Genomic DNA, 142150 nt, shown 5'->3' with positions numbered 1-142150 from the left:
ACGAGATCTAAAATACTGTTTGTTTAAGGTACGATATTAACTTCAGTAACATATCTTTGTACTTAAAGCTATGTTTGTTTTAAATTTTAACAGTTAGGCCTTTTTTATTTCTTAGAGTAGTGTGGCTTTATGTTCACGCCTCTTTCAGATTTTAATATTGTTACTCGAAAGTCTTAAAATGCAAAAGAAAAAAATAAGAAGAAGAAAAAATTAAGGACTCCGTTGACAATATTAAAAATACAAAACTACAGAAATATCAAAACAGAAATTAAATTTTAACAAAAACATACACTAGAAAGTATAGTTATTTAAATACTAAAATCAATAAACAATGGTTATACATTCATACGGAAACAGTAGACAAATAAACAAAAATAACTCAACAGTTTTGTGTTGTTTTGTTCTTGTTGTTTTCAGTTGGAAAACAATAAAAAAGTTTTCTTACAATTATTTTATTTATCATTCTTTACCCCCCGCTAGAGTTTTCAATATCTTCAGAATTATGGCTGTTAGTAAGCATGCGTCCTTTTTTTAAAGTGCTAATGTGTATGTGTGTTTGTTATAGCAAAGCCACATTGGACTATCTGCTGAGCCCACCGAGGAGAATCGAACCCCTGATTTTAGCGTTATAAATCCGTAGACTTACCGCTGTACTAGCGGGGGGCGAAAGTGTTAATTATTATCTATTATATAATAAAATAATTTAATATGATAAGACCATTAAAGAAAAGTTGAAAGACGCTCCTAGGCTTATCGATAGTTATCATTTTTACGATGGAAAAACCTGTTATGTCCTTGGGATTAAAGCGCCATAGCAGCAATCTGTGGGACGCGGCATCAAACCCTCCACTAAACATACTCTCTGTTACAATAATTAAAGGAGTATTACAGCGACAGCAAACTCACTATTAGTTGGTAAAGAGTAGCCATGAGTTGGCTGTGGATGGTGTTAATTAGCTGTCATCTCTCTAAAATATCACTTCAAAATTAGGAACAGCGACCACAGATATCCCCAATTAGCTTAATACGAAATTGAGCAAACAAAGAAACAAAGGGTATAAACTATCATACTTAGGTCTGAAAAGCAGTTTTCCTTATTGCACGCACACGCGGCGCATTCTGATCATTCCGACTTAGAAAAAACAACAACGTGCATTTGTAATAAAAGTGCATTAGTGTTTGTTTTATAAGTGTGGTTTTATTGTTATTATTTGCTTGAATGTTATGTTTTGCAAATATATTTAAAAGACCATGTATATGTATTTCTTTATAATTTTTTTATTTTCATGAAGCTCAAAGTTATGACGCTTCTACATGAGAAATGAGAGATTGTAAGAGTTTCATTATAATCAATACAAAATGAAGTTATAGAGAACGAAAACTTTATAAGAATATGGATAGAATGTAAACATAATTCTTGCAATATTCCATTTGCTGAATTTTCTTAAGATTACAGGAATTGGAGACAAAAGATGAAAGACTTTTGAAATGGAGCTGGCATGGCCAGGTGGTTAAGGCACTCGACTCGTAATCTGAGGATCGCGGGTTTGAATGCCCGTCACACCAAACATGCTCGCCCTTTCAGCCGTAGGAGCGTTATAAATGGACAGTTGATCTCACTATTTGTTAGTAAAAGAGTAGCCCATGAGTTGGCGGTGGGTTGTGATGATTAGCTGCCTTCTCTCTAGTCTTATACTGCTAAATTAGGAACGGCTAGCGCAGATTGCCCTCGTGTAGCTTTGTGTGAAATTCAAAACAAGCTAAACCAAACTTTTGAAAGGTCGTTCTCTAAACTAATGTTTCAACAATAGGCAGTTGCTGTCCATTGAATTAAGTTTGATTAAGTAGGACCTATGTTAAAGTAATCATTTGACTGTACTTGGAAAACAGTTTTTTCAGCATGATAAGAAAAATATTGTCCCCAAGTTTTATTACTATTTTCCTGGCTACCAAATAAATAAAAAAATCACACATTTAATTTAAAACAATGTTTATGTTTACAAAAACAAAATCACTTATAAGTTCACAGTTTTAAAAGCATATATGATAGATTTTATGTTTTTTTAAATTTCGTGCAAAGCTATTCGAGGGTTATCAACGCTAACCGTCCTTAATTTAGCAGTGGTAGACTAGAGGAAAGACAGTTAATCAAAACCACCCACTACCAATTCTTGGACTACTCTTTTGCAAAGAATAGTGAGATTGATTGTCACATGATAACGTCCCAAGGTTAAAAGGGCTCGGATGCTCGGTGCCTGGTTTTCGAATCTACGACCAACGGATTGCGAGTCGAATATACTAATCACCAGGCCATGCTAGGACCATATGGTAGCAAAATAAATAAAGAGGTTGCGATGCAGTTAATTTATCATTACGTTTTGATTTTTCTCAAGTCTTTTATCTTTGAATAGTATTTTCCCAGATCTGAACATACTGTTTAGTTAATAATTATTTTAACTCCAAAGAGGATGCAAAATGAGATTAATAATGTTTCATAATGTTAATAGTAACCTCCTTACATGTGGGAATGAAACATTTGACATCAAATGTTAAAACCAGTAAACAACATATATCGATATTAGAAATGTCATAGAATTTTGCTGCGCCGATCTAAACTTCATTTTATTCATAGACTTAATCGTCAACGAGCAAACACCGACGACCACTTGCAAAATAATAAAGTCATGCACCTTGAAAACGTTCGAAGGCTTCTGCTGAGGTGGTTATCGCTACTCTGGTTTGCTAGTGCCATCTACTAGCAACAAAATGTACTTTACAGTTTAAAATAATTGTGCAATAAATGTTCTCGTGTTGGACTGCAGTAAGTCCACGAATTACAATACTAAAATATGGAATTCGATTCCCTGCAGTGGACTAAGCTGATAGTCCAATGTGGTAAAAGAAACAAACAAATAAATTCCAGATATTTTTTAAGTGAAAAAAGATTATTATTCCAAAAGATAAGTAAAAATCTTAACCGAAGTAATAAATTTATATTCTAATAAAATTTATATCTAATGTTAAGCTAAATAAAATCATGTTATATAATAAAACCATCACAAAGCTAGTTCCGTTTAATTCAGCTAGAAAAATATAACAGTCAATACAGCTTAATAGAATTTCGAAAAATGCTAGCTCTCTCTCTCTCGATAATATTTTCTCTGTTTTTATCAACATTATATTCTATTGGGTTTTGAATGTCAAGTCAATTGTTTAAGTAAGCGACACTTCTTTGTTCTTGAGTTTCAACCCAATTTTTATCAAAATAAGCAAGCGTGTGTAGTTTGGCATGATTCATATATGCTTCTCACGGTTGGTTTCAAAACGATATGCAACAAAGCTTTTGATTATTGGTTTTTACTTAATTATTAATGTAAAATAATTATTTATATGAGGCTCATTTAATTTGCTTCTTTTGTGAATATGATATGTCTGAAATATTGAAAGAGAAATATTAAAATTCATTTTAAAAAATTATATCGCAGTCTATTCAGTAATAATGTGTTTTCTAACCTGTTCAATATCGATATTAACCCAACGCACAGCTTTTCAGTAGCTCATAATCCAGAAATACAGTTTTATTTTTTGTCTCCGTTGTAGCAAGTTATACCTCCATGATACGGCAGTAAATCTGTAAATTTATAACCCTAAAAATCGGGTTTTGATACCTGTCTTTGGCACAACACAGTTAAATCATTTTGTAGTTTTGTGCAGCAAAATACACATTAGTCTACGTACTTTCAGGTTTTACACAACCTCCAAATGAACTCCAGTGACCCCGGTGCATTTCTCCAGGCGCCTGAGCTATTCTTGAAACACATTAACAAATACACACTTTGTAATTGCATCGATTGTTTACCTTATATTATTCTGGAGGACAGCAACTGGACATTGGATGCAAGCTGTAGATTTGATGTGTCCCCACAGCCTAATGTCCAAAGGCGCTTAGGTATGGAAAGCGTGCGGTTCCGAGGATGGTAATTCTGTATAGTCAGTTTAGCAGCTTTGTAAGATACTATACGGTGACTCACGAACACAAAGTGAAATATAGGATGGTATTTTGTCTTTCTGAAAGAAACAACTTCAACATTAAAGCTGCAGAAATAAAGAGTTCGTCAGCAAGTACGGCATACGTGAGTCCAGTCTCTGATTTTTTTTCTTCTTGAAATAATATACCTCGGATTTTTCCTTACTTTATACACACAGTCCTGAATTTTCTTTGTTTGTGTGAGTTTGCTTCACTTCAAATTTCCAAGTTACACCTTTTAACTGTTCCTCATAGATGTATTTTTACATCATTGGGCATTAATATTAACTTAAGATGAAACAGCTAAATGAAGTGCTGTTTCAAAACAATGTTTGGTTCCATTCATTGGAAGAACACTGTAATAATCACGAGCCTTGTCTCGTGCATAGTCCTCTCGAAATGCAGTTGTTTCTGTGTTAGACATTATTGAACGTATGTTAGACTTTTCACAATAATTAATGCATGAAAAAGACAAGCATGGATTATTTTCAGCACAGAATGGTTTTTGTTGATTAAAGAATTATCACTATTTTGTTATTAAATGTTGGAAAAATTTTAAATATCGTTTAGACCAAAAATGGCGAAATTTAAATAAAACTTGAGGGTTTTAAGCCAACGTATACTTTGCTTAATGTTTGTCTTATTTAATTTAAAGGTATCATGTTTTATAATGTATATAATCGTACGTGAACATCCTGTATAATTTGACTATTTCAAACAACTCAGCTTTCCTTTGTTGTTATTAATATATAATATTTAATATTAGAAATTCAAAACAAGATTATTCATTACTATCGTATAGTAACCTCATAACTGTAAAAATTAATGTCAGATGAATATCTGTTTTCTACCACTAATTTTTATTTTAATATGAAATGTTCTCTTTGGATTTTCTGAAGAAATAAAAAAGATCTATCGATTGATAAACTTTTATATACAGATTGATGTGTGTATCTTTGGACCTGGAACAAGATAAGATCGGATGTTTCTTTCAGCCTGTTAAACATTTTTCAAATTCTTCTTAACTATTAAGTTTATAAACTCAAGGAAATTATAGAGATAAAAGAAATAGGGCTATCACTTTCAGTGATATGCCAGATAGTTTATTTTACAAAATTAGGTTTCAGCTACAAAACAAATATTTCCAGTTAGTCGAAGCTGGATATTTTTGGATAAATATACTTATATAAGCCTAACTCTAATTTCACACTTGTTGCAACTCATAACAACTATTTAAGTAACGTTTTACTGAATTTTAAAAACAACTGAGGATTTATATTGAGTGGCCAGGAATCACGTCATCAAAGATGCTCGCGGCGATGTTATGGTGTGAGGGTAAGTCCTACTTTTCATTGGTAAAAGAGTAGTCCAAGGTTCGACTAATTTCCTTACCTCAAGCATATTGCTTCTAAATTTCGGAAAATTAGCGCAGATAATTCTCGAGTGGTTTTGCGCGAAATTCGATAAATAGACTTATATTAAATTGTTTAATATCTTAACTTATCGAAAATAGTTTTACAAAAGTACTGGATTTATTGCTGACTAGAATATTTTTATTTTATCATCTCGAATGTGTAGTACGTTATTGCTGCGTAAGTCTCTTTGGTGTATTAAAGTTACACCAAGTAAATGCCGCACTTTTGACCTGTAAACAGAGAACACTTGATATGATATCAACTACTTACGACATATACTAGAGACGAATACGATTAATATACATGTAAGGATTAGAAACTGCATTTTGTTTATCTTAAGAAACACTTTTTTTCCGCTCAGTGACAGAACTTGATAAATTCACAGAGATTTAGTAGGTGTATGAAGTGTTTATACAGTACAACTAAGAGCACATAAGCTTGTAACTGATATAGATTATCAGGGGTAAATAAATCTTAAAATAATATATTATCTTTGCTATCTAGTTGTCACTACAGGTTAATGTCATCATAAAACTAATGCTTGAAAGATAAGTTGAAGTAACATTTACTGAAAACTTCAGATTTGAAGTTTATTGTTAAACGTATAAAAATACTACAAACACGTGATATTTAATACGTTATAAAATCGAAACAGACATCAAAAACAATAGTTAGTATGCCATGCTCGTGTTAGGGGTGCCTTCTATTTCTTTTATGTAAAGAAGAGTTAAAAGACTGTTCAAAGCTATCTTACATATCCTTGAAATTCCCGATTTTCAATGATTCTGTTTTTGGTTGTTTTTATTTCTCTCTTTAAAGACTAAAATTAGAGGTTCGATTCCCCTCGGTGGGCTCAGCAGATAGCCCAGTGTAGCTTTGTTATAAGAAAAACACACACTTTAAAGATTTCGATAAAACTATGATACTTTTTAAAAGATGTCGAGTATTTTAGGCCCAGCATGGCCAGGTGGTTAAAGCATTCGACTTGCAATCTGAGGGTTGTGGGTTCGAATCCTCGTCACACCAAACATGCTTGCCTTTTCAACCATGAAGGCGTTATACTGTTACGATCAATCTCACTATTCGTTGGTAAAAGAGTAACCCAAGAGTTTGGCGGTGGGTGATAATGACTAGCTGCCTTTCCTCTAGTTTTACACTGCTAAATTAGGGACGGCTAGTGCAAATGGCCCTCGCAGCTTTGTACGAAATTCAAAACAGACCAAATCGAATATTTTAGAAAAGTCCTGCCAGAAAAGAAAAGAACCACGTTCGTACTTATCACTTGTCTTCATTTTGTTTATCTCATATTTCTTTTCCACTGACACTTTACACGTAAAAAGTAGTTCCTTATTGGCTACTCTTTCCTTGAGCAAAATTTTGATTACATTCTACCCGTTTCCTCGGAATAAACATTGGTGTCTAAATTATTTTATGACGGCGTGCCAAAGTAATTAAAGGTTTTAAATGATTGTGTGTTTTTGTTAGAGTTGTGCTTCACATGAACAGATAAATTAGAAATGTTTTCACAAGACATGTTCCTCCTTTGTGTGTAATCACAATAGTTTACTCCAAACGTTAACTATAAGGAATCATTGTAGCCCCTCAAACCTGCTACAGTAAAATTGTTCAGAATTTCCTGTAATATTAATTACTGTGCCATTTTTTCTGTGGTCTTTACAAGTTAATGATGTTTTAACTCTGTAAAGAGGTTTTAGAGCACATTAAGCATCATATTAATAATGTGTAGGTGCAAAGAGATGGTATTATCCCAACTTAAACGTTTACCATCAAAAACTTTGTCCAGAGGGTGAGAAAAACTTCTTTGATGTTCAGTTTCTTATGAGTTGCATCTGCCTAACGTTTACAATGCCTGTGATGAAAGCATCAGAACAAGACCGAAACATTATCCAACTCTCGAGCAGAAGCTCTGTAAGGAGTTTTAACTGCTAGTACAATTTCCATTCCTAGAAATATCATTAAATCATGAAAAAATTCGGTTTAATTCTAAAACAGTCCATTCCTAGAAATATCATTAAATCATGAAAAAATTTCGGTTTAATTCTAAAATAGATACACAGTACTGTGCAAAAGTGTTAGGATAAAGTCAACAGCTAGATTCTAGGCTTCTTTCAAAGAACAATAGAAAGTTAATCACAGGAAAAACATCAATATTTTATTAATCTTCATAGTTAGGACAAGAGAGACTCAGTAGAAGTGCTTGAGTTTATCAAACAATTACTATTTTGTTTGTCCCTCTTTTGCTTTAATAGCTGCAAGCAGTCTTTTAGACATTGTTGCAACATATTTAATCAAAGTGTTCCAATGGGATTTTACTCCAATTGTATCTGATATGCTCTCATAAAGTTCCTTTGGAAGTAACTTTTGATTTGTTAAGTTTTTTATTTATCAAATCCCAGATCTGCTCAATTGGGTTGAGATCGAAACTCTGTGGGAGGCATTGCATCGTTTGAATGGCTCCAGCAGCTTTTTCTTTGCTAAGTATTTTCTGCATAAGTTTGATGAATGTTTGACCTCGTTGTCTTCTTATTCCATCTATTTTGCAAACATTGCCTGTCGCCTCAGTAGGAAAAAAAACACACCCCAAACCATCACACTACCTCCCCCATTCTCCATGATAGGTACTATGCATTGAGGTAAGTAGCTTTCACCTTTTTTTTCGCCGGTTGCGCATTTTAACCAAATATATAAAATTTGACTTATCCGTCCATAATACATAAGATTAGTGGCAGTCTTTCTTCTGTTGCGAAATCTGCATAAGCGATAATTATTGACATCACTATAATTGAGTTTAAATGTTCTGCCTCTTCCTTTCATATTTTTAAATTTACCTATCTCGGTATCATCTAAGGTGTACTTGACAGTGTTTGGAGAGCATTTCAAGTCTGCAGCAGTTTGTCGGAGAATCCAACCGGAATCACGTAAAGCTTTTATACGAATTCTTTACTCCACCGGCAATTATCTACGCTTTTTATGACGTAGCATGACAGCTGAACTTAATATATAGTGTTAAACACTGTTTTTATTAAGATTTCTTTGTTGAATGATATTAAACTGATTTCTTCAAGCATATCCTGGCACCATATGCTAACTTGTTTCTGTGTAGTTAAGACACTGCATTCGGTGCCATGACAGTTATTTCAGATCATAAATTTGATCAGTATGTTTATTTAAGCAGAACCTGTATGACTTGTCCTTGGTACAAATATATTAAAATTCTAAAGAATGATAAGTATTCTCACCCTGGATCATTCAGTTGTCAACAAGGATCAGTGAAGCACTACCATAGTGTAGAAATTTACATTCTGTAATGGCGTGGAAGAAGTAACCAGATAAAATGGAATAAATAACAAAATATTAACTTGTCCTGACACTTTTGCACACTACTGTAAGTAAATCTTATTATATTAATGAAGTAGGTGTTTAGAATGCTTGATAAACAATAAGTTTAGAGAAAATAAATGAGTATGCACAAACAGTCATCAGATCATAAGATCGTTTGTTGAGTTTTACCAATGAAGTATTTTGTGGTTTTACAGGTTTAAAACAAAGTAAGAATGAGTGGAACTGTGCTGGTGGTAAGAGAAGCTTAAATCCTACGGTTTACGGGATAACCATATAACCTACAGATCTGACAGTTGACCAACTCTGTACATAACTCAGTTATATTGGTATTAAGTATAATGTTTTTGTGTAATGTGTCACATTATTAAGTTTGTTCAAAGTTTTTCCAAAAATGTTGGCAGCACAAACTGATGATGTGAAGTTACCGAAAGACAAAGAAAGTCCTAATATATATATAATAGGTTCAAGAAGTCATGATAGAAATGAAACTAAACCCCTATAACCCGAGCGCTTTCGAAAGGTCCATCTTTCGAAAGTGCTAGGGTTACAGTGTTTTTATTTCATTTATATATATATGTATGTATTCAAATGATGAACTGAGAAACAGAAATATTATAGTGAAGAACATGAGGAATAAACAAGACAGTTTAAACTAACCCCTGACTTTGGGCTGATAAATGGATTTTGTTACTCTTTGTGTTCATGCATTTTCACTTATTACAAAATGTCACACTTTGCCTCCCATCATATGGATACCAACTGTTGCAGGTCTCTTTCTGGATGGTCCTGGATACACGAGTTGATCCATATTATTTTGTTTCCTAATGCTAAAAGGGACAAGGTATATTTCCTCTTGGAAATTCTAAACTCCCGATCTGAACACCTGTTTATGGTATGAATATATGAGTGTTTTGTGAAGAAATATGTGTTAGTTACCATAAATAAATAAATCAATTTTCTATGACATCAGAATGTATATGTAACGACGAACAATGTCGCATTGTAATTCTGATACATTACATTCCATTAAGACTTCGTATTGACTGTTGTTATTACGCCTTTTGTATATTCAGAGCCGTTTTGATACAACCTACTCAACCTTGTTTAGCAATGCCAATAGTGTTTGACTGAAAACAGTACTTTTAAATATGCAGTATTATGGAGGGGCGTCATTAATTTGCATATGCAGTAATATGCTCCACTCTTTCATCCTCTGCAAGACCTGGCATGACCAAGTGTGTTAAGGCGTTCGACTCTTAATCTGAGGGTCACGGGTTCGAATTCCTGTCGCACCAAAATATGCTCGCCCTTTCAGTCGTGGGGGCGTTATAATGTGACGGTCAATCCCACTATTCGTTGGTAAAAAAGTAGCCCAAGAGTTGGCGGTGAGTGGTGATGACTAGCTGCCTTCCCTCTAGTCTTACACTGCTAAATTAGGGACGGCTAGCGCAGATAGCCCTCGTGTAGCCTTGCGCGAAATTGAAAAAACAAACATCTTTTGCAGCGGATTTACCGTTATACGTTTATTTTGATACCTACGTTGTTGTTTTTTCAGTTTGATGCGTGTGGCGTCTATTGTTGGGAGTGTATTTGCTAAATCCTGCCAGTTCTCTAAATTTGTAGTTTCTTGAGAGTGAGCATCAATAATTCTAGAACAGCGTTGAAAGTTCGAGAATCTCACGTGATTGGTGCATAAAACCGATGCGCTGAGAGACAATATATTATTGGTCAGCTGCAGTCAGTGTGCGATATGCCTCGGAGGCTATAACTGAGATTAACGCTTATTAATCGGAAAATTACAGAATATGACCAGGAACGTTTATAGATTTCGAACATTACAAACTGTTTATCTTCAGTGAATTAACTTCGGACATTAGTATTTCTACGAGGACATTAAACATTTTCGTCAGTAAAAGTCAGCTTATATGCGGTGTTAGGGCAATCGAAACAGCTAGCTTAAGCGAGGTGCGACAATATCAACTCAGAATCAATTTGCTCGTCATGGACTGGACCGTCGATAAAATATTCAGTTCTAGACCGGATATGTGACTCAGTATTGTCTGTTAGTTTGAAAAACTGTTATATGTAAAATCATTATTTGTAATAACTATTTATAATAGCTATTATTATAAATTGTATCGTTTTTTTGCATATTGAAATATATTTGTGTTAAGAAAGAAAATTATGCGTATCAATCTTGTTGCCAAATATCATGAATTTGATAAATATTGACATTTAATTAACTTCTAAATTAAAATTGAAATTTTCAGGTATTTGAAGTCTTAGTATGTAGAAAACGTAACATAATAAATAGGATGCTCGTCTGAGATTAATTATAATATGTAACATAATAAACTGGAGGCTCGTGTCCGAGATCTGAATTACAGACAAAATTCTAAAGTTCTAAATTGAAAGTAAAATATTAATTAAATTGATATTTATCAGTGCCAACAAGGTTTCATTATCAAGGTTTTCTTGAATCACCCTTCCTCGAACCAAGCCTGGCATGGCCGAGCGCGTAAAGGCATGCGCTCGTAATCTGAGGGTCGCGGGTTCGCATCCGAGTCGCGCCAAACATGCTCGCCCTTTCAGCCATGGGTGCGTTATAATGTGACGGTCAATCCCACTATTCGATGGTAAAAGAGTAGCCCAAGAGTTGGCGGTGGGTGGTGATGACTAGCTGCCTTCCCTCTAGTCTTACACTGCTAAATTAGGATAGCCCTCGTGTAGCTTTGTGCGAAATTTCAAAACAAAACAAACAAATCCTCGAACGACTAGAAAAATATAACAACAGCAAATTGCTCGAAGTTGCCAAAATTTTAGAATTAGATTTTAAAAAATCAATGAGAAAAAATAAGCTAAAAAATGTTTTATTGAAATATAAGTCGATGATGATTTGTTGTTTAAGGAAGCATTGAGGTAATACTCGAGAGTCTTTGTTAACCAATCAGAGTTGAGTAATAAAGATAAGTTAGAAATATAATTAATACTCAAAGAAATCGATCTTGTACAAGCCCGCATTGATGCTGAAATAGAAAGTAAACGTCTCTAGGCCGATAAAACCCTTATCGATGCCGAGAAAGAAATTACATTGAAATAAATGGAAATTAAACTCAACTCTGACCGACCAAGACAGAATGACAACTTTGAACTCAATCAATTTGTTAAAGTACCAATATTAAATGAAAACGAAGCTAATAATCATTTCTAATATTTTGAGAAAGTTGCTCAAACCATGCACTAGCCCACTGAAAAATAGCCGTATTATTAGAGAGTATTCTTAACTGGTAAACCGTAAGAAGCTTATGTTGCTTTCTCTCTAGAAGATTGTGGATTATGACAAGGTTAAAACAGCTATTCTCAAAATTTGTGAGTTAGTATTGGAGGCTTATCGCCAAAAGTATCAAGGTTATTGCAAGCAAGATAGTCAAACTTATGTAGAATTTGCCCACGAAAAAAGAGGTTTCTTTTGATCTGTGGTGTAATTCTATGCATATTGACAAAAGTTTCGACAAATTAATACAATTATGTCTAATTGAGGAATTTAAACGCTGTACTAGTGACAACCTCGAAACTTCTTGGATGAAAAGAAAATTGGTACACTACAGGAAGCAGCTGCTCTTTCCAATGATTGTACTTTAACAAATAGAACCTGTACATATTTAATCCACTAAAGTTGAGAATTCGTCTAAAAATCCAAGTCATCTAGTTCGAGATCTTAAGACAATCAGGTTAAAGCATAATCAAAACTGTCAAAGGCTGTCTGATATTTCTGTGAAACATCTGGTCAAAGTCATGTCCAATTGTTGGTACTTGAAAAAGAAGAAAGAAAAGTACTCAACACCCAAAACATTCATGTCCACATATGGACGTAATTTCACCAGATCACCCAATTTTGTTGATTTGGCCACTGATAAAAAGGATGATGTATTTAGAGAGGAATTTAGACCTTTCGTATCTGTTAGTTCTGTGTCTTTAACAAATGAAACCGTTAATCCCTTATCCATATGTATTCTATTTCATACTGGGGCAACTCAATCATGGTTGTTAAAAGGTATACTATCTTTAGATTTGACATCTGCCACTGTTACTGCTCAGGGTATTGATGGTGGCTGGAAGTAAACTGATCGTCGAACAAGAAAATAAACAGTCTATTATTGCAACTTGGCATCTTGCCATTTTGAATGAGTAATATTTGTAGATCATTGTCTCGACGATAAATATGATATCTGCTGATGTGTTCGATCTCATGCTATTTGGAAACAAAGCCGTCTTAGATATAAATATATGTAATACAGAAAGAGTATGCATTGTAGTATGATGTTAGTTAGGATTTTTTTGTGTAACATGTGGTATTAGAGATTGTAGATGTTTTTGATAATATTTTTGTTAATCAGTGTTATAAGTGTTCGTGTTGTTATTTGGTTCACTATCTTCTTGAAGGAAACCGATGATGATGTTTGTAAATACTGTTTCCCTGTTCCATTTATTGTTAGAGTTCATATGTAGTGTACTGGACTTCTTTGTTGGTTGCTGGTGTTAATTCTCTGGTTTGTTGTTGTGTTTGTTTGTTTTGTATTTCTCGCTATGATATCTCCGAGGAAGTTTTTCTTTGTGTCTCATTTAAGTTAAATTTCTGTGTTGGCAGTTCGGTAGTAGTGATGTCTTTTTGGATACTGTGATTTGTTTTCAGTTTTAGTTCTGTTGTCGTCATGTTTGTAGTGTTCATATTGCTTATGTTATATATCCTTTGTTCTGTGTTTTTATATTTTTGGCATCCTTTATAACTGGCAGTATATTGAACTGCATAATTTGGCTTTTTCGTGATTTCTGGAGCATTCAGATGCAGACTAAATGAAGAAAATGTTTTTGAGTTGTTTTTATTTTAGTATCAAAACATTGCATGTAATATGTAGAAAAGAAACAATGCAGGGAACGCAAACATAAAAATTGCCAAATTTTCAAACATTTGGGGTTTAAAAGACTATATAAAAATACGAAGAAGCTTTTAAATTATTATTTTATGTTGAGAGCAGATTCTGGCTGTGAAAAAGTCAATTGATATTATTTTCATAGAAGTACAATACAAAAGACCTGGCCCGGCATGGCCAGGTGGTTAAGGCACTCGACTCGTAAACCGAGGGTCGCGGGTTAGAATCCCCGTCACATCAAACACGCTCGCCCTTTCAACTGTGGTAATATAACAGTCAATCTCACTATTCGTTGGTAACAGAGTAGCCCAAGAGTTGGCGGTGGGTGGTGATGACTAGCTGCCTTCCCTCTAGTCTTACACTGCGAAATTAGGAACGGCTAGCGCAGATAGCTCTCGAGTAGCTTTGCGCAAAATTAAGAAAAAAACAACAAAAGACCTTATTACCTAAGTCTCTGATAACAGAAAGTTTTATATAAAGAGATTAAATCTAAGAATACTTATTCGAAAACATTCAATAAACTTATTGTGATGTTGGAGATTTATTTGAAAAAGACAAATTACATAACATAACATATCCTTTACAAGAAAAAGTTGGCGAACTGTGTTGTAGATAAAGAAAACGTGGCGAAGTAAAGGAACTAATATTAGAAAAATACTTCATATATTTTAATTACAGAAGTTTCCAATTTACTTTGTTATACAAATATAAGCAAAACTGAACTTGTACAATATGATAGAATTTGAAGGGACATATTGAAAAATTGTGTGCAAAGAATACGATACTAGAGTAATTTGACGAATGAATGACAATATGATCAAAATTACTTTTGCAATCACCCAAAAGATAAAATCTAGCATACTAGAACTTCTAATAATTTTGTAAATTGTGACAACAAACAATTCATGTCACATATGGCCAGTCTAGTTTACAATCCAAGGTGTAAAACTAAATCAAGAATATAGTTTCGACTACGTATGTTTATCAAAAGGCTAAAAACAGATTTGATCAATTTATTGAAGTGATGGAACTTCGTATCGTCTATTCAGATCTACAAAGGATATTTCCAATTGTTGCAAAGTGTATAAAGGGAAACTTAAGTGTGCTAGTACATTTCTGAAAATATAAAACCTGGAAAATTTATAGAGTGTGCAACTGACAACTTGGATTTCAAAGAGGCTATATGAAACAAAGATTACATATACCAGTCCATTGTTCCGTATGAATCAACAACGTCAATGTATTTTAAAATATCATAAAAGACAAACATTGAGAAACCAAAATTCAGTCTTTTAGAGGTGAAAATTGTCAGAGGACTCATAAAGGCGCCTGTCGTCAGCTGCCTTTTCTCTTGCAAATAATTTAATGATTTATGAACCATTTGAAATTTAGTTGCTAAAGTTGCGACATAAATTTACTAGGCTTTGTCTGACAAAACTTCTGAAGCTAAAGTTTGTCTAAGCTGGAAAGCTTATTAGTACAAAAGTGAGTTCGGACACAAGACCAGCGACGTCTGTTTTATATTGTTGTTTAATTCCTTCATTTCCTTCTCTCACAAACAGTTGTAAGATGACCCACGAAAAAATAAATAAAAGTGAGTTCTAAGTTTGGAATACCTTCCATTGATGTTTCTCAAAATGAAGTAGTATACGAAATATGTTTCACCCTGTACAATACATAACTGAGAATATTCTCGCAATCATATTTTGCGTTTGACTCATTTTACTTTCAAATAAATATCTTGAGTGCTGTTGGAAAGTTGATGAAAACCGGATAACAAGAGATTCTAATCAGCTGTAACATTCTACTGGAAGGGACTGCTAATACAGTTATGACAGGAAAACTATATCACTAAGCATTGAATGTTCATTTACATGCGTCTAAGGAATGGTAGGATATACATTTAAAAGGAATGGTAGGTGAGAAATGCCGCATGGAAAGAAAGAAGAAGTGGAAATATCAGAAAGACTGGGACAGCAGCAGAAGATATTAAAAGACTATGAGGTAGAAACTTATAAGATACCAGAATTGAAAGATTATACCAATCAGTTACAAGAAGCAGTTTAAACTTTTGACAATTACAAAAACTTGTATGATACCAATGTATTTTCGACGAAGTATCGTAAAATGAAGACCAAAAGAATGTAACATAGTGTTACGGGCCACATATGATGTTTTTAATGAAATTGTATAGTTACAAAACTTCAGTATAATGTTGCTCTTAATGTTTACATTGCCAATTTATTTCACATTTAAATAAGTTTTATTCTGATTTCATTCTTTCCTGTCAATGAAACCATGGAGGTTGATTGAGATTCTAATTTTCATTTTAATAAACATTATGTTGATTTTAATCTTACCTGTTAATGTTTGCCCGGCATGGCCAGTTGGTTAAGGCACTCGACTCGTAATCCGAGGGTTGCGAATTCAAATCCTCGTCACATCAAACATGCTCGCTCTTTCACTCGTGGGGGCGTTATAATGTCAATCCCACACTATTCGTTGGTAAAAAAGTAGCCCAAGAGTTGGCGGTGAGTGGTGATGACTGGCTTCCTTCCTTCTGGTCTTACAATGCTAAATTAGAAACGGCTGGCGCTGATAACCCTCGTGTAGCTTTGCACGAAATTCAAACCAAACCAAACCAACCTGTTAATGCTAATAGTGAGAATAAGGGTTTTATTTAACTAATGATTCGAAATCAAATTCCATGTTGGAGGTCTACAATCAAAGGTATGCGTCTAGTGTGTTATTATCCATCATGTTTCTTGTATTTGATTTTACTTGTTTCATCACAGAGAAAAGTGCGTTCACTGACATATGTGCTTTCAAATACTGAACACATTTTAGGTGTATTGTTTTTGTAATTTTGAAAACACTGCCCAAAAATAAACATCCAAAATCTATCATGACTCCCGTTTTTCTTTGTTCATAAAAAGGGTCAACTTTCACTCACATAATTCCAGCTCAAAACCTCAATGGCTGTGTCTCAACAGTAATTTCCAATAGATTCTTTAACAGCTCGAGACTCGCAAATCTTTCTTCAAAGTCAGCAGAAATATTCTGCATTTTTTCTACAAAGGTCGCAAGGCTGCTGTGCTGTCATCTACCAACAATTCACGGCAAGAAGAAAAGCGGGTAACATCACACACATATACACATACTAAATAGATATAGCTACTTTCAAAAAGTTTCGATGTGTCCAACTAGATGGAAAACGTTTTATTTCCTACCCTGTAATTTGAGGTTCAGCACGATCAAGTGACAAGTGACATTTGTCAAGAATGCCGAGGAGTGAAGGTTTGTTTGAAATTAAGCACAAAGCTATACAGTGGGCTCTCTGCTCTGCCCATCACGGAAACATGGTTTCTAGCGTTGTAAGTCCGCTGTGCCACAGAGGGGCAAAGAGTGAAGGAAATATTTATCTAGCTAATATATTGGTGTATACTACCAATATACTCATTCTGAAGAAAACAGTAGTTTCTTGTTTTTTCTAAAAGAAAAGAAATGCTGAAAGCACTTCCCTGCACTTAGCCATCAGGTATTCAAGTGTAATGGTAAGTCACTAACTACCGCATTCATTTATTTAAAAAAAAGAAGATACGAATTTCCTACGTCTTTGGAATTTCTTATTGCCTCATATGATAGTTATTATGTTGACACCTCTGTATATTATGTCACTCACCTTCACACATAATACTCCCTGGTAAACAATGCAACGAAGAATAATGGTATCCACACCATTTTTCTTAAGCAAACCATTTTACTGCCAATCACTGCTTTAGTGCCGTCAGTCAAAATGCAAAAGTACTTCTGAAACCCACAATATTCATTAATATTGAAGACAAGTGTTATAAAAGTGTTAGATCCTTCTGTATTGCTACCCAAAAGTTGCATCTACAGAAAGTCTTAATGTATTGAAAGCCTCATCAATAATGCGTATAAAAAAATAAGAATTTAAGAGATGTCACTAAAATATATAATTTTATCCAGAGCTATTGATGAGGTAATTATATACTTTTAAAATTTCCACTAATTTTATCACCTGCAAATGTTTGTGCCATTTTCATTGCACACTACTTTGCACCCGTCACTAAATAATTTAAAAACATTTTTCACAGGAATCAGAGAGACTTCGTATGATTAAGACTTGTAGTTTAAGGTTTTTGTATACTTTGTTCAAGCATGTTTTTGTTTTTCATATTTTCTTTCAAGTCTTTCAAAATGTTAGCTCGTGATTTTCTTACATGCTTGTCAGTCTTTATTTTTTGTTGTGTGCCATAATGACGCTTTAATGTTGTATTCCTTTAGAAAAGTAATAGTTTGTACAGACACACGTAAATGCAATTCGCCGTTGTTTTCAAGTTATAATTTTTTTCTCCCATTAAAAATTAAATGCCCTATGTTTCTTGAAAACCTTTTTCACTCTTTTCTTTTGTGGACATTCATTCTGAGGTCTAATGTTTTGCCCATTGAGAGCTATAAATGTAAATGTAAGTGCTGTGACACCAGATTTATACATCGCATCAGCCCTTACGTGAACAGATCGACTGATAAAATCCGACGCGAAAAAATTGAAAACATTTTTTGAAGCGAGACTTAACACAACCAACCAATCCCAGCTCGACTTCTCAAATCAAACAAAACAAATCATAGCCTATGTTTCATGCGCTGTGAGCAATATATAAACAAAACAATATTACGTTTTTGTGTAATATAATTATAAACATCTAATTTTTCAAGCACTGGATCTTGGATATGAACAACTCACTGAAAATTTTGAAGTTGAAGTTGGTAGGAAAATAGTTTAGAAACATATGGAATGGAAAACAGAACGAAGCAAACTTGCATGCATTTAAGGATTTGCAAAGGAGAGCAAGAAGAGTGTTTTGACAAAATTACAAAACAAGTATTTATATTGAAGATAGTTTTGCATGACAAAAACAAACAGTCAAAAGAAGTGAATTGAGATGAATTACTCTGTCAGGAACAATGTCGTATACCTACCAGCTACTTTAGAATGTGAGATTGGAATAAGTGGCGTGCAATTAAGAGGAGGAAATAAGCTTTCATTTATTAACAAGAATATTGTTGATTTTAACATCCACACAAAAAGGGCAACATAATAAAATAGCTGCTCTCTATCTTCTACTATTATTATAATTATTCAATTTCGAAACGATATGACCATAAAGTATCAGAATTGAAGAATAAAAACAATGTGAAATGTCCAATGTGGAAATTATAACACGATTTAACGTATTAGAAGAAATTCTGAAACGTGTATTTTGAAACTGTGCTAACGTAACGTCTCAAGGCACCCTTGAAAGCTATGTATGTGGAGATCAGGAAACAAGATGAAAGAAAGGGAGGTTCGAACTGCTTGTTGGCAATTTCCATTTCATTGCTGAATGGATGTAGACAAATACAAAAACGAGAAGAAAAGATCAAGGCTTTACCAAGAGTTACAATCTGCAAGAAAACACGCGCTTAAAAAATGAAATAGGGAGATAACTTACTGATAAGTTTTTCATAAATTGACGTAAGAAAACTTGATAAATTGCAAACATTAAATTAGTGCAATCAATAACTTTTTGTTTTTAGTTCATAGGAAGAAAAAATTAGCTTCATGAATGAGTTAAACATTATGATAAATTGTTTAAACAAACCAAAGAACTGTCCTTTTCAGGACGGTAAATATGTATAAAATTCATTCATGGGAGAAAATTTTTCCTTTTGGAAAACTAGAGTACTCGGAAAAACTCATTTTCATGGCCGAGGCGTCAAATATATATGCCCAGGCCTTGTCTGGAAGAAGCTAAAGGTGAATAAAAACAAGGATTGGAAATCATAAGTAAATCAAAACTGAAAGTTAATGTTTGTTTTGTAGTCGGTTTCATACTTGAAGAACTAGAAAGTGTTGTAGGCTAGGAAGAACTCAGTTGTACACTTTATCAAAGTTGTCAGGTAAAGCTGTCTTAAATTGAGTTGAGTCACTGTTGTTCGATTGAAAGGACTTAGAGGTAGAAAACAGGTTGAACTTGCGTCTAAGGATGAAAAGATTCCTTGGGGGTTAAGTTTCTTCGTGGATTCGTATTTCTTCTCGGGGGACACTTGATGATTCAAGTAATGGCTCTGTTTGTAAAGATCCTTTCTTGACGATAGGTTAAGCTTGTGTAGCTTCAAAGGTGTATATAGAATCCACCTTATAAGTGGTGACGTCCTTTGTTTCTAGAAGAGTAGTGGTGGAAGCTTTTGGGTTTCTTGAAATGTTGAGGTGGCAGCATCTTTTGTCTTTTGCGATGTGGCTTGATCTTTCGTTGAGACTGTCTCTCTTGTTGCTGTTTCAACATGTTGGCCGATTGTGGATTTTGAGGTAGTGTGATGTAGTGATGGTCATTACTGGTTGCTGGGGTTTTATAACAGCTGCAGAGACTGGTGGAGCTTGTCCACTAGATGTTTTCACGAGGGGTATTTTTGCTCTGAAATAAAAAAATAAAAGTTACAACCATTAGTTAAATGAAATTAGTGGCTTGCTTTGGTGTTGTTACAGTCTTGATGAAGCTTGTATTCTGTCCTCTGGTGACAGGTGTATTTCGTCTGCAGCGAGTAACTAGTCTATGCCCCATAAAAAGACAGAAAAAAGAGAAGAGCTAGTGTGAGGTGGCTTACAGACAATGGACAGTGAAGCGTTCCAGAGGTATCACAAATATAAATGATCTTCGTGTGTGATGGGATTGAATAAACATTTCTATCCTGTGGAGTACTCTTGTCTTGGTCGGTTCAATAGTTGCTTAAGGGTTTTGAAGTTAGCAAAAATGGCGTCTATTTACCTAGGTGAGAAGCCACGTGGTAACCCGTCGATGATGACAGAGAAACTGCTGGACTGTTCATCGAGTATGATCCTCGTAACGAAGGACTGCTGTAACGCATAATCGCAGGGAACACACATCTTTATGAAAATAAATGAACGAGTTTAGCAGGTCACAACCATAATCAGTAACTAACTAACTGGCTTGGCAGTATTTTTGATTTCATAGTTTCCAAGACCCGCAGAAGCTTGCGAAACAACCAAAGGAGCTCAGAAACGTTCGTTAATCTTCAGCACGTTCACCGAGTTAAAATTTGGTTCTAATCAGAAAGAATAATGGTCTTACTTGAGGGTAAAGTAGATACTGAGTTACTTAAAGTAGGTCTGAAATAATATTAGTATAAAATGCAGATGGTGAGGAGCTGTGGGATAAGATGGGAAGAAGAGAATGGAAGGAGAACTGGCTTTGCTGAACGTAAACGTATTTTAAACGATGGCTAGATGGACCATGAAGACAAAGAGACTAAGGCTGTGATAAAGTAATCAGTTCCTAGGTTGACAATTCACGCACAATAAACTGATTAACTGGAACAGGATTTTACATTTGACAATGACTTAATTATTGAATTTTATCTTGGCTGTAACCTAGTTTTAACTTTCAATGTCTTTAAATGATATCAAACGAGAAGGCACCTTTTCAGGACAACAATGGTGTATTTAGGTAGAGGCTAGAGGGGTCTCAGTCCTAATGTCATGGCTTTAATGGGGACCAATTGATAATTTTATTCTATGTAAAATTACTTGAGATGTAGGGCCCGCAGAATCTTAAATCAACCACTACAGGGCAGGGATCACAGGGTCTAACAGTTTAAGGCGATAATTTTGCTGTGGGGGACACGGAAGTACCCCGGGAAAACCTACTTTCACAACCAGGGCGCCGAATAAAACACTCTGACTGTGCCCGACGGTAATTTAAAGAGAAAACAAGGTTAATAGAAACAAGGCAAACAACAACTATACTGAAAGGAAATTTAAGAAAGAGGTGTAAAAGACTGGCTGAAATTATCTTGGAATAGAGGGATGTCGTCCTGGTATACGTGGTTATGGGAGGCGTGTCCTGGCAGTTGGTTGGGCTTGACGTAGGACTTGGGATAGAGTAGTTCCAGGACAAAAAAGAAGGTTTTGTAACTGTTAAAAGGATTTTCTACAGTTTTTTTTCGGTTTGAGTTAATTTGGCTTTCTCAGGAATACAGATTTGGGTTTTCTGACTGACTGTTGTGACGGACTCTGTGTCTGTAGGGCTCTGCTTCGTCGGAACATGAGCCTGTACCGCTTGGATCGTGAGATTTATTTTGCCTTGAGGGGTCTGAGTGAATTTGTGGCACATAATGGTTGATTTGTGCTGGCGGCTTCGTCGGTCTGAGCAATGTTGTCCTTCACCTGTGAAATAAATAGAGAAGCATTAGTGTTTGGTAGAGCTTAAGTCGGTATGAAAGTTATCAAAGTTGAAGGAAGTGGGGTGGCAGGATTGCTAGTCTTTGTTGAAATGTGGTGGTGATCGAGGGCGAGGGCGTTCAGCTCTGAAATGAAAGACAACCATTGGTTAGTATGTGGTCGGCTACTTGTTTGGAAGTAGTTACCACCTTCATAAAATGAGTGGGGAGACCTGTAATCCTCGATATGATGTAGTGAATAGCATGCAGTTTAGATATAGTGGCTGCTTCGAGCGAGTACTGAATGTCAGCAGGAGATATGGAAGGATGAATGTCCCTGAGGAAGACAGAAGTAGAGCTTTTAGTTGTGGAACACCGGACCATAATCAGTACTAAGCAATAAAAGGCTAATATATCTTTACAACGACATAAGACACCGGGATTAAATATGACGGTAATGGTGTTAACAAGTGACAGTATATAGGTGGAGGTCAAGTTTGGTCAAGTGTATGAAAGGTGAATAGACCTTGTTAAATATTACTGATGTTATTAAAGCCGCTATCATATTTTAGTGATATGTTAATTGCTTTGATAATTTCTGTAGTTTTTAAACAGTTTCTTTCTTTTTTTAATTTTTGGGTTGGTGTAAGGGAGAAGTTTCACATAAAAGTATTTTATATCCTGTTAAAATTTACCTCTACGCATGTGATTTTGGTTTTCTTTGTGCCTTATTTCAAAGAAACGTGATGCTTATCCTATGTATATCTTCCCACATTCACACGCGATACTTCGTTGTCCTGTTTTTATTCTCTTAATAGGAATTATTTCGGGTTAGTTAGTAAGTAAGAAGATTTTTTATATGATGGTTCGAATATAGTTCTACATCAATCCTCAAATTATTAGAAAGATTGATGATTTCAATAGCATTTCCTAAGAGAAAAGGGAATGAAACAAATTTTGATATATTCTGTGTTATTGATAGGTGAAAGGTTAGTCAGCTCTTTAAAGAACTTTTTTTCGATTTGAGTACCGTATAAGATCTGTTATTTAACAAGGTGTTGAAATTTGTTTTATAATGTGATTTATCTATTACTACAGGGCCTGGCATGGCCAAGAGCGTAAGGCGCGCGACTCGTAATCTGAGGGTCGTGGGTTCGCGCCCGCGTCGCGCTTAACATGCTCGCCCTCCCAGCCGTGGGAGTGTATAATGTACGGTCAATCCCACTATTCGTTGGTAAAAGACTAGCCCAAGAGTTGGCGGTGGGTGGTGATGACTAGCTGCCTTCCCTCTAATCTTACACTGCTAAATTAGGGACGGCTAGCACAGATAGCCCTCGAGTAGCTTTGAGCGAAAAACAAACAAACAAACCAAAATCACAACTTTCATTTTGCTTATATCAGAGTTGAAGTTTAGTTTGAAATTCTTTGCTGTCCTAAGTAGTCTGCTGTGCATTCGGATTTTTTTGTTTCTGTGAAAAAAAATTGTTATTCTTGTTTTGTTATTTATGGTTATTATATATAGAAATTTAAAATGGAACTTCTATGATTACTAAACAATATTTTTTTTATTTAATTTGCTTTTATATTTATGGTACATAACTATACAACAGGCTATCTGCGCTCTGTCCACCACGGGAAATAAAACTTCAAGTTTTGGTTTGTTTTGAATTTCGCGCAAAGTTACTCAAAGGCTATCTGCGTTAGCCGTCCCCAATTTAGCAGTGTAAGACTAGAGAGAGGCAGCTAGTCATCACCACCCACCGCCAACTCTTGGGCTACTATTTTACCAACGAATAGTGGAATTGACTGCCACATTCTAACGCCCCCACGGCTGAAAGGGCGAGCATGTTTGGTGTGACGGAGATTCGAACCCGCAATCCTCAGATTACGAGCCGAGTGCCTTAACCACCTGGCTCGTGATTCAACTTCAAATACGTAAAATTACCGTTAACCTCCCAAGGGACGAAAAATAAAAAAAAAAAGTGGAATAATAACTGTTTGTTTCGTGAGTGTAAAAGTTGTCTTTTGCCAGTGAATAAATTTGTATTGGGCTGATTATTATTAACCACGGGAGCTAGTTAGGTATGGTAAGGACGGGGACAGTTGTCCACCCACTGTGCTTAATACCATTTGTTTATATTGTGAACAGTAAAGATATACATTTCATGTGTGAATTGCGCTGTTTAAAGACTATTAAATAATATAGGAAATAATAATACCAAATTCTCCCAAGTAAAATAACTTTTACATTTTAATATTAAAAACACAAAATACAAGACCACCCAGGGGCCAAACAATACCATAAAATCTCTAATACAATTTATCATTCTCTCCTCTGTATTGAAATACGAAATAACGCTTCTATTGATGTCACTCACATTACTTATATTTAGGGGTAGATCGTTCGTTTGTTGCTCTTTGTTCAAAGCAACTCAAAATTTAGATGCGCTATTTGTCCCTAATTTTGAAGTGGACTGTTTTTTATCAGCAAATACTGAATTTGTCGTCATGTCATAACGCCATGCATTTTTGGAAACAAATTTGATTATGCAATCCACAGATTGCAAGTTAAACGCCCTAAAAACCAGGCCATGTCAGGCCTGGGTAAATTGAAAAATAAAATTGTTTAGGTGTTAATTTATTTATTGTTTTTTTAGTACTGACAAATTTAATCGTTTGCTTAATCAGGAGAAGTAGGAGAAAAATTAAGATGTCAATTTCCGTGAGCATGGAATGTTTATTTGCATTAAGATTCAGTTAAGATAGTTGAACATTGTAATATTACTTTATTATCGTTGATCTAGAAGAAAATTCAACAGACATGAAAACATTACCTCTGGTTATTAGCATCAAGTACTAGTTAAAGTTATTCTTAGAAGCTTCGGAAACAATTAGAAGATTTAGCCAGCCTAGTTCTAAACTAAGATACCTACTACGAATATAGACAGACACGCACTGACCTGAAGACTTTCTAAATGTCGTCCTTTACGCTTGTGTTTTCACAACAGGCAATTGCCATCCATTTCAGTTTACTCATTGCGTACTTTTGTTCCATTACGTTCAGAATATAACAAAAACAAATAAGGTCCCGGCATGGCCAAGCGTGTTAAGGCGTGCGACTCGTAATCTGAGGGTCGCGGGTTCGCATCCCCGTCGCGCTAAACATGCTCGCCCTTTCAGCCGTGGGGGCATTATAATGTTACGGCCAATCCCACTATTCGTTGGTAAAAGAGTAGCCCAAGAGTTGGCGGTGGGTGGTGAGACTAGCTGCCTTCTCTGTCTTACACTGATAAATTAGGGACGGCTAGCCCAGATAGTAGCTTTGTGCGAAATAAAAAAAAAACACAACAAACTTTTCTGTCGATTCTATGTTTCCAAATATACATTTCTATAAAATCGAAGTTATGTGCAATATTATCATTTCAGTCTTTGTATCTAATTCCTAAAGAATTAGTGCTGTAATAAACGCATGCTGATTAAACACAAGCGAATTTTTCTCTTGGCGGTCTACAGAACATGTATATTGCATATATTTTGACAATAATATAATTTTATCTACAGTTTTACTCAATATTAATAATGTTGGCGAGTAATGAAAATTTAATTATTATTGCATTTTTGCAATCATAAAAATATCTCATAGTTTGTTTAGATATCCTTACCTGTTTGTTCTGTTAAATATATATGTAAGACATTATTAAGTTTCCGCAGCGATTAAGTTGCCCGGTGCGAATATATTTACAGAGTAATTCACAGACAATAATAATTACATTTCCTTCCTTTCAAATGATGAGATATGTAAATCGAACTGTTATTCGTATATGAATATTTATTCCGAAAAATACTCGGACAACTTCGGTATACAATTATCGCGGGATAGAAATAAATTGACCATTAGAAACATAGGTTATGATCATGTGACTTTACAAAACCAATGAAATGTTTGCTTTTGGAGTCAGTCCTTTATGTTCGGGTGTTTTCGTGCACATCACTGACAAGCATAGAAAAACTTTTCATCTATAGCCGCCATATTGGGTGGTAAGAAGTTAAGAATTTGTCGAGGTTTACTTCCGGTTTTTTAGACAGGTGCTGCGTTATGATGGGTTAATCATTAATCATATTTATAGTTTAGTAATCTGTAGAAAAAAATTGGTCATCAATATCCATTTCTAGCGTGATAGCTTAATTCCTGGGAATTTAATATTGGTAACACCAAACCAAGCGTACTGTCCGGTGTTTTACCGCTGAGTTTTGATGGAGGGGTCGTATCATAAGTTAAGATGTCGTAGAGAGAGATCATGATGACAGAGTATTTGCACTCACTGTATGAAAAGGAGAGTAAGTGTGTGCTGTCTTGCGGTTATGTGTATCGAAATCGGGTAGGAGTGGACACTTACAGAAATTTAGGCCTGCATTTCAAAGTTAAGTCTTGATACCGAATCGGAATAGACAATTATCGATGCTTCGATAGGGCATTGGTCCGTATCAATCAACATGGCTGACCATCTTGTGGACGGGCCTCCGAGTAAACGGCAGAAGCTTATCGAGTCGACGCTGTCATCTTCGGATTCTGCAGGCAAGTCGTATACTTTAGGCTTAACCAATTGTTTTGTAAACTTGCAAAATCAAAAGTAAAGTTAGTCCAAACGTTGAATTGTGTTATACGGAAACGTATTTGGTGTTAGGCTTAGGTTACTTTTATCTAATTTCAAAGCTGAGGGCTTGAGCTGCATCCAGTAACAGCATTAGCTAGTACTAATCTTGGAGTAGTACTGTTTACTAATATTATTTCGACATTTGCAAATGCTAGAAATGCTAAGTGTGATGTTTACACTAATAGTGACTAATACAGTGATGTGTCTGCTTCAATTATTACCTGTCCAATCCACAAATAAATGCTCTGACCTGCTGGTAGTATACACACATTTATCTCTCTCTCTCTATATATATATATATATATATATATATATTTCAATCACACATACAGCTGCAAGATTTTGAATTTTTTGTTGTAATTATGTTATTAGGAGTGTACTGATATCATTCTTCAGTGTTGGAAAACAAAAAAATGTAGACCAGACATCCAGCAGTATACCATTGTTATTTGATCAGAGTTTCTACGGTAGAAGCACATCAAAATACCTAAAGTTATGGTAAATAACTGCTTAAAATTTTAGGCAGTCATGCCTTTTGACTTTTCAGATATTAAAATTTGACACAGTTTTGAGACAAGTATAGATGTAGATTTCACATTATACAGTAAGAAGTTTCAGTTGAAAAGAAGAAATTGGCTTGGTTGAAATAAGTTTTTTGTTTTATAAATTATTTTGATTGGTTATATCATACATGTGCTTGAAAGTGCATTACACTGTTTGTAACACTTTTTCAGAAACTGTATTTATTGATAGAAAGGATACCAATCAATTAATCCCTTTGCTACAGGCTAGATATAATATATATGAGTTCTACACAATTTCATGTTAAGTATTTACACTATAACTTTTTAAATTGTATGTGTAGCTTCACAAAATCTGGTAGACGTTTAGTAAAGATTATAAGTATTTTATATAAAAACATTTTTTAATGAAATATATTGTACTAAAGATGTGTTTCTGAAAATAGTGTCTGTTACATGTCTGAGTGCAAAGTAATTTCATATTATGATTAAAAAAAACTATTCTTCATTCCCAAAATCTCAAATATTATTTGTGTAATCTCTTAAGGCTTCCTATATAAAGGCATTTCAAAAATTTATTTCCAGTAAGACTTTATATTTTATTTATTCTATGTGAGGTCTGTCACTTGATCAACCTTGTAAACATCATTAAAAATTAGGAAGTATAAATTATACTCTTTTCATGCTAGAATGACTATGTATTATAACATGAAAATACAAATGTTTATTCTAAGTAGTGTGAGTTTCATAATGCTGTATATTTACATATATATTTATTATGTTGACCTTATAGCCATACCTAGCTAACAGTACATGACTTGCATTGACGTGGTGCACGTGCTCACATGTTACACATTCAGTAATATAAAATTGACCTTTAGACTTAACCTGTCTTGGCTGTGTTTTAGTGGACTAGTATTTTGCAATTATTTCAGTGGTTATACATTTGATCCATGTTCTGTTGAGAAAGAGCTAACACTCTTACTGTAAGTTCAGTTGCAGTAACCAACCTCATAACCATTTTGTGCTTGTTATCATTTTCGTACTATATCTTTTAATACAGTGTGTATGTATATTCACAAAGTTTTGTATGTTATCAGTAAACATTACAAGGCTGTCATGTACAAAATACAGATTTTTTTTTATTATTATAAGATATTTTATGTAATTATTTACTTGTGAACTGTAGATTTTAAATGATGACCATCAAACATTCCAACTAATTTGGATTTTAATGTAAAAAATGCTTTTTTGCATCAGAAAATTGTCCTAATTCACATGCAAAATCATAAACTCCCAGTAACCTCCAAATAATTATTAAACTTGTTGTTGTAAGAAAAACTGTTATTTTCACTGTCTCTCTGTATGGAGTTAGTCAATTTTACTAACTTAACTGTCATCAAAATTAGGAAATAGATATAAATGTTGCTTTTTTCATTCTAGGTTGATTACAATTATAGTATCAAACCACTAATGTTTAATTGACAGAGCTTACGCCTTATAACATTATACATCTATATATGTTTATTGTTTGTATTTCATTAATTTTACAGTGGTGTCTGACTAACATTACAGAAGTTGCAGTGACGTGTTGCATGTGCATACATGTTATCATATCTAATAATATAATTATTAGTATCTGAAAATTTGTTGAAGTTTGGTTATTTTTCTTAAACATAGAACAGTAAATAAAAAAAATGGTGATTTCTACTTCAAAAAATTTTAAATTAATCAATATTGCATAATTCCACTGTTAGTTATCAGGCTTGCTAACTGAACTATATTTAGATTTGTAAAGAAATTAGTTTTCAAACAATATTTTCACTTGCCCATTCCTTCTGAGATTCAAGACAAAAGAAATAATCTTGGGAATTTCTCACCTACAAGAGGCTGATAAAACCATGTGGGAGGAATTATAAGCTTTGTATTGATTATAAACAAGGTAGAGCACAAGGGTGTAAGTAAGGATTTCCAAAAATTGAAGAGGTGAGAAAGGCCATTGTATTTGATTCACTAAATATATTATAACTCAGCAAATGGAAGAGAGAGAATGTTCTTATTTTATATTCTGAGGTTGTGAATATATGTAGTTTGAGTTTCTAATATGCAAGAAATTATAGACTTGGTATTTGGACATCATAAACATCTAATTTAAACCAAAGCTGCACATATAGGGTTTTGTTTTAATATTTACTTTTAAATTTGGGTATTAACTAATGTAGAATACTAAAATTTGAATTATAATTTCAAACCAAACATGATTTACATCCAAATTATTATTAAACAACTATCTCATGAATGTAAGTCTACAAATGTGATAACATGTTCTTTGACTTCTTGTCATAGGAAAACTTGTAGCAGTAGAGTGAGTGCATTTATCAAGATATTGTTTATTAAAAAGTTTAATTCTACATAAATTTAATTGGAAACTCTGGCATTTCATATCTCCTATTCAGACTGTTCATAGGAGAAACATCTACAATGCTTATTTTGTAATGAAAATTTTAATTCTTTGAATGATATCTGATTTCAGAATTGGGTTCAATTTAGTAACCTTCACATATATTGAACATTGGCATTCTTTGGTTTAACAAAATTTTCACAGTTCTTTTTATGATATATTTTGTAGTTCTAGGTATTAGCTTGGTTGATTCTCAGAGCCAAGAATTGTTAAGAATGTATATAAGAATGTGACGACAAGGTAATTCAATCAGTGTCAATCAGTACAGATTGAGTGTGTATATAGTTAAGGTTGCACAACAATTAAGAATCATGCTGTACAGCGGTATTCAGTAATATACATGTATGTGCGTACACTGTTTATCACTGAACTTTTTAGCAGTCTATTGGGGAATATGTTAACATGCAGTTGTTCCCTGATGAGGCTTATGGTAGATTTTATGTGGTCCAAACTGCATACCTTCATACATTTATAGTTTAGTCTTACTGACTAAACTACAAATAGGCTCAAAAATTTTCATTAGCTGCTTGGGCCATAAAAATCGTATCACAAACAATGGAATTTACTCTAAGAGTGTATACACATCCAATAAAATATAATCATGTAATAATTTGTGTTGCTTACAAATGGTTATAAAGATTAACAGAATTTTGAGAAGAAATTAACCCACATTCCACAGGTATCTTTTATTGTGCATGTAATTTTTAGTGAGTTACATTCAGAATTTAAACTAATTCATTTTTATAGTGTACTAATAAATATAGAATAAAAATGTATGCATTAATTCATACTTTAATAGTATGCAAGTTTTAAGTTCTAAATTTGACAAGCCAATATTTGAAAAAAAACTTGAATTTCTCCTAGTGTGAGAATTGACATTTCCTCTAGGCTTCTCGTTTTCTCTAATTTGCCACTTTTTCAGAAAGTACAAAATTTAATATAAGTTACTCATTTATAATATTGTTGATTGGGTCAGGTGTAACTTTTGTAGGCTACAGTTTTATTTGGTTACAGAGCTATGAAATAGACAACCAAAGCCCTCGTGCCACAACTACTTGTCACAACTGCTCTTTCAGAAATTACTAAAAGTTCTCTCTGATGTTCAGTGATACAGCGTATAGTATTTATAGCTAATAGAAATCCAAGGTTTTTAATCTATCAAAGGATGTATTATATCAGGGGTGACAAAACTTCTTGGGAGTGTGCCCATGGTAATTTTTAGCAGTAGATTATCATTTATTATTATTCTGAATTACTTTAAATGAAACAACTTTAAGAGTTGCATGTTATTAACTATAGTAATTCACAAAAAATAAAATTAATGAATTAGTAACAGTAACAATGGACTTTTTAAGGAACAAGGAGTCCTATTGCTTAGTTACGTTTATTCATTGTTTTACTATTAACAGAAAGCATTTTGTGAAATAATAAGCTTTGGTTCATATTATCTAATATAAATATAAAACAAACCAAGGAAAGGAAAATAAGCACATTGTATTTTCAGTGAAACTTTCACTGCTGCACTAACAGTGACAAATTTTAAATCAGACTTGTATTTAATTTTTTGAGAGTTATGCATGCATCACTAGTTTCATCAGCAAGTCTGTTCCTATAATTATATTCTACAAAAGTTTATTACTGAAAATAATGACTTGTATAAATATGTTGATCAAAATACTGTTAATATTGCCATTGCAACATTTTTTCAGGCACTTGAAAGTTTCAGAAATAACACTTCATTTTGTGTTATTCCAGTCACTAACCAATCTATTTCAATATTTTATAGTTCAGTTCTTAAATTGACTGATTTTTGCCTCCAAGTTGTGCTGCTTTATAAATCAATCAGTTGCATCTCTAAATTATCCAAGTCAATTCACTGCAACATTTCCAAGTTAATTTTGTCTAACATTACATCACCTGCATACTTCATAAATTTTGCAGTTTATTCAAATAACCTGAACTTATTAAATTTTAAAGAAAATTGTGCATAAGTTGAATTAATGATGCTTAAAAATTGCTTTTGCAAGCTATGAATGTATATTTTCTCATGAATTTCAATATCTGTCATGTTTTATTAGGTTTGTAAAATATTTCAAAGTGCTATTGTAAACATCATGTTTAAAAATTTTCAGTTTGGTTTTAAAAGCTTTTGTGTTATCAAACATAACATTAAGTGTTTGCTAGATTCCTGCAGTTTAGTGTTCTAGTCATTTAAATATGAGGATAAATCTGTAAAAAAAAAAAAATCAGTTTACAAATCCACACAACATCGGACAATTCTTGACAAGAACGTTTTTCATTTGCCAAAAATAGATGAATTTTATACAAACATTTGACAAATCATTTAAGGACAGAACCTCGACTTAGCCATCGATCATTGTCATATGTAAGCAGTCCTGTGTATGTCAAATTCGCTTCTCTCAGTAAATTTTGAAATTGTTGTTTTTTTCAAAGCATGTACAGAAATAAAATTAACTACTTTGGTGACAATGTTTATTAGTTTTTCAAGCTCATTAAGGCCAGCTTTAGCACACAAAGCCTCCTTGTGTATAATACAATGAAAGCCTACCAGTGGATGTCCAACAGATTTACAAAACCTACTTCTTTACTAATCATGCTGGGTGCACCATCAGTTGTCATGGGAATTGTTTTTGAAGGGTCAATCTGCAGATTGGATACTTTGTTTGCTACTGCCTTACATATTTCAGCCCCTGTGGTGTGAGAATGTAACATTACTGAGTTAACCAGTTGTTTGTAGATTTCATCACCTCTACAGAATCAAGCAATCATAACTAGCCAAGCTGGTGATGTAACATCATGCTCTCATTAAAACAAATGGAAAGGAATTAACATGAACCAGTATCTTTCGTTAGCAGTTCTGCTATGTTTGATTCCATCTTTAATATTCTGTTTTTTACTATGATTCTACTTACTGGCAATTCCTTAATGTGCTGAATATTTTTTTCCTTTTTCTGGAAAACCATCAAAAAGGAAAGAAGCACATTCTAGCCATGATTATTTAATGTACTGCCCATCACTAAGTGATTTTCCATGTTGAGCAGTAATCTTTGATCTCAAAATTAGCAGCAATCAAGTTGGAACTACCTGAAACAAATCTCATCTAAACATTTGACTGCATGTTGTTCTCGCTGACTTCTTGAGAAATGTTCTTTTTGTTCTTGCTCATTTATGAACAGTTTCATAATGCTGCTTTACACAGAAAGTCTTAAACACCACTGTTTCAGAACATAAGATGTATAATGCTTATCACCCTTTTTGATCATGCCAAATCTTTCAGTTCAAGATTCTTGAAACTTTCTGCTGCTGCTCCTTTAGCCTTTTAGGCTTAACATGGAAATCACTTTGCAATCAGGCTAGTATATAGAAATACTGTATGTATTTGTAAACAAACTAGTAAAAATACTTTAATCTTATCTTCTGCGTATAAAAAAAACATGTAATATTTACTGCGTTTGCCAAATATTTTGCACTTTCACAGAGTACAGTGGAGCGCCATTAAGCTGCGGACCAGTAAACCGCGAAATCGCTTAAGCCGCTGTAGCAAGTCTTGTGAGCGAGGATTATCGTGGTTCACCGCTAATTTAAGAACATGTAAAAACGCGGCTTACGATTTTAATCCTAGCTTTATAACTTCAAGGGGATATTTAAAAAGGATTTGCTTTAATTTGGGAAATAAATAAAATATATTACAATAGAAATCGACCGTTAATCTACCTTATCCGCTCTCTATGTCAGCTTTATGGAAACTGCCATTGTTACCGAATCACACCTCTCCATACATTAAAGTTAATCCGCGGTAAATCCGTGGAAAAAGTGATCAATAATTAAAGTATTATTTTATTTCGATAATCCGATATAATAATCACTCAATGGCCCGGATGAAGCTTTTCGTCGGAACTGTTGGCGACTTCGGCTTTTCAGTCACAAAGGTTTAAGCTGCGGTTAAGCAGGTTGACCCCCCCAAATACCGCGGCTTAACGGCGCTTCACTGCATATTAAAAGCTATAATATGGAAACTATAATGAGTTCAAAAGTGGTCACAAGGTCATTGAATTTGACCAACCTCATTGTGAGAGAGTCAAGAAAACAACTCAAATTTATAAAAATATAACATTAATTACTTGATTAGTTTAAACATACTAGATATTAGAAAAGCTTGTGTTACATATTGCTGGAAAATAATGCATGTGGTACATCAAAACCAGTCAAGTAATTAACTTTATGTAAATTCGTGTTTTCTCACTTAATTTGTTTCTGTAAAGTAATTTTTATAACATTAGGAGTGTTCTCAAAAAAACTTTTAATTTTTTTTATGAATAATCCAATTGCATTGACAGAGAGAATTAGGTGTTGTTTGAAAGACAGAATATGGGGGTGATGTGTCATGTGGATTTGACATTTTTCTATAAAATCTCAGCAAAGAAAGAAGATTGGAGGTTTTAATGTTATTTCCTTTAAAAGTAAGGTATTAAAACTTGCATAGTGTTAAAATGGAAATTATAACCTAGTTTTTGAGGCCAAGTTTCTTAAACATTGATAATAAAATTAATTGTGAATTTAAATTTGAAAGGTCATGACATGCACATTTTGACTCTGCAGTATGTGCAATGTTGAAACAGTAAATTAGCTCTCTGAATGTAAAGGGAGAAGAATAAAAATGACTTTCCAGATCTTAATCTTTTTCTATAATGTGTTTCTTTTCTGTCTGATTTCTTACTTTGGACAATGACTGTCATTTCGCACTTACCTTAACCCTGTCACTCTGGTTCAAAGGCCATGTCATCATGTTTGACAATTGTATTGAACTATTAGTTCATGAATTTGTCAGTAAGTTTGGTATCAAACTGTATATTATAATTCAAGTATTAGTATTATACATTATTCAATTTAATTTGAATGTATTAACTTTAGACATTGATTTTTCTGTCTTGTGGTGTGTTGAATGCAACAAATCTCAAATTAACATTTGTGATGTCAAAATACAAGTTTTGATTTTGTATGAATTAGGAATTCAAATGAGCTAAAGTATAAAATAATAACCTTCTTCCTTTTTTATTTGCTAAAATATTGCTCATGTACTGAATCCAAAATGGTGACTCCACTTGTTCCATTTTTGAAAATGGTCTCATGTATACACCTGCTTGTGTATATGATGTGAGTAACCAATTAAAAGCTTAGAATGTCCCCTTGGTGGCTTTTTCATCTATTTTGAAGTGTTAGGATGCCATCTTATTCTTTTGGTAAAATAGTTCAAGGAGGTAAGTTGTCTTAGTCTGTTCATAATTTAATTTTTTTAGGTTGAAATACAGTTTAGTTTTTAAGCATAAATTATAGTGGGTTTTTATGGTATCAGTATGGCAATTTCTGATTTTTTTTTTGTTATTCAACTGCATATATAAAACCTACAAAAAATCATTTCATATTCTCCATGTGTAAATTTTAAGAAATTTTGCAACTTGCATAAAGCAACAATCAAATACAAGGGTCATAACTAGAAGAGATAATTGCTGTACTTCTTTTCACTATTCTGTTTCAAGAAAAATAAGTTTTAAAAACTTGTTTGTAAATAGTAATAATATATATTATAACTGAAATGTGACAGTATTTCACAAAATAATAGTCCACTAAGTAACACAGCCAAAACAGGTCACTTTACAAGGCCAGTTTTATATTCTTGGATGCAGGAACAAGTGCAGATGCCCCACACCATTGTAACTTTTGTATTATTAGCCAAGCATGTATGGAGGGCTAATATAATAAAAATAATACATACATATATATAAAAATGTATAATGTTTTGAGATTTAAGCTATTTAGACTGAACATTTGTGTTTTGGGTTATAATTGGTAGTCATTCTAGGACTAAAAGTTTTTATTTCTTAATTTTTATTGTGGTTACAAGGTAAGACAAATTTACAAGTCACCTAATATCTAAGCTAGAGAAAATAACAGACAAAATAAAAAGTTTTATTTAACATGTGCAAATGTATATACAAAATTGTGTATTTTATACTGAGCCTGTTGCAAAAGGTTTAAACTTTGTTAACAGAGCAAATGACAATGGTACCACGCTTTTAAAAATTTGCTTTATACAAGTGAACAACTTTCTTATGGTATATCCATAATTTCATTTTAAAGTAATAACATCTTCACCTAACTTCATTATAACAATTATTTTTGCTTATAATTATTTCAACTATCAAAGTAATTGAAATACTGTTTTTATGATTTCTCATTATTTTTGAAAATTCAAGTTTATTCAGCTTAAGTAGATTAGAGTGTCATAAAACACAAAAAGAATCAACTAATCAAATGTATCTTCCAGAAATTTGCCAAAGTTTTAGTAAACACTAAGTCTTGTATATAAAAAAAGGTAGATTAATTTAGTATTTTCACCACAAACTTGCATGTGAATGTAAGAGGCCACTGTATTGACTGGTCTTACTATGAAGTGATTTTCATACTAAGTTTAAAAATATTTTTCTATGAAAATTTTGAAATTTCATTTATCTAATCTCTAAAATTTCCAAAAGGAATATCAAATTTGTATCTAATTAATTAAATCTATTTAAATTTTACTACACCATTTGTGCTGTTTTTTTGTTATACTTTTATATATTCAAATTGTTTACATCTTGTGTATCATATTTATGTTGCAATTACAAATGTTTATTTTCTGGTTACAGGTTATTGCTGATATAATTTTGAAGATTCCAAAATATTTAATGTTTTCTGTTATTATAGTTTTTATTTGTTGTTTTCTGAGAAATGGGTTGCTCACCTCATGAATAATGTTTTATAACTATTATTATTTTTCATTATCATACCTTATCTAACCTAACAAATTTCTAATTGTTATACTTTAGTTACTTTTATAATAATTAAGTAAATAATATACATGAGAAACCAAGAAATATAAGACTTGGCTTTTTTTTTTTTTTTTGCTGTCAATAAAGCTTAAGCCTACTTTTTATACTAATGGTAGTACTATACTAAATTAATTTTTAATTAATGTACATACAAAAACATAATATTGACATGCAAAATGCAAATAAGGTGTTACAACTATTATTTTTCTGACTTCATATGGTGTTTTTATAATTACAGCTAAGTTCATTTGATGTGATCCCCATGAAAAACAAATTTTAAATTGAATGACAAAACAGACAATGCTGTGTATAGAAAACGGTGGAATATACTATGTCATTTAATTATTAGAACTTTAGCTTTTTATTTTTTATAAATAATATGGCATAAAACATTAGATAGAACTATCAGCAATTTGAAAAAAAAGTGGATGTGTGACAAGTGGGTCTGATTTTTCCATTTATGGCTCTCTGAAGAAATAAGATTAAAGGCTTAAAGTTATGCTTTGTCTGAATAATATCTATTATAACAAGTACTTTGTTAAAATTCCATATTTATCAGAGTGACAGTGAATAAAGTAGAGAAGAGAGGGAAAACCTAGAGAGCAAAAGTTGCAGTTTTCATACTAGGGAAGGTTAGGGATATTCTTTATTTCCTTCTAAACTAAAAATAACTTGTAATAAAATTTTTGCATTATCTCTTTCATGATGCCAGGTTTATTTTCATGCATTGATAATAAAGTGGTTTAATTAAATTTTGAATGTTATTCTGTAAAAGGTTGTAACATGCATTTTTACCTACCTGTAACCGAATAATTACTGTCAGTGAAGGAAGAGTAAAATTATTAAAATTATGTGAATATTACCATTGTAACATTAGTTTGTCACAAAGAAAATAGAAAACAAATAATCAGTAATGCAATGAAAAATAATGTTGTTAGACCTTATTCTATTAATATTTATAGTTAAATAAAATTGATAATAATTTCAAATGATTTGCTTAATTTGACTTGCACCATAATCTTAGTATTCGTGAAATATTAGTGAGGTATAGTGTCTTTGCTGCTGCCATATTTGTCATATCCCTGCTATATTATAGCTTTCTCTTGTGTTATCTGACAATGCTAAAATGAAAAAAAAATGCCAAATTTAATTATAAAGTTTTGCCTTTATTTCCTTCATAAAAGTTACAGTTCAAACTAAAAGAATGTTAATCAAAGAACTTACAAGTAAATGTTCCAAATGCTACAGAGATACACTTCAAAGTTTAAAAAAAACAACCTAAGTAAGCTACTACTCATTTTTTATCAGCTACAAATATTTTTAAAATTTCTAGACATTGGGGAGATTCTGGTGATTAAGAAGTTACTGATACAGATGGGGAAATTCCTAACTTTTAAGAACCTTTAATGTATAAATTTTCCATGTTGTTACTTAATGCTTTCTTCCCAAAAATCACAAGTAAGCCTCGGGTATTTGTTTTGAAGATACCATAACAGCAAAACTGAGTGTGTTAAACTACTTGATTTTGTAAGATGGTATTGTCAGAGTGTTTTTCTTATCTATAAAATCTTTTCTTTTAGTAACAAAAAACTGTAAAAGAGTATTCCACTAAATTTTGCTTTATTCAAGAGCTGTGATATAATGTTTAAAATACCAAAAATCTGTCATTTATGTATTGCTTAAATTATTAGTTTTTATGTGGAGATTTTTATTATAGTTATTGGCAGTTAGGTGTGGAAGTTAGTGATGTTACAAAACTGATATGGTATGTTTATGCTTTTAGTTTTAACTCTTTGTAAACAATTGTGTATATTTATTCTGAATTACATGAAATAAGATAGTACATGAGTACATTTAAATATTGCAGATTACAACATTGTCAAGCTTTGGGATATTGAAAATGAACTTCCTGAAGAACTTTCTGATAAATTGGAGTCTGATTCAAGTCCCCAACTTTCTACTAATGTATCTGGTCAAAGTATGCAAAATGGTGCAATTGACTCTTCAGGATGTCAAATTGAAGGTGCTGGAGGAAACAGTATTGTTGCTCAACGACATCAACAGCTTTCACAGTTTTTACAAAATAAAGCCAACCAAACTCAGAGTAATATAAGGAATTTTCAGAGTCATATTGGCATACCTGTTGTCAGCCAAACTATTCCCAATTCTAATATACCTTTACATAATATTAATATGACCAGTTTAAAAAATATTCACACAAATAACCTTTCTAATGTTTCTAATTTGACTGCCAATAAAGGGGGATCAAGTGTTTCTAGTGTACCTCACAACATAATTGTTAGTAATGATAGTATGACAAGCATAGCTAATAGTTTAGTAAATAGCAATCTGAATAGTGGATCAAATGCTGTTGGTTTGGTTGGGGGTGTTTCCTTAGGTAAAACAGGATCACTAAATTCACAGGGCAAGTTACTTACCACTGTTACTTCTGTGAGTTCTACTGGCACTTTGCCTTTGCAACAGCAACAACAGACTCCTCAACCTAGACTTCCTCAAGCTCAGCAGTATGTCATAGGTACCACAAGAATCATGAATGGTCCTTGTATCCCTCTGAATAATGTAGGTAGTGCAAGAATGTCAAGGAATGTTGCTTCAGACATAACCCAGACAGCAACTCACAGTAATATTTTGGCAAATGTACCTTCCCATCTTACCAGCCAGCAAAATTCTTTAAGTCATTCTCTTGGAAATGCATCTAAAACCACATCTATGATGAAGGTAAGGTAGTATATATTTATTTCTGTCAATATTTGAATTTTTATGACAAAGCTTAGAAGAAGTGTAAAGGTTTATTCAAATCAAGTTAATGCTAAATGCACATGTTTGCATGAATGGAACAGTTCCAATCTGCATCAACTTTTGTAAAATTATAAAGTCAAGTTGATTTCAGCATCCCTTCAGATGAAGACATTAATGTTTGAATTTTCTAAATTCTTTTGTAAACATGATGCAGCCTTCATAACTTCCTGGGAAGAAAGTCAAAATAATCTTTAACAAAACAAAACCATTAAAGTGTAGTTTTATTTATTTTAACTAAACATTTTTTCTCAACCTAGATTGTCATGGTATAATGTAATTGCCTCTCAGCTCTGTTAAATTTAGGTTAGTGATCTAAAAATGTAATGAAACTTTTTTGTTCTGTTCAACTGTGTAAGCCCATATTACTCAGTGCATCACATATTTTTCTAGAGATAAAAACAAAGTGAAAAAACAAACTAAACTAGATGGTGTGTTGCTAAAAGAAAATAGATTTATAAAAAACAAAATTAGGCACAGTTACAGTCTTATGGTCCTAGTTTTTCTTTTAAAGCACACTTTACCATTTTCTTACTGGAAGTTGCAGGATGATAAAAAAAAAGTATTTTGTGGAACAGGATGAGGTAGATCTTGTTTTATCAGTTTACATCTGACTGTAGCAAGTTTTGGTTTGCAGACATTTTTTTTCTTTAGTCTGTTTTATATTAGGTTGTATTAACAATACCAACTGTTTGAATGGGAAAAGAAGATTCTGTTACAGTACATTATCTCCTCTCACATAAATATCGGTTCTTGTCCAGTGCTGCCTTCTGTATTAAAAACAAATTTTGTGTATGCCACAAGCCTTTTGCCTTCTCTTCATTGAAATTAGCTGATTTTAGTGCATCTCTGATGCAAATCATTATACATCAACTCTCCACCAGTGAGTGCACATACTTTCATAATGTTTGACTTCTTCTCTTTAATTCTATCAAACTATTAATCCTCATTTGGCAGAACTAGTGTTCAGATTTTTTTCTTTTGGTGCTTTTCCTGTGAATTGTTCTAGTGATTTTCACAGTTTAAGTTTTGAGTGGGATTTCTTCATTACTTTTTTTCTTTACACTGAAGAAATCTTTTACCTTAACAATATGCAGTGGCCCGGCATGGCCTAGCGTGTAGGGCGTGCGACTCGTAATCCGAGGGTCGCGCCCGCGTCGCGCTAAACATGCTCGCCCTCCCAGCGGTGGGGGCGTTATAATGTTACGGTCAATCCCACTATTCGTTGGTAAAATAGTAGTCCAAGAGTTGGCGGTGGGTGGTGATGACTAGCTGCCTTCCCTCTAGTCTTACACTGCTAAATTAGGGACGGCTAGCACAGATAGCCCTCAAGTAGCTTTGTGCGAAATTCCAAAAAACAAACAAACAAACAATATGCAGTCTTTATATATATTTTTCTTATGATATAGTTAGAGAAGTTTTTACTGCAGCCTATGCAGTGTTTTGTCCATTTAAGTGATTTTCTTTTCCAACACCTGTCTTGATGAATGGGTTTTCAGTTTTGTTACAGCTGTTAAGATTATATTGCTTTTTGTGGTGTGATCTTCCATGCTGGCCTTAATCCCTTTAGGTCAGGCTCATACAAAGGCTCTTTTGTGTGCTCTTTATGACCAGAGGAATTTTGCAAGGGATACTTTGTCAGCTCTTATTACCTTTCATTCTATCCTTATCAACAATTGGCATTGGTAATTTGTCACAACTCGTGTGTCGATGGATGTTCTGCTTCATCCTCATTGTCCAGATTTAAACATTTCGCTGACTCCTCTTTTTAGGGATGGGGAGGCATGGATTGATTAACAGAAAGCTTCAGCGTTTAGATATGCAGCCGAGAGGTCTTATTGACATCTTGGAACTTCTCGCAGGAAATCATGCTTTGATTAATATATCTGACCAGAAATTGTCTGGTAATGATCAATTCCAACTTTTCTTCTTTGGTTGTTTCTCTCAGTCACTAGGTCATCACCTGTTCTTGATCCCTCTGTGTTCACATGTTGAATATTTTTTGGGGGCCTGCATGCTCTATTCATATCATTCTGTGCTTTCCCTCTTGTCATGGATCAGAATTCTGTCCAGACAAAAGTCTGTCCAACAGACTGGTGTCTTGATCCTCTTGTTTTCCAGTGGCTTTGACTTCAGTGGGGGTATTCCTCACATTGAAGTTTATGATATGTAATTGCCTTGGTTTTAGTTTCTGGCCCCCCATCTTCTTGCTCCAACTATCAGTTTTTTCAACCAGCATTGAATCAACACATATGTCTATCCTACTGTTCTTCTCCTCCTCCTCTTCTGGATGATTTTGGTCATCCTTAACACTTTGTTTAGTCCTTCTGATATCTTCTTCCTGGCTGTCTTAGCTGTGATTTTCACAGCTTCCCCAGCTCTAACGTTTTCTTCCACTATGTCTTCCTCTGACTCTGTACTTTCTTTACCCCTCTCATCAAGATCTTCCTGTCCTCCATCTTCATAGTTGATTTACCTCTGGTCATTGGCAAAGACATCTGACTTCTTCTAACTATTAGCTTTTTTTTCTGGCTTGTTTCCTTCTCCCATTCTCCATGAATGTTTCTCAGTGCAAATGAAGGTTTTCCATCATTGGTTTTAGGATCCAGGGTTTTCTCCTGATCAATACATTGTTCTTTGTTATGCTAATTTCCTCATTTGAGTTTTGGATTGAAGTTCTTCTGTTTCCTTGATCTTGGATTTTGGGTGGACCTGTTTCACCCAAAAATCTTTTAGATCTTGCAAGTATTTGCTTCCCCTACACTTTATTTTATTGTTAAATTATGATTGATTTTAAAAATCAGTGTGTAGCTATTAGAAACTAGTGTTAACCTTTTTGGGTTATAAGATGTTCAAGTAAATGTATTAGTGAGGGTTAGAAGTTTTTATCTGTTATGTTTTATTTTTTCTGAGTTTTCATGAACAGTGGTTGAAGGAGTTTCCTTTTGATTTCAAGCCACTTTGCAACAGGTATATATGTTAATGATCTACTTATTGTTTATCAGTCATAGAGCTGTGTTACTAAATGTTTGAAATATTTGAATAATAAATAACCAAATATAAAATTTAGTTGAATGAATGACATTGTTGGATACATTAGTATGTAACTAGAAAGGTAAGTTATAAAGAAGTATATATTGTAAATATATGCATTTTCAGGACTTTATGTATGTTATTTTGGTAGTTTTGTTCATAAGACACCAAAAATAATTTTAATTAAAAGGGCTTGTTGTTCCTACAGAATTGTGAACAGTTATTCTGTGTAGCATGAAGAAAAATTATAAAAATGTTTAAAAGGTGATGTGTTTGGTGGTTTCCACAGTAAAATTATCAGTAAAATGCTAAATGTTTAGCACTGATGAAGTCCTAAGGTTTAATATTTCAAGGTAAACTAGTAGTGGTGGTTTTACCAAACCTATGACAACAGTCACAGTACAGTAGAAAATAATTACAACTTATGATATAGTTTAATACAAGGTTGAATTTCAGTGTACACTTATAAATATGCATACTATTCTTATGTAAAGGATTACTGCAAGTTGAATTCATAAAAGAATATATTCCCAGGAAGTATAAAAGTTTATCAGAAAGTAATAATCTTATGTCTTTGTAGAATTTTGTGATAATCAGCTCAGCTGAGAATGATTAGCAATTGAGAAAGTGATAATTGCCGGTTAGGGCATATGTTTAGCCAATGTAATTTGAAGATATTCTTAAATTATAAGATTAAAGTAAAAATTAAGTAAAAACTTTCATGTCAGTATATACTTAAATTTGAAATATAGTTATAAAAAATGGTCTATAATTTCTAATTTAGCAAATAAACATTTGTTTTGCTTTTTCGAAAATTAATTTGAGTGTATCATCCTGTTTTAGTTCAAAATGATATTTTTTGTTATTCTAAACATTTTATCAGCATGGCCTGCCACAGCAACAAGCAATTTTGTCTGGAAATATTACTGGGTCTCAGACCCCAGCACAGGGGTCATCTACAAATACTCTTTCTACACCAACAGTCACAACTTCAAATATCAGTTCTCAAAGTGGAGGAACTCATACTACTGACCCAGAAAAGCGTAAACTTATTCAACAGCAGTTAGTGTTGCTTCTTCATGCTCATAAATGTCAGAGGCGTGAAAATCAAGCTAACGGTGAAATACACCAGTGTTCTCTTCCTCATTGTCGAACCATGAAACATGTATTGAATCACATGACAACTTGCCAAGCTGGAAAAACATGCCCTATTCCCCATTGTGCATCATCCCGACAGATTATTTCTCACTGGAAGAACTGCACTAGAAATGACTGCCCTGTATGTTTACCATTAAAGCAGGCTTCAGATAGAAAACAACAACCTTGTAAGTTTTGAAATTAAATGTAAAAGTTGAAAAATATATTCTATGTGAGCTCTACTTAAAAATATAAAACTAAGGATACATATGTATAAGTGTAGTTATATATGTTTGATATTTCTAGAGGGAAATGCAAACCAATTTCAAACTTTTTAGAGTAGCTTTATTAATATGAATATTTTTTCTTTCCTTTATTTAAATTTTTGTGATTGAGATATTAATAGACACACTAAAGTAAAAAGTGAATGTTCTATGACAGATAATTTGCAAAATATATCTTTCAAAATCCAAACTAAGAAGTTAATGTATTTTGAAGTTATTCAAAAAATAAATGCAATATTAAAAGTAAATTGGTACCACATTGAGTACTTTATAAGGGCATATTTACCTCCCTAAACTGTTTTACTGATGGGTGGGTTTTGAAGGGCACACCATAATATTTGTAAACTTGTATTATAAGTTTCATACATTAAATTCTTAATTTAACACTCCTACGAAAAGACATTTCTAGTCCTGATTTCTCCAAGCCCGTTCCCCTGGTTGTGGTTTCGCTAGATAGTAGATAGGGACAGTAGGAATCTCGTTAATCCATTCATTAATGGATTTAAATGGCAATTTCATTTAAATACAAAATTATTAGCCTAATATTAATAACCTTTCAAGTTGCTCTGGGGCCTATTAGGCCCCACTTTTCGTAGGAGTGTTAAAAGCAAATATGAAAAAATAAATTGTAAATACCTGTTTTTGTGATGCCCACAATACAGTGTTTATAGTTTCTTGTGAGTTAGAAACTCAGATTACTGATATTGATAAGCTAGAATATAATGTATGTATCCCCTGGGATACTGTTGTATTTAATGAATCCACAGTATTTGTTCTACTCACCTCTTTCTTTTTTGTAAATCCTTGTTTACCTATGTGTGCTTCTCTTAAATACATGTTTATAATCAACTGAAAGTACTCATTTTGAGCTATGTAATTTCACCAATCTTCCCAAAATACTTGCGAGTAAAGTTGACATTAATGTTGAGTTTGAAGAGTTTGTGACAAGGTGAAATAGTGATCAGAAGTAAGTTTTTTTTGGACCAAAATATAGCTTAGTTGGGAAGTCTCATGAATTATGGTGGAATTTTGTTTGATCAATTTAGTTATTTATAATTTTTTATTTTTTCAAGATATATAAATAAAACCTACAAAAATTGATTACAACCTCTATATAAAAATGCAACTAGGCTTAGCAAGTATAACACAAGTATAAAAACTTTACAACATAATAAGTAGGAGAGATCATTTTTTTCTCTGTACTTTTTATTTACTGTTTTGTTTTAAGAGAAATAACTGATGTGCAAGAATTTATTTATAAATAGTAATAATATATATTTTTGTATCATAACAAATAGCGGTGCTTTAGTATAAAACTAAGAGGTTTGTACTTTGCAAAGGTCAGATTTATGCTGTTTGTTATATGTAAGGAGAGGTGCACGTGTTGCATAGTTTACAACTTGTGTGGTGCTATTATCTGTTAGACACAGTTCAAGGTCAATAAAACAAACATTTATGTATATAAATACTTGTATAGTGTTATTAGGTTTAATGTATTTAGCATAAATATTTGTGGTTTCCTGTTAAACTTTTCTGTTGCTCTAGACAAAATAAAGGTAATTTAGATTTGGTTCCTAATTTTTTAAGTTGATTATAAGGTCAGTGAAGTTAACCAACCCTGTATAGAGCTAATGACATAAAAAAACAAAACAAAATATAGTTATTAAAAATGTTTGATAGTTATTTAGAGTATTATGAGATTATAGAGATAATGCAAGTTAAATTTTACATTTTTATTTTGTTTTAAGATCAAAATTATCTTGTATAATAAAAATTCCAAAAGAAAATCCACAACCTGATATTTTGGGTATGAAAATATAGTAATGTTTACTGATAATCTGCAAAATTTCTTAAAGTTACATCTAAATACTGAAAGTCAAAGTATGACTGCTATAATGGTTACTGTGGATACAGGCTGGGTGAAATGCATCCAAGTCATAGTCATAGCTTTTTTCACTCTTGTCTTAATAACTAATACAATAGCAACATTATTTAACAGAATAATCTACTTAAAACTTTTATCTCTCTCGTGTGTGTGTGTATGTGTGTATTATTATACTTTAATAATGCAGGATACATAAAAACCAAAGATGTTTTGCTCTTCTGCCACAGAAAGCATTTCGTACATGGGAGGTTGAGGATTCACTGCTTTCTGTGTTTTTGTTGTTGTTTTGTTAAACAGTGTTTATTACAATACATTTTATTTCCACATTTTGAATAATTTTAGTATCCAAAAAGTGGGTATATAGTATCAATATCATCACAAGTCTTTTTTTGCTGAAGAAGTAAATGTTGTATTATCTGTTTTTCTAGAATTGGAATGAATTTGGTTTCACCGAGTTATATGGAATTACATTCTAATAAAACTGACAAGAATCTTTTATAGTTTTATTGCTTGAAAGATAAGGATAGTGATAGTGTTTCAACAAAGAATTATCTTATTTAATAAATAATGTACTAAATTAAGGTATGTCAGTAACAATGTTATACATGTTTTGTTAACAACATTGATATTTAAGTGAGTAATTAGTTTACAAAATAGTAAATATTCCAGTTTTTTGTAACAATTGTACACTTTGCTCAATTATAATTATACATGTAGCAGTACTCTACTGTGCAATGAAAGTTGGTTAAAGGTTAGTAGTCTAAAACATACATATTCTTAAACTTACTTCCAATCCATAAGCTGTTTACTCATAAAAGTAAAATTATATCACGTTAACTTCATGGTCATAGATGAATTATCATTTGTATAGAAAATAGTCATTAGTAGTGGCAAAATGAAAGAGGTGTTGCTAATTTTGCAAAATAAAAATAAATCAACTGTATGGGAATGTTTTGGCTATTAGAAAGACTCAGTGAATATGTATGCATACATTGTGAAGAAGTATTGAAGTTTAGTAGCAGTGCTAGAAACATGCATATCCATATTTACAGTTTCTCCATAGTGCTGCATTTTAGGGAGATGTTTCAAAGCATTATGGTAAAATTCTAGCAATAAAGGCTTTAACAGAATTACTACCTTCATAACAATCATTAAGTCCCAGTAACTGTAGTGTAAGCTCAACATCTATACTATAGTCACTGAAAAAGTCAGTCAGCTGTACAAGACTCCTTAGCAGCTTATCTAAATATCCTAAGGAGAGTATTAAGCAGAAAAAAGTAACAAAGGTATTTGTAAAATGTGTAGGCTTGGTTTGACTGTTCATTTGATTAACTACTGCCAAGTTTTAAAAAACCTGTCTGTTGAAGTAATTCTATTGGCCAATGCTTCTAACTGTGTGAAAGCTGTTAGTAATATGGATAGAAAATTAATACTAAGTTGTCAGGAAAGGACTAAATACAGGAATGAACTAATTGGTTGTATATTGTTCAAATTTTGTTAAACATTTTCATTGATGGGATATCGTCAAATATTGTGTTGTTAAAAAAGAAAAACATCTTGGTTTATTATAATAAAAGCATAGTCTCTGTTACAAAATATGTAATATTGAAGAGAACTGTAGAGCAACAACAACCTTCATGTTTAGCACTAATATGCTAATCAGTTAGTGGAATATTATCAATCAATTAATAAGCCCATCAATTAGCCAATTCCACTAATCCACCAGCTCTAGTTATATTGCACTTCATTGTGCATATTAATGAAAATGGTCCATTATCTGAACAATAAAAGTGATTAACCCTCCCACTTTTTTTCCACATAAAGATATTTTCCAGTTTTATACATTGCACTCATGTTTGCTTTTATGTATATACTGCTTTGTTTATTTTTACATTGTAACATTGTTTTACTCTTATTATCTGCTAATCATTTTATATAAGTTCATTTGTAAGTTACTTGCAGGTTTTTATTTTTTTTAGTGTTATTGTATAATCTCTATTGCCATCATTATGTTTAAATGCCTTTATTATATCGGAAAATATTTCGTCTGTTTTCTTGGCCATCTACCCAGAAATTTTAAATTAACAAAAGCTTACTAAAATAAAATAAAAATTAATAAATACTATATATAAAACTTAAAGGGGAGGGGTGCTTTTGAAGTTTGATTAGTAAGTCCTATGCTGTAAAGTATTTACCGTATTCATTCTATTTTAATTTGATTAAAAATATAAATATATATATATGGATAACTTGAGAGTGAACTGTAAATGTTACATTTTAGTAACTGGAACTAGTGCTTATCATATAGCTTTCTTTCATATTTTATTTTGTTGAGTTCTTTTTGTAGTAGATGGATTAATGTTTATTTAAATTACAAAACATTGAGCTATAGATTTCAGTTGATATTAGTTTTCACACTTCCTAATAAACTGGTAAGTACAGTTTTGAAAATTTGGTATTTTTATTAACTTGTTACCATGTAATGTAAATTTTGAATATTCATGTATATAATTTCTGTATTGGGTTATTTAAATAATATGGAAGTATTTTGTACATGTATAATACAAATTAACTATTTTAAAAATAATATAAAATTTAATGTACTGGTTGTTTTCAATTCTTAAGCTTTTCTGTGATCATCTTAAGAAAACTAAACCTACCCATTTTTCATTTTTTTTTCCATCTTTATAACATGCAAGAGAGCAAACAAACAGAAAAAATTAATAAATTATTCCCATAATTGTAAAGAGAGTATATAAACATCTTTTAATTTGATCTGGATATTTTGATATTTTTTTACTGTATGTTTCTTAATTAATTTTCCTTTCAGCTGGGGTTGCTGTACAACCAAATCAAGGTCCAGCACCTGCAGATATGCAACGTGCCTATGCTGCCTTGGGACTACCATATAATGGTAATGGGCACACAAATTTTGGTCAAGTATTGCAGCATAATAAAGGTGTGCAGCTATTTCTTCGTAAGTTTAGTTTCTTAAGAAATATAAACAGTGTATGCTGCTGCTGCTGTCTATTTGTGTATCTTTTTGTATGTCTCATTTTCAACTGATTTTGGGAATAAACTGTAAGTTTTGTTCTTTTATACAAATGGTAATTTTAAGTTTTATTTTCAAACATTTTTGCATTATAAGCCATAAATTTCCCCCAAAGCAAATGTTAATTTTTTTTCCCCACATAATTACTTTTGGCTAAATCAATCAATTTTAGGTTGTTAGTTTTTATTAAATTATTTCTTTTAGGAATACTTATGTAACACCTAATGAAAATTGGCTATATAATTGCATATATCCACAAAGCAGTTTTTTAACTGAAAATAATTCAAAAACTTTTTTGTCTTTTAATCTTGCTCTAAGTGAACCTTGAAGAACATTAAAAATGAACATTGAGACACATTTCAGAATTAGGTAGAAGGTTTGTAATTATGCATTTGTTGGATAACTTTTGTATTTCATCTACAATAAGTTTAATTATGTTTGCAAAATATTAAGCATTACCATAGGTTCCACAGCTGTTAACAGTTTTCATGTGGGAAGTATTAATATAACTATAATGAAAAGTAGGTTTTATACAATCTTGTCTGGAAGTAACTATCTGAAGATGCATGTTACAATAAATGCATTTTTGAAATCCTAATTTGCCCTAACAAGGAAGAATCTGTTAAGGATTAAAAGTAAGCTGCAGTGCTGTAAAATTACATTCTACATATTACATGGTTTATGTCTAGAGTTGGACATTTAGTGGTAGTTGCAAATTAAATATTTGAATAAACCATTAAAACAGCCATTCTGGCCTACTTTTTACAGCCATTAATAGGGTGTGAATGCTCTTCTGTGTTTTTAGTTGTGAGAATCTTCCTGGCTTTTCTTTTCAGATCATTCCTAGATAAGATTCCTCTTAGTCTGCTCCCTAGTTATTGCTTTTTGCAATCATCAAAAGAGTGTAGTTTTATATTCCAGGACACTCTGCTTCTATGTGTTGGACCTGTTATTTTATAGTTTTCCTCCTATTATATTTGTCTCATGGTTAGTCATTTGCTTAGGGCTTTGAACGTGGTGGCAGTATGCTTTTCTTGACAAGATAGATGTCTCTTGACCCTCTTATTTTGTTGGGTTTACTCTCACTCGGGCATGTCTCTCATCACTACATTTCCTTCTCTCATATTCAGACTTCCTCCTTTTCTGATTTCTTGTTCCTCATTCTCTGCCACTATTAGCTGATGCATTCAACCAAGACTAGTCTCCCCTTTTTGTGTAAAACTACCCTCCTCCTTGCCTAATACGTCATATCTTTACTTTGGTACTTGATACAGGTCTCAATTTAAGCATATTTTTAGATAATCCTTAAAACAACCTGACCAATATCAGAGATTGTCTGGAAGTCTGTATTAGTTATCTGAAAAATAAACAACACACATAAACCCACATCTCTATGACAGTATTGATATCAAAGACCTGATTACAAGAATATTGATGTTTTTGTATCTTCTTTATTTTCAAAAAGTACAACTAACATTTAGTTGGCAATTTTGCATCTTTAGTCAATTAATTTTTAGGCCTTATGTCCTGGGAAGCGTCAAATTACATTGGAAGAAATAAGCCCACACTGTGCTAATGTTACATTGTATTTTAAGGAAACAAACAGTCAGTGATCTCAAACTTTTAAACAGAACTGTGTTCTTGGTCAGTCACATTACTAGTTTCATTCTAACTAGTTTGGGCTGTCCACCAAGTAAAGGAAAAAGTGACCTTTTGACTAGACTTGCATCAGAATTCTCACAAATACTACTTTGCTGTAATATGGACACAATGCTTGAGCACTGTACATGTAAACATGCACGCTACTGATGTGTATAGCTGTTCACGCTCGTATCTTGTATTAACCTAAAGAGAGGCAAAGCTAGCTTTATTTTATGTATTGTTATCTTGTTTTATGTTGATCAAAACTTTCATAAAATTTTATTTATTGTTATCATTATTATATTCTGTTTAATTTACAGATTTTCCTGCATTTTTAATTGCAGCTAGACCTTCCATATTTCCTAAACATAATTGATCATGTCTAATGCTAACCTGAGACCTACATGTGCATAATCAAAAGAGGGTCAACATTTCAATTGTGGTGATTAACAATGAAAATACTGAGTTTTTTAATTTTGAAAACATGATTGTTTTAGTTTGGACCAAAGTTTTATTGGTAAGAAGTTGAGACAGTCATATTAGTTTTATTGTTGGAAGCATGTATACCAGAAATTAATTTAACCAAATATTCATGTTATTGGCATTCAACTTTGTTGTAAATTCCCACCCACTTGTATATATGCATACAAACATCACACAGTACAGTATGTGATAATGTAACTGAGCTGTTTACACTGTACTGTGTTACCATACATAGGTGTTCATGCTAAGTAACTCCATGTGAAAGTTATGTACGTAAAGCACGAAGCCACAGCTTATCTGTGATCAAAAGTTTAGTGACTAAAACAGCATTATTAGTCAATCACAAACCTTTTCTAACAATTTAAGCCTCTTTTGGTGGATTGCACCAACATTTATTTCTCTTGTACAAAGTACAATTTTTTTTTGTAAAAAAAAGATTACCTCCCCCCTCAATTTGTGAATTTGTAGTTGGGAAATTTAATGATAATTTTGGTTGAAGATCATAGTGTTGCATATGTTTTATGGGTGAGGAGAAGTGTGCACAGAGTTTGATGCTCAAAAAACCAAAATCTTTGCAGTAGTTGGAGAAATGGTCAGCAATGCAACTAAGCAAACTGAGTAAAATTAAAAGTAGATATTACAACTTGTTTGCTGATAGCAATGCAGATGTTGCCAGTAAACTGTGTGCTATTATAATAGCATTCTTCAGTGACAATAAGGAAAAGGTAGTAAATGTATTACTTTTTAATCACAATTTAATTGCAAAATCAACTTGTGATAATATTGCAGGACTTTTTTCAATGAGAACTAATTTCAGTTTTTGAAATGGGGATATTGTGTATCATTAGAGGATAACATAGATTTTGTAATAGGGAAATAAAAAAGGGTGTTGCAAATTATCTTCTGAAACTTAACCCTGAAATGGTAATTAAGGATTACCCATGTCACCTCTTTCATTTGACAACAGAAAAACAGCAAAGAAGTAGTGATATAAATTTGTGTTGACATTTATTACTATTTGGACAAGAGTGTAAATAGGAAACAAGAAATTAGAGGTTTTCAGATTCTAGCTGATGTGGAGATTCAGAGATTAAATGAGCAGTAGAGATATTTGAAGGAATACTTTATAACCAAACCTGATGAAAAGAAAACAAAACAAAAGATCCACGTGAAGGCAGTGTTTCATGCAGGTCAGGGATATCAGTGGAGAAAGAGTGATTGTTTACAAAAATGTAAAAAATAAATTTCCAGATGAGAAGGTAGAGGATATACCTGACACCTAATCAGCAGGAAAAATTTTTACAAGAGGGAAGAATTGACAAGTTATTAACATCAAGGAGATTTATTGTACATGTGTGAATGAACAGTTTTACTGGAAAAAAAACTGGCCCTAAGAAAGTGACTGCTCACTTCTTTGGGTCATATTTTCTTGCTTTTAAAAACAAAGTTTTGCACTTGGTTCAGAACAGTTACTGCAGCTCATACAGTTAAGCTTAAGTAATATACTGGTATACTTAGGTTATTTAAAAAATCAATTTTGAACTTTGGTAGTTTTTAGCTGTAAGGAATAACAAGATAATAATTGAGTCAACTGTGGAATCTGATTCTGATGTATAACAGTTGATAAAAAAAATTGTTTTAGGATTAATTGATGTGATACACAATAACTAAATTATATTTATGACTTTTAGCTATGAAAGATTTGCAAAGTTTGGGAGTATTAGCTTCAAATCCACAACAGCAAGGGCAGACCCAAGAGAACCAGCTTAGAGCAGTGACACCAAGCTTAAACACCCAGGATTCTCAAGGTTTCAGTACAGCTGAAGGTGCTCAGTCAAATCTTGCGGGTAAGAATATGATACCTAGCAGTGTGGCCTCATCTGGTAGTTTTCCAGGAGATGTAAGTAATCAGATATCAACAGTTGTGCAAAGTTCTGTGCCACAGCCTGCTTCTGGATCCAAAATTTGGCACCAGTCTGTAACTCCTAACCTACGACATCATTTGGTCCAAAAAATGTGAGTACCTTCATGTTGAAAAAATTTTCATACTTTTATTATTGTTTCTAAATTTTAAGTTTACACTGTATATATTTTATCATTTTTGTTATTAGTTTTTTCTTAATTTCATTTATTTTTTTTTTATCATGACAAGCTTCTTATTGTACTTAGTTTTAGGGAAAATGTATAATCTCACTTGTTTCAGAATTATTCACATTTGTTTCTGGTCAGTACATTTAAATTGTACTGGATATCTGTTTTATGCCTTGTATAATTTAAATACTTGGTTTATGGTTACTCTAGTCAGTCACAGTTTGACTTTTATATCATTTTTGACACTCAAAATCTGACTGTGAGCATTACATTAAATGTAAAATCTGGATGTGGAATGATTTGCTTCATTATAACACCCAGTATTTGGTGTGTATGTGTGTGAGCAGATTATTATACTAATACATTGTGACTTGTGTTAAGTGTTTCTATCGTGTAATCGTTGACCATTTCTTTGCCTAAAAGGTTTCATTGTTACCACTTTTTTTATGTGCAAGCAAACTATATTATTTTTTTCATTGCTGTTAAACTTACTGTTTCATCATTTATGGTTCCCTAAATTTATTATTCATGATTTAACATTTTACTTCCTCCAACATTGTTTACACAAGTGCATTTTTAGCATCTTTAGTACTGGTGGATTATGTTTGTCCTGCTTTCAGTGAACAGAGCCATTGAATTTTTGCAATTGGACAAAAATTTCAAATCTCAAATGAGTAGTCTTTGTTGGCAGTATACAGAAAGTCACTATACAAGTCACTGAATTACATTTAAAATTGAATTAAACAACATTACCATCAAGGTATGTGAATGAAGTTAACATTATAATGTATGTTATGATTCGAGGTTTTGTGTTATCAAAATTTTAATTTATTTCAAAAGGAACTTAAGTACATAAACTTCAGTTCTGTATTGTCACATGACCCACGAGCTAGGAAAAATCGCAGCTTTTGCACACGCTGTCTTAACAACTCAGATAATGTCAGTTTTGTAGATATATGTCTAGACAGTTAAGGCCATTTAAAGTTTAAAAGTTCTCTGGCTAAATGCAGTGGAAATAAGTAATAAATTTTGTCATTCCCTGACAGGTGAAAAACCCACCTACTATACATATATTTAAGCTTTATAACTTACATGTAGTTGCTACATATACATGATTATTGTCTTTAAAAAGAGCTCATTTTACACTAATCCAACAATGGTTAATTTGAAATTGGCACTGAGTTGTAAATCATCAGTTTTACTTCTTGTGGTATTGTTGGCTGCTTTCTCCATGATAGCAGTTTTTTCTAAGCTAGATATATTAGAATTAGAGACAATTAAATTGTGTTTAGGCCTTTTATATCTTGGATTTTAAAATACATAAATGAAAGGTTTATTGAACACTTTTTAAGTATACCTCATACTTTGCAGTAGTTTTCAAGGCTTAAGATCTTGTGCAAAAGAAAAATAATTTTGCCAAATGCTTATGAATCACTGCTGAAAATACTGTAATTACATCCCAAGAGCACTGTTAACTTGTGGTGAGATGAATAATAAAAGGTAAAGGACAGGAAATGAAAATGAAGCAAAATTATCCATATATTAAAAGAAAAAGACCTGAAATTACAGATTTAGCCAGAATATTTTTAAGATGTTCTACATAAATTTAAAGAGTTGTATACATTATTTTCATTTCTTAATTTTAAATAGTTCATTGCACTGTATGTTGATGGTAATATCTACAGTTAGTGATATGATAGAGAAAATGAAAACTAAAATATAAATATTTACCTTTAAAATAAAATAAAAACATTTGACATTCATTTGGGAAGTTTCAGAGGTTATGCAAATAAATATGAAAACAATAAGATAGAGAAAAGTATTATACTTAAAAATTACCTTGCACTCAAACTGTTAAATGAAAAGTACAAATAACAACAGATAAGTAACTTTTTTCAGGAGAAAGATTTAATTAGAATGTCATTCTTTATGTGCAAGATAATTATAATCTTTTAAACAAAGCCTTTTCAATCTTTTTGAAGATACATTAAGAAATCTCAGTTAAAGTATGCAATATGGGAATTTCCCCTTTTGTACTATGGTCTCCTGCAAATTGCAGGTGCTTATTGAAAGGTTTAATTGATACAAATGGAATCATTCACCAAACCATAACCTCTTGTTAATAGGTTTGTATATAACTATTTCTTGGCAGTTATTCATTGCCATTGATGTAAATACCAAAAGTTACTTACTCAGAATATACACTTCAGAGTTCTGTTAATTGTTATGATGTTGCTTCCTGTTATGATAATTTCTAATATAATCATTTGTTGCTTTCTCTCATATTATCTCATCTATTGGGTGCTAATAATCATAAGTGTTAGTTTCTAGCTTTTTGGGTCAAGGCCTGGAATGTTTATCCACCTAATTTATGCAGTGTGTGTTTAGAAATTTGCCTTGTCCTTACTTAGTAAAATATTTATCAATTAGTGTCAACATTTTTATACAACATCCTTTGGCCCTCTATATGTCTGTAGGTTTCTTTTAAGTACTTAGTTGGAGATTTCTCATTTCTCCTTATAATACTTTACATGTTAATTAACACTTCATATCTTGAAATCCTTAGTATTTGAATTGTAGCAAATGCTTCAGCACTGATTGCTTGAAAAAATGAAATAAATAGCACATGAGTATTAACATTTAAAAAAAAAAAAAGTTTGTGCACATTTTTATCATCCTACTATCATAAAACTTTGCACTTGATCTGCTTTTATATTTACTTGTAGCACCATAAGCATATTTTTATATCCTAGTTTAGTACAGTAAAGTATGATGTTGATGTATGTCAATAGTTAGTGTCCATCCCATTTTTTGAGCCATATGAAAAATGTACATGTCTTAACAATTTAGGATAGCATAGTTATTCATATCACATCATTACATGCAGAAGTTATGTACCTAAATGTTTATGAATAGATGTGTGTGTTTGGTTGTTTTTATCTTTATTTTGTGGTTTGTGACTTAGAAATATTATTGTTTAGAGAATCCAACAGAGTAAAAATAATAGTGGAAGTAAAGCAGAAGTGAACACTTGCAGTTAGTAAATCTTTTGTAGTGAAGTACATTTAAAGCAGAGAAATAGAAATGTGAAGAAATATGTATTTAAAGATTTTTATAAGCAATTTTGTGTTTGAGGAAATAAAGTATGCAACTTGAAAACTATAAATTATAAATATTATGAAATTGATAGTAATAACAATCAACTCAAAATGCTAAATAAAATTATAAAAAATAGTTAATCATATGATAGTACAGTACAACATGAGCTGTAATGCAGTAAGGAATACAGCATAAATATCAACATCCAATAATCAATGAATTATTAGTTCTCTCAAGTGTTCAAAAACATGTGAAGGTGTATATTTGTGTTCTTTGAATCTTGTTTCAATTTTTATGCTTGTTTATCTAATACTGCAAATCAAATAAACACAACATGACCACGGAAAACACCCAGATACTAAGTAGGGAAATGCAAAATCAATGAAATCCTACTTATACAACTCAAACCAAAATTAAACCAATATAAAGGAACATCTATACCTTTATATTTATGCTAATTAATAGCCTAACATATACTACAGTACCCCCTACAATCCTGTACCTGCTTGCACTTTTGTCCTTAAGAAGGTCAGTATTGTTCACTATTTTATTTTAGTAAAAGGTTTAATACCCATATCAGCTGTCTTAATTTTTTTTTCGTATGATATAGATTTTAATATTAAATAATAACTTATTTCTTAATTTTATTTGATAAAACCAAAATAAAGTCAGTGTCCAACACTTGTAGTTCATTTTCAGTTGATAGGCAAAATGGACATTGTTAATCATTTACCACTCATGCATAAGAACTGTTAATCTTAACTGTCTTTCCTATTTTCACACGTCATTTCATTGTTAACAGCAGCATTAGCCATTTCAGTTTTGTGACCCATGCACAAATGTATAACAAATATAATTTGTTTAGTTAGAGTAAACCATGGTTATATCATAATACTGTGTTTTTGTAATGTTATAAACATGTTTACTGTAATTTAAGTAAGTTGTGTAATAACTACAGTGAACATACTATGGGCACCCTACACATGTATGCAGGGAGAAACAGATGCACACAGGGAGAGAGAGACAGAAATGTTTCATTGAATAAAACTGACAACAAAATAACCAATTTGCATTTGTTCATTAAGTGAATAATTGTATATTTTCAGTATTTAGTTTCTGCTGTACTTGTTGCATTTCTTATTTTATTAATATGATAACTTGTAAAAAGTCCAGTGATCGATTCAATATTAGTATGCATCTGTTAGTAAGTACAGTACTGTCTTATTACTGCTACCATCAGGGTTCATGTGCACCTTACTGGGATGTAGATGGTGGAGCATTACAACCAACTGGTCAAGAATATGTTTAGGCTGAACAAGTACAGACTGCTAAAGTTAAATAAAATAATTCTTCAATTACGTAAGGAAAGTAGATGTAAAAAGAACATACAATAGTATTAGAAAGAAACATTCAGTATTTTCATTGGATAATTAAAATTGCACTAAAAGTGGTTTGGCTTAATGGTATTTTAAACCTAGTGTAGTTAAATGACACTGGGCAGTATCTTGTTTTCACCCATCAACAATACTTGTAACTTCTTTTTCTATCTACAAAGTTGAACCTTTTTGCCTTTTAATGGTGTCTGTTATCAGGTAGATGGAATCCCAATGTGTCTGATGACAGCCAACAGTTTTCTTTGCTACTATGAATTCAAGTGGCTAGAAAACTGTCCATGTGACTTTGAAACCTGCCCTTTATAAACACTAATGACATTCTCTTGTTATTTTGACAAATCAGTTGCATTTCCAAGTTCCTTTCTTATCTAAATTCCCCACATCCTAATATCAGTTTCACATCTGAAGTTGATATTCACATGTATAGAATTTGCACACAGGACTTCCACTTTTTTTTCCTTTATTTTGTGATAGAGTTAATGACTTTAACCTCCTAAACCAGGTGGCAACAAGCTAAGCAGCAGATGATACTAAGTTTTGAGGAGAGTAAAGCCACCACAGGATTATATCTTAAAAAAGCATTAATTATAACCAGTGGGATTATAATAAGGCAGTACTGTAAAATTGAGATAAATATTTTGTTTATCCATTGAGAGAAAAGAGATTTCAACACAATTGTAAGAATAATATTTAGTTTCTTACCAAGCAAATAAATTCCTGAAATAAAGTGGAAATATTAAGTAACACTCCACGATGGATTTACATATTTTTTGAATTTCTTATATTCTCTACAGTTTAACTTGAATGAAAAATGTGGTGAAGTATCTGTTTCAAAGTAATGTAAATAAAATTTGCAATTAATCTTTACAGAGTACAGGCAATATTTCCAACTCCTGATCCTTCGGCTCTTCAGGACAAAAGGATGATCAATCTAGTCGCTTATGCTAGGACTGTAGAAGGTGTAATGTATGAAAAAGCCAACAGTAGGGTGAGTTTTCTTAATAACTGCCAAAATCACCCTTGGGAAGTTTTAGTATTGATAAGTGGTTGTGTATGTAATTTTACTGTAAATTAATTGACTTTATAACACTTCTCTCGATACAAGTTAAAGGTGCCCTCAAAGCATATTGCAGTGTCTTTGGCAGACATCCATGACCCTTTGACAAAATCTTTATGCTCTATGTAATATTGATACATAATTACCTAAAATATAAAAGTAGTACCTAAATATGGTTTAAACCGTATCTCTAATTATAACATATTTAGTTAAGAAACAACTGTTAAGTACTGTAGTTAATCAAGCAGCCAACAATACTACAGTCAGTTACATGTACCCATTGATAATGATTGTGAGTCAATTCCAAAATAATTGTTGTTAGATATTAAGCAAAATGAGATCTTTTAATGACTATATATATGTATATGTAACATTTACATGTAGGCTGTAAAGCTCAAACAAATTTGTTGCAGGTGAGTATGGATTCTATCTTGGGGTGAAAAACTTTTATTATTGTTTCAGATGCATTCGTTCAGAGAATTTTGAAATGTATGAGTTGAAAGGTTATGTAAACATTTTATACTGTAGATATAAATCTGCACAACTGGCATTGTAGTATTGAAAATACAGAACACCAGAGTAGAGAATTTTCATAACTCATTCGTCAATGTGTCTGAAAGTGTAAATAGCTTTCTCGCAGGTTCCTTTTAAAATAAAGGACTTAGATAACAAAATTAAAATCACAACATACACTGTGATGTTATTTGTGCAGAAATATTGCGAAAGGGTTAATGCATTCTCCATATTTTATACCAATGTACAATTGGCATGGCTGTTACAGAATGAAATAAAATAGGATAGCAATTAAATATTCAAACGTTAGTCAAAATGTAGCATCCTTTCATAGAATTGACTATTAAATATAAAATTGCACTTTTATTTCAATGATTTATAAATTCTCCTACCAAGCTATTATTGTTTTTTAGTCTAGAGCAAAAGTCTTGTAATATTTCATTAGATCTATTTGCATGTGTAGATCAAGTTATATTAACGAGCAATTTTATTGAGAACTGGTATTATTAATTTCTCAAAACAAAAATGTTTAAAACCTATTGGTTGATTATTTGTCAAACATTTCATTAAAATTTTATCATTTATGAATAAAGTTATCTCCAAGGTTGAAAGAGAAATTACTCTAAAGCCTTATACATTTTTGTCATTATCAAACATTTTGTAGTACATCTGATTATGGGTAATTGAGACATGTGAAATTGGTTTGTGACTTTTACACTTAATAAAAAAAAAAAGGAGGGGGGTAATTCATACCTCATTTTTCCATTATAAATATGTACTAAAGATGTTAGAATTTACTTATCATTAACATATTTCAAGATATTTTTGTATTTTCATGTTACTAGTCCTTAAACATTCTTCAAGTTTTGTATTATAAAAATATACATTTTACATCCTAACATCTTTAGTATATATTAGATCGTCCCTTAAGTAATATGTGATTTTAGGTTCAGAAAAAGAGAAAGGATTTCAAATGCTTTTAATGTTATTTAATCAGTAATGTATGTTCTTTTGTTATCAATTACTTCCTGCCAATGATTCACAAGCTTCTGCATGTCACTTCTGTAAAATTCTTGGGGTTTGGAGGAAAAGAATGTAGAGAGAATAGTTTTGGCATCTTCATGTGTTCCAAGCTCTTTTCTATCAAGATAGTTCTGCAAACTTCAGAGTAAATGATAAACAGATGGGGCAAGGTCTGGAGAATAAGGAGGATGTGGAAGTTTTTCCCAGTGTAGTCTTCAATCTTTGCAAATGTGTCCTTGCTGTGTGAGGCTGTGCATTATCTTACTGTAGTACATATTTATGACTGATCAAAGCAGACCTCTTTTCTTTCAGTGCAACATACAAGGGCTCTTAACTATTAACAACAGAAGTCGATGTAACTGTTACATTGAGTGGCAGCAACTCAAAGTGGAACATGCCAACAATATCTTGCCAAATGCTTAACAAGACTTCTAGGGTGGAGGTCCATTTTGGGCTGTGCTTTAGGCAGTTTACCAGCACTGAGCCATTGTCTGCAGCACTTATCACTTTTATAAAATATTCATTTTACATCTCCAGTCATCAACCTGTGCAAAAAAGGTGAGTTACGTTCCGGAGAGTACAGAAAAGTGCAAATGTCCATTCTAGTTCTAAGGTTGGCTTCTGTCAAGTCATGGGGGACCCATTTTCAAAGTTTTGACATCTTTTTAAGCTGTTACAGATGACAGTGAACTGTTGGATGGGTTGAATTAAGCTTCTGTGTCAGTTCTTCAACTGTTACAGCACAATCTTCATCAAGTGCAGCCAGCACCAACTTATTAAACTCAACAGGATGAACTGAATGTGGCACATCACTTAAGCTGTAGCCACCTGATCTGAACTTCTGAAATCACCTTCGACATTTTCTTTCATTGAGAAACTTTGCAATATAACCACCTTGAATATTTCGTGTAGTTTCTGGTGTACTGTTGCCTTTTTCAAATTTGTAAAGTATTATATGTCTAAAGTGCTCCTGAGACACATTCATCTTAAGGGTTTATTTGATTAATGATCTGAAAAAGTGGAGTTGGGTTAGTTTCTTTTATTTGTCTGAACATTGTTATACATGTCCTACCATATATTTTAGTTATTAAAGCCTTCTATAAAGACAGAAGTGATGATGCACTTTCTGTAGTCAATTTTCAGACATTACTTATGAGATGACCTGATATTTATAGTTGAAAGTGTAAGGTATTATGAATTATCTATTTTTATGTTTCTTAATCACAAGGTAGCTGATGTCCGGAGCATTGCTGATACTCTAGGTGAAAGCTTTTGCTGAGTATCTAGCACTTCTGCTTGTTCCTCCACCTTCTTGGCCATCAAGACTCAGGCAGAGCGTTCACCTCTTTCCTTTTGAACTGACTGTCTCTTTGACTATAATCGTCCCTTTATACTGGTGGAACTGAAAATGGCCCTTCATCGGTCTGGCAGTACATCTATTGGACTTGATGTACACTATGACATGCTGCACTATCTCTCTCTCCTGCTTCTCTTGATATTCTTCTAATTGTTTTTAACCAGATCTGGCAGGAGAATGTTTTTCCTAGTGGGTGGTGCTAGGCTATTATCTTACCTTTCTCTAAGCCTGGGAAAGATTCCAAGATTCCTTCAAACTACCATCCAATTGCTTTTACAAGCTGTCTCTGTAAGACCTGAGAGAGGATGGTTAGTGATCGTCTTGTTTGGTTCCTCGAATCAAACAACCTCTCGCCCACCCAGTGTGGGTTCCAACGACAGCACTCCACCATAGACCACCTAATTAGACTTGAAACATCAATCAGAGAAACCTTTCTCAAACAACATCTTGTTTCAATATTCTTTGACATTGAGAAGACTTATGACACAACATGGAGGTATGGCGTTTTGCAGGACCTCCATATATATGGGTTACATGGCCATTTACCCATGTTTATTAAAAAATTTTTAATGGACAGGAGATTCCAAGTTCGTGTGGGTTCGACACTTCCCGTTCTTTTCTACAGGAACTTGGGGTCCCTCAGGGCTGTGTTTTGAGTGTCACACTTTTCAGTACAAAGATAAATGCCATCACTGAATAACTCCCTCTCACTGTTGCAAATGGGCTCTATGTCAACAACTTTCACATCTCGTGTCAGTTGTTGAACATGAGATATATTGAGCAGCAACTACAGTCTGTCCTCAATTGTGTACTTAAGTGGACCACTGTGAATGGCTTTAATTTCTCTCTTTCTAAAACCGTTTGCATGCACTTTTGCCGCCAACAGGGTATTCACCCTGATCCTGAACTCTGTATTGGTGAAGTTTTGCTGCCAGTGGTCCCTGAGACCAAGTTCTTGGGGTTTACCTTTGACTGTAAGCTGACCTTTATACCACACTTAAAGCAGCTACAGGTAAAATGCACAAGAGCACTGAACATCCTCCGTGTCCTCTCTACTACCAGTTGGAGAACGGATCAACATTCTATGTTAAAGGTATATCGTGCTCTTATTCGATCGAAACTCGACTATGGATCAGTGGTCTATGGCTCTGCCAGACCCTCGGCCTTAAAGATGCTGGACCCCATTCATCATCAAGGACTTTGACTCTGCACTGGGGCTTTCCGCACCTACCCAGTTCAAAGTTTGTACGTAGAATCTCATGAACCTTCTCTGCACCTTTGCCGTTTGCAACTGTCTTTACTATATTTTTCGAAACTTCCGTTCCTTACCAAAGCATCTCACCTGGGGATATGTTTTCCTTCCTCAGTGGGCCATATTTTTACAGAACAGATGATCTGCCATTGCTCCTTTTGGCCTTCACATCCAGACGCAATTGGATGAATTGTGTCTGTTCTTGGATAACATTGCAGAATCCACTGGTTAGTCCATCCCATCATGGCTTGTTACAATCCCCAAATGTGACCTTTCTTTAAGTCATCTGAGAAAGGCAGATACTCCCGATTGGAAGTACCGTCTTTTATTTACTAAACATCTTTTGAACAATCTTTCCATTCCAATTTATACAGATGGTTCCAAATCAGGTAATTCTATGGGCTCTGCCATGGTTTGTTGCGGTTCAGTGGTTGCACACAGAATCCCATCTACAGCTTCTGTGTTCACTGCTGAACTGTATGCCATATCACTTACCCTGAATCATATTGAAGTTAAGCAGTACTCCGACTGCACTATTTATACTGACTCGCTTAGTTCTCTACTGGTCCTGGAATCGCTTCACGTTGGCTCACACCCTGTTCTCGCTGATATTCAAAACCGACTGGCCCATTTCTCATTAACATCTACTTCTATTCAGTTTTGCTGGATACCAGGCCACGTTGGTATTCGCGGGAACGAGCTTGGAGACACGGCAGCTAAATCTATCTGCTCTGACACTATCACCACTGTGCCTATTCCGACATGGACTATGGTCCTGTATTCAAGGCTCGGCTCCGTGCCAGCTGGCAGTCCACTTGGAGTGAGCAACGCGACAACAAGCTTTTCCAAATAAAACCTGATATTGGGCTTTGGTCGTCTGGCTTCCATAAGGTTCAGAAGGAGGAAGTTGTTCTAACTAGACTACTCATTGGTCACAGTTTTTTAAACTCATTGTTTTCTTTTATCTGAAACTGTTGCACCAGTGTGTAGTTTGTGTAACACTCAAATCACTGTAAGCCACATTTTACTTTCTTGCCATCTTTGAGAGTCATAACGATGGCACTGTTTTAAACATGTTCTGTCCCAGGGTTTGTCCATAACATTGGACAGTGTTATTGGTGATGGTGACACTGTCCACCTTGATAAAGTTTTTAGTTTTTTAATGGCCATTAATCTTTTTAATCTCATTTAAGTGTTTGATATTTATTCATTACATCTTTTTAATTGTGATTCCATTTTAAGTGTCTCAATCTCTCTAGTTCAATTTGAAATTGGAAAATGGCCAAAACATTAAATAACTCGACATCAGGACTGGAAAGGCCAACTTCGGGTGGCTAACGCTGCTGTTTGAACTACCCGTTAGTCATCCTGGCTAATTATTATTACAATTTTGCTACATGTCTTTTAAAACTTTTATTACTTTACCTTTTGATAATGGCTGTTATGACACATAACCTGGAACCAGAACTGAAAAGGCCAACTTTAGGTGACTGACTGTAGTTCTTGTACTTACCTGTTAGTTTTCCTGACAGGTTATGATCATTACCATTATGCTAGAGAAAGTCCTTTACAACTTCTCTTACTCTGCTATCTCTCTCAACATTGTAGACTAGGTGTCAACATTGGTTTTATGCTTTTTCTGTTTTTCAATGCTGTTTTGTTTTACTTTAATTTCCTTTTATGTATTTTACTACATTTAATTTATTTTTACCTTTTTTACTGGACATTTGGCGCAGCTAACCTAACTGCTTTGTACCATAAAACACTAAATCAACCAACCAATCTTAACCACATGTTAATCACTAGTCATATGTGGAGTTTCTGATCAATTTTGTGAACTGAAGTTCTTGTCATACAGTTAATTATTAATGAGAAATTTGAATGAAAGTAAAGTGTATAATATATCAACCACGCTTATCTGCAATATCCAGTGTCGGTGATATAGAAAGTCCTTTAAAAAGTGTTTTAATGTGTATTTTAAAGATATTATTTTTATGTTTGTAGGAAGAATACTATCATCTTTTGGCTGAAAAAATTTATAAAATTCAGAAAGAATTAGAAGAAAAGAGACAAAAGAGGAAAGAACAACAGCAACAAGATCCTCTTCGGCAGACAAATCAGACTGGAAGTAATGTTGTGCAATTTAGGGCAAAGTCTCTGAGTAAGCATGACTAACTATGGTATATTCAGTTTCACAGTTATTTTAGTTGAACATAAACTTTCAGACTAAAGATCTTAGTACAATAATACTTCATTATTTTGCATTTAAATAAGATTAAACTTGCAATTTTTTTCTCTTCTTTGTAATTATCAAACATATTTTTCTGCTTTCTGCTACAAGCATACAAATAAGTATTTGATGTTACATAGAATTTTGAGGAATGTGCATTATAAAATAGAATAATATTTGTTTAAGTTTTAATCTATAAAATTTTGTTATATGTTATGGGCAATGATTCAGTTTCATACAGTGAAGTAACAGTGGCCAGACTGTAACAACATTTTCCATTGTGTTTGGGTAATGTTAGTAATGCCTAATCGTTAGCAATATTGCCTAAAAGATTTTGGGATCTGTTTCTTACAGTATTGTAAGATAAAGTGTTTCAGGGTTTGGTCATTGATGTCACCTGCATGATGGTGTTTATTATTTAAACCTGCTTTTATACATTTCAGTTTTCCTAAAATATTTACAGCCATATGATAAATGTATGGTATTACCAGCTTTGTTGTGTACAATACCTTAAAAAAATCACTGTTAAATTTTTTTACACTATATTTGATTGTAAATAATGTACATTTTGTAACGGAATATTTAAGGCTGGAAAGTGGTGTCATTTATTGGCCATTGCTGTTAATTAATACTTTAACACAAAATTAAGTTAAGAATTGCATTTAACATACATAAGTAAAAAATGAATGTTTGTTTCTTTTTGGCACTGATGTATTTTCCATCAGATTAAAAAAAATAAAGATTATAATACTATATTCTGTATAACCTCAGGTTCGAACACAGTTGTAGTATCACAACCTCATATGTCTATCATGAGCCAGCCAAATTCACAACAGCGAATCCCACCACCAAATATTACAATTTCTGGATCTCTAAATGAGTTTTTTCCTAACTCTGGTCAACTGGCTAACTCAGCAGTGATGAACCCATCAAATTTCACTATTTCAAATGCAGGCCCTACTTCTACAACATCATTAGGTACCAGTCAGACTAATAGAGGTGTGGCAAATATAGTAACAACTGTGAGTGCTTCTTCATTTGATGTTGTGGTTACAGCTTCCTCCAGTAAGTCTAGCTCCGTTTGTGGATCAACCAGTGTCGAACTTCAAGAAAATTCACAGTTTACTGAGAAGGTGAAAGCAAGAGAAATCACAGTGAGTATAATATGTTCATATCTTGTATATAAAACTCATAAATTACTTTTTATTACAGAATGCTTGTACTGCTATACCGTGTTACATATTTTCCCCTCCCACGAAAAAAAAGTATTTTGTGTGTGTACCAGAAGATGTATCTGACATACAGAGGTTGTTCATGATATTTAATAATTTGTATATCCCATCAGTTTTAACCAGCTAATCTCCCTAACTTGTGATTATACAGGTAAGAAGCTTTGACCTCTTTTAATCCAATTTAATTTGAATGTGATGTGAAAATGGAGATGGTATCTCTTCTGAGAAAGTTACCTATAAGTCTGACTGATACTTTGACTCTTTTTGCCCTGGAAAGACCAGTAATGGTGTGTCTCTTATTTTGACCTGGTTTCTGAACTTTTGTTAGATCTGCAGCAAGTTTTAGTGATATCTAAATATGATTCATAATATTGCTGATTTCTATACATTAACTCTCTCAACATTGATTTGGTCAGTTTGACCAACCATGAGACTTCATTGTACATGTGTAGTCTATAGATTTAATACTTCTAACTCTCAATATAATGTATATATTTTCACAAAATTTGGCTGTCTTTTAGTTGATATTATTACCCTTTTACATACAAAAAAAAATCAATTTTTTCAGGGAAGTATTTTTAATAAACTAAAATAATTATTTGTCTGTGAATATGTTGAGTATTTGTTTTGAATAGTCCATGTACAAAGTCATTTTCATGTTAATATTAAAACTACCTTTCCTTATCTTAAAAATCTCATATTTTTTATATTCCCCAGAATTTCCTAAATATATTTCAAATGTGTTGTTTTTTTCCAGTAAAACTTTATATTTCATCTGTTATTTTTTCTTCTCTAATCCAAAATAGTATTGGTGTTTGATAAACCTTGCAACCACCAAAAAAATATCTCCTTTTTTGTTTGTTTGTAGAATGATTTCAAATTTTAACATGAAACTACATTAGTTTATCCTAAAGCTCTTATTGGTGTGCATCTATTGATAATTAACTTTTATTGTTGCACTTGGGGTAAGTGCAGCTGAAGTAACACTATAGAATTAAATTACCTATGTACAACTGGTATGCATGCTTCATGAATCATTTTTGTTATGTTATGACTATTTAATTTACGTAATCTAATCTGATCTAACCTTAAAAGATTTTTTTTTTACATTTTAGTTACTTTTATAATAAATAAAGAATAAACATGAAAAACAAGAAACAAATTACTTACCCAATCTTTTTTTTTGCTGTCAATTGTCAAGGACTTCTAAGCCTGTGTATTATATACTAATGATCGTTGTGCATTAAATAAATTTTATTAATTAAATAATGCACAGAAAACATAGATTAATAACATTGAAAAAGCAGACAATTTCCCCTAACTCAAATTTCCTGGCTTTCTAACTATTTGGCAAGAGCCACTACAAATTCATTGAAGCTAATCATTAACCTTCCAGTGGGAATGAAACTTGTACTCTTGAGTGAAACAGATGCTTATCTGTTCAGAACACAGTATTATACAGTACTTCATTTGATAGATGACTTTCTATTTGTTATAGGTACTGTATAATTAAATGTGAAAGAAAACTATTAGCAAAGTCTGAAAGAGGGAATGTGACAGGTAGATGTGGTAAGAAGGGTGTGATTTTCTATTTATATCTTTATAACCAAACAAAATAGAAGGGTGTAAAAATTTTTTTTCCTGAACAATGACAATTCTATAGAGAGCAATTTACTTTTTATTTTATACATTTTGAAGAATTAATTTGATTTGAATTTCATGAAAAGTTTCACCAGGACTATCTGCACTAGACATTCCTAATTTATCAATGAAAGATTAGAGGGAAATCAGTTGTCATCACCCACTATTAACGTTTGGGCTACTTTTTCACCTACAAATATTGGGATTGACTGTGATATTATAATGCCCTCATGACTGAAATGGCAATCATGTTTGGTGGGATAGGGATTTGATCTCCAAGCCTCAGTTTGTGAGTCAAATACCCTAATCACCTGCCCATACCAGGCCAGGATAAAATAGAGAAGATGCCTAGAGAAAATATTTTACTGTGTAACACTAGAGGAAGGTTAGGATTTTTTTTTTAATACTTCATTAAACAATTAAGAGCATAAAATGTATAATGTTAAAATATAGGTTATTAGCTTAAGTGTTTATGGCATATTAATTGGTATAACATAAACAGAAAGTAGTGTAATAAAATTTTGAATATGAGACACTAAAACTTGAAAGAGTTAATGCTGTTGCTATGGGCCAAAGGCCACATCATTGTGATTGTTGACTTGCATTCAAAATTGTATTGAACTTCTATTATATGAATTTGTAAAAATGTTCAGTATCAAACTGTAAATTATAATTCCAATTTTCATATTATACATTATTAAATATTTTAATTTAAAAATAAATATTAAAAAACTTAAACACTATTTTGTATGTCACATAGTATGTTGAATGCAGCATTGGTTCAAATTAAATGTTTGTGGTGTCAAAACACAAAGTATGTAGTTTTGTGTGAATTAAGAACTCAAATTACCAATATAAACAAGCTTTTCTGTTTGCTGAAATATCACTCCTGTACTGAATCAAACACAGTGGTCCCTAATATGCAATGACTTTTGTGTATAGCATGTGGATAACCAAGGGAAAACTGATGTCCCGTTAATGGCTTTCTTGTGCATTTTCAAGTGTTAATATGCCATCCCATTCTTTTGGAACAATATTTCAAAGCTCAGAATGTCTCTCTTGTGGCTTTCTCAGCCATTTTTGTGTGTTAAGATGCCATCTCATTCTATTGCAACAAGGTTTTCAGGAGGGTTGGTTTTGTTTTGAGTCTGCTTGAAATTTTACATCCTCCACAAGTGAAATTTCTTGAAGATGAACAAGCTACAAGAAGCAGTAATGAAGTACAGAGGTTATAATTTGCTTTACTTGTTCATTTACTGTTGTGTTTTAAGAAAAATAAGCTTAAGAACATATTTGTAAATAGTAATTTCACACACACGCAGTACATAACAATTGGAATGTGACTATTTTACAAAATACTAGTCCACTAAAACATAACCAAGACCAGTCACTTCATAAAGACTAAAGGTCAGTTTTTTATTATTGTATGTAGTAACACGAGTACACGTTTACTTTATTATTGTAATTTCTATATTGTGAGCAAGACATGATTGGGAAGTCAGTATAATGAAAATAATAAATATATATAAATGTTATGAGAATTAAGCTATTTAGACTAAACACTGTCATCCATTGTAGTCATTCTAGAATGTATAAAGCCTAATGTATATTAATTTCATAACTTCTTATGGTGTGTATGAGGTCAGTCAAATTGACAGACCTCTTATTGTCATGATATGAAAATCACTTTGTACTTGGACTAGTAATTAAACTAACTCTATTTTCACAAATACTCTTCAGAAAAATATACTTTGTCAAAATTTCTGAATTTTTGTGTAAAAACAATTTGGAATCATTACTAAGTATCTACCAAATTTTGTGAAGATACACATACAGCATTAAAAATTGTAGTATAAATACTTATCATATGCAAAAGGGTTACCATTTCACTACTGCCTTGGTGAATCACACTGACTATGTAACCCCAAAATTATTATCATAGTTTCCATGCCATAACTTTTAACATGTTTTGTATATCCTTGTGAAATTTTCAAGCATTTAGTAAATGTTACAAGTCCATTCCACTTTGCTTGTGAATTTATGCATCAAGTCCTAGAATTCCTCAAAACTTCCTTTATGCAATGTGGAAATTTGAAAATGTAAACATAGCTGTTCATTCTGAGCTATCTCTTATATCCTTATCAGTTTTCTATTTTTACATCATGTCCTTGGTTAGTCTGAAATCCCTTTTTTACCTATTAAGGATCCCCAATGTAAAATACTTAAATGTAGACCTAAGTACTTATTTTCTATGATTCCAAATGGGTTGCCAAGCTTTGTTTGATTCCTGTTTCTGCAGTTAAAAAAGACTGCAAAGTACAAAAAGTTTTAGATAAGATAATCTGTAGTTTTTAATTGTGTCAAAAAACAAAAAGATTTATTGTTGTAATTACAAAGTGGAATATTTTGTAACTACCTGTCACACATCAGAGGTTGTGAAGCAAATTAACTCTATTGCAACATGTTTTCCTGTGGTCTGGGGTAAAAGGGCTTGTCATTGTAAATTTGTAGACTCAAATTCAAAATTTTCTTGAACTACTATTTTATGAATGTGTATTGGTAATTTTGGTGTGAGACTGTAAATTATAATTCAAACTTTAATATTATACATTAGTTCATTTTGTAAGTTAAAAGTAAATATTAAATCAGTAGAATCAGTAGTTACATGATATAGCTGGATGGATAATGAAGACATTTCAAAAATACTTAAAATAAATCTGAAGTTTCTTAACATATCTTGATAGAAGTTGGTAAAATTTTGTTAAAGTTTACAGGTATTTTATACACAAAGAATTAGACTGTTTTAATTAGGTATTTTAATTAAACGTTATTTTTGTTTTGTAGTTATTTGTTCTCAGACTGAATATTTCAAGTATTATTAACATGTTCTGCAGCAAAATGTTTAAACATAAAAATAGAAAAAAATGTATGTACCTTTTAATTTCTTGTTGAATATTCTTGAAAATATTCTTAGTATATAATCTTAATTGTAAATTTTGACCGTTACAAAAAGTTTGTTTTTGATGTTTTATTTTCATTTCTCACCCTATAGTATTATTGCATGTTGTGACACGTGTCAGTGAGCATTCTTGGGGTGTACTTAGCAACGACACTTTAGCCCGTCATCAGAACTTCGAGACAGTTGCTTTCTACACTAAGCCTGATAAACTGAGGCAATTTGGCTTATATTTTAAAACATTTACCTTTCTAATATGCATTTTAAACATAGTTGAACCATAATTACCTGAAATATAAAACTTAAGCTTAAATAAAATTTAATTTTCTATCTAATTAGCATAATTATAAGTGAGAAACAACTCTAAAGTACTAGAAAGGACACAAGCAACACAGTAATAGTGTTTGACAAATGTGCAAAGGAATTCTTTATATAAATTTTCAAATAACTGTTAAGAAGTAGTTTTTCTTAAGTCATTTAGCTGAACTAAGTATAATTGGTTGAGAAATCACAATTGTATGGGTAGATAGTGGGCGTAGCATCTATGAAGAGTTCCAAGCAACTAATTTTTCTTTTATCCAAATGTGCCCCAAGGCAATTGAAATAAGAATTATGTATACAGAGAAACTACTCTAGACTATTTCTGTATGTTGAAGGTTTAGTCAAGTTGTTTGCAGAGCCCTAATGTTAAAACTTTTGTAAGTAACAAAGTAGTTGTGTGACAGAGTTTAAGAACTTTTTAAGGTTTTGTATTTAAATAAATGAATTAAAACTTAGATAATGTAAAACATTTAACTAAAGTGTAAATTTTAATAATTTCATTTGTATGATTGTAAGATTGCTTGATTAAATTTTGAAAGTAACAAAGTAAAATTTTATGATGTACATACAGGGGTGACGATAATTACATGGACCTACCCATAATTGTTAAGTTAACAAAAACAACAGAATTCTTAAATATTGATTTTTTTTTTGTATTACATGGTACATTGAATGTAACTTTGGTACAACTTGGATGTTTTTAATGTTCAAATACAATTACATAATTTTTATGAATTAGAAACTAAAATTACTTATTGACAAACAAGGATATAAAATAGGAACCTTCTTTCTTTTCTACTTTACTTAGATATAACAATATTTAGTGAATCAAAAACAGTGTCCCCACCCACTTGTTCACTTTGTTGCATTTATAATAAATCAGAAACTTTCACATGTAGTTTTCCTCAGCCTATTCAAAGTATCTGTTTCCTTAGCTTAATCTTTTTTGTTCCAAGTTATGGAAGGAGGGGTTAAGAGGAAGTTATGTTCTAAAACTATTATTTATACCAAAATAGAACTTTGTAAGCCTTGTGAATTACATTGCAATTTTGTGATGTTGTTAGAGTAATTTAGAAATTTTAATTGCTTGAAAATGTTTATATATAGAGTTAATTTGTTTTATTTTACTTCCTCCATGTGTAAAATTTGACAAGATATAGCTTACAAGATACAGCAAAAAAGCACAAACTAATCTACAGTCATAAATGTAGAGATCAGTATTTTCAATATTTCTTTATTTACTGTTCTAATTTTCAAAATACTGATCCACTAGGACAAATCGAAGACAGATTACTTTGTATTATGCTGTTGGATTCAGTAACATGAAGTGCATTCTAGTTTTTTGTTACAATTTGTAGCAGTTCTAAAACATAAATCTTATTTTCTAATTTTGTATGATAGTTACAAGGTCAGTCAATTCAACCTGACCCATAGATACATAAGATAGAGAAAAATAACAGGTAAAATATAAAATTTTGTATAAAATTTCAGTATTTATATATTTATTAGGAAGTGAGAGATTTCATAAATGAAATTTGATGATTGTATTATTCATAAAGGTATTTTTAATATTAAAAATCAATTTTTTTTGTGTGTGTATGAGATAGCTAACATTCAAGAAGAAAAATACAAATCTTTAATTAAAAAACCCGTGTTTTGTGCAAAAGCCTCATGTTCAATGATAATGTACCAAATTGTTTTATGGAGATATGACTACTGTATTAAAAGTTACAGTGTGAAAACTATAATAATCTCACATTGGATATGAAATCAGTCCCTGTGATCGAGCCAATAGTGAAAGGGTTAAACACAACTAGAAGTAACATAAACTGTGATTGGTTTATTGCTTCATTTTAGGGCTGTTAGAACTGTAAAGAATATCATTCACACACATTCTAGGATACAAAAATGTCACTAAAATCATGATTATAAGCTTCTCCCAAAAACACAACCTAATGGAAGATTGTTGAAAGCTGCCTGAGTATTATCTGACATTTGGAATGTAAAAGTGTATTGAAAAATAAGTTTGCAAATTTCTTGGCAATTTATTATTGTCATGTTGCTTCACAAAGTGTTATAACTGATAAAATATACCACTAGAGATTTTCCAAGGGATTTATTTAAAATAAGATTGTTGGCTATATGTAAACTAAACATCTGGAGTGTGGCATATTTGTTCCATCAGCATTTAGTCACATGTTCTAGTCATCAAGATAAAGTGCAAATTAGAATTTATGCAGTACCACTTGTATAAATTGTCATGAACATCCCTCTTTACGGTGTATAATAAGCTTTACTTTGATATAAAAACAAATGTAATGATGCAATGCATTTTTATTGTAGAGAAACCTTTTAATTTTGTTGCTTATAAATTTTTTTCATGCCTAAGTTTGAACATACACTTTATATAAGTAAAATGTAAACTTTCATTACACTACTTAATGCTTTATAGGTGGTTATCTTGAATGTTTCTAAATTAACTTTTATGAAGTATGTTATACCAGTGTAGTATTTTTTATATAAATAAATAAAGCCACGTAAATATGGTTTGTAATTTATAAATTGGGAAATGTGTAAAAATGTTGTGGAATTTGTTTTAAACAAAAAGTGAACTTTCTTCATGCTGTTATCTTTGTGAAACTCATTAAAAGTGTTATTTGAAGCAACTTAAGATAGTTTGTGTATATGCTGTTTTTAGATGCAGCAGCAGGTCCAACTCCCTCTGCAGACAACACAGATGCAGATAGCAGTTTCTTCTGTGAGTGGAATAAATTCACCTGTAAGTTTCTCAATTAACAAAGATTCAGTTAAATCACACAATTTATAAATTACAAAATAACTTTCTATTTTTTTATATAATAGGTAACCATTTCATGCTTTTTTTTTTCTTTTTAATCACCTGCTGACCAGTTACAATGTGACTAAACAGAAGTTATGATGTAATAGATGTATAGTGATTGATTTTTAAAGAATTTAGTCTCAAAGTGAGAAAATACTAACTAATAAAAACGAAAAATGCACAATTTATAAAAATACACAAGTTTAAAAGGCAGTGATAATTGGATGTACAGTGCATATATGTTATATTGTACATTGATCACCCTTTGCAACAACTTAGACTTCATAAACTGTGGGGTAAGAAGTAAAATAGTAAAATTTGTTTGTGTGTTTAAGAGAGAACTTAATGATTAAATGCATTTAAAGTTTAAAAACGTATTTTAAGAAATTTGTTAATTTTTAAAGTATCTTCTGTTCAAGTAGACGTGCAGTTCTGAGAGTGGTTGTAAATATTATTTATTCTGTTGATTATGTTCTCATGAAGATCATTAATCTAAAACCAATTTTGCAGTTTATCAGTGTTTTAAATTACTTGTGTTGCTTCAGTGCAATAATTTTATCCTTAAGTGTTATAGTTTTGTTAGATGACTTGATCTAGCAGATATTTTACAGTTTTAAGTAGAGTTTAAAGGAATATATATATATATCATTGATAGTTGTATTTAGAAGTATATTTCAGTCAATTTTTGAAATGTACTTGTCAAATATTCAGTATAAAAATTATATTCTAGTGATGAACAGTAGTAATTTTTAAATGAATTATATTTTTGTCATAGCAGAAACTGACAATTTTTATGATATTTTTCTTGTAGATTGAACTGTATTTCCCTCTGAAGATTATGTATAATGAACAAAAGTATCAAAGAAATTTAAAAAAACATGATTTTGTGTCGTATTTTAGGTTTCTGTCATGCAGTTATCACAACCACAACAAACTGGGGGGCAATTGGTTAGTAAGACTCAGACTGTATCTTCTTTACAAATGCTTCCCCACTCAGTATCCCATGCTAAATCTCTTCCTCAGTCATCAACACCTCAACCACAATCACAACAAATACCAGTACAGCAACCTCCTAGATCAGCATCAGTTCCAGAAAGTACAGGAAATTGTCCCCAGCCAACATTTATTTCCCAGAAAGTACAAGATCAAGTGCAGAGGATACCTTCCACTCATCATCAAAATTTTCATGCCTCACAAAATTCATTATCACAGTTCTCAAAAACAGACTCTGTACCATCAAATACAAACAATATTCCTTCAGAAGAAGTTTGTTCTGTGACTCTATCAGAAGAAAATTTAAATAATTCTCTGGATGTTACAATGGAATTTCCTCCTACATCTTCAGTGACTCCTGTGGCATCAGTTGTTTCTACTATCACCACAGTTATTCCTTGTACAGCTACTGTAGGAGCACCTGCTTGGGACTGTGATAAAATTACAAACAGTGCAGTTATTCAAATGGAGGTAGAATCTACAGAAGTAAAAAAAGAAATCAAAGAAGATGATATAACAGAAATAAAACCTGATGATCAAATTGAAGTAAAAAATGAACTAACAAGAAAAAAACCTGCGACAGATATTAATTCTTGCATTAGAGCTGTAAAAAGAAGAAGCGCCACCTGTGAAACAAGAGTCGGTGGTTTCTCAGTCATGTAAAATTTCAGAATCAACTAGTATTCCTAGTGATGTTAAAAATGAACCATTTGAAGCAGGTTCTAAACTACCGCCTAAACCAAAGCCAAACAAAAAAAGTAAGTTGTTTTTTTTACTCTAGCCCTCCTTTTTCTTTTTTCTTCAAGTTGGTGCAATTCCATATTGAATTTGACAAAGAAATAGTATGATCCTTTTAGATGTAAAGATAAATAGTGAGAAAAATATTTTATTTGCTATTGGGGATGGGGGGACAGGGTAAGAGGTCTATTAGGGTTGTCTTTTCAGTCTGTTTCTGTTTGTCTAGCTACAAATTTAATAGAACAGAGCAAATTATATCAAGCCATGTATTGTGTGTGCATTTTTCTTTTCTTTAAGGCACATAATTAGATTAAAACATTTTCGCAGATAGACTGAAATTTAGTAGATGTAGTAGTAGTAGTAGTTCAGTGGTATTTAATAATCCTTTTCAAAAAAAAAACAACCTACAAAAAAGGACTACTTGTTACTACTTGAGTAGCTGAGCTTGAACTTGGTTCACAGTGAACTTAACAAAAATAGGTTAACTGTTGTGTTTGGTAGTACTGTGTTATGTATTATAAAGTGTCAGAAGAAGTATGTTGATGAATTTTAGTCGAGTTGAAATTAACATATGTAAAAATATTGAGCTCCAAAGGTGAAAGTATTTTAAGGTGCATGCTTTTATTTTTCATATGGTATGTCAAAGCACAATTTTGGACATTTCATAACCTTGAAAAGACATACAAATCAATTTATACAAACTCTTTATAAAGCAGAAATTCCACACTAGTCAGTAAGTTTTTATACTAAGTTTCATATGTGATTTGGTTTAATGTTTTAACAGTGAGAGAATACAAAGTCAGGATATTAGTGACAGCTCTATTTAAGAAAGGTTAAATGTTATTTTTTTATGCATGCAGGATACCTATTACATTTAAATAACTACAGCATTGTTGATTTAAATATAAGAGAGACACATAGTTATAAAAATTGTGAAAAAAATTGTGCTGATAGGAAAATTATATTGCCAGTGGTTAGTAATTATTATTAATTTAATACTGTATAAGCTTTCTGATTCTATTGTGTCATTAGAGGTGTTTTACAGGCCAATTAATTTGAATTTAAAAAGAAATTGGGCAGTAGTGCCTCTTTTCAATGCTTGCATTTTAAAATATTTGTTTTGATAAAACACTTGTTTCATAATTTTTCAACAACAGTCTTTCATTAATCAGCAAATTTAATTCACTGAAGTTTTGTTATTACTTCCTTTATGACTTGTTGAAGTTACCAATGATTCTGTTATGGTTAGAAAAATGCTGAGTATTTTATATATATATATATTTGCTCCCTTTAAGACCAGATGTATCTGGAGTATTTGTTATTAAACTCTTTATATCAAAATATATCCTCCATTGGAGGTTAATTTGAAATCCCTGTGCATGTGTACATATAATATTAGAACAAAAATATCTGCCATACTAACTAGTTCCACATTGCTGGACTGATCTGTCATATTTTGTGGGATAATAAGGGGCATTTTATTGGTAGATCACAATCTCTCCACCCTCCCTTCTATTATTGCCATCAATCAAGTATTTATTATATTTGATGTAAGTGTACATTCATAGGTTGCACCATATAATATGTAATAAAACTTAAATCTTCTGTAACACAACATTCACACACATATATTTTGATATATATTTTGAAGACTGTACTAGAACTCTGTATGGAGAAATTCAATGAAAAAAAAATGGCCACTACTGTTGCAATAATGTAAAAACTCAGCTGAAGGTTTTTTCTCTAACAACCATTATAAAGCTGAAACAAAAGTCATTTGTTGAGTTACATCCACTTCCTACTTTAACCTGTGACCTTTTAACTTCCACTTATAAGACACTACTGAAGTCATTGGCTTTAATTATTTAATCCTGTGAAACACTAGAAAGACATTAAGGGCTGGGAAATGAAAGTGCAGAACAGAAAGTGCATCTATTGGTGCTTCCTCTTCCTACAAAGTCTCCCTAACTGTCACACAGTTGTACCATGTTTTAAGTATGTACATATTGAGTTCTTAAACTTTTATATAAAATCATTGGTGAGGTATTAATGAATACTGTAATCATGTTATATATTGTGTGAACATTAGGATTTGGTAGTTGTTTATCATGGCATCCACCAGCATGTTTTCTTTTTTAATTTCACAAACTAGACAAAGCTTGCTTGATATAACACATTTTTGATATGTTGACAGATTATTGTTCCATTTTGTGTGTTTGCTGTTACGAAGAAAATTATTATTTATTGTAAACCTAAAGATATATTGTCAGTATTTCATCATTTTAAATTAAGTGGCCAACACTTACAGCTTCAGCTTGTATTTTTAACCTAATATATATAAACTGTAGTAATAAATAGTTTAAGTCTATAAGGAAAACTTAAAATATACATATTTAAAATTCATCATTTCTCCTATTGCATTTCTTAACTGAAGATAACTGTTGAAGAAAATTGGGTAAGAAAGCATTTTTCTCTAATAGTATTTAAACCAGATGAATTACGACAAGCATTAATGCCTACATTGGAAAAGCTGTACAGACAAGACCCAGAGTCACTTCCTTTTAGACAACCTGTAGACCCTCAAATGCTACAAATACCTGTGAGTATTTACAGATTTCTTTAGTCATTGATCTTACTAAAGTATTTAATCTTTATTACATTTTTGTTATAAAGAAAATCTTCAAAAGAAGCTTCATGTTTATTTTAGGTGTATATTAATTAGTTAGCTTCATATATTAAAAAAAAAAAAAGGACATTATATGGCACAGTTTCTTTTGTTATCCACTATCACAGGCATGCTTCACTTTGCAGAAAAAAATTCATCCAACCTGTTCACCTTTAACATAAGTTGTCATCCTACTTCTGGTAGAGTGTAAATTAACCCATGCATTAACCTGTAACCGTTATCTCCATTTTTTTGGTCACTAATTCCCTCCTCTCTTCCCCCTTAATATGGAATTTAGCATGATCTCGATCGTACCCGGCTGCCCTGGTTACCAAGGAAAGATCTATCTACACTGAAAGTAAGTCAGCGTTCACCAGCTTATCACCATTACCATTCCAAACCTTAAATTAACAAATTCAGTCAAAGAAATAGCTACATTATTTTGATAAAGATGTGTAGTACTTTATAAAATTTTTGTTTGACTTTTGTCTTTAAAATAAATACAGTGAACATAAAAGGATTTTAGATGTTAAGAAAATATTGCAAAAAGTTAAAAACTTTAGACTAAGAATTGTAAACACTAAACTTCTTATATCATTTAGGTCTGATTATTTATTGAAAGAATATTTTAGGATTTGCATGTTTGTACAATGGTTTTATGATCTTGACAGTGCATGAGAGTTGTTATTAATGTTTTTCAGTAATAAACCTCATTCTGTGACAAAGTTTTCTATTGCTGTCTCTAAATATAAGTGAAGTATTTAGTTCCAAGTGGAGTATTCTAGGTGGTGATAAAGAAAATCATGGAACCCTTCACACATGGCCTTCTCCTGGACTATTTTAAAAATTGAAGTTCTTTAGTTAAGAGGAGAAATGAATTCTTTTAAGTGTTTTTAACTTTTTGTAGTAAATACAACACTGAATAACCAGTTAAATATTACTCAATGAATATTACTGTATGAATCATAATCTGCTGCAATAACAGATATGCATTATCAAATGAAAATAATTTTGTGAAGATAATCTTGAAATTGTTGAAATTACTGGTTGAGTTGTACTATAGTTTATCCTTTATTAGGCTTATACACTGTACTATTTTGGAGCTTGACATGGCTAAAATTCCCGACTTGCAATTTGTGGGTCAAAAGAAGATCGAAACTTGTCACCAAAAATGCTTACCAGTTCAGCCATTAGGTATTGCAGTATGATAGGCCATACCACTATTTGTTGATAAGGGGTAGCTCAAATGTTAGTGGTGAGTGGTATTGACTAGTTGCCTTTCTTCTGCTCTCTTAATTTCATATTAGGGATGGATAATGCAGGTAGTCCTCAGATAATTTAATGTGAACAATCAATATAGGTAAAGCATTTTTCTCAGTATTTAACATTATAACTTCCATGCTAAAAAGCTTCCTGGTGGCATTGATTAAACAATCGTTTCAGTTCTCAAAAAATCAAAACTTGTGCTTGTATGTCTGTTTTTATCAATGGTTAAGAACTACTTTTTGGCCTGACAGTGAGAAATAATATTCTACGTATTTCTACCAAGTTCCATCAAAATCCAGTCATTTTTGACAATTTTTGAGCAAAAATAGTATGAAAAATCAGTTCTAGTGTTAAGAGAGAGAGTTTTTTTTTAATTTTTGCAAACTTGGCCTTTCACATTAACCTTTCAAAAACTAATCACATTGGGCTTTTTAAGAAATATCAATATTTTAAAATTAGAAATAAATGTAGTAACAAATAATTAAATTAAATTATACTTTTTACACTCCTCAGTGATGTTGGTTTTGTAACAAATTTTAATATTAGCATAAGTGTTAATTAATTCAATACATTTTTTTGTGTTGATCACATTTAAAATTGGACAAACATAAGCTGGTTAAATTTAAAAATGGAGTTCAGTTTTAGGACCAGTATCTCAACATTGTAGACAGTTCCAAGAAAGTACAAGGAAAACAAAAATACTGACCAATTAAAAACTTGTATAAACTTTAAAGTATATTGAATTTAAATATGTAGATTAGCTTTATGACCAACCAGATCACAACATTGAAGCCAACTACTAAAATTTTTGAAAAAACATTTTTGTTCTAAAATTTTTACTTCCATTTTATTATTTTTAAGAAACCTAACATGAATAAATCAAATCTAGGAGAAAATTAGAAATAGATTATTCAATACAAGTAGTACTATAAACCAGAAACTTATTTTTAAATTTCTGTTGATTTTACCAACACACTGAGCGTAATCAAGATGGACCTTTGGAGTTGCTAAGGTAGTTTAGTGTATATGATTTGGAAAAGTATTTTGAGATTTATTGAACTGATTAGTTTATTGAAAATATTTGTATCTTCAGAAAAACAACTTAGAGCACTCTTTCATTATGATTATTATTATCTTTGTAGCTTTTGTAGTTATCTGTTCTTGAATCTTAAGGAGATTGGAAGAGTTTCAGTAGTAAAGAAGTTTCTCAGGTTATTCAGGGAACTAATAAATATACTTCAGATCATTTGTTTTAAAAAAAAATTTTCTTAATTGGTTATTCTGCATAATATATTTCATTTCAGTTTTATCAATATTTACAGAGTATAATCATTTCACTTATTTAAAAAAAGTCATTTTTGAAATCATGGCATTAACTTACAACTTCCAAACATTACTTAAACTGGTGTTCAAGTTTTCAGCATTTAAATTTTTTTTATCAATAGTTTAGTTTCTTCTGTGTAAATGAGTATTTTACACATCAGAATTCCTGTTGCTAAAGAATGGATTGAAATATATATTTAATGCTTCCCTACTTTCCATTGCTAAATTGCATTCATAGACTTTTATTACCAACTGTTTTTTGTTTTTGTTTGCATTATATGGTAAAGGAATGAATATTGTTTAAGAAGTATGGAAGAAAAAGTAGATGTAACTATCAATTTTGCAACAATATAGATGCTTTTTTTTTCTTCTTCCTGCTGTTAGTTTGTGTAGAAATGAAATAAAAACATGGTTGTTGTTGTTTATGCTAATTAAGGAGTTTTACGTATTTCAGGTATCGGCCAATAAGTTGCTTCACTTGCTTATATATTTTAAAATTTAGGTTGTAGTATGTCAGTTTTTTTTCCTGGGTTTCTTGTTGGTTAATATAGTTTTAACGTGATTTTATTGTACTGTAATATTCTACTTGGCAGTCACACTTCCCACCATTTGTGAGGAAGGGTTAAATCTGATATAGAGTAATGTCTCTTCTTCATCAAGATTAGCAGATATTTTTATTATGTTACTAAACTGGATTTTGGTTGAAATCTTTAAATTTCTTGAAAACAGATTCAGGAAGTAATACTTAATTATCATAAATTTGTAAAAAATGTATATCTAAACCAGTATACATTTTGCCACAGAATAACATTTAAATCTCAGTTTGTCAAAATATAGTTCCAGAGGTTGACATCAAATGTTTTTGGGTATTGGACATTAAGTAACTATTTGTACAATATTTTTGTGGATTATCTCAAAAATATGCAAGCAATAACAAATGTATATAATGGAAGTGAAAGGTAGATAAGATACTATCTTGATATATGTTGCTTAAGTTACTTGGTGATAATCATTGATAATTCATTTTGCACATTTACCCATTAATTAAATCATTTGTGACATATTCTTTCCAGTTTTGATATTGTGATATTTATTTGTGTTCAGTTCCATTTATCTTTTATGTATATAAATGCTAACTTTATTTTTAATATCAGTAGAAAGGCAATTTAATTTGTACCTTAAGTTTATCACGAGAAATACTAAATGATGTTGTATTGCAAAATGTATGGTTACCTGCAAGGTAATGTGTACAGGGTTTGCAGTCAAAATGATGACTGGTCGTTGATACAGAAATAATTCACAGCTGTCATATATTTTTTGTTTTATACGTAACGGTAAAGATCAGGTACTTGATTAGGCAACAGGAACAGATTAAATGCAGACTTAAATGTGGAAATTAGTTTTCCTTGAAACTTAAAAAAAATTAAATGAAGCCACTTGCAATTAATCCAACCACTCTTTGAAATACCTGAGGATGAACAGATTTTAGAATCATTATTTTTTCTTTTTTATTAGTAGGAGTATAGTAACCTACGAAAGGCTAAAGTAGGGTTCCTGGTAGATGTCAGCTGTTGATGGTAGAGTTCAGTATTTTGATGAAATATTCTCTAATGAAACCAAATTAGCAAACATAGTTTGTAAAAGTTGTTTTGGTTTTTAAGTAGAAGCTTGTTAACCCAAAAATTCAAGAGAATTAACTTGATGTTTATTTGTAAGCAGTAATGTTTATGAACTTTAGTATAACTATTCCAAATACTATACTGTTGTTATAAATAATTGCTTATTGTCCTGAATGTATAATTTTTTATATTCCTTTGTTTTAATCTTCTAATCAGGTCATAAACAATTTTAAAGTTAATTAATTAATCAAAAATAACTGAATGGTGCTGACTAGAACATGTATTCATAACAATTTCATTACCCATGTGAGTGTAAAATGATCAAAATTGCATGTGATAAGCTTAACTGCAAATCTTAAGAAAAGTAAGTGTTTATTTTATGTTTTAAATAAGTGGCAAATATTTTAATAATAGCAATAAATTTCCATTGTATGCAACCTATGAAGCAAGTAATAGATGTCCAGCGAATATAAATCACTCATCTGTATGATGCCACATACAAATAATCCCAACACATAAACATGGAAAAAGGTCAGGAAAGTCAACAAAATACAAATAATCATGTGGCATATAAAAGGTGTGCAATGTTATTTGGTCAGCTGGATGATCACAGCTTGTGTAATCTTTGTTTAAAAAATAATAAATTTCCTTATCATATTGCAATGTCATAACTCAAGTAAGTACGAAATTAAAAATCAAGTTTTACAAAAAAATCAAAATTGTAATTGTGACAAAAATTGTTCACAAGCAATTTGTCTTCTAGCTCTACATCAACTGAGCTAAATTTTTATCACTTCATTCCAGTCTTAACACAAATCTTCACGGAGTTAAATGCCATAAAACTCAAAAGAACAGGAAAAAAAAGCATCTGATTTCACTGTTTTATTTTTGTGTCATCGTTAAAACGTATGAACAGATTCTTGAGTAAGGGAGCATTTGTTCATATAATAATAAATTTATAAGTACAAGTAAAAAGACAGACCAGTGTTTTGTCAAAACGTTAAACGTTTCACAGTCAATAAAATTTTTACATATGCTAGAATATATTATTACTGCAACACTCTTCGACGTGCCACTAATGTAATGCTATTATATTAATGGTACATATCTTGTTTAAGAAAGGAAAATACATAGAAACAATTGTGCAGTAAATGACTATCAGGCATTCAAATGAGATTTACATGTGGAAAAACACAACTTTCTGTACTTAATATGTTCAGTTTGTGACTTGAAGGATATATTATTGTTTGCTATTTTAGTGTTTTCATAAAATCTATATTCATGATAAGTTTAATTTCAGCAGTTTGATTCATTAATTTTTGAACAAATTTTACAGATATTTTGCTGTCTACCTGTAAAATGTCGTATACTTTAGCTATATTTATCAGAAGTAAAAGATATGGGAATGATCTTACAATAAGTATTTTCATTCACAGCTTTTGTTTAGAAGCTATGTGGCAGAAGTATTAACCCTGGAATTTAAATAAATGTTGTGTACGTTAAATGATTAATAACTGGTTTTGCCATTGTTATGGTATTATGTAAACAGTTAAAATAAAATTCAAAACATTCATTCTGATTAATTTAAGATTTAGTTTTTACTCTAAACTCATCTAAGTAACATAGTTTTAAAGTTAAAAGTTTGACATTGAAGGTTGTCTTCTGTTGATAAATTCACTTGTTCCTTTTGTGAAATACCTGATTTGGTTAACACTAGTCTGTAACTGTGTGTGTATATAGAAAGCAGATTTGTTGAGAAATATGTTATTATATGTAAAGGTAATTTAGCCTTAATGTAAATCAGTCTGTATTTAACAAAAATGCATTTGTTTTCAGAATAAGTATTTCTTCCTGGATTTATTTAAAAATGAACAACTGCTTTCATAGTTATTTATTAGTTAGGTATTGTACTTAAACTTGCAAGTTTATATTCAAAGTTGTTTTGTTTTTCTTTTTTTCACATAATTCTGTAATGAAAAAAGTTGTACATCTTTTACTTTAAACATTCTTTTATGTACTTTCTTAAATAAAAAGAAACCTTAATTGATGTAGCATTATACATAAATACCCAGTGTCATTTTAAAACCTGTTATAAATTCGAAGTGAAAAGAAAAATCTGCATTTTTTGTTGTTGGTTTATTTTTCTTTCAAAAATAAATTTCCATCTTAGCTTCATACTGGGTAATTGACTACCTGAAAGACTCTTTTAGAAAATAAAATATTGTCATAAATCCATGAAAATTTGAAAATAAGAAAACACTGGACTAATGCTAGTTTTTCTTCTACACATTGTTTCTGTTTTTTGCTTTCTTCTGTTTTTTTCAGGATTACTTTGACATAATAAAAAAACCTATGGATTTATCTACTATTAAGAGAAAGCTTGATACAGGACAGTATCAAGATCCTTGGCAGTATGTGGAAGATGTGTGGTTGATGTTTGATAATGCATGGCTGTATAACAGAAAGACATCACGAGTATATAGGCATTGCACAAAGGTAGGTTTGTGCTTTTTGTGTAGGATAATACTATACTGATTGAAAAACACCTTGAAATATTAATACTTTCCTCACGCGTGTGGTTTTACTCATATCATAACCAAAAACTAATCATCACAGTTTCTGTACTATAATTTTTAATATTTTTTATCTTCAAGCTTTCAATAAATATTCCAAGTCACTTATACACACAAAATCAGGTATTTTCTCTATCCTGTCTATATACACTTGGAAAATCTGATCAATCTTGCAATCACTATAAAAATAAAAAATAAATAAATACAAATTACCTTTTTTCTAGAACGATTACAATTCTTTATCTTAAATAGCTTAAAGTTTCTAACAGTCTACGTTTATTTGTATTTGGTTTTATTGTTTTATTACACTTTGAACCTTGTATTACTAATAATTCTGCAAATGTGCTGCTAATGCTACTGGATTGAATGATGTAACACACAAGCATATGTCATGAAAAATGTTTATGGTTATTATTTTTCATTGTCTTGTGTAATAAGATTCTAATTTTTACATTTTTTAGTTACTGTTATAATATGAAATGTACATGAAACAAAAAATGTTGTATTAGTAATCTTGAATATTTTTCTGTTGATTGCCAATGGAATTTAAGTTTTTTTATATTTAAGCATTGGTATACTAAATAATTTGTAGTTAGTTAAATAAAGCCTCTAAGAATGTGAGTATTAGCTACTATGTACAAAACAGATAATGTTATGTAAATGTCACAGTTTATGTGGCTTTTTGACTTTAAAGCTTGTTGATCTGAACACTATGAAAGAAAGTTTCAAACTAAAGATAAAGTAGACAGTACTCTATACTGAAAACAATTTAATGTGATACATCATTTGGTAGATTAAATTTTACCTTTCTAATGGTTATAGATAATACAGTATAAAACATTATTGATGATTTGTGAAAGAGAGGGTGTGATAGTAGTGCAAAATGAGTGGGTCTGATTTCAGTTTATGATTCCATAAGTAAACAAAATTAAAGTCCATAAAAGGTACTCTGCTTTAGTAATATCCATATTAAATGGGTATTTTACTTTCTGTACCTTATAGAGGGTTGACAAATAAAGTAGAGAAGGCCTAGTAGTTTTGATTTATTAAATGTTTTGATGCCAGTTATATTTGCTTGCAATGAAAATAAAGTAGTTTAATTGAATTTTGAACGTTATTCTTTAAAAAGCTGTGATGTGCATATAATGACTTGTTCATAACAAGGTGAACAATTTGTTAAACTTAAGATAGATGTTGTGGATATCCTTTCACTGTCTCCTTTTTCAGAGAATATACCTTACCAAATTGCATGAATCTTGGGACAGAACTTCTAAATAGTTTACTGGTCGTAGCTTTGAAAACATATAACTTGATTGAGAGTTTCTGTCATTTTTCTGTATGAAATTTCCAGATTTTGTTATTAACCAATTTTTGGTCCTTTCTTTGTTGAGCTTCAGTTCAATTGTTGATCTCAGGATTATTTTTATTTAATCATTAGTTTAAAACTTGAGTGATTTTGAGAAAAATATTTTGTTTGAAAATGTATTTTACTAATTCCAGTTGTCACTGCTTCTAAATAAAAATCATGAAAAAACACCAAGTAAACTTTACAAAGATTTGGTGACATAAAATCTGACCTTGCAAAATGGCATCAGCTCAGGCTAGGTAACAGAATTAAAACAATAGTTTCTAGCAAATATGCTTTGTTTGAATATGATTAACATTAAAGTTTTGAAAGATTTTGAATAATATGAGTATTTTGTTATCCCTACCATGCATTTTAACCCTAATAAAACTTATTTGAATATCTTCATCAAAGAAAACTGCCACAACTTTCAAACATAATTTAACAAATATTTTCAGGAATAAAAAGACCACAAAAAGAAACTGGTTACAAAATTTCATATCTGTGTTATTGTTGTTTTACATGTATGTTCTAAATGAAATTCTGTTGTTACTTTACAAAATCTATATGTAAACACTATTGGAAAACTATAAATTACTTCTCACAATACTTTTACTGTGCTTACATAAATAATTTATTCAATGATTTTTACACTTTTACTGTAGCAATTTCCAGGGGTGTTCTTCAGTAATAATTCATTCCAACTTTTTATTAATTCACAGTGTATAATATGGATTGTAAAATAATTTTGAAAGAAGAAATGTTGAAATAAAATAAGTTTTTTTACTATTAAAATTTTATATGCAATTTGCATTTAATACTTAAAAGATTCAGATAGGGATAACTTAAACAGTTAATTTTAATAATAAATAACACAGAACATTTAGATAGATAAATAATTTAAAAAATTTTAGTTAAGGTCAGTCTGTTGCCTTCAAAAGAGTTGACATTGGATATATCAATGTCTTCATCAGGTGAGAAAGTGCAAAGCATAATAATGCCATATTTATACCTTTTTTAACTAGGTCATTTGACTGTGCATAGTTTTACTATTTATCCATAATTGTCAGAGGTCTCACCACTTTGTTCTTGCAGATATTTGCCAGACATTTATCTGTATTTAGTATTTCGTAATCTTTTGTATACATTGTCATTCCCAAAGATTCATCCTTATTATTGATTCTAATACCCCTTTGGTTGAGCCAGTAATAGTCTTTCCCATAATGTTTTATGTTGAGTTATTTGTACTTGGTGTGCTATGGCTTAATTTTCTATTTCTTTATTTCTTTAATGTCTCTGATGTTCTGCTAAATAAGATTTTAAATTTTTTTTCTGTCCGGTAAAGTCTTTCACATTTAATTATTCCAGCAGTTTCCAGAAACTATATATAATCTTTAGTATTACTCAAAATTTGCTCTGTCTTATATATGAATTATAGGTAAAATATGTTTTTAAGCACTTTAAATAAACTAGTAGTTAAACATGGAACATATTCCAAAATTGAATATTGTTCTTTAACTTTATCATTACTACATTTTAAGTTAATACTTTGATCCATTATTACTACATTAGTAAATTTCTTAACTGCTGTGTCTGCTGCATTTGGTTTAAATCCTCTTTCAACTGCTGTTTATTTCATAAATACAAATCTTTTTTATGCCTTCTTGTTGTATATATATCTTCAGAATTCTGTGATGACATTTGAAATACCCAAATGTAGATAGCAAACTTTTTACAGATCCACAGATTATCATGAATTTAAAATGTTTTTAATTTTATGTCTTAGTATTTTGTGTTACTTATTTCAACATTTATACACAAGTCTCAAGAAAATATTACTGAGCAGGATAGTGTTTAAAAGTCTTCTGTGGATTTCTTTAAGTTTATATTTAGTTTTGTGTATAATTGTGTGTTACTTTTGTATTCTTTCATGCAAGATCACAGGTTTTGAGTTTCACTTTCTTTTTTTTAATAGGAAATAATGAATAGCAGGATATTTTGTTTTTTGCAGTTTTCACCTTGGACACTTTTTAACATAGAATTCAGTTATTCACAATGTAATTTTTTTCAAGTCTAAGTTGATAAGTATTTTTATATAGACTTCTGTGTAAAAGCCATGATTTATGACTCTTTAAATATCTTAATAAATTCCTGATGGTGAATTTATTGCTCTGTATTAAAGAAACTCATAAATTCACCAGCTAAAGATTACGTGGCATTAGACATCTTGCTTTCTTTATATATCTTTTATTTCTCATTATAAAATAAAGTGTAAAATTTAGAAACTTAACTTAGATGATGAAAAATATGTATTAAGTAAGTAATTTGTGTTGTTCAGTACAGTAACAGGCTGTGCATTCCATGTGTGATATACGTCTTTTAGGATTACTACATAGAAACAGTTCAAAGAGCAATAACGCAATGAAATTAAATTTTAAAAAATGTAAACTTACAAGCTGTAGTTATTCTAGGTAGAAAAACAAGTAATTTGGATATTTTTCTTGTTTTTTATGTTAGCTACCAAGTCAGATAAATCAACCGAGTCTGCATAAACTTAGGGTTGAGAAAATAATGTTTAAAAATTTTCATTTGGTATTCATAGCACCAAAGTATAATCATCAAATACAAATAAATTCAATTTATTAATGGTTTATGGTGGGGAAACTAAACAGTGACATCTAAGATTATGTAGAAGAAAATTTGCTATGTCTGTTAGTTATAAACATATATAAATACCATGAACAGTTCATTAAAGACAACCTGTTGAAGTCAGGCAGAGGGAGTAGTAGGGATTTGACAAACTTATTGATATTTCAGCAAATCAAAAATGTAGGTAATTCAAATTTCTGATTCTTACTGTAATTTCAGAAGTTTGAAAAGAACTTTTAAGTTTTGCTTTTCATAATTTGTGAATTTAGATTATTATTTATTGATTTTGAATTACATTTGTCTATTTTATATGTCTCTAATACCTGTGATAATACATGTCTTAACAGCTAGCAGAAGTGTTTGAACAAGAGATAGATCCTGTAATGCAATCACTTGGATACTGCTGTGGGAGAAAATATGTTTTTCAGCCACAAGTACTTTGTTGCTATGGGAAACAACTTTGTACAATACCCAGGGATGCTAAGTACTGGAGCTTTCAAAATAGGTTAGAAAATTATGATTTCAGCTAAACATATGACCTTTTTTCTAATTCAGTGTCATGTAAAGGTGTATTTATTGTAAGCTTATTGTTTTGTTTCTAAATTTGGAAAAATTGTCAGTGGTTTTTAATTTTTCATATTACTTTTCAGAACAGTAACAGTGATGTTACATAAAAGATGAAGAAGGTTAACAAATTGAGAATTTAACTGTTTTGTGTGAAATTCATGATGTGCACAAGGTTCTTATATGGTACTTTTTACTGATATTTCTATCATTTGCAGCAGTGGTCACCACAAGGTAGTAGAAGGAAAAATGTTTGTGGTTTAAAATATAACTATTGAAGTATATCATTTTACAGTGCAAATAAAAAGTAATTTCAAATATTAATATTGTAATAAGGGATCAGTAAAATGTTGGGATTGGAGATAGCTGATCCGAGGTAGGAAAAAGATTGAGCTGCTGGCCTGCATTATGAAGAGATCACACAGCCATGAAAATTTAGGATCTTTCTTAATGTAGAAGATATTATTGAAATTTATTTGTGATGAAATATTTCAGTCTCAATATTTAACACAGTTAAACACAGTTGTCACTCAGTTAGTGAAAACAAAAAAAGAAAAAACTTGTCAGTATTAGAGACATTTAGAGAATTGCATACACAAACTATGTTTTCTCTTGCTTCTAGTTGCTACAGTGCAAAAGGTATTATTATTATTGCTTATTTTGTTAATTGTGCCATTTCAGATAATAAGATTTGTATATAACCCAGAAAAATTACAAAAATATATTTTGAATGTAGAAGTTTTTGCAATGATACTGCTTAAGGAGAAAATAAAGACTTTGATTTCAGTTTGTGAGCTTTTTTTTTTTTTTTGTCTTCAAATTTACTACTGTCTGGTCCAGTTATCTTAAGTGTGCAAAATGTGCTATTTCAAAATAACATGTATGTTTTGGTAACAAGTGTACCTGTAATTTCTTTTTAAAAAATATATTAGGTTTGATAGACCCTTTAAAGCATACCCCAGGGCCAACCTCTCACTGAGTCAGTTTATTAAAGAATAATGCATTATTTGAATTTGCATGTGCATATTGAACATGTGTTTTATTTCATAAAAACATGAAAATTGTATGCCTTCCTAACATGCTTAACTTTTTGTTTTGTTGTTGGTTTTGAATTGCTCGACCATAGCTGTAATTATTTGCTTCTTTTGATTATTTTAAGCTTTCCATTTAATTAATTACTTTAAGGCAAATTAATTAATGGATTGCTTCTTCCTGTCTGATCTGTTTGATATGCTGTGTGCTTGACATCCTTTCCTGCTTGTTTGATTCATCTTCTCAAATTTGCTGGGCTGCTGTATGGGATTTGTTTCTTCTGACCAACCACCAAAATTATTATGGAGTAGTTCAAAACAATTTGGCCTTCTTTCTGACAGATATACCTACTGTCAACGATGTTTTTCAGAAATACAGGGTGACACTGTCACTCTTGGAGACGATCCTACAGCACCACAAACGTGAGTGATATTCTAGTATTATTGCACTTTTATCAGGTTATATTCTTGATGATCTAAAATCTGTGTGTATAATTTTTAAATTCAAATTAATATGCATTTTTCAGTAAGTTTATTTTAATCAAAATATAATGAAAACTTAAATTTTGTAATTAAATATATCAATGTAATCACTGGGTTGGTTTATGAATATAAAATTTATTTAGAACTTTATAGAAAATAATATAGTTGAATTATATAGGTTTTTCTGTAATTATTAATTTTATACTATACTTCATCTGCCAAACACAATGATTTGTTTTCTCTCTTTTTTTCAGAACAATACGAAAAGATCAGTTTGTTGAAATGAAAAATGACCATTTAGAGTTAGAACTGTGAGTAATTCTGTTGTGGATTTTTGTATTTTCATCAAAATTGTGACATAAAGTGAAAATATAGAACTTAGTTTTCATTTTAATTTTCAATAATAAAAGTAACTTGGGTTAATAAATTATAACATAATAAACATTTTTACATTCTAATCATGTTATTTAGTAAAATAATGCTGTAGCAGTTATATTAACAGTTCTGGTGGTAGACTGAGAGGAGAGAAAATGCTTGAAAGAGAAATGTTTAATACTGTACAGTTTTAAACAGTTTGAGTGGATTAGAAGTACCCAGCTACTGATCTATTAAAAAATAAACTGATGCAAAGAAGAGATTCTCTTTCCTATGTATGTGTTTTTAATGGGCCTTATTGTTTTCATTTTAAAGCTTCTTGAAGAAGCTAAATTAGGAAAGAACATTATAAACCTTTCACTTTTTCAAGCCCATGAATTTTTTTAACAAAGATTTGGCCAGTATGTGTAGTGAACAAAGAGCCTGTAGAAAATTTCCCACACTACATATGGGAAGACTGTGGAAACGAAGGAAGACTGCCCTGGACTGTTATAAGCTTTGTAAGACATTTGTAAGACAAAATGATAATACATCATTTCCATTAATTTCTATTTGTTGCTTGCTTTTATACCTACATTATCATTGACTGTGCATCTGTATGACAGGGTGAAATCATGTTGGTCTCCTTGAAAGCTGGAAATAACACATCCTTCATTGATAAATCTGCAAAATGTATATGGAATTGGCAATGACACGAAGAAAAATATTCATTAAACAGGCTGGCTGTATAGATTGTGAATGTAGAAACTAATCTTTCTGGAAAGTGTTGTATTGTTTGCAGTGTTGTCTGAAATACAGAAGTAATGGCTGAAAAGGTTTTTTATAACCACTATATTAAAAATAATGACATATCTAGTGATTCTAAGAAAACAAAGCTGTTGTGCTGAAGTGTGGAAAATTAGTGACAAAAGCAAGAAACAGAAATGTTTTTACAGAGATTTCTGCTCTCAGTTTTCCAGATATGACTGCAAGAAAAGCAAGTGAGAAATATTGTTAAAAAAAAAAAAAGCACAGTTAGCTTTATTAAGTGCTTGGGGATTACCAACCAATTTTTTTGAAGTTCAGAAAACCAAGGATAATGTCACTTGTTGACTTGACTAAGATTACCAAATAATAATTTAAAGGTTACAAATGAAAGGAGCTCATTTGGTCCATCTTCCTCCTTTCATTGTTGATCCAAACAACTCTAATAGAGATATTTTAATTTTCAGTAGAAGGTAACCAGAGAAGAATGTTCTTGTATATAGCATGTTTTTTTGTTATTGTTTTGGAGAATTTTTGTAAAATTAAATTTTTTTTCAGGTATCTTAGATATTTCATATTTGAGTTGTATTTATGTTTGTAGTATATTTACGGGAGTTGTTAAAGTATAAAACTGCTAAAAAAGAATTTTTTGTCTTGCCTTACTTGGTAACTTCCATTTTCAGTATTTGGTGAAAACAAGGTTCAGACCATTGATATAAATTTTATTCCATATGTTAGACCATCATTGATGCTTGTTGTTTAACAAAGATTGACAAAGCAGCTTAATAATATTTGACAACAATAAAATACATTGATCAAATCATTTTGTATCATTCATTTATATTAAAATTTCACGTATTCGAATAATTAAATTAAAAATGTGTAAGAGATCATAAAGTATTCATTTATTTTTTTCAGAATTTACAACTACCTTGTAGTATAGTATTGCAAAATTTCACAGCTAAATTTGTTGAAAGTTTTATAAACAGTGTTTCAGATACATGATTTTTCTCAAAGTACCAAGTGTTCATCGTGTTGTTAAATGCATATTTTCTGTCTATTTGAAGCAGAAAAGGCATTTTAATTTTTTTGTATAGTTTCATTTGTTTTTCCTTAGAAAATTCCTCCTTGTAGTGAGAAAATAAATACAGAATGTTGTCTATTTTGTTTATGCAGATTTGTTGAATGTACTGACTGTGGAAGAAAACTTCATCAAATATGTGTATTGCATTTAGAAAGCATTTGGCCCGAGGGGTAAGTATAATATGGTATATATTCCACAAAGTATTACATTGTGTTAATTGTGTAGTTTTATAAATTTATCCCAAGTATGTAAGTATTAAACTTCTTGTATTGGTTCTGTTATTTGTAGTGACTTATTATATTTACTAGTTTTCTTTTGTGTTTATTCTAATTCTCTAATTATTTAATGAATATTCTTATATTGTGTTTGTTAAGCTAAAATTCACAAGGTGGTTTAATGATCCTACCATGTAAAGATAAATTTTGCATTTTTTGGATGTTAAAATGTTTTTGTAGTTAAAAAATAAGTACTGTCAGCATGGAGTCAATATAGGGATTTGTAGCTTGAGAAAATGATGACACTATTTCCAGACTACTTTGTTTACTTTTTTTATGTATATAGTCCATAGTTGTAGGCTTGAAAATATAACCTTTGCATTTTGATTGAACTTGTTTCCCTATTCTCTCTGTTAAATTATCTTGTGGCCAAAGTAATGTGCTATTATATGCATGTTTTCTGAAAGAATGAGGTATGTTTGTTAAGCAACTAAAGCAGTGTGATTTGAACAAAATCTAACAAAATAATATACATTTTATTCGATTAATACAATTTAATTTTTAATACTTTGTTAGCTCTTTCTCAGTGGGCTGAGTATAATTATACTAGAATTTGTGTACAATTGTATTTGCACTATAACTTTTGATACAACATGTATATCTTCATAAAATTTGATAGACCTTTAGTAAATAACACAAGTATATTGTACAGAAAAAAATCAGGTTTTTTCATTAAATATTTTTACTAAAGATTTGTTTCTGAAAATATCTAGTCTGTTTTGCTATCAGTCTGAGTGCAAAGTGATTTCATTTTATGATTAAAAAAAAACTATTCTTTGTCCCAAAAATCTCAAATTATTTGCTTAATCTCTCAGACCTTCATGATACATTTCAAATGTTTGTTTTCAGTTAGATATTGTATTTTGTTTTTTTCTGTACTCTATGTGGAGTCTATCACTTGACCAATCTCATAATCATCATAAAAAATTAGAAATAAATATACATTATGCTCTCTTTTTGTGGAAGAACAACTACTTAATCTAACACAACAGTACAGATGTGTAGTCTAAGTAGCTTAAATCTTGTAACACTGTATATTTGACTTTCCAGTCATGCCTAGCTAACATTACATAACTTGCACATGTACTCACATTAGTTATCCATTGAGATAAAACTGATCTTCAGTCTTCCCTGTCTTGGCTGTGATTTAGTGGACTAGTATTTTGTAATATACAGTCACATTTATACATTATGTATCTATATGGATTATTACTATTTAGAAATAAGTTATTAAACTTATTTCTTAAAATATAAAACAATTCTCTTCTTACTATGACTTTTGTACTCAGTTGCATTAGACACCATACTATATATAAAACACCTGCATAAAAATGTAGAAAAAGTTTCCTGAATATCATTATGGAAAGGTGGAAATCATGACTATTTTAGATATCACATTTAGCTGTGTTGCACGCAAGAGTATGTAAAGATTTGATATAACTAAAAAGAAGATCTAATGACCCTCAAACCAAATTACAGTTTGTCATGACTATTTTGGAAGAAAAAATAATAAAAATTGATATAAACATTTGGCATGAATATCAGTAAATTCCATAGTTTAAAGGTAATTATCATCATATATTTTTTGATGCCAGTTTCATTTTGGAACCAAATCAAATACTTCCAAAAATTATTGAATTAGGTGTCAAAAATTTGCTCGGTTCTTCTGGGAGTCCAGGTGTCCTCCACACCCCTGGCTAAATTTACAGAGCATTACAGTTTTGAAGAGCCACATGTCTGCATATGTTTCATAATGTAAACTGTATTAGGCTATTACAATTTGTGATAGTTGAGACACTTAGTTCATTTAAAAAAAAATAATAAGAGGACATCTCAGGGGTATTTAGAAATTAAAGTTAGAATTTCCTTTCACTTTTCTTCATGAAATAAATATTACATACAATAAAATATCTTTCAGTTAAAGTTTCTTAACATTGTGTTTATTGTTATTGTTACTTGAATTTTAAAATCTGATATGCAGGTGTACACTTAACACTGAAAGGTGATCGTTGTGCTGGGCAGTGTTAATTTAAATTTTCCTGATTTAATAGTAACAAGTCAAAGTTGTCTTCTTATTCAACATTTACTTGATAAGTGTTTTTAATGATGAAATTTGTTTTCTAGCTTTCAAACAAATCAGTGGGTTCAAATTAGCTGTTAAAATTTGTGTTCAAATACCTCATGTACTACCCTAGCAGGAACTTGAAACAGATAATCAGGTGTTGTTTTTTTCTTTCTTCCTCTCACTGGGCTGAAATTAATTCTGTAAGAAAATTTTTGTTTTTCTCTTTGTTAGATTCTTAAAAAGTTATTAGTTTGTTTTTTTCTACACAGCTTTACCTGTGATAATTGTCTGAAAGCAAAAGGAAAAAAGAGAAAAGAAAATAAATTTTCAGCCAAAAGTAAGTCATGAACCTCAGTTCTTTTCATAAAGTAAGTTCTTTTTAATATTTGGATTTTTTTTAGTTTTCATCAAAACTGGGTAAAACTGAACAATGCAGAAGAATTTCCTAAAATTCTCAAAGAAATTGTCAAAGTTTTTTAATGAAAACCAATGTTAATGAGTATTGATAAATAAAAGTAAGCCACAATCTGTTTCAATTTTGTATTTAATCTTTATACTAAAATCCATAAGAAAAAAAAAAGTGAAACATCTTATGGCAATTAAAGAATAAGAAATATGTGGAAATGTTACTATATTTTAATTAAATCCAAACTAGGTACAGTCTTGCCATCCATTTAAATCAGCAAATAAAATCGGTTCATGATGCAAAAGAAGTATTTCAGATAAACGTTATGGTATGCAGTATCTTTATTTTCATGAGATAAATAATTATAACAATTTGCCCAAAAGTAAAAGCAAGAAAATATTAACTCTCTCTAAATGGACTTCATTTTAACTTGGTTAGACCTGGATAAGAATTTTACTTGGAATTTTGTTATTCTCATCACATTTCATTCCAAAACTAAATCTAACAAATGAAATTGATAAAAATTTAACAAGAATATTCCTAAAAGTTTGTAGTTTCAGAGAAAAAAAAAATTTTCTACTATTTCTAGTACAAAATTTGTTTTTTAATATAATTATTTGCATTCTCTTAATAGTTCACTAGCAAGTTTGTGAAGTATAAAAATGCTGTGTATTATTTTACAATTTTCACATTTCATATGCAATTATTTCTAGTACCTCCTAAATGAATATCTAAAGTTTTGTAACGTAAATGTATATATTTTATTTTCCATTATCTCTACTATATCAGTAACCCTACCAATTATTATAAATGTAAATTGCAATTAAATGTTTAAATTTGAGAAATGAATATGTAATGCCTTTGGAGAAGTATCTCAAATCATTTTTTAATATGTATAATTTTGTATTTTTTCACTCACTTTATTTTTCATTTTACTTTCAAATTATGTCTTTTATTATTTATGTTGATATGTTAACTGGTGCTCATATTATAATACAGCAACTTCGAAACTGATACTTGTTTCACTGAAGCTTTGTATAACACAAATGATGTCATCTTGCAATCCAAGCAACAACTTAAATATGTAAAAACCCTTAAACCTTTGAAATATGATTTTTAAAACACACACAATACATATTTAACTAAAGTAAAATCTAAATACATTTTTAATGTCCTAGTATGGAAGGAATTCTTGAAATGCAGCCATTTTCATCTCTAAAGCCTTGACAACTGAACTTGTGCTATACATAATTTTGTAGGATCAGTATTTCTTAACAACATTACTGGTGAATCAGCCTTTAATTTCAGAATGTGACTTGGCATTTCTGGTGGGTCAAAAGAATTTAGGGATTCAGTTGGGTAATGTACAGCATCAACTGTAACAGGAATACTGACAATTGAGCTCCAGGTAAATTTCTGTCTGGAAACCTTTTACAATAATTAATTTATTTCATGAACAGTTTCATACTGAGGTGCAAGAATCATTGTTTTACTCAATCATCAATAATTTGGATAAAGATAAGTAAACATCTTTTCATTTATCTCTTCTGCAACCTGAATGAAGTTACTGCACTTGTCTGGAATAGTAATGTAGTTGTTTGATTTTAACTAACTTAAGAAGTTTCTGAATTAAACCATTTGCTTTTTTATTACCAAAGTTACTAAAAATAGAGAAAATAAAATAAGCCACAAATTAATGTGCATATTAAGCATTCAACATAAACAACATTGATTGCCTAACAACAGTATCATGATAGTGTTGTAGCGAAAAGATGATATATAGTATTAAGTATCACTGAAAGGAATGCAACGTGGAGAAAGAAACTGAATTAAAAGCCCAAAATTAGTTTGTATAGGAACCCCAATAGTTTATAATATTCAAAATCTATAAACATTTCTGGTCAAATATCTGTAGTTTCCCAATTAATAAGCTTTAATTGCAGTTATAGTTCTGAGGTTTATAGTGCACAAACTGAGAGTCTTGATTCTTGAGAGTCTTCTACAAGTTTAAGAAATGGGCAGGAATTTCTCAGTACACATTTAACACTATTAATTACATGCATATTGTGTATATTGTGAAATTGTTTGTCTTTTAAGGGAGTGCTTTGAAAATTTAAAGTTTCACAAAATGATTTGAACACTGAAACTGGTATCAATGCAAACCATGTTTTATTGTTTCAGATATGTATATGTACAGCTTTTATATCCCTGAATATCATTTTTACACATGTACACATGTGTGCCACACATTTTTATATTTTTGATTTTATAAAAAAAAATGTGCTAGTAGGTTGCAGAAAAGAATAAAGTTCTTTGCTATGATTATAAATAAAACCTCTTACATTTGTAAGTATTCTTTTGAAAAAATATGGAACCTGTTCTAGCCCTTTGAATATTTTAATTTGGAGTTTCTTTCATGGTGGAAAATTGGTGATTTGTCAACGAAACAGGGTATAAAATCTGTATTTTTCTGAAGAATGATCATGTGTTATCTTGTCACTGTCTATTTATATTTATTTAAAATGTGTTGAAAGAGAACTAGTGGCACTCATTCTCAAAAGCTATTTGACATTCAGAGCAGTGTTTTCTTTAACATTTGCCCTGTTTCTGCTACAGATCTCTTGGATTCACCATGAAAAAGGTGCTGTTTTATTTCTTATACTTCTTGCATTGCAGTATTAAGAATTAAGCCCATCCTTGTAACTGCTACTGGACTCATTCCCTTTGCTAATTCTTTCTTATTCTTTTTGCTTTTAGTTTATTCCTGGCTTTCACTACTATGCAGTCTTAGTTTAAAACCTCCCTTAGAGCTCAGTAAGTAACCCTTGCAAATAAGCCAACTGCTATTCTATTTAAATGTAAACCACCAATTCCAGAAAGCTCTGATTTTCCAGTGAACTCATCCCACAAGTCCAACCAGCTTAGTTGCCAATCCTGACTTTCAGATTACTACATGTGTTCCACCTGTGGTGATCACATTTGATGGCCTCAAGTATAATCTGCATGTTTTGATAAGTTTCTTTCGTGCTCACAACATGAGCAATAGGAATCAATAGCTTAGTAGTGTTCCTACTGTGCAAAAATGCTGCTTTCAGACTAACTGTAGATAAGTTGCTGAAAAATATCCATTCTTGAGGATGGGATTCAGTACCTAATTTTTACATTAGTGCAATAGTATTTGTACAGAAATGCAAAGTATTTATGTTGTAGCAAGAGCAGACTTTGATGGTGACTTGAGTAAACTGGAACTGACAAATTATGTTACTATACATAAGAAACGAAGAAGTTCCACATCAAATTTAATAAAGATAAGTCACAAATAAGATCATTTTGCTTTTCACGTGTGGTTAGATGTTGATTTTATGTTGAAGTACTATAGTAATAAAATCACAAAATGAAGAGGATGAAGATGGTGTGTTCCTTGCAGGATAACTCTTCTGTTTCCAAATTTTCTGGTGGATGTTGCACTAGATGATCATTCATTCCAATGAGGTACTAATTTCATTACAGATGCAATATCTGGATATGTAACTTATTGTTTAATATTTCCTGAATAGCCATAAACATTAGTCATACAAACATAACAGTCTATCAGGTAATTTTTGGACTTGTGTCATACCATGGGAACTGCAAATTTACTCTATCCATATTCAGCCAGATGTGCAAACTGTACAACATGCATTTGAAGTCCAGTTTTTTTTCTCGGTCATCACTTTTACGCACAAAATTGTGGTAGTAAGCTACCTTCACCTTGTGTGTAATGTTTGTCTCTTTTGAAACTGTAATATATTTTCAGTAGATGTTGCAGAAACTGTCTTAATGATATCTGCACTTTTGGATTTTACCTGAACTGGAGGTAACCAATATTTCAGAGAAGTTTCTAAAATATGTAACAGAGATCATGTTTACAGAGTAAGATTGTATCAAGCTATGATGCAAGGAAGTGACTGTGTGAGTGATAGGCATTTGACTTTGTTCCTTTTATTTTCAGTCAAGGGAATTCTCAAACATTTTAGGAGAATGAGCATTTCAGAGTTTTGTGATTTCTTGGCAGAGCAGTTGAGCATGGGAATAAAGGAGAAGTGGTGCAATTTGCTTCAGTTATATCAAGAATGAATAGCATACTTGAACAATAGAATTTTACACCAGTACAATGCAATTAGTGGTTAAAGTTATCAAAAATGCATGCCTTTTACCCATTAAATTGTCCAAGTAAATTTTATTTTACACTATAAATCTTTTTACTGAATTGGTTGCATGGAATTCCCATAATGTTATATTGAGATATTAAAGTAAACCAAAATCTAGAGGCAGTAGGGAAAGTCTAACTACATTTTTGAAATCGGCACCATCAAATTACCCAGAAACACTCGAGTTTTCTTCATTAGTAAATGTTTTGTTATCCAGTGTAATCTGTTGAATTTTTAGTGTTAGTGTGAATTTATTTCTTAAAAGCATAATATTTATTTTATTTTTAAAATTTAATTTTTATGAATATCCATGGTGTATTCTCATGTTTTTGTAGGGTTTCCTCAGACTAAGCTAGGAAATTATATAGAAAACAGAGTAAATAATTTTATCAAGAAGAAGGAAGTAGGAGCTGGTGAAGTGACTGTTAGAGTTGTTGCTAGTGGAGATAAGGTTGTGGAATTGAAATCTGGAATGAGAAGTCGGTGAGTATTTTTTTTAAAGCAAAATATTCTTTTTCTAGTTCCAGGAAGAAAAGATTGATAATTTTTATTTTATAATAAAGCTGAACTTTTAAAATTTTATGTAAACCTAATACAATATTTTTAACTTTCCATATAATTAATTCATTATTTAAGCTGTTAGTCATATCACTACTACATGGTTTATCTAAAAAATGTATTTCTGAGCAAAGGAAAAAAAATCTATATAATAAAAATCACTTTCTGTTTGTTGGTTATGCTAACCTTACTGTTTGCAATGATTAAATTGGCTCATTGGTTTTTCTCAGACTTTCTACCTTTCAGAAGAACAAATTCATGGTGTGCTTTTTTACCTAATGTCTTAACAACAGTATCAAAGTTCTGGTGAAGAAGGTTATTAATAATAAAGTTCTTAACCAGCCATTTTCAGCAGTTTAATTTATTGCCATTGATGTTAATGAAAAGAAGAATCATGTCACCTACAGGATTATTGATAGGGGCTTCCTCATGAAAAATAAAAATAAAAACAGAGATAACTGGAACAAGTAAAAGCTGTTAATGGAATATCTGATAAATGTAAAATATTCCTTGTTGGGTTACTTCAGAAAATTTGTATTAAATCTCTTGTACCTATTGGGGATGAATGTCTTGTCTTTGAACCTTAAAGAAATAGATATACCAGTTACTGCAGATACAGAAACAACTTGAACAAAGTTGTTGGTATTTTTGATGGATTAATTTTTCTAGACATCATCCCAACTGATAGAATTGAACTTCTATACTCCTATATGAAGACTGACAAGTTTTATAAAGTATTAAAGATTTCTTTGTGTTACAGTGGTACCTCGGTTCTCGAACTTAATCTGTTCCAGAAGGCTATTCGAAAACCGAATCAATTTTTCCCATAAGAAATACTGTAAATTAAATTAATACATTACAGACCTCCAAACATTATGCATTATGAAGCATATAAGTAAAATTATTGCTTATTTATACCTGTATAATAATACTTACATGCATAAAGTCAACCACAAAAACTATAAACACAATAAAAAAAAAAAAAGACAACAAATGAAAATTTAACTGCCCTTTACCTGTGCTGAGAAGAGCTGATGGCATAAATGAAAGGTGGTGAGGAACTTGGAGAGTAGGAGGGTTATTACTGTTTGGAAGGGGTGTCACCTTCCATAAAAATGTCAGGTAACTCTCCTTCTGGGGTTCTTTCTCTTTTCTGTCTCTTTGCACTGCTAGAACGTGCTTGAGACTCTCTGGACCTATTTCTCACTAAAAACTTGTCTAATGAGGTTTGTTTCTCCCTGCATTTTAAAATGTTTCTGAAGTAAGACATGGCATTGTTGTTGAAAAGGTTTATGCTGAGGTTTGCTACAGTTTTCTCAGGGTGAAATTTTTCCACAACTTTGTAACTCTCCTCATTTTCCACACATTTCTTTGATTAGTGTATTAGGAACATCCTTTCTTACTTCCTCCTCATCTGAAGTCACTTCCTCAGTTGTCTTCTGTTACTGCTCCTTTTGAAAGTCTTAGAGTTCTTCTGTGGAGAGCTCAGTGTTGTGGTTTTCCTCCAACTTTTCAACATCATCACCACTCACATTCAAGCTTTTATACATCCTTTGTGAGATAGTAACCTTCACAACAGGCTCAGCCTCAAAGCCTTCAAAGTCTCTATCTGCTACTGAGTCTGGTTACAATTTCTTCCAGGCTGAGTTCATGGTCCTCAAAGACACTTTCCTCTAGGCTTTGTCTATGATCCTCAAGCAATGGAGGATATTAAAGTGATTTTTCCAGAACTCTCTGAGGGTTAACTCTGTGTCAAAGGTCACTTCAAAGCATCTTTGAAACAGTGCTTTTGTGTAGAGTTTTTTAAAGTTTGATATGACCTGCTGGTCCATGTGCTGAATGAGAGGAGTCGTGTTAGGGGTCAAGAGCTTTACCATAATGAAACTGTACTCCTCCACCAACCCGTCCTCCAAGCCTGGTGGGTGAGCAGGTGCATTGTCCATCACAAGAAGGGCCTTGAGTGGTAACTGTTTTTTGTGAGGTAATTCTTTACACATGGAGCAAACACTTCATGGATCCACACCATAAAAAAATTGCCTGGTTACCCATGTTTTACTATTAACCCTCCACATGACATTTAATTTAGTTTTCAGGACATTATTTTTCTTAAAAACCCTCGGGTTCTCAGAATGGTACACAAACAAAAGCTTAAGTTTTAAGTCCCCACTTGCATTACAACATAACAATAGAGTTAGCCTGTCCTTCATTGGCTCGTGTCCTAGCAGTGACTTCTCCTCCTTGGTGATGTAAGACTTCTGGCATTTTCTTCCTGAAGAGGCCTGTCTCATCACAGTTGAACACTTGTTCAGGAATAAAACCCTCAGCTTCTACATAGTCCTTAAATTCCCTAACAAATTTATCAGCAGCATCTTTGTTAGAACTGGCACCCTCCCCATGTCTTACCACACTATGCATGCCACTTCTCTTCCTAAATTTTTCAAACCTCCCCCTACTAGCATTAAAGGCATCACTTGTATCAGCACTCCTTCCAGGGGTGTTTTTCAGGAGGTCAGCATGCAGCTGCTTTGCTTTCTCACAAATGGTCTCAGAAATGCTATCATCAGCTAACTGTTTTTCGTTTATCTAAATCAACAACAGTTTTTTTCTACCTCTTCCATTGTTTGTGATCTTTGTTTTGTAAGCACTGTCACTCCTTTTGCAACATCAGCTCCTTTGATGACCTTTTTATTTTTCAGTATGGTGCAGACTGTAGACTCTGCTGCAGCAAGGTCAGACATGTGAACACCACTCTCATACTTTGCTATGAGATCTTTAATCACCTCAGTTGTGGCTAACAGCTTTTCTTTTTGGTTTGCTGCTTTCATTATCCTTCTTTGACCCCATGGTGGCTTATTTAATCAGAATATTTAGAAAACAAAATGAGAACGTTCACAGCAGATTTTAGCAGGGGTGTGCAATGAGTGACAGGTGTGGGTAAAATGTTTTGGGCAAGCTTGGCGTGGGCCGAAAATGGTCAAAGGGCCGTTCAGGTCATCAGTCGGGTTATTTCAGGGGTTCGGGCCACGACAACTTGGTTCGGGAACCGAGTTTATGTTTCACAACTGAGACATTTTTTTCTCAAGCAATATGTTCGAAACCCAAATTTTTCGAGAAGGGAGTCATTCGAGAACCAAGGTACCACTGTATCACATTACCAGGCTCAACTGTAAAGAAATTTAGGTAAAAACCTAATTAAAACAGTCCCTTGTAGAACAGAAATGTGTCATTACAATTAATTGGTGGAAGGAGTTCTCAGTGTTGCCATTACAAAGTAGTTGCTGATGTCATTAACCATGTTAAGATGTAAATATGAACTCTTTCCTTCAGGTTTAAAGGGAGATAACAAAACATAAGAAGAGAATCTGGCAAAAGTATGTTATAGAAGAAGCTAGAAAGCTAAATTGTACTAAGGAAATAATTTCCATACAAAATCAACAGATCAGTTCTCTGAGAAAGCAGATGATATTTGGAAATCTTGCATTTTTTGTAAGATAAGTAAAAGGTAAAATGATCAGCTAGAAAAACTTAAGAAGTAGATTAATTCTGAGACCACTTAAGCATCAACTCATGTGAACATAATTGTAAGGGTCATCCAGTTTGTTTTATGATGTAGTGAATCAAAACGAGATTCCGTTAGTGACTTTGAAGAATCGTGTCCAAGTGGTATTAGTATCTGTTGGTAAAATGACAAAAGATTACTTTAGACTTTTTCATAATTATGAATGAAAGTTCTAAGAGTACTATATTTGAATAATTAAAAATGTATGTTTAAAGTTGCTATTGTTTACTTTTCTGATATGTTCTGGAGAATTGAAAAACCTTTAAACCAGAGCTTATGTAATTGTGCAGTTTGAAAGTAAGTCAAGTTTACATCTCCATGTATCATATATTGTATGACAGACTGTTGTTTATTGTTATTGTTGATTGTTTTTTGGTTTTTTTTATGGTGAGAGAATCTTAAAAATCATGCTTTTATCCTGGAAATGTCTCGGACATTCAGATTTTTATGAATTATGTATTTTATATGAACAAATTAAAACAAAATGTGAAATTAGAAAGTAATGTCTCACAATTGGATAAGGTTTGAATATACAAAATAAATTAGAACCCTGAGAAGTGGGGATGATAATTTTTTGGCATTTGAAGAATTGTGGAAATATGCAATGTTTGTAGCAGATAATATCCACATGTGTTAATAGTTCCTATGGATTTTGCCTATGTGTTATTACAAGCATAAGTTTGTGTCATGTTTGTTACTGTAAGAATGTTAACTATCCAAACATTTTCAAAGTTTACATATAATATCTTTATAACTGCTGGATAATTACAAGATATATTTTAGAAAATACTATTTTTTATGTTATTCTCACTACTGTATATCAGTTAGTTCATGATTGACTTCATAACATCCATAAAAATTAGGAAATGTGTTTTTCTTTCTAGTATAACTACAGATTATAACACGTTTTAGTTTAAATAGCTTAAAATTTATATATATTACACACATTATATTGACCTTTTAGCAGTGCATTCCTATTACTCTGTCCAAGAAATAAACTGGCCTGGTGGCCTATTTTGACTGTGTTTAAATGGACTAGTATTTTGTAAAATAGTCACATTTCAGTTTTAATACATTATATCTGTATATACATTACCACTATTCAAAATATTTTTTTAAATTTCAGTTATTTCTTAAAACATAGAGCAGTAAATAAATAATTATGGAAAATAATTATCTATATATGTAAAAATGAGCCATTTTTACATATGTTTTTCTCTACAAGTGGGTTTTCTCAACATCACTGAAAATAATTATCTCTTCTAGTTGCAAACTCCGAATTTGTTTGCTTCCTGCCATAGGTTGCTAAGTCTCATTGCTTTGTATGTGGAAGATGTGAAACAAAATGTTTTTAAAAATTTATATATACATTTTGAAATAACCAAAAATCATAAATTACTATATCAATACTACATAATTCCATTATAATTTATCAAACCTAGTTGTAATGCAGTATTTGGGTATTAAAAATAGAAAAGGTTTTGAGCTCACTACAGTTTCAACTTACTATTGCAACTCTTATTTAAACTTTGAAAGAATTCATTTATGCTGCAAAAACCACCAGGGAACATTCTGATCTTTTAGTTATTCACACATCATAGATAGAAGTTCAGGTAAGCACATTTTTCCAAAAAATGGAAGATGTGTGGGGCCTCTATTCATCCCGTATAGGCAGCAATAGTTCAACAAAAAGAAATGATAGAAAGTTCTTATTTGATATTCTAACTTTTCAAGATGGGAAATTTGATTTTCTAATTTGTGAGATGCTAAAAGTATAGGCCTTATATTTGTATATCACAGACATCTGAGTTGAACAATGCTGCATTCAATATACCACATGGCACACAAAAATCGATATTTAGAATTTCTCTTCTAATATTTACTTTTAAATTAAGAAATTAGCTGATATATTACTAAAATTTGAATTATAATTTCCAATTTGATACAAAATTTGACAATTGTAGTTCAGTAAAATTTTGAATGGGATACAACAAACGGTAGAGTGATAGAGTTTACTTAATGAATGTTATAGAGGTTATCGGCTAATTAGATATTTTTCTTATTAAAACTGTTTTTGTGTATTCTGACAATCCAAGTAATCAAAGTATTACCATTGTGATTTCTCATTATTATTTCATTAGTTCAAGCTTAATTAAGTACTAAATAAAATAATTGTGTAATTGATGTTAGGGTTCTATCTAATTCATGTAATTTTTATGAGCAAATTACACTAATCTCTCAATTCTTGTAAATTTCAATGTTTAACCCAGTGTTTTTGTATCATTATACGTGTGTGTGTGTGTGTGTAATATTTAAAACAAAATAAACTACAATCCTTAGACTTATTTTCTTTCATTTGTTTCATAACTTTTCTATGATATAAATGTTTATTACCACTTTTAAACTAAACATAAGTCACTTAAATTTGATATGTTTTTCAAAGTATACAAATGCAAAATAATTCCATATATAAATTAGAGGCATTAGAATATTCTAAAAAATTAATTAAAGCTTATGAAATATACTTTCTTTACAGTTTCTCTTCTTTTGATTAAACATATGTTAGTTATATTTTTGCCTGTCATTATAGGAAAGCAGTTTATATCAACAGTTTTTAAGGAATTAATACAAACTATGCCTCTTACTTATATGTCATTTGTTTTATCACTAATATTAATTTTACTTTTGCACAGCTTCTGCTAACCATATTCGGTTGCTGTTTATTCTGATCTCTTGTCTCTATCTGTTACATTAAAACTACAAATTCTGTAAACTGTAATAAGGAAAACATTTTGTTTTTCATTTGTAATTTATTTAATTGCAATTTTAGAAATGTAATAAGTTTTAGAATGTCTTAAGTTTGAGACCTTCTGCATTGATAAAGTAAATAATTTAAGATTTAGGATAAATATGCCTAAATTCCATGTTATATTTCCCAGTATATGCCATCAAACATTTTAATGAATGTGTTTTGAGAAAATTCAAAATTTTGTAAAATCTGTATTTTAATGTGTTTAATTTTTTCTGTCCATGTAATATAAAACATGAGATTAATCTTTTACAAACATTTCATGAAACATTTTGGTGTCACTTTAGGCTAGAAATAGTCAAAATTTATTTTACTTTCATATATATAGTTTAAATAACATGTACAATTTAATCAAAATCGAAAATTATGATTTTGATAAAGAGAACGATAAAATTCAGTTACTCACTGCTGTCTGTTAACAGGTTAATAGAAAGTGGACAGGTTCCTGAGCAGTTTCCATATAGAGCTAAAGCTTTATTTGCTTTTGAAGAAATTGATGGGGTAGATGTATGCTTTTTTGGAATGCATGTGCAAGAGTATGGTTCTGAGTGTCCTCTGCCAAATACAAGGTGAGTTTTTCCTCTTTATTGACATATAACTCTCTAGGGGGTCACGTCTGTTGATTAGAAAAATCACACTTTTTCTGTTACAGAATCAGAATACACCAAACTAGATATGGACTTTCTGAAAAATACTTTATTTGTTTGTTTTGTTTTTTAAATTAGTACTTTTTGTGAAATTTTTTTGAAATTTTTAAAAATAATTTTAAAACATTTTTATGAAAAGACGTATGTTTATTTTTTATTTACCCTATGTAGGTAAGTAACCCAGTGTATGAATAACATGTCTAATATAACTTCCTATTCTGATTTTTATCTAGTAATACCATACAAAATTTGCACGACAAATCATTAGCCTATACAGTGTGAAAACTATGAAAGAAATGCATAAAACCAAGAAATTATCCATTAGTGATCAGTGGACTATATTACCTAAATTCAACCAGTTTTAAGTTATCTTGTATTCATAAATCTACTTATCTTTATTTTCTTTTAATACTGTTTTTATCTTGTTTTGAAACAGTAATGTATTTATAGAAAATTCGATAGTAAACTAGTAAGTCCATAAATAATTTTATGCAATTGAAACTGTTGCATATTTCATTAGGCCTCTGCTAATCATGATCATTCTCCTAAATTCTTGTTGTTGAGAAATGTTAATGCATCTCACAGGTATATTATCAACATCATGAAAAATTTCACTAGAAACTATGGAAAAAGTTTCAGGTTTTTAATTATGACCTAAAAGTTGTGTTTCAGCTTTCATGTGTGAATTTACCAGTCTACTTTTACCAAACTTTTTGAAATATTTCATTACAAATTATTTGAAAGTTGTTTTATGCTGTTTCAAAACTAAGAAATCCCTTTTCCATTGGTTTGTAATTGCAAATTATGTATATTTTTCAAATGCAAGGTGTATACAATTTTCAAAATTTTAGTTAGAATTCCATTCATGTGAGTTTGTTTAATAAAATTGTAGAGTTCAACTTATATTATGTCCAGAAGTTTGATATATGTCAATTTCTTTGTAATTTTAACTACTTTAACAGCATCAACAGTGATTTTAATATACAAGTTTTAATTGTAAAAGAAAATATTAAAATAAATCTTCCATCTTCTCACATATGAAATTATAACATCTTTGTCCATTTTCTAATTTATTTACCTCTTCTCTCTGAAGTATGGAGTTTAATGTAAATTACTCATTGTAATATATCACTAAGGCAAAAATACAGGGTGTTTGGAAAGTCACTGTGCACTTATATATTTATTAACAGACATGTTTCAATATAGAATATAGGAGGTAAATATGAATGACAATTTTAAACAATGTTGAAAGTGACCCCCGTTGGCATCAGTACAGGCTTGGATCCTTCTTATTTTGTTTCTAAACATCATTATCAGTTGCTGGCTTGAAATAGACTAAATGAATGCTGTTATCACTGCTTTCAAAACTGCACAGTGACTTTCCGAACATCTGTACATCTTCTATGGCCTTCAATCATTATTTATGGAGAAAATGTGTAAAGTCATACCTGCTTTTCATGCCCATCTGTAATATTCTGTCTTTCAAAAATTGTCATTAAATCTAACATTTTGTATTATAACCAAAAGAGAAATGCAATGTTTAATCTATCAGATAACATATATGGTGTTTTTAGTGTGGGTTATTACTTATTTTGTTTTTGGTTTTGAAAGTTTTTCTCGTGATATTCAGATTAAGAAGGCTAGGGAATAAATTTAAGGCTCTCATGTCATAAATAGAAAGCCACTTTACTCTCTCGTCAATGACAGTAAAATTGACCAACCACTTTTTTTTATGGGTTAAAGTCGTTAGAGTTTGTATGCTACTAACTTTCAGTATAGTATTATAGTATATATATATATATATATATATCTTCATAAAATTTGGTAGACATCAGGTAAACATTACATGTTTTTCCACATGCAAAAACAATTTTTTTTGTGACTGGTTTTAATAAACGTAAAAGAGATTTGTCCATGAATATATTTTTTTATTTGTTTTCGACTTATCTGTGTATACACTGATGTTTGTGTTAAAATTAAAATTACTTTTTCTCATCTTAAAAATATGAAATTTCACTTGCATTATCTCTGAAACTTTCTAAATACATTTCATATGTTTGTTTTTGGTAAAATTTCGTTATTTACTCTTCTCTAAATTCTATACATTGTTGATCAATATGACAAATCTTGTAACCACTAAAAGAAAATCTAAATAAATTTCAATTGCACCTTTTTTCTAATTTCTAGAATGACTTCAAATTCTAACAAAATTATATTGATTTATTGTAAGTAGCTTTAAACTCGTAACAGCATACATTTATTTATAGTTAAATTTTGTTGTTTTATTGCCCTTTGAACCATGTCTAACTATCGTACATGTAATTATAAGTTGTAGATCACTTCTGGAACATGGTCCTCATGTTACACTGTTGGAGTGCATTACTCGTGAGTTTCTCTAAGCTGTTTGTGCACATGTCTCTCCAAATATTATACAGTAAAATCTGTCTGAGGTGGAATCACATGGGACCGAGTAAACTTTCCGACTTAGACATAGTGCACATGCATTTCCTTAATTATATATAATTTTTGAGCGGAACATTAATACTTGCTTGACTCAAGGGAAGTAAGATGTTTGTAAATAAAGTTATTATACTGCTTATTTTATATTTATTAGAATAAGAACAAAAATAGATAATCAAAATATAAATAAGTACACAAAATCTCAGTCAAATATACTTGAAGAAAGTGTCCAATTTCATTTTTTTAATGGGCTTTCTCATGTGGTTAAAACAGAACACCAATTTTATGGCCTTTTCATGGAGTTCATTTTCCCCTTTTAATTTGTGATATTTCTCTGACACATTCCACCTATATCAATGCATCCATTATCCTGGTAATTGTATATAAGAACCTATCCAGATAATGTTGTTCGCCAGTGGCACAGCAATAAGTCTGCAGACTAGCACCACTTAAAACTGGGTTTCAATACCTGTAGTGGGCAGAACACAAGTAACCCATTGAGAAGCTTTGTGTGTTTGATAGAATTAATATAATTTAACACTTGCAATGAAGTAGGAATTTTCTGTTTCCTCACTATTTTTTCCATTTTGTTCATTTTCTGAATCTCTCACATTGTTACCATCTTGCAATTCTATTATAGATTTTAAATCAATTTCATCAGTTTCTGTTAACACTCCTACGAAAAGATGTTTCTAGTCCTGATTTCTTCAAGCCCGTTCCCCTGGCTGTGGTTTCGCTAGATAGTAGATAGGGACAGTGGGAATCTCGTTAATCCATTCATTAATGGATTTAAATGGCAATTTCATATAAATACAAAATTATTAGCCTAATATTAATAACCTTTCAAGTTGCTCTGGTGCCTATTAGGCCCCACTTTTCGTAGGAGTGTTAAAATATTCTTGTCAGCGTTGACAAGACTTTCTGCGTTCACAGAATCATCTGCATCAATCTTCCGAATCAATTTGAATTTCACTAATTATCATAACAAACAACTTCTCCACAATCTCTACCATTATCAGGAATAAATCCACAGTTTTGAAAACACTTTATTAAGCATTTATCTTTTATGCACTTTATTGAATGACTTAAAAATGCAATTGCATCTAACATGTCAATTTTCATGGTCATTTCAGATGCTTTCTTACTGTCATCCATTTTATAGTAATATGCTGAAGCATCAGTTTTTCTGTATTTCAGTTTTATACACTGTATAATTTCATTATCTAGTGGCTGTAGAACTGATGTTGTACATGGAGGCAGAAAGACTAAACGAATATTTGAAAGTTGAACTTTGAAAAAGTTGTATTATCTAGAAAAAGTAGAATATTCTCATTTTCTTGTTCCATTCTTTAGTTTAATTTAACTGCAAAAATAATGACAGTAGAAAAAAGAACAGAATATATGTAGCCAATACTTACTGTAACAAAATGTCTGAGGATTTATTAATATTTAAACAAATTAATAATTTAATAAGAAATTGTGGACCCCGCTAGTACAGCAGTAAGTCTACGGGTTTACAACACTAAAATCAGGGGTTTGACCCCTCAGTGGGCTCAGCAGATAGCCCTTTGTGGCTTTGCTATAAGAAAACACTTAATAAGAAATTAGTATTTAATCAAAGATATTTTTTCTGCCTTACTAAGGGTCCAATCCTACTTGTTGATAGATGAGGTAGGTGAAAGATAGTTTTCTGTCTGCATTACACAGGTTCAGCCATATAGAAGGCATTTTATAAGAGAAATCTTAATATTATGCGACAAAATTTTAATATTTCCGGCTTAGACAGTTTTAGTGTATTACTATTTATTTATTTTACTTAATCTTAATTTAACTTACCTAAAGAGATTCTTATTTTTATATTTTATTGTTTTTATGATAATACATAAAGAATACAAATGAAAAGCAAGAAATAAAGTACTAACCCAAGTATTTTTTTTCTGTGTCTATCCATAATGCTTAATCCTACTTATTTTCTTTAATGCTAATGGTGATATTGCACTAAATTATTTCTATGTAATTAAATAATGCACCAAAGACAATTGAATGACATGCAAAAATCAGACAATGTTACATAACCATAACCATTTTTCTGGCTCTCTATGTGACAAAAAGCATTATAATTTTATTTAAGCTAGTCAATATGCTTTCTGTGGAACAGAGCTTGTAGAAACTTAGATATTGACAATTTGTGTTCTGAAATATCTTGGTATGTCATTTGATAGATTAAAATCTTGGCTTTCTGTTAGTTATTAATAATAGAGTATTAAACATAAGATGGAATTTAACAAATCTAGAAAGAGTGGAAAGATTGATATAATTTTCTATTGATAACTGTGTAACTAAATGGAATTGAAGGCTACAAAAAGTTTGGTTTGTCTGAGCAATGACAACTTTATATTGATTAATTTACATTACATTTTGTACATATTATAGAAGTGGTAAATAAATTAGAGAAAAGGGGATGCTTGTAGAAAAATTTCATATTTCTCACATTAGGGGAAAATGAAGATTTTTTTAAATGTTGCCTCATAAAAGTAAGAACTTCAGACCATTCTGTACGAAAAGAGTTAATTGTTTGCAAAAAAATTTGATAATGTACTTTCAAACATACAATTGTTCTAAGCTTTTGTAACACATACAACGAGATTTTTAAATAAAGGGGTGTTATTAGTTGACTATTAGCAGGTACACAACATGGCCAAAAGTATGTGGACACCTGACCATCACACCCATATTTGCTTGTTGAACCTACCATACCAAACCATGGGTATTAATATGGAGTTTGATCCTGCTTTTTCTGCTATAACAGCCTCCACTCTTCTGGGAAGGCTTTTCAGTAGATTTTGAAACATGTCCACAGGGATTCACATTTATTCAACCACAAGAGCATTAATGAGGTTGGACACTGATTTTGTGGGAGAAGGCCTGGCTCGTAACCGGTGTTCCAATTCATCCTGAAGGTGTTCGATGGGGTTGAGGTCAGGGCGCTGTACAGGCCAGTCATGTTCTTCCACACCAACCTCTGCAAACTATGTCTTTATGGACCTCACTTTGTGCATGGAGCCATAGTCATGCTGAAACAAAAAGGGACCTTCCCCAAATTTTTGTCACAAAACTGGAACCACACAATTCTCTAGAATGTCATTGAATGCTGTAGCATTAAAATTTCCCTTCACTGGAACTAAAGAACCTAGCCCAAACCATGAAAACAGCCCCAGACCATTATTTCTCCTTCACAATGCTTTACAGTTGGCACTGTGCATTCAGGCAGGTTGAATATGAATGTTCTTCTTTACAGCACATTTCCATTGTTGAGCATCCCCAGCTGTTCCTGTTGCTCTCACATTTTTCTCTTGGAATCTCACCTTGAGGTTATAAAAGGTAAAACTTGTGTGGGCACTGAGATCACTAATAGAAGACACTGTATCTTCAACAACACTTGTACCTAGAGGGCAGTCATTAGTTGACATAGCCCTATAATACTAGATATTAAAATTGAAAGGTAAAACATAAACACCACAGTTTGTAGCTAAACATTTCTGGCTTCCCTTGTATAGACATTTTACAGTTGTGGTGACCAAACAATGAAATGTATATTTATCATTTGAAAGATCTTCATAAAAAAATACCAAATTGTTGCAATGATTTATTTGAATATTGATATAATTTTTAGTTGATATTTGTAAATAACATTTTTATTTCTCAAAATCTGTACTAACCATTCTTTCTAAAACAAGTGGAACAGCAATGTGATTTGATTTTACACAGTATACTTCCTCTCAAGGAAGTTTATAGTAAACTGTTAAAATCAAAATGCCAACAAAATCTAAAGGACTTGCATTGTTAAAAGTAAATTTAAGGGAATTTGTATTTTGATAAATATACTTAGTGTTTCTTGTACTATCATATTTTCAATATTCTCACTGAAAAGCTTCATAAGCATTTCACTAGGAAAAAAGTTATAATTTTAGGTACCACTTAGTTGGTGATTTAATATTATTATTTCGCAGAAAGTTTTTAGTGCTCATATTTTCATGGGAAAAACTTGCTGATTCATTATCACCATAATCTTCATCCTTGTTGTTGTTGCTGACATCACACCTTCAAGAAACATGCAGCAAACTGTGTTATCCAGTTTTTACATTCTCATTGCTTTTAAGTCAATTATCATCAGTATCTTTTTCATCTTTTAAGTGCCTGGCTTCCTTCTGGTGAAAGAATGTTCATGTTATCTGCATTGTCTGCAAGCATTAGGTCAAGAGCTTCTTCAAGTATTAGGAAATTGGGATTTTCTGGATACAGAATCATACATTCATTTATGAAGTATTCATAAAATCAATTTTGAAAACAACACTTTTGTAGGAAAAATTATGTATAATAGCATGAAAGTTTCTTAACAATAATTTAGCATATATTAGATAACTCAAATAATGAAAAAATTCAAAGCATTTGCACTGGCTGAAAGAAGTTATTTTAATCAATTGTTCTCAAAAGCTACCATTTATCTGTTTGGGAACAACTTGGTTCAGCATATGACATTTCTAGATAATTCATCAGATATTCTCATGAAATACAGTTATGGTAAAGGAATAATCTTTTATATAAAGATTATGGTCATAATTAATAAAATTAGAATAAAAGTAATTAACAAAACTGAGTTGAAGCATTGAGTAATGTTGTAGGCAGTTATACAAGTTTTAACAAGGTTACACTTCCTAGGGAATTTGTAACAAATCACAATAGGTTATTTTTCTGAGAGATAGAAAAATATACTTAGAAATATAGATTTTATATAGATAGAAATTGTTGTTTTACCGTGTTCCCAGATGGGAACAGTGACATCCAACTCTCTCAGCATGCGGTCAGTCTATACAACTGTTACATGATCTTTTTGTACTTGTTTGAAATCTTTTTTTCTTTTTAGATATAATATGTCTAAATTTCATTATAGTATGGATATCTTCACAAAATTTGGCAGCATTTCAGTTAATATTATAAGTCTTAACAAAATGTCATTTTTTAGTGTTTTTAATAAAATAAAGATTTGTCCATGTATATATTGAGTATTTATTTTGAATAGTCTGTGTGAAAAGTAAGTTTCATACTAAAATTAAAAATACTTGTATCACAAATTTTGAACTTAGTGTAATCCCCAAGTCCTCCAAAATACATTTCAAACATTTTTTCAAGAAAACTGTGTTGTTTTCTCTAAGCTAACTCAAAACAGGATTGGTGAATTTGACTGATCTCGTAATGACCAAAATAATTTTTTTTTATATATATAGAATGCCTTCATATTGTAACATGAAATACGTTTGTTTATCCTAAGGAGCATTAAGTGCTTAACAGTATAATCAAATTATAATTAAATTTTGTTTTATTACCTTTCTATTGCTTCTGAAACAGGACCAATTACTGTCCTCACCATTATAAATTGTAAATCATTTGGGACGTGCAGTTTGTGTTACACCGTCGAATTATCAAGTCATCCCTTAAGTAATATGTGATTTTAAGTTCAGAAAAAGAGAAATGATTTCAAATACTTTTAATGTTATTTAATCAATAATGTATGTTACATTACTATTAATTACTTCCTGCCAACAGTTCACAAGCTTCTTAATACCATTTCTATAAAATTCATGGGGTTTGGAGGAAAAGAATGTAGAGAGAATAGTTTTGACATCATGTGTTCCAAGCTCTTTTCTATCAAGATAGTTTTGCAAACTTCAGAGTAAATTATAAACAGATGGGGCAAGGTCTGGAGAAGGAGGATGTGGAAGTTTCTCCCAGTCTAGTTCTTCAATCTTTGCAGATGTGTCCTTGCTGTTTGGGGCTGTACATTATCTTGGTGTAGTACATTTTTACGATTGATTAAAGCAGGCCTTTTCTTTCAGGGCAACATTTAAGGGCTCTAACTGTTGACAGTAGAAGTATGATGTAATTGTTACATTGAGTGGCAGCAACTCAAAGTGGATCACACCAAATGCTTAACAAGACTTTCTTAGGGTGGAGGTCCATTTTTGGCTGTGCCAGTTTACCTGTACTGAGCTATCATCTGTGGGGCTTAACGTTTTTATAAAATATCTGTTTTCACCTCCAGTCACTCACCTGTTCCAAAAAGGTGAGTTGTGTTCACAAGAGTGCAAAGAAGTGCAAATGCTCACTTTTACTCCAAGGATGACTTCTGTAAAATCATAGTGGACCCATTTTCCAAGTTTTGACACCTTTTCAAGCTGTTGCAGATGATGGTGAACTGTTGAATTGGCTGGATTAAGCTTCTGTGCTAATCCTTTAACTGTTATAGCACAATATTTATCAAATGCAGCCAGCACCAAGTTATCATTAAATTCAACAGGAGGACCTGAACATGACACATTACTTGAGCTGTAGCCACCTGATCTGAACTTCTGAAATCACCTTTGACATTTTCTTTCATTGAGAGACTCTGCACCATAAACACCTTGAATGTTTCGTGTAGGTTCTGGTGCACTATTGCTTTTTTCAAACTCTTAAAGCATTATATGTCTAATGTGCTCCTCAGACACATCCAACTTTATAAGGGTTTATTTGATTAATGACCTGTAAAAGTGGAGTTGGGTTAGTTTTTTTTATTTGTCTGAACATTTTTATTCACATCTTACTACATATTTTAGTCATTAAAGCCTTCTACAAAGACAGAAGTGATGATGTTCTGTTTGAAACTTAAGGGGTGACCTGATACATTACGCATGGGCTACTTTTACTAGTACAAGCTGCTTGTGTGTGTGCCTCATGCAACATTTTTATGCTATTTATTTGGTTGAATCTGATCTTAACTAACCTAAAACTATCCTTATTTTTGCATGTTAGTTGGTTTTATAATTATACATTTAAGAATAAACAAGAAATTAAAGTTATTCAATTTTCTTTTTTTTTCTTGCTTTCAGTTGTGAAAGGGAGTTAAGTCTGAGTTAATTAAATAATATTCCAAACAATATAGACTAATAACATGCAAAATGTAGACAAAATACCTTCCTCCTAAAACATGTTCTAGCTTTACAACTGTGACAAGAGTCATTACAAACTCATCCAAGCTAATCATTAACTATCTTATAGGAGTGATGTTCATACTTTTAGTGAAACTGATGTTTAACCGTTCAGAACATAACGTTTTACAACACATTATTTGATAGATGAAAGTCGAGAGTTTTTATTGTTATAGGTAATATATAATTAGACGTAAAAGTGAACTGCTAACAAACTATGAAAGAGAGGTTGTAGCAGCAAGAGTCCAATTTTCTATTTTATAGTTCTATAACCAATCAAAAGTAAAATACTAATAAATGTGGTTTATGTGAACAATGATGATTTTGTAGAGAGTAATTTGTATTTCATACTTTTTCAAGGGTGGTGGATAATTAGGGATGATGGCATGCTAAAAGAAAATGTGTCATGTCATACTAGGAGAAATTCAGGATTTTTTAAAATATCGCATTGTAGAATTAAGAACTTTAAACTTGTATTCTCTTAAGGTATGGATTATTAGTCAAGGTTTTACAATATTCTAATTGGTATAAATAAAAAGTAGTTCAGTAAGATTTTGAATTTAAGACAAACTGTGTCATTTGCAGTAAAGGATACCCAGGGCAATAGGATTAATGCTTCTTGTTGCTTTAAATATTAGTATCTTTCCATAAAGTTTAACCCATTAAGTTTGAATGAGTGTGCTGTATTTGTCAGAAGTTTTAGGATTAGTGTATGTAATGTTTTGTATAAATCTGTTTGGTTTGTTTCAGATTCTCTGTACATATATTTTGTATGTTTATTATGACAAGTTATTTTTACAATTGGAAAGAGCAAGCAGACTCCATAGTAAAGTACTGCACTTGTACCGATGTGTCATTTCATGAGTACCAAATATACACGTGTAGATACAATTATGAGTCAAATTATTACATTTGCCCTGTAAATGTAAATTTGTAATTATATGGTTGAGGTTGCAAAAAAATTAGAAAAAAAACAAGGATCTATGATACTTTAAAAAGGAATGTTGATGGGTGATGGTAAAGCTGAAATTGTGCTGGAAAAATTCTATTTTAACCAATTATTCAATAAACCTGTCATGTGATCATTTAATATGATAAGCATCTTCATGTACAGCAATTTATGATTGAGTTACTTTTTTTAATCATACAATATCATATGTGAAAATGTATATGTGACATAACACAAAACATGTAATAAAATTGAAAGTACACTAAATTTCTTGGGTTTTTCCTTACAATTTTTTAAAAGGCTTTTAAAACTAATAAATTTTGTCCATGAAAATAAATATTACTTGATTACATTGAATATAAATTAAAAACATACCTAACATTCTCAGGTTTTATTGGATGTTGTGATTCACATTGCCTTTTAAAACATTTTACCAGTATGATGAGGTTACTAAAATTGAGAAAAAGTGTAAAATTATTACGTAAAATTGGGATATCTGTTACTAAATTTTTTCATTAAAAATCACTCATTAAAGAAGAGTATAACATTATATATGTAAAAAACGGCTCGTTTGGGTTGAGAAAATACTTTACATAACCACCTCTTTCCTTCTTTGTGAACCTGACTGAAGAAGGTCGAAACGTTGTTCACTCCTACGTAAAATATTTTCTCAACTCAAACAAGCCATTTTATACATATATATTTTTCTCTACATCACAGAGTATAACATTGTTACAGAGTACAAAGATATCTGGGTTTACTACATTAATACTGAATAATCCAATTTTTTGTTACAAATAATTGTCTTTAGCTTCATGAGATAAAACTAGTTAATATTTATATTACAGTTATGATAATATATAATTCAATTTAAACAAATTTAGGTCTGGAGAAACAGTGTAACATTTATTATAAAGCCTGAAATGACTTTTTTGAAGAGATTGAAATTAAAGTTGTATTTAAAATATTGAAAACACCAGTTTTGAAATTTTCTTCTAATTCCAAAAAAAAAACTAACAACTAAAGTATGAAGAACATCATAAACCTTTAGACTTATCTTTAAAAGTATGAAACAAAATTTGGCAAGCTTTTAGCAAACATGAGATTTTTTGTATACAAAAAACAAAACTGGTTTTAGTAATGTATTTTGCAAAGTTAAATCTGACTCTGTCTTGTTTATGTTCATGTTATATCTTCTAGTTACAACTACATTTGTATTCATTTGCTGTTTGCTGGAGATTGCCAAGCCATTTCAAATTTTACATGTCAAGGATTTGAAATGAAGTTTTTGCTTTTATATTTACATTTGAAATAACCAAATAAATAACTATATTGATACCATAGAATTCAACTATATCAAGTTTAATAACTAAACTGTATTTTGTCTGGGAAAATATATAATTTTTGAGCAGACTAAAGACACTACCTACCTACTTGAAATCTTGGTTCAAAAGAACAAGGTGCCTTCCTAGCACTTTAAAATGAATGAAAAAGCAACTAGGAGGTAATTTTGAGCTTTAAGTTGGTTATTGACATGTCATATATTAAAGTAAGTGTATATAAGGGACTGTTGCCAAAAATGGAAAAATATGAGCAGAGCCATTGTTTAATTCAGTACATAAACCATATCTTAATTATTAGAAAAGAAAAGAGGTTCTTATTTGATAAGAGCAGATAGCCCTTGAGTAGCTTTGCATGTAATTCTAAACAAGCAATCTTATTTTATATTCTTTCTTTTGAGCATCAGTAATTTGAGTTCTAATTTATATGAAAGTATAGATTTGTACTGTGACATCATAAACATCTAATTTGAACCAGTGTTGCATTCATCATACCATCTTACACACAAAATTTAATATTTAAATTTTTTTTTAATATTTACTTTTAATTATTAATAAAATTAAAATTACAATCTGTAATTTGATACCAACTGTTCACAGTGCTCACACTACAATGTTGAATTCCAAACCGATGAGTTAACACTTTTGTACAATGATAGTATACTCATTGTTTTCACTCTGAAAAACATGTCCTGATCTTACTAGCAAATTACTAATTATTTTATAGGCCACCATACAAAAAGTGAACATTGCCTGCTTTGTGTTTCCTGTAAACTGATTAACACACATTAATGGAGAAAGAAATTGTGCATATAAAATTTTTTATTTATTTTGATTGTTTAGCACGTTGATTGTGGTTGCTTTAAAGTTTTGCAACCCATACACCTTGCACTCAGCTGCCAAAAGCAGATAGTACTCTGTGTAGCAAATCAAGAATCAATGGATTAATTCATGCAACACTCATTATTTCCATTTATAGCTATGTTTATGACATAAATTTGATATCTAGGTACATGTTATTCTTTACTTTTCTGAAATTTTGCCGTAATTTTGTCATAGGTTTTTTTGGTTTTTTCCCAATTGTCCATTAACTTTTCTGAACAAGTAGATTGATTGTTTAGTGGGAATGTATCTCTGTGATACTGCTCTTTGGACTCATAAATATTAAAAGGCAAGGTATAAGAGTTGTTTTCAGTCTTGTGTAAATGTTCTTCTTTTGGTTAAAAAAAATGACACCTGTTGTAGACCTCTTGCTTAGATTACTATTGAGCAAGAAGCTTAAGGACACATTAAGAACCTTGTGTGTTATTGAGTCATGCTCCCATTGACAGTGGAATAGCAGTACATATTTATATTTGTAACAATACAGTCAGGAGTTCAATTCCCCTATGTGGACACAGCAGATAGCCCAGTGTGGCATACTTCTAACAAAACACGTATATTGAGACATGGCTTTTTCGTAGAAAAAGGGTGTTTCACATGAATATTACATAGAGATTGTAATAAACTGTCTAATCTCTTTATGGAAGGAAAAGTTCTGTTATAAATTTTTAATTCACTTTGGATATCTGTTCTTATCATGAGACATCTGGTCTGTAGTATTTTGAGTTATTTAAACTGCAACACTGTGTCTTATACTGCATATATAAACAAGTTTATTTTGTTTGATAGAATTTTATGTTTTTCTAGCAGGTAATGATTGTAAAAGTAGTATTTCTAATATAAACATTTCTATGAAATATTATTTTTGTTTTACAGGCGAGTTTATATAGCCTACCTTGATAGTGTTCATTTCTTCAAACCCAAACAGTATCGGACAGCAGTGTACCACGAGATACTCCTTGGGTATTTAGAATATGTGAAACAGTTGGGGTAAGTAAAGAAAGTCTGTAGAACTTCACAGATGTGATGAAATGTGCTTGTATATATGTTTTATGACGTTATCAGCCTTCCAGTAAAACCCTTGTTTTCATTTTCACTCTTTATTTCATATATTTGTAATCAAAGTAGGACCCAAAAATATTTTTTAAAATCTATAAACTGGAAGGTGAACTTGTGTGTTGATTTAAAAAAAAAAAAACAGCCACAAAAGTTTCAATACTGCAAATATTACGGTACCATAGTTATTCAATATTTTTGTGATTTCAGAAAAACACAGGTTCAATTCAACACACAAATATAGTACATTATAACCCAAGTGCTTTCCAAAGATGGACCTGTTTTCTTTAGGGTTAAACTTATTCAATAACAATCCATGAAAATGTACAATGATTTTACATGATTTTTTTTCTTTAAGTTCAGGCTTCATTATCAGAACTTCATGGTAAAATTCTGTTATTGAATATAAATTAGTGCATTTCGTAATGATGTTTTACAGATTAATATAAAATTTAATATTTGTTATTTGTCATATTTATTTATATATAATTATATATTGCTTTGTAAATCATTTACTTTCTTCCTCAATTGAAAGTCTTGTATTCCTTTTAATTACTCTTTGAAGGATTTCTTGTCAGAAGTACATTAAAACAACATTCAGACCAATCTTAGTTTATTAACAGTACCCATTAACTATAATATATATCTGTTGTGCCCAAACCCTTACCAGAAATGTTGTTTCTATGGGCAAGAAACTCAGTATCATGACATAATGAGTAAGAGTTGATGTATTTTGTTCTTGTTGATGTTTTTTTAAAACTTTTTGAGTGGTCTGTCACATATTGTGGATGCTAGGTATACATAATTATAATGATTAATTAAGGGAAACAGTTATATTCAAACATGATTTTAATCATTTCGATTAAACCTTATTAGGCTCCTTGCTTTGTGATCCAGGTTGTTATTTCTTTGCTAGTAATTTCATAATGTAGTGTTTTGCATATATTGCAAATTTTCATTTTACAAATGGTTTTCAATAATTATGAATACAAGTTACATTAGATCTTAACCAATTCAAAGTTACAAATTTTGTTACAAAAAAAAAAGAAATATGAAATCTTTAGAAAACAAATACAAGATTTCAAGATTAAGTTAAAGGCTTGAGAAATATAACTGTTTATCTTGTTCCTACTCAGATTCACAATGGCTCATATTTGGGCTTGTCCACCAAGTGAGGGAGATGATTATATATTTCACTGTCATCCAGTTGAGCAAAAAATTCCAAAACCAAAGAGGTTACAGGACTGGTATAAAAAGATGTTAGATAAAGGCATCATTGAGAGAATAGTCCTGGATTACAAGGTAAGAGCTTAGAAGTAAAGACATAAATTTTATCTTCTAAACTGAAAGCTCTGTTGTGTTGGAACAAAAAACAAAAAAAAGCAAAGGTATAAAAAGTTCTTCAATAATTGTAACAGGAGGAAGAAATTAAAAGTTAGAGCTAGCAGTTTTCTTTCTCCTTTTTTTATTTTTAGTTATGTAATCCAATAACATTATTAATCAAACTTGCATCAAAAGAAAATTAATTTTAACATTTATAATTTTTATTTTGTAGGTAACTTAAAGTAATTTATCAAAACTTGATCTTATTTTGTACCCATGTAAAAATGTGAAATATTTGGCTTGAGAAGGTAATATCAAAATAGCTGTATAAAATACCATGTTATAATTCTGTACTGTTTGATATACTATAAAACTTTAAGTGTGTGTGTTTGTGTGTGTCTGTTATATATATGTATGTATATAGAAATAAGTAATTTAGACTATTTACAATTGGTTTGAATATACATAATGATGCTTGGATTTTCAGCTGACAAAAAAAATACCAATATTTCTTGATGGTCACTGATTAAACACAAAAACTTGCTGGCATTTTGTTAGCTAGCCACTTTTAATTTCAAGTGCTATTTCATTGGCATTTTTATTTTAATTTGAAACTCAAGTAGTCTTTTGAATAGGATGATAAAAATCAGTTATACCCTGTAGTTCATTTGAATTATAACCAGTGTTGATTTGTTAAACTACCCAGGATATCTTAAAACAAGCAACAGAAGATAACTTGAGTAGTGCAATGGAGCTTCCATACTTTGAGGGAGATTTTTGGCCTAATGTGGTTGAAGAAAGTATTAAAGAACTAGATCAAGAGGAAGAGGAAAAACGTAAAGCTGCAGAAGCTTCAGCTGCAGCAGCTGCTGCTGCTTGTGAAGGTTTTGTTGAAATTGAAACAGAGGGTGATACTAGTCAGGTAAATTGTTAATGGCTTAATGATTTTAATGTATAGGCTGTAGTTCATAAGTTATAGACATGTATTACTGTGTAACTAGTTTTCAAACTGTCTCTTGAAACATTTTCAAAAATAAATGACAAAATCCGTTAAAGATACTTAAGAAGCTTTGTGAGTTTATCAATTATATTTAAATTGATAGATAACTTTTTCTGAAAATATGTTTTTTATATTTTTTTAATAAATAGTAGTAAATAGTAAAATTAATAGTAAGAAGTGACTGTATAACTTCAGATCTCCTACAGAACCATTAAAACCTGTATAATTACTCAAAGAACCTGTAATAGTCGATAAAAGTCAATCTTTTAGTGTTTCAGCCTGTAAAAAAAAAAATTTTTTACAGGAACAAAGTTTTTTTTTTTTTTAAGAACAGAAAATTCAGTTTTTAGTTGTGGCTGTCTTATTTGTGCCCTGAAGCAGACATACTGTAGTTTGTGACAATACCTTGACTGTCCTTAGAATGAAAATAGTTTGATTAAATAGTGATTTTTCATTTTAATTACTGTCAATGGCAAAACTAGCATTCAGTATTGTATTATAAAATGTAATTTTTGCTTTGGTACTATAGGGAAAGAAGAAAGGTTTAAAAAGTAACCGAAAGAAAGCCAACAAGAACAAAAATAATCAAAGGAAGAACACCAAAAAATCTAATGTTCCTAATACTGGCAATGATTTAACTGCCAAAATTTACTCCACAATGGAGAAGCACAAAGAGGTAATTAATTATTAACACTAGTGAAAATAAGGTTTTACTAACTTTATTTTATAAAATGATACAATTTGTATTTAAAAAAAATTTTAAAAGTAAAGAAAGCATTTAATCATGAGCAATATCAAATACTGGAGTAATGATTGGGATTTCTGTGGCTTAATATTTCTAATCTTAAGAATATATTTTTATAGATAAGTAATACAACTCCATAATTATCTTGACTTGTTGAATGCACTGGCCACAATATTATTTTTATATTAAATGTTATTAAAAACATTTATCTTATTGTGTGTTTAAATTTCATGTTTTCCAAATATTTTAAAAATCAAAAACCATTTTTGTTATATGTAAAAATATTTGATAGATGAGCTAACAACTGTTCTGTTAAAAAAATATGAGTAAAAGGTACATTTAACTGATAAAGTACAAGGAGCCTATTCATGTTATTTGTGGAAAAATTTCCCCTCTGTGGACACAGCAGATACGTTAATGTGGCGATACTATAAGAAAAATGCACACGGAAAAATTAAAAGTAATGTACAAGAAAAATCTGTATTTAATGGGACTTCTATTGTATGATTATCTCCATAAAGCAAACACACAAGTACAATTTTTTTAACCACAGTTTTAACAAAATTGCTATGCAGAGGTCAGATGGTGTGAGTCTTAATTGGCTGACCAGCTTACATGCTAATTGCCCAGGTAACCAGTCACATGAGTTTAAATTATAGTTTTGCTGTCTTCAAACTGCTCAGGTTGGGATCACAGAACTGGCATTTCAGTAATAAGTGAAACTGATTAATCATAATAGTAGTAACATTCTGTATCACAGTTTTGCAATATGAATTAAACAGATTAAGTTTATGTATATCCTTTAAACGACGATCATCGTTGATTGATGCTGCTACCTACAACATACCCTTGAGAGTTGAAGTGAGCAATATTTCAATTAATTTTAAAATAATCTTTGCATATAGTATTCAAATGTCTGTACTGTTTTATATGAACTAATTTGAAATTCTACAATTCATTTGTTCTGATTGTGTTTGGGTGTTTTTGTTGGTGTTTTTTTGTACTAATACTACTGTCATTATACAACTTTAAAATAGCTTTTACATTCAAAAGTTGTTGGTTCACTTCCATTTGTTAAAAAAAATGTTCTATGTTTCTGTGATGGGGGGAGAAATATTTTCTTTAAAGTAGTATTTTGTGATTAATTTTAATATAGAATGTAACTGGGGAGGCTTGACTTGAAATGTACTTTTTATAATTAGCTGAGCAAACTCTACTTTTCATCTTAAATGCTCATAAATACAAGTTATTGATGCTATCTTACAAAATTTCCCACATAATTACTTGTCTGTTTTAATACCTTGAGTGTTTATTATAAAGGAAACAATATTTTATTGTTGATTTCTTTTTATGAAATGCTAAACCAAGGCTCTTATCATGAATCATAATAGTGGTTCTTAATAGAGTTCTTAAGGAATCACACAAAACAAAAATAAGTGTTCAGGCATTAAGCACCTTAACACTCCTACGAAAAGTGGGGCCTAATAGGCCCTAGAGCAACTTGAAAGGTTGTTAATATTAGGCTAATAATTTTGTATTTAAATGAAATTGCCACCTGAAATGAAATGAAATCAAATGAAATGGCAAATTCATTTAAATACAAATTTATTAGCCTAATATTAATAACCTTTCAAGTTGCTCTGGGGCCTATTAGGCCCCACTTTTCATAGGAGTGTTAAACAGTAAAGATTCTGTTCTGACAACACTTTGAAACCTTTTCTGTTTACTATAAAGCTGTACATTTACATAATTACACAAAAATTGTATTAGTCTTACAAAGAAAAGAAAATCTGTTTAAAACAGCCTGTTTGTAATTATTATTATTCTCTTGAGAGCCTGCAACAAAAATTCTTTGTAATATAGTGTGTCCTGCATATTGTTTTGGCTACACAACACACTATGGTGTATCTTCATAAGCTAATAAACATCATGATGCTAGTGTAAATGACATTATCATAACCCCTTGAAATTAGTTTTTTACAACTACCTGGTTTTTATTTACAAAGCTTAAATAAGGGTGAAACCGTAATTACCAGCCAGTAATAGAAGAGCATTAGATGATTGTATATAATTAATGCTTTGTATGCTATACAGTCATGTTTTTATGTAGCCAACCCCTATATTATGTGTGAAGTAGTAATAAACGTCAATACAAATCATACTGAATTTTAGTTCACACATTTCTAGAATAATCACATTAAAATACATGAAGGTTTATTTAAAGTGATGTGTTAAAAGTACATGTTTTATTTGAAAGGGCTGCTTTTCTACTGGCCAAATTTTAACAGGCTTGGCAAAAATTGTGTCTTATATAGTGTAGGCATATATTTGTCCTTTTCTCTGCCACATACAGAGAGAGAACTTAATCACACAGTAAACTATGAATGCTTGCTATATTCTCAAACAAATCTCCTTGACAATTGCCAGATGTGGCATAATATTTTATATCTTGAACTATTGCAATCAAAATATTCAGTAGCTACAGTAAATCATCATAACCATATCAGCTAGCTACTAACTGTATTTATTATCATTGCAGTGTATATACAGAGATGCCAACTATTTCAAATGATTGAGCGTAATGATTGTAGACAGAGCCCTTTCACAGTTTTAGTCCTTATTAGATTTGCCAGAAACAAGACAATCTGGTGAACGAGGCCTCTTTTTCTCCATCTTGTTTCATTGGTGTTTCTATGCCACTTAGAAAATGAGAAATACCCATCTACGCGAGTGCTCATTGGCTGACAAGCACTGATGACGTAATTATGGATTCCCCCACATACCCAGTATGGAGAAGCACCGCACTCAAATTATTGGTAGACATCAGAGATACAAATATTTTTTATTATTTCAAGCACAAACATGATTATCACAAGTAACCTTTTGGACTATGTCTTTTATTTATTATCAAAATTTATTCATATCTCACTAGAAATTTTCTTTTCACCCCTTACAAGCTCTGGGGGAACAATTTATCACTTTATTGTATAGGCCTGTATAATAATTTGGAAGTTGCAACAAGTCGTAATATTTGTCTGTATGAGTGTATAGTCGTAATGTATACACCAAAATCGTAATGATAATGCTCAAATCATAATGGTTGGCATCTCTGTATATAGTTACCATATTAAGTATTCCTTTTCTGATAGTTGAGCATAGAAAAGGCCAGCAAACAAGGTGAATAAAAAAAAATTGGGAATTGTAGAACCTGTAAGTAGAGACTGTATAAAAAGTAAGGTAAAAAAGCATGAGCTACTGTACACATTTACTCAAACTACAAATCCTTATTTAGAATCCACCACACGTTATTCTAGGTAGTAGCATGGAATCTTAATTTTTTTTTAATATCCACATTTGCAGATTTTTAAATGTCCTATATTTTATTTATTTTGTTTTATAATGAAGGATGCAGTATGAGATTTGTTTTTTCTCGACCACTACTTCATAATGTTTCACATTCTTATTATTGTAGGATCAGTTTCCTTTTAAACTACAATGTCATCAGTATATTATACTGGAATCAACAAAATCTACACCACACATTAAGTCTACTGTAATCTCGAAAATTTCAGTAGTTTTTGTTATGCGTATATTAAATATTCTGTGAACTTCATATTATGTTAGTCATTGTTTTGGTAGATATAAAATCTTGAATGGTAATTTTTTATCTACATATTGATATCATGAAAGCATTGTTTTGAAAGATTCAATGTATCCTAACAGTGAAAAATTAGTATTGTCTTGTAATGTTGAAATAATTTATAGTAGTTACATTTATTAAAGGACACTGCTATTTTAAACTTTTTTTAATAAAATAAGTTTTCTATCATGGTACAGATGTTTTTTGTGATACGCCTTCACTCAGTACAAGCAGCTGCTAATCTACCTCCAACCCAGGAACCAGATCCCCTTATTAACTGTGATTTGATGGATGGTAGAGACACATTTCTTACTATAGCTAGAGAAAAGCATTATGAATTTTCTTCCCTTCGCCGTTGCAAGTTTTCAACAATGGCAATGTTATACGAGCTGCATAATCAAGGACAGGATCGCTTTGTATATACATGTAATAATTGTAAGACTCATGTGGAAACACGATACCACTGTACAGTTTGTGACGTAAGTACTTGAGTCATGAGTGCCTCTCTGGTATAAAGTATTAAACTCGGATATTAATGATGCAGTGATAGAAAAAATATTTAGCTTTTCATGTTGAAATATGAAAATGTCTTCCATGTGAAACTAAAAATAAAATAAAAAGTAATACATAATAAAATAACTAGTTCATAAAAGCAGAATGGCATAATTAACAGAAACAAAACTGAGGGTGCAAATTAGTATGAATAAAACAAGCATAAAAATTATTGCATATGTTTTTCTTATGTAAATAAGTTGAATACAAATACATACATATACAATGGTGTCATCTGTTAGTTTACTAAAAACTTTATATTGATATATAAATTGAAAAAAAGTTAAACATATTAGTCATATTTTAATTTTTTTGACATTATTAACAAACATGAGCATTTTGATACTTAGAATATTCATGTTAAAATATACTTCGTTAGAATTATTTTTAGAAAATAATTTCACTTAAAAATATTTCTTAATTACTTCTTTATATTAATTTATTCTTACATTCAATAATAGGATTTTGATCTTTGTGTTACCTGCTTTGATAAAAATGGTCATCCTCATAAAATGGAGAAACTTGGGTTTGACTTGGATGACGGCTCAACTCCCACCGATCAGAAGCAAACTACTCCACAGGAATCAAGAAGATTGTCCATTCAAAGATGTAACCAGTCATTGGTCCATGCTTGTCAGTGTAGAGATGCCAACTGCCGGTTGCCTAGTTGTCAGAAGATGAAACGAGTTGTCCAGCATGCAAAAATGTGCAAGCGAAAAACAAATGGTGGTTGCCCTATCTGCAAGCAGCTCATTGCTTTATGCTGTTATCACGCAAAGCATTGTCAGGTAAGAATGTTTATGGTCATATGTTTAAAGCGGAAGTAATACCACAGATGCATTCATTATAAGGTTATGAGACAAATGTTGATTTTTAAAATTAGAGTTATATCTAAGACTAAAAGAGAAAAACATGGTTTTAAATAGTTCTAATTACCTAATGTAGGTAGTCAAAATTGTTTTGTTTTTGTGTTTTGTGCAGTATGTTATAATTAATGTAAGGAAAATTTATGCTATAAAATTAATAGTAGGAGAGTGTTACTGACTTTTCTAATAAATATTTAGCAACTGCTGATGAGATGTTGTATCTACAAAATTTCTTTACTGCAGATAACCTAATTGCTTTATGCCATGAAATGCCAAACCAACCAATCATATAAAACTTAGTGTATTCATGTCATTCATATATACTATTATCAAATGTTAGGTGGGAAAACTATACACAGTTCTTTTTACTTTTTTTGTAAATGTTAGATTAGAACATAGCTTGAGATTTTTTTTCATTTATAGATTCTCTTTCTATCCAACTAAATATAATAAAAATTATTATGCATGGTTTATTAATTGAAACTTTATCTTCTAAAACAAATTTTCTACTGCCATTTAGGAAGCAAAGTGTCCTGTTCCATTCTGCTTAAATATCAAATACAAACTTAGACAGCAACAACTCCAACAAAGGGTGCAACAAGCTCAAATATTACGAAGACGTATTGCTAGCATGGCAACAATGCAGAACAGGGGAATGCCAGGTCAACTCCCACAAGCTAGTCCAGGAGGTCCCACTACACCAAATCAAGCATCTCCAATTCCTCAGCCACACAATTCTCCTCACCATTCTCAGTCTGGAATTGGTGTAAAACCTACTACTACTGGTCCTCCAGTTGGTGCACTTCAAGCTGTCCAGGCAGTTCAAGCAGCAGCTGCAAGACAACAAGCACCTCACATTGTAGCTGCTGGAAGCTATGGAAAAGGTAATCCTATTGTTACTACAGCTAGTTGTGGACCCGTTTTACTGCCTTCTAGCCAGGCCCATCATCAAAACCAGAAGCCTGTTGGGCAAATAGCATCTTCTGTTGGAACCAGGGTTACCAACGTGGGAGCTATAAAACACTGGGAGAATAACTATAATCAACAAGGATCCACCCCCATTCAACCTCAGCAATCACCACAAGCAGAACAGGTTGGTCTTCGACAGACTGGCCAAGTATTGGTGCCCGGATCTGGAAGTCACGCAGTTATGGGTCCTCCTCAAGGTGCAGCAGGTCAGTCTCTTGGAATTCAAAGACCTCCTCAGTTACCCCAAGGTTTGCCTCAGTTGTTGCAGATGTTGAAATCTCCAACTTCTCCACATCAGCAGCAACAAGTATTGCAGATTTTAAAAACTAGTCCTCAGTTAATGGCTTACTTTATCAAACAGAGAACTGCCCAACAACAAGCTCAGCAGCAAGCACAACAGCAACAGCAGCAACAACAAATGATGGTTACTAACCAAGGAAATATTGTTGGTGCTACTCAAACAAGCCAACTGACACAACAACAACAACAGTGGTTTCAGAAGCAACAGTTATTGGCAATGCAAAGAAAGCAACAGCAACAACAGGGACAGTTTTCCCAGCCCCAGTCTCCTATGTATGCCCAGTGTCAGCGTCCATCCCATCCAATGAATTTCAGTCCTCATCAACAAAATTTTCAAACAGATAGTGCTGGACAATTTACACAATATCAACAGCAACAACAAATACTTATGCAGCCTCACCAAGTACAGCAATTGAAACAACATATGACATCACCAAACCATTCCCCCATGAGTCCACAACAAGGTCTGATGGGACATCCTCAGTCATCACACCAATTAATGCAGACTGGACGGTCACCACCATCCACTACTGCTCAACTGGTACAGGCTGTAAGATCTCCTCAGCCAATTACTTCACCCAGAAGCCAACCTCCAACACAGCAAACTCAGCCAGTTTCTTCCCCAAGGCAGCAGCTTGTACACTCTCCTCATTATCCATCTCAGACACATTCCCCTCATCCAGGCATTTCTATTGCCAGTGGAACACCTTCCCTCCCTGGGCATGATCTGATGACATCCAACAATGACATGATGCTTACTCAATTTTCCAAACCTGTTTCATCTCACAGTAGCCTAACTGGCCAATTACAGAGTCCTGCAAGTCAAGAGCTAGGACTCTCAAGGAATGACTCTGATATAACTCGGCTGACACCACAAGAACAGCTGAGTAATTATGTGGATAAGTTGTAGTCATTATTGCCCTGAGTGGTAATTTTGTGTGATGAATTATTTAAATACTGTAATCTTGAACTTGCTTTGGCATAAAATACTGCCTCAGCAGTGTTCAGTGTTTTAATAATGTAATTTTTTACCTGATGTGTTGAAAATGTTATTTGAACTGCTCATGCAATTTAGGACAGTGATGTAGCATGTAATTTTTTTCTACAGAGATAAGCCTTATATACCCATGCTGTGTTAATAATGTGCAGTTTTTTGTATAGTTGCAACATGAATTTATCGATACAGATGTTATTGTATCATTGAAAATATTATTTCGAAGTAATTTTTCTAGTTTTAATTCTTGGGTGGTAGCTGTCTTTTTCAATTGTAGTTTCATATTACTTTAATATGATTTAGTGATCCCAATCATGCATGTATTCAAAAATAGAAATTAACACAATATAAAACTGAAGAGAAAGCATCACACTTGTGATGTTAAGCAGACTGTATAAAAGCTTGCATCCAGCCATTATTATGTAAGTCACCTAACTGTGAAAAAGAAAAATTATTGAACATTTACAAACATTTGTATTAAAGTTAACTTTTTCGATAAAGCTATACATAACTTACAAACAATTTTCTTAATTACATAATAATAGGGAGACATTCCAGTTATTACCCAAAAGGACCGTTTCATTGTGATGTGGGAAGTCAATATTGAACTGGTTTGTGTGAAAAAGACAAATTGTCTTGATGTTACAAAGTAAACCTGCCTTTTTCTCATCTAGGTTCTTGTTCTCTTAAAAATTTCAGTTAAGTAGTTATTGATGAGACTTGCTAAATGGGCCAAATAATATTTGAGAAAAAACAAATTTTTACCATAGTTCAGTAGATCCTTAGCATAAGAGAAGAGCCATATAAAGTTTGTGATTCAGCTTTACTTGATTTGTGTCTGATTTTCCAATGATCATAGATTTTAAATTGTTTTGTTTTCAAAAATAATGTTTCATTTCTGATTTTGTGTGTGTGTGATGTACACTGATCAGTTTAGATTAAAAAATGGTCAAATAGAGCATTGTATATAATGTACACATTTTGAATGGCCCTGTTTAAATAAAAAGTATAAAGTAAGTGGAACTGTCAAAATGTTGTTGAGAATTGGCATATAAAATATTTGTAACATGAGTTAATCCAAGAATTATTAATGGGATCCATGTTGACCTGTTGGCTTTTTAATCACTTTTGAACTGTGTGCGCACCTAATTAGTTGGTGACCTGTGACTGTTAGTGTACAAGTCTATAATAACATATGAATTGAACAGAAATGTTAAAAGTATTACAGTTGATTCCACTAATTCTAACTGTGGCTTCACAAGTATTTTAGTGATTTTGCTTACTTTTTGTGATTGGTTCTTCACACTGAGTGTTTTGACTGGCAGAAGAATAAAATTATTTAAAATAAAGCAATATATATATATATATATGTAAACTCCACTGGTAGATAATAGTGTGAAAAAACAAGAATTTGAAGTTTATTCATAAAATATTTGTGTATTGTATAAAAGCCTATAGCCATTATAGATTGGTTTTTAATACAGACATTCCCATTTCAGAGAAATGGGAATTTTATACCATTTATGTAATATTTCTTAAAACCAACATAAATGCCATAACAGTATTTGTAACTTGTTTTCTGCTTCATAGAATTACATTGTTGAGATGTTTTTATTTGCAGAATATTAAAGAAAACAAGAACAAATCCTTTCTGAAAGTTAGGGTTAATAAGAGTTACAAACTTTTACAGATTTTAAAATGACCAACACAGAGACTTAGGTTTATTAATGGCTTCGTTATAAATCGTATGACATTGGTTGGAGAAGAAAATCTGGTTGAATGGAATGCTAGAACTGGATACCTGAATCAAAAGCCCTTTATGGTTGCAAAATGATACATTGTCAAGCAGCAAACCGTTTTAGGTACGAATGCGCTGGTCAGTCTTGGGCTGTTTTTATTTTAAAGCTTCTAAAAAAGATGAAGATATAGGTTTAAAAATTTGGTTTAACTAGCTTTTAATACATTCACTAAACTTAACAAAATGAGTATCGAAAAATGCATTACAGATAGGAATTAATACTTTGATTATAACAAAATGTGTGCGTGAAGCGCGTCTGAAATGAAGAAATGGGTGAAAGAGGTTAGCACAGATAACAAACAACTCAGTATTTTTAATTTAAAATAAAGAAACACAAATACGTTAAGTGAAAAGTGTAATAACGAACAATTTCTGTTTTTAAGTTGGATCTGTGAAGAAACTTTGCCATCACAGTAACAAGCACAACTACTCTAAAACTGCACAAATTAAAAATTAGTCGATGCAAGTAATCCTGAAGATTAAGTATTTTGTTATTGTAACAAGAATATTTAAAGGTACCAGAGAATAATAGAAATTAAAGCTAATTTTAATTATGTAATCGAGGATAATACTCCTAAATACGAAGCTATTTTATCACAAGTGCTTGCGACATCCCTGCCCCTACATTTTTGTCTTCTCAGCAAAGCTTGTTTGTTTTACTAATAAACAACTTGTATTTTTCAAATTAAACTAATCTTTCAATACAATACAATTTCTCCGTTACTCTAAATTTGAAACATTGTAGTTAAAATTAAATTGCTAGTGTTTGAAAAGAAGATGTTATAGATTCAGCTGGCTTTATTCGGTATCATTATTTATGAGATTATCTTTGAAATTGTTAGTACAGTTGAAAAATAAAAAGTGGAATGAGCGATTCCTTCTCTTTTAGGTGGTAAGGGAGATGGCATGTATTAATAATGGAGGTATTTTTGTTCGGATAATTGATGACAGCCACCTCCGACTCGCTGTGAAAACTGTTTGTTATGACATTCAAAGTCACAGTTTAAATGTTAATTGTACAAGTTTGTGCCTGCGTCAAAGATGTGCACATAAATGGCTAAATTGTTTCAAATATGGCTGTGGGTGTTGTTTTTATCAAAAATTAAAGTTTACTGGGGTTATGTTGAGAAGAAAGTGTATTTGAAAATTATACACTTTTTGTTGCAGTCACTTAAATTCTCACTTGGACTATTAAGACTACAAGTAAATTTTATTAAATATTTTGGTCTTCATGTTATTAAATTTTCCACTTTTAACAGTCGAAGCTGTGACGTGAAATGATGATAACTTCATAAAGAGTAATTGTATCATCATTCTCGGATTTTGGAAACGTCTTGTAGCATAGTGGGGTTTTACGGCCGTGTTCAATCTGTTTTGTTTTTCATATTTTTATATAAATGTATCTTAAAGGTGAAAGAACATTAGGCGTGTAACATTAGTATTGTAATAATACATACGAAAGCCTACTGATGCTTAGAGTGCAGGAGTAAAACAAACGTGAAAGTATGATAAATGTACATGTATTAATGGTAAGTACTTCTAAGGTTTTTAGATGTGGTATGAAAACCTCTTTCTGAAAATAAATCACTGAAGCTAAAGAAATCAGTACATATGTATATTCAAGGCAAAATTGCATTTGAAATTAAGTTATAACTAATGCACTGCAGGGCATTTGAACGCCCGACTGCTTGTTAGAAGGACCAAGATTCGATCCTTATTGTGCCTCTGAACATTCACTTTACATTTAGCTATAGTGATGTTATGGCTGTACATATAAACGGGAGGTTGGGTATTTATTGTATTCATAGCTTATTGCGCTCCATCTGATTAGTTTTAAAGTAGGAATAGTCATGTCTGAACCTTGTAGTAAGATACCTTATCAGTTTGGCCCATGTGTCGCGTAAGTATGGTTAAGTTTAAAAAATACCTTCAGTAATACACTCGAGACTTGTAACATTTCGTAATATACTAGCTAAGAAAAGAAATGGATGGATGCAGGCAAATCCAGTAAAGTGCCGTCGAGGGTATTGTGTTTGACTATAAAGAAAACAGTTGTTAAGCGTCCACAATAAACGAGAGATACAGAAAAATTTAACCAAAGAACAAGATAAGCACTAACTGCAAAGAGTTTGAGCAAACGTAGCACAATAAGTATATACAATATGATGACTGGTTTCAAGCGTTTTACTAGCCTGATTATATGTATTCTGGTTGCACGTGAAGTGAACAGAAATCAGAATAATAGCATCTCGCGCTATAAAGTCAGTAGAAACTTTCCGGTGTGGTATCCTACAATTCTAGGTTACTTGCGTCAATGGAAGTTCTTATTTTACATTTCCAAGGAAGGTAAATCCCATCCGTTTTACTAACGTCTACGAGTCTCTTTATTAACCCATCAAATAAGTGGTCCTAAACTTTAAGCTTTTCTTGGGTAACTGAAAAGCAACCAACCAATACGTGTCACTTCTTCAGTGAAGATGTGCTATTTCATTTGTAAGAAAGAACCTTAAGTATTTTTAAGTGCATAGAAAGTCTAATTCCCCTGCTCTAATATACTTTAGAGAGCAATCTCGTGCTAGGCATGACATACGAACAGGTTCAAAAAAGATTTTTTTTTTTTTTTAGCTGGAAACGTAGTGCAATTTTTATGACTATTTCACTTCTGGCTTACAAGAACATTATGAAATGAATAGCACCTGCTCAAAAATGTAATATATATTATGAACGCTTATTGAGTTGCAGTTTCAATGGGATAGTCAATCGCCTTTTGTCATACTCGATATAATTTGTCGGGTTTTTATGTAAATAATTGATGGTCTTCATTTAATAATATCTTATTTTCAGATTGGGGAAGTTTGGTTTGTCACAGTTTTTGTTTGGAACTGAGAGACTATAATAATATACTCGTTATTTACTTCATATTTAATAGACCGAAAGAAGGAGTCTCTAGTTTATATATTTTTTCGCCAACTTGGAAGAGTAAAAATCTAATCATCCTCGAACTTTGCAACAAGCATATGAACGTTTTGAAATATTTTTACGAGTCTTATTTAAATATTTAGAAATCAATTAATTCTTTTTACCATTATTTCTTTTGTTTGAAAAGAATTAAAGTTGAATTATTGTATAAAGGTACTGTAATTAACTTACTTGAATAAATGGACAAATTTGAAATAAATTAATGTAGTTTTTAGTTAAAATCTTTTAAAATATTCTAACGAGAAACTACAACTATTAGTGGAGGCACATCTCAAGTTCATTTTAAAAGAATCTCTATTGGACTAATATATCCAACCTTGGCGGACTGAGCAGATAGCCCATTGTGGCTTTGCTATAAGAAAATACATACACACTAATATCCAGTGTTTGTACTGGCCAAGAAAACATGACTAAGATTAACACCTTGCTCTTCGTTTACGATTTTCGCGCAACGCTATAAAAGGGGTATCTAGGTAGCTTTTTTTTACTGTTAGATAAAAGGGAAGACTTGTGGTCATCGGTACCCTTGTCTTATTGTCAGCCAACTGATATCGTTCCCACAGTCTCAAAGTACGCTTCTTTTTTTTTTCAGCAACGAATTACAATTGCGAATCCTTGGATTATTAGTTCGGCACATTATCTAATCGGCCCATCTTGCTCTTTCAATCATTTCCAAAAATGTAAAATCCATTATCGTGTTTTTGTCCATCACAGCAGAAGTATAGCAATGTTCAGGTATACATTATTTCTTATCAACCATCTGATGGAATTAAAGGATTAAACTTCTTGGCATAATAATGTTTCATTAATACGCTATTTTAAACAGCTTGTACTTCTGGAACGCACAAGGAGTGACAATGTTAGTATAAGGTATGTTAAAAGCGTCTCATGAAACTGAATCACATACCACACTATCCACAATGTTTGCTCCACTCACAACTGAGTCTCCCGCTAGTACAACGGTAAGTCTATGGATTTACATCGCTAAAATCTGCGGTTGGATTCCCCTCGGTAGACACTGCAGATAGTCCGATGTGGCTTTGCTATAAGAAAACACACGCACAACTGAAGCTGTGCTATTCTAATTTTGTCTGATCTAAGTATATCAATAAACAAGTTTTCGAATGTCATGTGGCTGTTTTTGTTTGTTCTATAGAGCAGGAACCTGCCCATTGTTGGAGAAATCAGCCAGTTGCCTGACTCGTAATATGAGGGTCGCGGGTTCGAATCCCTATCACACCAAACATGCTCGCCTTTTTAGCCGTGGGGACATTATAATGTGACGATCAGTCCCACTATTTGTTTGTAAAAGAGTAGTTCAAGAGTTGGTGGTGGGTGGTGATGACTAGCTACCTTCCCTCTAAACTTACAGTGCTACCTTAGGGACGGCTAGCGCAGATAGCTCTCGTGTAGCTTTGCGCGAAATTCGAAAACAAACTTTTAACTTAAAACAAACAAGCTTTCCACAAGTGGATAGATAAATGAATGTGGTGTGTTTATCATATTGTTGCTATCCAGCTTAAAACCAATTTCTGGATAATTTCAGAGCATGTTTCTATAGGATGATTTTTTGTACTCATGATTAGATAAAGTCCAAATCACTAGTTTTCTATACAAAAGTCTCCTGATGGAATATTAGTGATTCTATAGACTTACAACGCTAAAATCCGAAATTTGCTCTAAAAAAAACCTTAGAAAAAAAACTATCCGAAATAGCTAAATTATTAAAATTAAACAAACCAAAAAAATTATTCGTATTTTTAAAAGTTAGTAAATCAAAGTATATGAAGAAAATGACCTATCATTTCCAGTAACTTGGGCTTTATTTGCATTCCAGTCTTAGGTTCCACTTATTTCTTCGCCTTTTTATGAAACATTACTACACGTAGAGAAAGTGGCATCCGCGAAAAGATTCCGCTGAGCCAGAAAAAAAAAGAGAGATAGAGATATTATAATGTTCCAAAAATATATAACTTCAAATAAAGTTTATATAAGATAAGAATAATACAATCGTTTTATCTATGGAACAAATTTGTTAACCTCTAGAAATCTGAATTACAGTCCATTTTTTATACACAAAAAATCACGTGAAAACACAAGTGTTGAGTGACTAAAGTTCGTTTTTTTGTTGTTGTTATTTTTTTCCTGCTGTAGTATGCAGTGACTAAAAAGTGTTAAATCTGGCTATGTATCTATTTGGCAGTCACTTGCTGTTTTCTAGCACTAGGGCGGGCTATGAGTAATCTTTTGGCAACTTGAAGAAAAAAATCGTTCACTTCAGGCCCGTTACAATTCCGGACGTTTCTTCTTCAATTATAAAATAAATTAGGTTTTGTAACTTAGTGAATAACATGTTTACCACAAGTTAAAGTAATCTCGGATAATTTGTTAAATTGTATTGGTTGAATTGGAATTAATCCAATATAAATGATAAATAATTTTAACATTTATATCTGCCAACGTCCTTCATAAACAGACGAACAATTAAAAATTCAGATCTTCATTTTTGTGCTTTGCTTGTTTTTTCTTGCATCTAGGATAGATAAAAATGCAGGATAAAAACAGAACCCAAAAATTATTGTAAACAAGAAGAGTAAAGAATTCGATGAATCATTCACCGTAAATTAAGACTGGTGTATATACTCATTGTCTTGTGGTACCTAATGGTTTCATTAGCTGTTAGTTTACTAAAATTTTCAAAATGTTTCATAGGCTTGTGCTTTTAGAGGAGTTACAAACTTTCATACATTAAAATGCTCCTTGTATATTACTGACCTTATTTCCTTGTGGTACTTACATAGGGTCAAGGCATGTGCTCCACTTAGGCATGTTTGAATGTTTTTAAAAGACGTTATTGGTGGAAATCTATTTACGGTTCACTAGCAATGTTCTCGTGTTTAGCTTTAAAAATGTTGAAATCTCTACTTTAATGCGGGACATCAAGTGGTGTGGTTAAAGCCACTATGAGATGGATGACTTTGACTATTTTTGTTGTTGGTGTTTATAATGCCATTCTGAAAACATACTTTTTCAAGAATATCCTGAAACTTTATCCAGAGAAGTTTCATTTAACATTTAGTGCTCTTGTCTATTATTTTTTACTTGTTATTGTTGTTTAGAATAAAATGATGGCTTTACTTTCTCTTACATTGTGTTCAATCACTTTATACAAGTCAGTTGAGTTAGATTTTCCGTTTTAAACTAAATAAATCTTTTCCTGTTTGAACTTCTAGTTACCAGTGGGATGCTCTTACTTGTCAATTATCATTGCACCTGAGAACACCACAGAGTAAGGCAGTAAGGAGAAAAATGACCACAGGATTTGTATTGCAGAGTTTCTTGGGTTTTTTTTATGGATGCACTTATGTGTGTTCATATCTATTTTTGTATAGCACAAGTTGTGTATTTTAATAACATTTGGAAATTTCATTTTCCAGGTAAAGGCGCTGTCCTCCCGTGGATGTAGGCCTTTCGACGATAACACAAAGGGCTGTGCTTACAATTTTGATTGGCTACAACATCAAGGAGGAAAGCTATTGATACTGTCTTCATTGTGGCGAATTCTGAGTGGCAAGATGTGAATGGAGAGACATATCTCTGACTACGTCTAAGTGATGTCACCCACATAACGAAAGTGGTCATCTCTAATCTTGGCTCAGATATCAGAATTTTGGGGTGGACCTACTGTAGAAGCTGATTGTCAGTTTTACATGTATAACAGGTAAATTGCATTTCCATGTAAAGAATATCCGATGCTGTCTAGATTGTGCCTGGGAACACTGAACCGCATTAATGCACATTAAAGAGGGAATCACAGTATTTCTGAATACAGGAATATTGCTTCATAAAGTACTAAGGACCAAGTCTGGTGTATTGTCACCATCTGCCTTGGTGGTTAAACTAGTGCATAAAATGTGTCGTTTTAGTTTAGAGAGCAGGCAACATTAGCTTGAACAATTATAAGTTTGAATGATGGTTTGAAACGACTACAGTTGCTACTGTTGCACAGTTTGCAAAAGCAGATACATGGTTGTTAGTACATCTAAGGTTATTGGTTTATGATTGTTCAAACAATCTGGATTCAACGCAGTGATAGTAATTTGTTGATTTTCTGTTCGAATAAGCCAATGTGTATGTGTGACCAGATGGTTCTTTGGATGGGCAACCATAAGTCGCTATCACATAAATACGAGTGATACAGGCCCAATAAAAAAAAAATTGCTGTCCAGACTTTCTTTCAGCATTAAGGATATGCTTTTACTTACTTATGATAAACACACTGCATGCCAATGGCCAAAAATATATTACTTCAAAGTCAAGTAGGCATTTTACAGTGTATCATTATATTTTACTATTGAAAACTATATGCGGATAATATAGGTATAGCTGCATCTTTTCTATATTACAGTGTGCTCTTTGGAAGAAATGTCATCCATACATTATCTTACATTTACAAAAGTTTTTTTATTACTTGTTTTGTGACATTTTCCCCCTGACAGAAAGTTAGTTTATAATGTGTGCAATAAAATGTAATATTATGTGTGTTTATTTTTTTTTTACTCTCACTTCATACATAATATAAGGGCTGGCTCCATAAAGACACAAAGTGTATAATGTATAAAGCATTGAATATTCTACAGGTTACAGTCATCTAATGTTAATTTATAGTTGCCTGGTGATTCCTGTTTCACCCTCTACTTAAGTTTTTTTAAAGGAACACCACATTTCTGTAAGAAAGCTAACTTCAAAGGGTTACGATAATACAGGTTATACTATAATTACGATTATTTTATTTTAATTACTACTAATTATTATGATTACGCTGACATTTTGCATTGCTCAAAACACATAGAATGGATTTAGGTTTTAATCTGAGGTTAATGAAGTAAGTGTAGTGTTATCTTGATAAGAACAAGAGAACTGATGAACCGTTTGGTGGGTTGGTCACTTTCTGGTTAGGTTCTTGCCTTGTTGGGTATAGAAAGAAATAAAAGTGAGTGGCAATCATTTCTTAAGAGTAAAACTCTCACTGCTGATTTTTATCATGTATATTTGTGTTATGCCTATTGAGTACCTTGGCCATCCCTACGTACAGACTCTATAGCGACTCAATAATATAGATTTGATAGTCTAGCTATTTTTTTACAAAGTAAATGTGTTTAACCTAAAGCCTAATTTTATTAATATTGAATCGTTTATTAAGACAAAACGCTGCTCTATGGAATATAATTGTTTAAGAATTCCTGTCAAATTTAGCATTTTAATTACTGGACGATTTTTAAAAAAAATAATTTTTGTTCACTCAAATTCAATGTACTTACTATGTTCATTATATCCTTAATATACGTTGATAGTAATCTGACATGATTGGTGTATAGTTTATACATATATTTATAATAAACCCCGTTACTTTCTGAATTCTCATCCTATTAGTTATGGCGCATTCCTCAAAGGTTTTTTTTTATTTTAT

At 31.5% G+C, this 142150-nt stretch overlaps 1 protein-coding gene across 1 annotated transcript; it reads left to right on the top strand.

Annotated features, from left to right (window-relative positions):
• The first annotated feature begins 25973 nt into the window (after positions 1–25973).
• On the top strand, positions 25974–133548 carry LOC143236872 (histone lysine acetyltransferase CREBBP-like). Its single transcript, XM_076475517.1, is given in 28 exon segments — positions 25974–26553; positions 38372–39243; positions 43238–43679; positions 48491–48619; positions 52528–52852; positions 58291–58408; positions 64627–64783; positions 65624–66006; positions 73701–73781; positions 74742–75491; positions 75493–75592; positions 78053–78171; positions 78536–78595; positions 84771–84941; positions 89360–89517; positions 90950–91030; positions 91345–91401; positions 93386–93463; positions 95903–95970; positions 100565–100712; positions 107578–107724; positions 121335–121448; positions 122651–122816; positions 123544–123759; positions 124367–124513; positions 128420–128701; positions 129236–129562; positions 130161–133548. Coding segments are annotated over 28 exon segments (7437 nt in total). The 5' UTR covers positions 25974–26471; the 3' UTR covers positions 131820–133548.
• The last annotated feature ends 8602 nt before the right edge of the window (positions 133549–142150 follow it).

The sequence above is a fragment of the Tachypleus tridentatus genome, chromosome 13, assembly GCF_004210375.1.
Source record: "Tachypleus tridentatus isolate NWPU-2018 chromosome 13, ASM421037v1, whole genome shotgun sequence".
In the NCBI taxonomy this organism is placed as follows: Eukaryota; Metazoa; Arthropoda; class Merostomata; order Xiphosura; family Limulidae; genus Tachypleus; species Tachypleus tridentatus.
This window is presented reverse-complemented; position numbering and strand designations above follow the sequence as displayed.